General features: G+C 38.2%; 6 protein-coding genes and 1 non-coding gene across 15 annotated transcripts in view; 1 reads left to right on the plus strand and 6 right to left on the minus strand.

Moving 5' to 3' along the window:
- Positions 1-5,102: 5,102 nt before the first annotated feature.
- LOC144646414 (uncharacterized) lies at positions 5,103-17,021 on the minus strand. The gene is made up of 16 exons (XM_078506001.1): positions 16,964-17,021; positions 16,731-16,846; positions 15,585-15,747; positions 14,879-15,051; positions 14,040-14,069; positions 12,341-12,506; positions 11,674-11,849; positions 11,395-11,563; positions 10,524-10,708; positions 10,079-10,263; positions 9,525-9,620; positions 8,948-9,139; positions 8,458-8,675; positions 6,794-6,834; positions 6,023-6,119; positions 5,103-5,574 (listed from the first exon to the last, which is right to left on the minus strand). Exons 2-16 carry the CDS (start codon positions 16,807-16,809, stop codon positions 5,385-5,387), a joined length of 2,160 nt encoding a protein of 719 aa, XP_078362127.1. The 5' UTR covers positions 16,810-16,846; positions 16,964-17,021; the 3' UTR covers positions 5,103-5,384.
- A 3,157-nt stretch (positions 17,022-20,178) lies between these two features.
- Positions 20,179-55,479, minus strand: LOC144646412 (uncharacterized). 7 transcript variants are annotated; one of them, XM_078505994.1, is made up of 16 exons: positions 37,053-37,343; positions 36,174-36,280; positions 34,469-34,625; positions 32,502-32,674; positions 29,857-29,880; positions 29,425-29,584; positions 28,473-28,654; positions 27,749-27,983; positions 27,148-27,341; positions 26,269-26,453; positions 25,693-25,779; positions 24,871-25,065; positions 23,943-24,160; positions 23,257-23,297; positions 22,898-22,994; positions 20,179-22,475 (listed from the first exon to the last, which is right to left on the minus strand). In XM_078505994.1, the coding sequence occupies exons 2-16, from the start codon at positions 36,244-36,246 to the stop codon at positions 22,151-22,153; spliced, it is 2,346 nt and encodes a 781-aa protein (XP_078362120.1). In that variant the 5' UTR covers positions 36,247-36,280; positions 37,053-37,343; the 3' UTR covers positions 20,179-22,150. The 7 variants fall into 7 exon arrangements, with proteins under 7 accessions (XP_078362120.1, XP_078362121.1, XP_078362125.1 ...); XM_078505995.1 differs by lacking the exon at positions 37,053-37,343 and adding an exon at positions 36,805-36,871; XM_078505993.1 differs by lacking the exons at positions 20,179-22,475; positions 22,898-22,994; positions 23,257-23,297; ... (11 more) ...; positions 36,174-36,280; positions 37,053-37,343 and adding exons at positions 40,972-41,357; positions 41,775-41,871; positions 42,166-42,206; ... (11 more) ...; positions 54,788-54,894; positions 55,364-55,479.
- On the plus strand, positions 23,736-23,810 carry Trnat-ggu (transfer RNA threonine (anticodon GGU)). Its single transcript has one exon. It is a non-coding gene; the product is annotated as a tRNA-Thr (tRNA).
- Positions 55,480-61,489: 6,010 nt separating the features above from the next.
- Positions 61,490-120,584, minus strand: LOC144646401 (uncharacterized). 3 transcript variants are annotated; one of them, XM_078505973.1, is made up of 13 exons: positions 120,521-120,584; positions 71,634-71,749; positions 70,181-70,615; positions 69,260-69,637; positions 68,123-68,477; positions 67,627-67,823; positions 66,197-66,381; positions 65,654-65,740; positions 64,874-65,053; positions 64,216-64,433; positions 63,026-63,066; positions 62,604-62,700; positions 61,490-62,224 (listed from the first exon to the last, which is right to left on the minus strand). In XM_078505973.1, exons 2-13 carry the CDS (start codon positions 71,710-71,712, stop codon positions 61,945-61,947), a joined length of 2,532 nt encoding a protein of 843 aa, XP_078362099.1. In that variant the 5' UTR covers positions 71,713-71,749; positions 120,521-120,584; the 3' UTR covers positions 61,490-61,944. The 3 variants fall into 3 exon arrangements, with proteins under 3 accessions (XP_078362099.1, XP_078362097.1, XP_078362098.1); XM_078505971.1 differs by lacking the exon at positions 120,521-120,584 and adding an exon at positions 74,325-74,444; XM_078505972.1 differs by lacking the exon at positions 120,521-120,584 and adding an exon at positions 74,325-74,416 and having other exon boundaries at positions 71,634-71,802.
- LOC144646418 (uncharacterized) lies at positions 81,118-118,834 on the minus strand. Its single transcript, XM_078506006.1, has 14 exons — positions 118,808-118,834; positions 105,351-105,463; positions 99,470-99,641; positions 91,658-91,830; positions 91,014-91,037; positions 90,577-90,814; positions 88,018-88,211; positions 87,194-87,378; positions 86,605-86,691; positions 85,147-85,326; positions 84,494-84,711; positions 83,471-83,511; positions 83,054-83,150; positions 81,118-82,516 (listed from the first exon to the last, which is right to left on the minus strand). The coding sequence occupies exons 2-14, from the start codon at positions 105,421-105,423 to the stop codon at positions 82,237-82,239; spliced, it is 1,962 nt and encodes a 653-aa protein (XP_078362132.1). The 5' UTR covers positions 105,424-105,463; positions 118,808-118,834; the 3' UTR covers positions 81,118-82,236.
- Positions 120,585-124,137: 3,553 nt separating the features above from the next.
- LOC144646399 (uncharacterized) overlaps positions 124,138-137,832 on the minus strand; it is a 75,317-nt gene continuing 61,622 nt past the window's right edge. The window contains exons 9-13 of the mRNA XM_078505968.1: positions 127,942-128,124; positions 126,565-126,782; positions 126,228-126,268; positions 125,468-125,564; positions 124,138-124,847 (exon numbers count right to left, since the gene is read on the minus strand). Coding sequence (XP_078362094.1) covers positions 124,568-124,847; positions 125,468-125,564; positions 126,228-126,268; positions 126,565-126,782; positions 127,942-128,124 — 819 coding nt within the window. The 3' untranslated portion in view covers positions 124,138-124,567. The remainder of the gene's footprint in view (positions 124,848-125,467; positions 125,565-126,227; positions 126,269-126,564; positions 126,783-127,941; positions 128,125-137,832) is intronic.
- On the minus strand, positions 128,240-137,101 carry LOC144645823 (uncharacterized). Its single transcript, XM_078505362.1, has 7 exons — positions 137,077-137,101; positions 135,949-136,383; positions 133,494-133,893; positions 131,062-131,235; positions 129,643-129,869; positions 129,102-129,286; positions 128,240-128,353 (listed from the first exon to the last, which is right to left on the minus strand). Exons 1-7 carry the CDS (start codon positions 137,099-137,101, stop codon positions 128,240-128,242), a joined length of 1,560 nt encoding a protein of 519 aa, XP_078361488.1.

Genomic DNA, 137,832 nt, shown 5'->3' on the forward strand with positions numbered 1-137,832 from the left:
CTAAATACATACAGAGCGTGGCGTTTTGATAGTCGTTCGGATATCCAGGACTTTGAAGAGTATTTCTTGCTACACCACAAACTGTTAAAATATAAATTTTAAAGTCTCTCAACAACGATGAATACAAATAAAAATACAGTGAAATCCTGATTTCTCGAACCTTTTGATAACAGAACCAATTAAAACCCGTTTCCCTTGGAATTATTTACTTCACCCAATTGAATGCTGCATTTAACTCCCCTCCCTCCCCACACCCCTCCGATATCTCGAGCAATTCTCATTTCCACTGGATCGGAGGTTCGCAAAATCGAGATTTTGCTTTTATATAAAATAATAATATAATATAAAGAACAACAACAACAAAAACAGGAAAAAACAACAATAACAACTGCATCGATCGCAGCACAACAAATAATACTGTTAATGATGATTATAATGATAATAATAATTACCTTTTTATAAGAAATTAACGATACATGTAATTAACGCGAATTTCAAAAATTCACGTTAATTTCATGTACATTAATTTATGTCATTGTTAATTAAAATAACACTATTTTACAGCATTGTTTTTTAAAGACATCTTTATTTTCCGGTAAAGTTATGTTTACACGTCATCTACTTCTCCGTCGCGTACGTGGAAAGCGCCAGGACGGGATGTGTTCCATCCCTGGACCCATTCATTGAATATTAGTCACTATTTGATCTGTTTAAATATTTTGGTTGTGTATGGTTTATCAGAATTAAACCTCAAGTTCTGTTGTTGGACGTTGTTGTTTTGTCTCTTGAATAGAGTAGGTTGCTATGAAAATTACTACACATCAAATTCGCGTTAATTAACTGCATGTTAGCACACACCAAACGAGAATTCGCGTTAATTTTATTACGCGTACATTTTGTTCGCGTTGTTAAAATGCTTCGTTATATTCCTATAATAAGGTATATTGATAATAATGATGATGATGAGGAGGATGATGATGATAATAATAAGAAAAACGATAACGGTCACGATAATAATAATAATGATAATTAAAAAGTAATAGTAAAGTCCTTATCAGCGCGTTTAACATTTTTGGCAGAGGTAATTGCATTTGTCAGGAGCAAGAATTTTATCACAAAGAAACTTCCTCTCGTAGTTTTGTAACCATTTCTATAGTTACACGCGCAAACAACAAAGAGAGTACAATCAAAACCAAACATACAAGCCTGTCTCTGGATGACAGTTTCAAACTAGTATAGCCGCAATAGCTCTCGGTACGAGCTATGAAAGGGTGTTTGTTCAAACATTTTGAACCTAAAAATAATGCACTGAAAAACGCGTAGCTCGAAACTAATTGGCTGTTTGTAATTTAATAGTATCGTACATGCATCCAAGAATCAAGTGATGCTAAACATTTATTTATTTTATTTATTACCTTTTGGCTCTGTTTGACTTGACATAATGAACTGTGTACACAGCCATAAGATACCAAGGAAGAATGGGGACATTGTTTAGTGTCTGGATGCCGTGGAATTAATTAGCTGAAATAAGAATAGATAATGAAGTCTTTTGATTATGTAGTTCTGTTTACAATACATATTGATGCCTTCCATAAGGATTTATTGAGATATGAGAAAAAATCTCAGTCGATATTACTGCATTTTCGGAAAAGCTGATCTAAGTAGTCGTTGATGTTATCTGTGAGCTTGCCTTACAAGTATTGTGTACACCAAATACAAAGTATATTCCTCGCTGTCTTCAAAGAAAATAGGTAGCGACCGCGTAGAAATCAGTCTTTGTTTTCCTTTCACTGGATAAGAAGGTAAAAATATGAAGGTACTTATTTTATACCGTAAAGTTACGAAAGGAACGATATTGCACGATAAGTGATATAATCTGAAAGTAAGTACCCTTCGAAACTTATGACCTTCCAAAAACCTGAAATATCAATTTTACATGGTATAAAGCCATATTGCGTTATGACTACTATCTGAAACAATTCGGCACCGGTGTAATTACTAAAAAATAGATACGAAAGATACGTTATAGATACGAAAGTACATCTACCTTTATAAAAAGCAAACCTCCGAGAAACAAAATTGCGCAATAACAAGATATACTCTAGACGATGATTAGTAAAACCTGAAAATAGGGACCCTTTTAAACCAAGGATCCTCTCAAAAAACTGAAATTTCAATTTATCACGGTATAAAGCTATATTGCGTTATGAATGACATCTGAAAACAATTACACCTGAAGTAAATAGCAAAAAACAAAGGCTTCGTAAGACCAAACTTACAAAAAACCTGGATATTATAGTAAACTATCATATTTTTACCTGAGTTTGCACGTTTTTATCTGATGACTTCTTGTTGCATCGCTCAGCTTTACGATCGTTTCGTAAGAATAACTGAATGTATTTAACTACCTCATCATCATTTCTACAAAAGTTCCGGGTTTGTTAATGGATAGCTATGAGTATGCACTTATCGACCACCTGAGTTGATGTCAGGGGATCTTAAAAAGACTAATTTGACAGATTATAATGTTACCCAACCAGCACTATTGAACAGTAAGTTCTAGTTAATTAACGCGTTAAAAAATATATAAAATAATTACCACAGAATCAAACTCAGTTTTCGATTAATTACAATTGTCATTTTACCGAGCTAATAAATTTCAGCGAGCGGTGATGATATATTTGCGATAAGCCCAGAACTAACGGGCTTGTTATAAACTGCGCAACACAATTAACGTATTGCGTATTTTACAAATTGATGTCTCGCAGTTTACAAGATATTGCGTTGAGCAGTTGACAGGATATTATGTTGTGTTGCGCAGTTTACATCAAGCCAAACCAACGCAGCTTGAAACAAATTCTATAGGAAAACAAAAACGTTCTGTTGTTTTTCTGCTAGAGGATTGTGACTAAGCGGAGGTGATTATGGGTCTTCAATTTTTTTTTGTGTTTGGTAGAGGTGAATATGGCCGCGGGGATATTAGGTCTGCCAACAAAATTTAATTTTGCAAACAGAGCATACACATCACTTGTATAATGTGTGTATAAGTGAACATTGACTGTCGCCATTTTTATGTCGTGCTTTTCAAACCAGTTCAACTCAAGATTGCTATTTTTTTTAGTAATCCGGCAACTTCCCCCGCGAATTCAATGCAAGCACATTTCAACATCGGCTTTTTGAAGGTCCCAGTTTTTTATTATATATCTTCGTTATATCAGTAGACGAAATGCTTTGCGTTTTTCGAGTTCTACCTTCACAAACATCTTCAAATTTCTTCTCTCATTAGAGTGTGTGTTTTCCTAACGTGATACGCCGAACAAATATGCCTTAGGGAAAATCAGAAGGAAAACGAAAATTGCGCGACTGGGATCATAGGCTCGATTTCCGCCGTCTTTTTGAGTCCGGTCTCTGTTCCTCCCTACTGGGATCAGGGCATACAAACTGACTGTTAAGTCAGATAACCGTCTACACAGTTGTTTCTGGATTGACTCAAAGCTCTTCGTTCGTACGGGAACGCTTGCCACAAAGGCGAAAACTGCGAAAACCTATGGCAGCTGTCTTGAGATTTATTACTTAATGAATTTCAGACGGTCAAGGCCATCTGTGTTGGAACTGTATTGCCTTGATTTCAAAAGATCCAAGAGGGGGAACATTTTCTTTAAATTTTTTGCTGGTATGCCGAGGTATAAATGTTTTGTTTTGCCGTTTGATTAAACTTACACGTAGGCAGTTAGAACCTACCACCTGCACTTCCCACAGATCCGCAGTACTCCTCAGCAATCACTTTCCACGCTTACTCCACTGTAACCCAATTTAGTAGAAAAGCAGTCGTGTTCTGTTGTAAATCCGCGAATCAGATTGGTTGTTTCATTTCTTTCTTAAACAATTAGATGGCAAGCTCAAAGTTTCTATCGGCTGATATTTGGCGAAGCCCCGTGTCAACGATCAAAGTCAATAGAAAATGGGAGCGAGCCGTCTAATTAATTTAGCATACCCCAGTGGCTGATCTCGCTATAATTGATTTATTGAAGGGTTTTGTTAAAAAACTGGTTATACAGCGAAAAAATAGTTATGGAGTGTCGTAAGAAGCTTGGAAAACTGCGTAAATCGCAGCCGGATATCTGTTATGTACGAATGACAGATAACAAGGAGTAAAGCCTGGTTTTCACCAGCGACGCAAGCACAAGCGCAATCACGCAAAAAGGACAAATTTAGATCAATGCAGTGCGCTTGTGTGGCTTGTGCTTTTGCCTGAGTCAAAGCCGTTTTCACGGTAAAATAAGAGCTGTTATCCTTGCGCTTGTGCTTGCGTCGCTAGTGAAAACCAGGCTTTAGCTTCCTGATCATCGTGACTGTTTGTTGAACAATTACTCCGAAATCAATATTTTACTTTAGGTTGAGATCGACACTGGTTTATCATTAGTGACTTTTCATCTAACGGTCGAGTTAACTTGAAACTAGACTATAGAGATTAAGCGCACCATTGCTTATTTCATCTGCCAGAGCGTAAAAGACATTTTTCAAACATTCTTTAAAGCAAAATTAAACCGAAAGAACTGTCTGCAAAAATCAATTTACAAACCTTTGTTGTAGAGAAAGCGGCGTTTCTCGATGTTTATTGACAAATACGACCGTCCAGATTATTCAATCATAAATCTGGTACTTTTAAATGGTCTATAACACGAGTAACATTTTTATTTATGTCAACAAGGATGTTGCGTTTTTTTTTGCGTATTGCCACGCCTGTTACAAGATGGGACAACAAGTTGCACAAAATTCAACTTCTGTCTTCTTCCCAAAATATGTTGCTGCAACTTGCAACAAGGATAATTTAATATGTTTTTTTTTTTAAATTTGCATTGCAACATTATCGCGCGACAAGTTACGTTTTATTAAAATTTCTTGGCCGATAAAGGCTAAAGGAAAACCTTAATGTTCTTTTTATATCTTTCAGCTCAACTACCATAATAGTGATCAAGAATTTCTCATTTTGCCATAAAACACAAAGGAAATACATTTCAATGTGTGAAGTGTAGTTACAAGTTTTAATTTTGGTGTAGGTAATGCTACTTTATCGTCTGCTACAACAACAATTATTTGAATGACGGAGAGAGATTCAGAGAGATAATTATATCTCTCAAAGAAGTAATATTGCTTGTACATCAGTGAAACATACATCAATTTTATTTACTTGGCCTTTAAAAGGCTACTCGCTCCAGTCTACAAAAACGGCTTTAAGCAGGGGTACTGTTAAGTCACCTTCGTTGCATTGAAACGGAATTTGAGCTTACATTTCTACTTGCGTAATTAATTTTGTTAAAAAGCTTGTCGTGATTTCAAAATTCTCTGTGCCAGATGTTTGAGTCAGGACTTTCGCGTGCATGTTATTCACACGAAGATCCGCTGGATTGTGATACTGCAGATAAATTATAGTAGGGTTGTTCTTCGTCCACCTGGTCGAGGTCTAAATAAGGAGTGTCTCTTTGCATCCAGTCCTCCAGAACTTGACACAGCCCGGTGAATGTTGGCCGTGCATCAGGATTGTCTGCCCAACAACGCGTCATCAATCGATAACTGTGTTGAAGAACAATTGAGAAATAACGTCTTAAAACATGAAATTTGAGCTTGAATGACTGAGCCGCGATCTTCTACCCCATAACCTCCCGCGCGAAATCAATGAGCCCATTGGTTTATCTCATATTTAATAGAAACTAGTCTTGCTCTATTGCGAGTCCGTAAATTAAATATATTGTAATAAAATTTTAAGAGGCACGCCTTTTCATTTATGTTGGTTAAATTAAATCGATCATAACTTTTGTATGATAGATCAAGGAACGTTCTACTTAAACAATTAAACTGCTTAGTCTTGTTCTCTTTAAGAGATATCATTTGCAATTTAAAAATGAGTGTCTCTTTCCGTCACAGCGGACGTATGCAGAGAGATAGGTAGAGATAGGTCTCTATTTCACTCCTTATGCAAGCTAAATGATAACGCATGTTTAGCCACAGAAATGCTACCTACAACTCCTCTGAGCAGGTATCAGGTTTTTCCATTCTATATCCTCTTTTTACCAGTCGCATTAGTTCTCTGTTTCTGATGCCAGGGTAAGGGAAACCTCCTGAAAAATACATCCATTCAACTTGCTAGCACTCACTTCCGACAATGTATTATAAGGTTTTGGTTTATAGATCATAAATTGCTTAAATTCCATACAATTAAATAGAGAAGCTGGACAGGCTTCTGAATAACTTCCCTTTAAAATGCCTTCAATCAGGTGAACTCAACCATAAGACTTGTTAAATGTAAAAGCAGGAATTGACAATTCTACGAGTAATATCAAGTTGGCCAAATTATCACTAGTGGCTTACTTTGGGCAAGCATTTTCAATTTAAAAATATTATTAAATGGTTTACCACCAAAACCTTCGTTTGACTGCCGTAATTTAAGTAACTATTAATAAGAGGCATATGCCATACTTAAGACTTGCTGCGAGTCGCTCGTTAGATTCGCAGGAAACCGCTGGATACGGAAACAGAGGGCGCGCGCGGGCATGAAAAACAAAATGGCGGAGGATCGTGGCGCCATTCCTCGATTTAGTGTGTCAGCTTCGTGCATTACACACGAACAAATAAATTCCGCTCGGTCACTCGCGCGCGATTTTAAAGCAGTCTTACTCAAGTAACTCTATTGACACGAATCGAGCGACTTGGGGCAAGTCTAATCATACTTAAATGAAGTTTACTAAGGGCAAACAATGTAACGCTTTATTAAAGTCAGTTAAAAAGAACTTACCAAGAGTCGCAATCTCCCAGAGCAAGACACCATATGACCACCTAATTATAAATACAAAAATAGGTCACCAAGGGTGACATGAGTCTAATGCCGTATGGCATAGTGATACAGATTGCGCGGTTTTCGTAAGCCGGTTAAAATTGGTTAGAGGTTTGTGTTCGGGAGTTTAATTTAAAATGCTTATAGCAAGCTAGGGGCATCGTGGATGATTATGGATGAAAACGAAACAGTCATAAATGTTATATGCTTCACAAAATTTAAAGTATGAACAGGAGTTGATGTTACTTCTTCCGTATTGTCCGTAAAAGCAGAAACGATTAAACATTTGGACAAGATTGCGTGACGATTTACAAAAAGCATGTTCATTACAACAAGGGTTGAAGAACTTCACATCGTTTTCTTTCAGATTTTTCACCATTTTGATGATGACTCTTGAAACAGATTTTGCAATAAAAGCACTTGAAATAGTGACTGTTACTCCATTGTACTGTAAGCACTTAGTGACAGATTTTCCTAAAAACGGGTGTAAATGCTCACGTCAATATAATGATGAATGACCTTTTGAACGCTGGAAACTAGGCAATTATTATCGAGCTACCATACACAGGAGCGAAGACTGTTTATCATGATGTACAAATTTCGCGAATCATCACTTCCATATCAATGTAACCATTTTATGATTTTTCTAGCTGTAAGAAGAACTTAAGATCTCTGAGAGTCGTAAAAGCATGAAATTCGATTTCAGTGTATGGCAAAGGCCGGGACAGTGTAATACTGCAAAGCGGCCAAACAAACGCATTTTGATTTAGTCGCGTAACTTGATTTACATTTATCCATGTACATCTTTTATTTTTGAAGGTTTTTGTTTGCACTGTAAAGAAAAAAATTGGTCAAAATTCGAATGACTTAAATACAAAAACCGAGGTAAAGTTTTCTATTTTTTAAAACAAAATAAATATTTGGTCGCATTGTGTAAATAAACGCGAGTCGCCGTCGAAATATTTTTTTCTCAAAGACGTCTTGCTTTTTAAGCAAGACGAAAACACAAGTGCTTAACTGAACTGAAAACGAAGATTTATTTTCACAAAAAGCTTACAAATGTCTTAACTGGAAAATTATTTCGTCCTGTTCAAGTGTTGAATAATCGTGACTTGAGAAAGAACTTTTAATTATGCGTGGGAACACGTGTCGCTGATTGGCTGTTTTTAATTGAAACTAATCGTGCGTGTCCGTACGGAGTCCGTTCTTGCAGCTGATCATTGTTTTCTACATTACAGCGAACGATTATCGATCCCGAACCATTCCCTTGGGATTGCTAACAGCTTTTTTCATATAACAAAGAGTCTAATGCGCATGCGCAAAGCGCACGCAAGCATTAGACTCAAAAACGTAAAAAAACGTTTCTTTTATAAATCCCTATGATTTCATTTAACTCTCAGTTTTCTTTCTCTCATAATATAAATTTCGCATGTGAAACCTGGGAAAATAGGGAAAAAATACCTGCGAACGACTTTACGTTAGTCCACTCCGTTAACGACACTGCTCTTCTAATCTCCTAAGTAAATGATTTTATTTTGAAGACGCTCAAATAATTCACAAGGAACTCTCAAACACGAAGAAACGCTACCTACATTCAAGTTAAATGTAAAATTCAATACACTTACACGTCACTTTTTGTGGTAAAAACACCGTCTTTTATTGCTTCAGGTGACATCCACTTCACCGGAAGTCTATTGTGTTGACCTGTTGTACGATAAACATTGTCTTCCAGGGTCCTTCGAGCCAAACCAAAATCAGAGACTTTGACATGTTTGTTGTCGCAGACTAATACATTGCGAGTGGCGAGATCCCGATGAATAATATTCTTTCCTGACAAGTATTGCTAAGGCAAAAATGAAATAAAGTTAAACAACATGTATGCTTGTCTTTTACTGGAAAAAGTCGGTTGATGTTAATATTTTAATAAAAAGAAAAAGAAGCAACGTTGAAATGTTTGCCGTGAGGGCAAACATGAAAGTCTCCCATGGAGTGGCGGTGATAGAAAAGTTACGGTTAGAGTTAGGGTAATCACAGGGTTTTGACGCTTGGCGTTTTACTCCATTGACAAATTCGATCAATTCATACCTGTGCAGGATTAAACTTCTTTTCACTTACCATTCCCTGTGCTATTTGCCAGGAGAAGGACATCATGTCCTGGGGCGTAAGTGAATCGTCATTGTCTTCATCTTGTTCTTGTTCTTCGTCATTCAAGGACTTTGCGCCGTTAATTCTTAACTCAGTGCTGTATTTCGTCTTTGAGAAAGCGACGTTGACTTCGCCAATGTCGCTAGCACCGATTTCATACTCCTATAGAGATTATGGACAAGGGTTACAAAAGAACGTATGCCGCGGCGCGTGAAGCCTGTTCCAGGCTCTCGGTAGTTGGGGGAGAGCGAAAAAACGCGGGGGAGCGAGGAAAAGTCAATGGGAACGAAGTGAAGGGTCGTTAAAGAAATTCTTACAAGCTCTCCTTCCTTCGCTCACCTTCGTCCCCCTCGTTTCTTCCTCGCTCGCCCGCGTTTTTCGCTCTTCCCCAATTACCGAGAGCCTGGAACAGACTACGGCGCGTGGAGTATGGTAACAGTATAAAAGTGATGCCTTTTTTATAGAAAGGATTTAATAAATTAGCGGAGAGTGACTGCAGGCATTGCAATGGTATTTTAAGGGTAATATAAAGTGAAATATTACTTACACTGCCTGTACTTTTCTGGTTCAGTGATCTTGGTGGTATCAGTGGCGGCGGGCTTTCTCGTACGTCAACGTATGCCGCGGCTTTGGCGTCCTTAACCTGAAAATAAGCCTCAATGAATTAAAATTCCTTGATTAATTATAAATAATTATAAATGTAATTGTGTAATCTAAATAGCAATTTTAACATTGTGGGGGATCAGGCGGAATAAACGGGAACGAGATAAGAAAAAACAGCCTGAAAAATGATATCCAAGTGAAATCGCGTCATTTACTACGCGTTACAAAACCCAAGGGCCTTTCTTTGCATTCACAAGGTTAGCGTTAGAGTAAACCTTAAAAAGTTTAGCCGTTTATTTTCAAATCGACCGACCTTTATCGATAGATATAGGCACCGCCTTCGAAAGTGTACTACTCTGCACCAATTGCACAGCTTTCAATTGTTTTTGTCCAATCAAAACGAAACCGCGCTATCCAAAAATCGTTACGTCAGCTTTAGTCACCGGAATACTCCAAACTATTTGTACCTTATGTAACAGCGTATGCTAAAGCTTTTACCTTTTTTCTTTTGTCTCTGAGATAAAAGAGCAAGTCTCCTTTCGACGCATACTCCACTATGAGGAAATTTGGAGAAGACTCAATACAACAGCCGATCAAACTCACGATGTTCTTGTGTGATCCAACCGCTTTCATCAGATTAATCTCATCAAAGAAATCGTTCTTCTGTTCTGGAGTGGCATTCTCTGAAAAGTTTAAGCATAAATATAAAAGTTTCAAATGAAATAGTTTATCCATGGCATGAAGAGACTAGTACGGCTAGCGGCATTGGGTGGCATGCTAGTCAAAAGACGCCCACCGACGTTTTTCAGGTCGCCCTACGTAACATTTCGCCGCCGGAACCCAATTGTGGAGAGAGGCTCTTTATAATCTTTACAAGGTGTGTTCTAAAGCCTGCAGCAAACAAATAGTGGGAGTTCACTTGTATTTCATACATATGGAATACCTTGTAGCATCTTCACCGCTACAGTTATTTTCGAGCTTGCTTTCTTCTCTAATGAAGAGACTTTCATGATTCCTTTGCACACTTTTCCAAATGCTCCCTGACCGAGCTCTTCACATATAGTGACGTCATCGCTTTTCACCTCCCATTTGTCATTTTTTTCTTGTACCTTGTTGCTGTTCTTTATCCTGCAATATCAATTATCATTAAATAAATGCTGTCTCTAGATCTGATTGGCTCAAATCCTACTGAAAACTACGTGAGCTGCAAAAAACGTACAAATGGCACACAATGTAACCGTGCTGCCTTGTAATTAGAGTGAGGGAGTGTTGGCTAGAATAAGCAATGAGAGAGCGTGCAAAAGCATTTTCTGCCACCCTTTTTTGAAGAAGGTTCGGCGGGGCACGAAATGTAAATTATGAGGTATATAAATGTGAATAAATACACCGTCAAATTTCAAAACGTTTTCCGCATTAAATTATTTGGAGGTGAGTGGGTGGAGCTTATTAGTGAAAGGAATTTTGCGTTTTTAAATGGTTAGGTTTAAATCCGGAAGGTAGTCTGGTGCAAACAAGAATCTTTCTTGCTTGGTAAACAAAGAAATGATTATGAAATGCAAAACATTTTCTACACTGAATCGTCACATCGACGTCAAAGGTATTCAGTTAACAAACTCTAACGAACCGCTGATTAGAAACTTTAAAACAAACTCAAGAGAAGGGGACTCTTAAATTAATAACTCTTAGAAGATGTATTTTATTAAAGCTTATCCTTAAAATATGGCCACTGACTTAAAAAAGTCATCTTCCTTACGTACAGGCATGTAGATTACGCCTAAAACAACTGGTTAAAAAGGTGAAAGATTTCGGAATACCTTAGAACTCTGTTTCTTCGTTTCTTCCAAATGTAACAAGAACCAGCTAGTCCAATGAGAACAGCTATCACACCACCACAAACAGATATCACCACGATCGTTAAAGTAGATAACCTATTTGAAGGATTCGAAGCAGTTGTTGGAAGAGCTGCCTTTGGTGTACTAGTTTCTAAGACAAAGAAGTAAAAGTTGTTTTTAGTGATAAGTGGGAAGAAGGATTGCGTTACACGACACAAATACATTACGGCTGCAATGCAGACTATGATCAGTTTAACCTACCCTGTGGAAAAGCAATGAAAAATAAAAGAAATCCTTTTTCTTGTATATCGTAGTCTGAGTGGAATATCAGCACAGCGTTGTGTCCAGCTGTTACAAGGACTGTCGTCCCGGTTTTCGTACCACAGTATTTACCAAAGTTGTCGTTGTTCTCATTAGTAATCTTCAAATAGTCAAAGCTGCAAAGAAAAATGACTACTGAATGCACATTTTATAAGAGCCTTGGTAGTTCAAGGGATCGCTCGTTATTAAAACGGGAATAAGGAAAGGGAGGCGAGAGATGGAGGGCGAGGGGTGTTGGTAAAATCTAAAAAGCCCATGAAAGATTACGTATTCGCCTTTCATAGTTTCTATAAATTTTGATAGTTGTGGAACTTTTGATTTTCCCATTTTTTTATTTTTTTATCGTCCTTGGAACATTGTCTACCTCTTCCGTAGACTGAATATTGTCGTCAACAGTTACAACGTGAAATACTGACGGTGCTATGATTAAATAAACGTAGTGTTACCACTTACAGTTACTGACACGATGCATCATCTTCCAGCTCAAATAGGCTCTATCGCCGAAACAAAGCACTTTAACTCGAAATCCCGCTATCTTTGAGGTTACTTGCGTTAAATGCTCTGTACTGTGTGAAGTTATACAATGTGTTAAGTGAAGGTAACTTACTCGCATTCCTGACCATCTTCGGGAGGCTCTAAGACAAAATCGCTGAAGGCAATACTAATGGCCATGCCAGGTGGGATAAGAAGCACATAAATACAGTCCGTGACGTTTGGATAGTCGTTCGGATATCCGGGACTTTTTAATGTGTTGTTTACCACTGAACCACAAACTATGAAAGATAAGAGAGGATGAATAAGAACTGAAGGAGTAAGACAGACAATATGTACAATTATTCTGAGTTATCCCTACGCGTTTTGTACCGGCTTTAGTACTTTTAAGGTGATTCCTTAGTATCGCATTGCGTATCCTAAAACTCGGGATAGTTGACACTGTAGCTGCCCTCGCTGTTGACTTATCCTTTTTTTAGCGCATCCGTTACAACAGTCAATTCTTTTGCCCAATATTTTGACATTTTTTATTTGCTCAATTGGTTGAAAATCAGTGTAGGTACTTGGTACATTTTTAATTGTGCGACAATTCAGAGATTAAGAAAACACTCGCTGGCGGGTCGTGTTGTCAAAAATTAATTGTTCTCGCGTTTTGCAGGACAGAATATTCATGGTTTCTGGACTTCTCTTCTTCAAGATGGGACGACGACGTGTGATAGAAAAACAAACTTTCAGGACGAGCCAAGTGAATGAACAAAACAAAACGTAATTATGCGAACAATTCTGAAAGATTAATGATAACGTACATTTAGTTACAAGAACTGAGGGATCTCAGTGAGGACAAACTTTAGCAATAGCCTAACGTTTTAAAAGTTCCACTTGAGCCCAACTGTTTTCAAGATATTTGAGCTTGGAGCCCAAACAACCATTCTTACAAACGTTCAGTTATAGTTGATCTCCTGCTTGAGATACCGATAATTTTAAGTTTCATTCGAAATTTATTCATTTAACAAGGTCTGGAAGTTGAAAGTTATGCAATTTATTTGTCCAAGAATGAGAATAGTACGTATAGGTCTGAAAATTTCTTTGGTAACTGAGACTTGTCGAGAAGAAAAGAGAATTCAAAAGATTCTCGAGATAATAAAAACTCACAGCAAGCGTTTTCATTGACAGAGGTGAGAAAATCTTTCGGCATCCTTTTCGACACAGCTGTCGAATTGGTCATTCTTGAAGCGTTGTTGTCGCCTGCGCACGCTCTTACGCTGATGGGTTGTCATCATCACCCAATCACCACGCAGAGATTTGTTCATGTTACGTCATCGTTGACCAATCACCGTACAGACATTTATCACACCTCCTGATACCCACTTGCGGCATTCTGCCCAACTCCAGATACCACTTTGCGCGCCCACTTTGGGAAAATCGAGATTTTTCTGTACACACGGATATTACACGCAGGGTCTTCAAGGATGCCTCCTAATCCTGGGGGGGGGGGGGGGGGGGGGGGGGGGGGGTTTGGCAAAATGGCGGCTTTTGCTATACGGTTTGTCTCGCGGTGGAGATACATCGTCACTTTCTCTTAAACAAGCTTGGCGACCTACATTTTTTATTACATAATTATGATGAAAAAATTTCCCTCTTCAAGAAAAGGAGAATTGTTTGGATAAAAATTTAAAAGAGAAAGAATACAATCAAAATAAATCGGACAATCAACACCATTGGTATTAATTTTAACTCTCTATATAAACATTTAGGCTAAAAGACGATGAAAAATTAAAAAGAAATCCTGAAAGAATGACAAAATAATATTTTACCGCTTGCTGGTAGCTTAGTGGGCGTTATTCCTGTTGAAAATAACATAGCGTTAAAATTCATCATAAGAATACAATAGAGCAAAACAAAAATATAGCAACCCACTACAAAATAAGGTCCTACGGTTTATAAATGTGGGAAAACACAAAACACAATATAATATTCAAAAATGTAAATAATCATAAATGAACCAGTGACCCAAATGCCTGTTTAAAAATGGACGAGTAACCAGGATCATTTATTTTGTAACTGACGAGGATACCGGAGATTGTCGAAACATGTCTTCCTCAAAACGTAAAAGTGATGTGTTGTTTTTGAATCTTTTCACTTGTCTTCTGCCATCAAGAACTTTTATAATTTTTTTTTTGCGTTGAAATGTGTCATACTTGGAAGCCAAGAAATTGCCTTATTCGAGCAAAAAGTCTGAGCATTTGAGCTATCATATATTCCAGGGTAGATCATATCGTGCCGAGGTGACACAAATTCCTTTCATTTACAATTTTTTTTATGAAACATGTCAAACATGAGAGAGACTGCTTTATCACATTTCCAAACACCGAGAAAAGAGAGCTGAATGTACGACGCGTAGCGAAGTAGTTTTAACGAACTTCGAGGTGCTTAGAAATGTGATGAAACACTCTCTCGTCATATACACGGAATCTTCTAAATCAACTTAAACTAAGGGGTGAATGGAGAAATTAAATCTTAAAAATCTATGCTAATTAAGATCACATATCCAAATTACCGTCACGGTTATGATTTTCTTTGTTTTAACTTGATGAATTATCAATGATCTCCCTCTGCCGTGAGAGTCAAGCTGTTTGTTTCTCCCTGTACTTACCGACTGGGACAGCAGTGAAGAGCAGCCGAAATCCTCTTTCTTGAATAATGTCACCTGAGCGAAATGTGATCACGACGTACTTTCCAGTTACGAGAACTGTCTGTCCAGTCCTCTCGCCACAGTACACACCATATTCTTGGCTTTGGTCATTAAAAATTTTCAAATAGTCATAGCTATAAAGCAAAGATAAATCGAATGTCATTAGTAAGAGCAGGTTTATTTGGAAGACTGGTATTCACTGCCTGAGACCGGCAGTTAACTTGAGTTTTCCTGGCCGCTGTTGCTAGTCCATCAATACGTACCCTCCTCCCCCCTCTCTGTAGGAAATTCAATAGCGTATTTTGCTACGCTTCTTTCTACGCCTCTCTCTTAATGGTCAGGTAAAATTTTCGATGATTTGTATTGGTTCTTATGAACAGCTAACATCACGAACGCGTATCGCTCTAAACCGCGACACATAGAAACAATAGCTGGCTACATAGCCTTATTTGACCTATCTTGGTTGATTATACAAATTTCGCGCGTTTAAGCCTGTGTTGCTGGCTGGATTTCGGGAGTAGCTTTGCCGCTTTCGTTAGAAATCATAAAAGTCTCCATCGCCGAAACAAAGCACTTGCCTGCGTTATCCCTCCCTCTTCGAGGCAACTTGCATTAAATGTTCTGTAATGTGTAAAGTTAGATAATGTGTAAAGTTAAGGTTCCTCACCGACATTCCTGACCATCAACGGGATCATCAAGGACAAAATCCTCAAAGGTAACGTGCATGGCCTTGCCAGGCGGAATAGGAGCTAAATACACGCAGTCGGTGGCGTTTGGATAGTTGTTTGGGTATCCAGGACTTTCAAGTGAATTTTTTGCTATTCCACAAACTGTTAAAATTGAAATTTTGAAAAAAATTGTCTACAACAATAAAACAAAAACAGCGGAATCTTGATTTATCGAACCTTTGATTTTACTGGCCCGTTGATAACACGAGCCAAAACTTGCCTCCCTTTGACTGATTTACTACATCCAATCAATTATTGATTATTAATTTCCACTGGAGGTTCAAGAAATTGAGAGTCTACTTTAATATAAAGAGCAACAACAACAACAATCGCAATGATCGCGTAACAACAACAACAACAACAATAATAATAATAATAACAATAAAAATAATTTTAATAAAGTATTTTTTTCGTTTTTCTCACGACGTAGTGTAGGGAACAACGGCACACCGGAACAGCGAGGATCGAAATGCACCAATCACAGCTGCTGAAAACCAACTAATCACAGCGCAGCAACGTGCTTTATAAGGTTACACCAGACCAGTCGACCTTATGGCCTGATGAAGACTAGCAGTGTGCAGTCGAAACGTCGCGATCTACATCACAAGTGACACTACGTCGTGAGACAAACGAAAAAAATACTTTATTATTATTGTACTCTACCACGATGATTAACGACAAAATTTTTTACGATATTAATAATTTTATTTGTATATCGCTATTTCCACACGTGCCCAATAGTGCTTTAAAGAAAATATACATGCGTGTTACCTTAACGCTTACAAAGTGGTAAAAACTTTCATAATAAAAAGGAAATAAATAAATAATTAAAAATAACGCTTATTAATAACCTTAACTAATCAAGCCTATGGCCTAGAGTGAAATTTAAGGTAAAAGAAAAGTTTAACGGAAAAAAAATAACTAGAGATCGTCAAATGCCTGACGATGAGGATGATGTTGATTGTTAAGTTATTATTAGCAAAGTTCTCTTCAGCGCCTTAAACATTCTTGGCAGAGGTAATTGTAATTACATCGTACATACATCCAGGAATCAAGTGTTATTAAACAGATATATTTTTCTTTACCTTTTGTTTCTGTTTGGCTTGACAGAATGAGCTGTGTATACGTACACAGCCATAAGATACAGACGAAGACTGTGGACATTTTTTAGTATCTGGATGCCTTGCCGGGGAATAATAAGCTGAAACGAGAATGGAAAAAATGTCTTTTGATTAAATATTTCTGTTTACCATGCATATTAATGTATTTCAAAAAAGTTTATTAAAAATGTGAACGACAAAAAATAAGTCAATATTACTCTATTTTCGAAGAAGCTGTCCTATAATGTGGTCGCTGATGTTATCTGTGAACTTGCCTTATTGCCTTACAAGTATTGTATGCACCAAAATACAAAGTGATTATATTCCTCGCTGCCGTCTTCAAAGCAAATAGGTAGCGACCGCCAAAACTGGTTTCATTGAATAAGGAGGCGAAATATACTGTAAGGCCTACTTATTTTATACCGTTAAGCTACGAGAACAACAATTTCTTGACCAAATGTGACCTTTCGAGAAATAATAGTTAATAATTAGAAAAACCTGAAAATAGGAACCTTTCAAAACTAATGACCTAAGCTTCCAAAAAAAACTGCAACATTAAACATTATACGGTATAAAGCTATATTGCTTTATGAATGATTTCTGAAACAATTACACCCAAACTGATCAACTAAAAAATGAAAATAAAGATACGATCCCTCTTTAAAAAGCGAACCTCCAACAAACAAAACTACTTGATAATTAGTTAAACCTGAAAGTAGAGACCCTTAAAACAGAACGACTCTTCGAAAAACCGAAATATCAATTTATCACGGTATAAAGCTATATTGCGTTATGAATGATATCTGAAAACAATTACACCCGAAGTAATTAACCAAAAACAAAGGCTTCATAAAACCAAACTAAAAAGAATAGTAAACTGCTATATTTTTACCTGAGTTTGCAAGTTTTTATCGGATAATTTCTTGTATCTTTACAATCTTCTTCCTTCTTATAAAAATAATTGAATATATTTGTTAACTCTCCCATAATTTCAATAAAAGTTCCGGGTTTGTTAATGTATCCATTAACGACCACCTGAGTTGGTGTAAGGTGCTTTTAAAAAGATTAATTTGACAGATAATGATATTATATCACCTTCGCTATTCATTATTGAACACGTAGCTACAATTAATTAATTACCAACCCAGATTCAAAATCGGATTTCGATGAATTTCAGTTGCAATTTCACCGAGCTTATAAATTTTAGTAAAAGGTGGTGATACATTCGCGATAAACCCAAAACCAACGGCTTGTTGTAAACTGCACAACGCAATAAACATATTGCACATTTTACAAATTGATGTCTGGCAGTTTACAAGATATTGCGTTGAGCAGTTCACAGGATATTGCGATGCGTTGTGTTGTGCAGTTTACAAGCCAAACCAACGAAAAAAACCAAAGCAAATTCTGCAGGTAAACAAAACATTTGGTTTTTTTACTGCCAGAAGGTTGTGACTAAGCGGAGGTGGTTATAGGTCTTTACTTTGTTGTGATTGGTCGAGCTGAATATGACCGCAGGGGTATTAGGTCTGCCAACAAAATTTGAGGTGGCTTACTACAGCTTTTACGAGACTCAAGAGCGCGCAACGATTTTCTGTTTGGCGTCATTATTGCTTGCGCGGATAAAAATTGAACTAGCAACTGTAAAAAAGAAACGAAAACAAGATTCAGCTTTAAATCACGTTGAACCAACATCGTATACAAGAGAAAATTTCAAAATGCTTTCAGACATTTGTTTAAACTTAGGACAGAAAAAAAGATGCAAGAAAGAAAGAAAATAAGCCAGCAAAGGAGTTCCAACTTTGTTTGTCTTCACCGCACGAAACTCATGGCGTCACACGAACGCGCGCTATTTGATTCTCGCCCAAGGCTGTAAAAGCCCGTTTTTGACCCAAAATTTCTCGAATACCTACCGTATAACCTATGATGAGACTTTTACCATTGATTTATAGGGTTGAGTCGCGTCCACAGTCAAAATTTTAAACATATCTGTAAAGGCGGATTTCCAATGTCGCGTTTTTTTCCACGCACGTACGTAAAAATTATAAACGTACGTAAAAATGAAATTTTATTACGCGCGCGGTTACGTGCGTTGACTTTACGTTGTCTAATTTCCAATGCCACGTTTTTTCTAGGTATTTACGTACGTTACACGCACGTATACGCACGTATCGATCGTGAGGGTTTACGAAAAAGTAAAACTGACTTCAACTTTTTATCGCAGCTGTCTGTGGTGACGCAGCGATTTAGCCAATCATACTTTTGGATTTTGTTACATGACACCACTTACCATGTGGAAAACCATTTTGTTTTAAATCGCCGTCGATTCGCATGAGAAAACATTAAGATGTAGAAGCACTTCGCATCGAGGAAGTTCGAACATTTCCAGCAATAATCTATAGAACTAACTACAGACCCAAATTACACAAATGCAATAGTGAAAGAAAAAGCCTGGCGTCAGGTCACGTAGGCTGTGAACCGGGAATCCGGGGAAGTCGCCTGACATCTTTTTTCACTTTATGGTTTCTTTCGAAAGTATTTATAAAATGACTCGTGGTCATATTCACACATTTCTTTTACAAGAGTGTGATATAAAGTGTTTTCAAGGCAGCCATGTTGGAACAATAAGAGATATTTGCATAAAAATGTTAATGATTTTTTCCCAAAGGAAAAAAAAATTTACTTTTTCACTCCTCCAATATAGCCGCCAAGAGCACACACTATTCACCAACTTGCTAAGGGTATTGAAACAGCTCTCTTCAATACCTAGTATCTCTTGCTTTTTTTTCTCTAGAGTTTTTGCCGTAGGTAAAAAAGGATAAAGGTGAATTTCTGCTGTCGCGTTTTTGTCCACGCACGTCAACGTACGTGAAAATTATAAACGTACGTAAACATGAAATTCTATTCGCGCGATTAAGTTCGTCGACTTTACGTTGTCCAATTTCCAATGCCACGTTTTTTTCCAGGGATTTACGTTCGTAACAAGCACGTGAACGAACTTAGCGAACGTGAGGGTTTTCGAAAAAGTTGAACTAAGTTCAACTTTTTTCGCGGCTGTCTGCGGTTACGCAGCGATTTAACCAATCTTACTTTTGGATTTTGTCACATGACACCACTAACCATGTGGACGCCATTTTGTTTTAAATCGCCGTCAAAGTAAACATGGGAAAATATTCTCATCGAGCAAGTTCAAAAATTTGAAACAATATGGAACTGACTACAGACGAAAATTACAAGACGGCAGTAGTGAAAATTGACGGCGATTTAAAACAAAATGGCGTTCCACATGGTAAGTGGTGTCATGTGACAGTCGTGTTCTGTTGTAATTAACTTGAAACTAAAATGTAGAGATTTACGCTTGTATTTATTTGACCCACGACAGTCTACAAAAAAAATTACAAGCAGTCTATAAAGCAGAAAACAAACATGTAAGTATAGTCTGTAAAAATTTATTAACAATCTCTTGATGTAGAGAAAGTGGCGTCACTCGATGTTTAAAATTAGTGACCTTCAAAAATACTATTGTTCTCTCTCTGCAATATATCGACGATTGCAGCCATGAACCAAAACATCAGTGTGCGAGCGACTGAAATCGTGGATGTAAGGCAGAGAAAGAAAAATAGTGTTTTAGGAGGATAAATAAAAGATAATTACTTCGGATCACAGCATTACTGGGTATATTACAGGCAGGCTCGGCCTGCGGCCTCAGCTCTCTGCAATATACCCATTAATGCTGTGAGCTGAAGTAATTATATATTAAATATTGACATATACAACTGTCTAGTTTATTCAATCATAAAAAATGTGGTATAACAGGATCTATTCCAGCTTCATCCTTCGAGAATCAATTTATTTATTTACTACCTATTACCCATATTTTAAAGTTATTATTTTTTCTGTAAGTTTTTTGTTATGTCAAAGCCTTTACCTATTACCTTTTTAAAGTTTTTCTTTCTTATTTTAACTGACCTTAACCTGTAACATTCCTAGTTTATGCTTTTTGCGTATCTGGTCATTTATGATCTCGGCGCATTGTTGTTTTGCTGAGAAAGGCTACAAAATGTACCAAGATGCATTTAACAAATCGACCACATTTTTCCATGGTCTACACTCTTATAGACCATAGAAATGACGTCAGAAAATGTTCAAAACTCAAGTGGAACCACGAGGCGTTAGCCGAGTGGTTTCGCTGCAAAGTTTTGGACATTTTATGGCGTCATTTCTATGGTCTATAAGAGTGTAGACCATGGAAAAATGTGGTCGATTTGTTTTATACCATAACAAACTCGAACAAGTATTTATCAAAAGCAATGCCAGACCGTGAAGAAACTTTGCCGGTTGGACGTAAAAATATTCCGGTCCGACACGTCAAAACGACAATGATACGAAAGAAGATAAACAAGAATTCAAAGAATAACAATTTTACTTACCTTTTCCTCTCTCGTTGAGTGTGTGCCTATCGCTTGAAGCAAGCAAGATGATTTTTCTTTCTGAAGTTCTTGTTAGAGCTCGTTCACTGAACATCGACAGTCCGCTGCCGGTTCGCTAGCACCGTTCTCAGTTAGACCAAAAATTCAAAAGCCTGGTCAATTTTCTTTCGACAGATCACCTAAGTAGAAGTCCAATCCTGAATTCCGAAAACAAATGCGTACTTGATTCAAACAAAACACGATGAAATTCGCTTTCATTTATGGAGACCAAACTTACACATCTTTTAGCCCGCGCGTGTGCGTGGCGTGATCTGACGTCACTTTCATGGTCTATACTCTCATCGACCATAACTTTGGACCAATCAGCGCGCGAGAATTCTCTCGGTTATGGTATAAAACACATTTTAAAGCCATTGAAATGTCTTTATGTCGCAGGCGGAGTCACCGTGTGCTTAAACTCACTAATCTTTAGTACCCAGGAATTATTAGGGGGGTAGGGGTGGGTAACGCTCAATATTCATAGTTGCTTTAGTCTGTAGAAAACAGTTCTTGGAGGTCGAATGCAGAAATGTAACACCACTTCCGGTTTTCACCAACTTGCCCTTTGTAAGAGTTTGAAGAGAAAGTTAGAGCTAGAAGCTGTTATAAAATTACTAGCCGGTAAACTAGGTGGATAACACCTATTAATATGTGGTGTACAAAGCTTTTAAATTTTATGTGGCTGTCTTAACTTACGGTTTCAAAGTGGAGGATTTTAAAAGGAGGTTTTGGCCAGAACCGCATGCGTAGTTTGTTTGACCGCTGTGTAAGATGCCAGGAGTCAATTCAATAAAACATTTACAAGTGTAATTTACGAGTGTAGATATTGTTTAAGAGGTAGAAAACAAAAGCTTCACTTGTAAGTTACACTTGTAAATGTTTTATTGAATTGACCCCAGCTCTAATCTGTCAGCTGGGTTTTCAATTGGGCCTAATTTACTTGTTAAAACCTATCATAATGGTTGGGCATGAAGTTTGTTTAAAAACGTGTCTTTTCAAGATAGCGTCCTTGTCATTGAAAGGCAAATTCTCCGTGGTCGTGTTTAATGAGGGACCATGATCTGAGTTGTGTTCCTCGAAGGAAGATCCGCTGGATGCTGATAAAGCAGTTGTGTCATAGTAAGGCTGATCTTCATCCAGCTGGTCTATGTCCAAATAAGGAGCATCTCTTTGCATCCAGTCCTCCAGTTCTTGACACAGCTCGGTGAAAGTTGGCCGCGCATCAGGATTATCGGCCCAGCAACGCGTCATCAATTGATAGCTGTGTTGAAGAACAAATGAGAAATAAGAAATAGCGTCTTAAGAACATTCTGTTAAAGTATGAAATAAGCTCGGACCCTCTCTCAACTGATACACTTCCTCCCAACCCACGTTCCTTTGTACTCCTCGTGTAAATACAATTTTAGATGCCTTTTCATTTCGTTCAGCACACCTTTCCTTTTTGTTTGCTTGCACAGTGAAAACGCAAAAATTCGCCAGGTAATTATTTCCCTCGCTTTATCAGTATAAATTGCACGTAGCGTATGCAACTGTACTGAAAATATTGTAAAATAAAATATTGTAAGATAGCATTGTAAGTATTTTAAGTAGTGTAAGTATCCGTGCTGTAAATATGTTTCGGTGTGTTGCGATAAAAAAGTAATTATTTCCTTTCCCAACATCAAGCACAGAAATATCACTCACAACTCCTCTGAGCATGTATCTGGTTTCTCCATTCTATATCCTCTTTTTAGCAGTCTCATAAGCTCTCTGTTTCTAATTCCAGGGTAAGGAAAGCCTCCTGAAATCAGAAATTAATTCAAATTGTTATAACACATTTTGACGACGAAAACCTAACAGTTTAGTTTTTGGTGGGGTGGCTACTAAAGTTCTGCGGTACAAAACACCCATATTTACAGTTTTTCTTCAGTGGCTTCCATTTTCTGTGTAAACGGCACGGTGATTGCTTACTTCAAATCACAAACCGTCTGCAACAATCCCTTAGCAACGAGTTTGTATTTAAAGTTAAGAAGGACCCCCTTCATTTATGCAAAAAAACTTACCAAGAGTAGCAATCTCCCAGAGTAGAATGCCATATGACCACCTTAATAAAAAAAGAATAAGAAAACGTTCTTATCCCCAAAATAAATCATTATTTGTTAGAGGCGCATAGAAAGTTATCTCACAAACGTATCACTAACTACATTTCAGATTTTTCAGATTTTTGTTATTTCACACTATTTACAAAAATCATACACTTTTGTACACTATTTACAGAAAATACATTAATTAAAATAAGGAAATTATAACAATAATAAGAGCCAAAATAAAATGTTCTCAGTGACCAAAGAAGCATTCTCAGATTTTTTCTTTGTCCCATGCTCGTGTCATGTTGAATAATTTCTTCACTATTTATCACCGAGCTTGAAATTAACCATCTTTATTATTTACTACACATTTGATGATTTCGACATTGCTGATCCTAGCAGTATGCAGGACGCGTGTCACATATCAACCTAGTAAATGGCCCAGCTCACAACGAGTCTCTCGTAGCTCAGTTGGTTAGAGCGCCCAGCCGGTATCTGGGAGGCCATGGGTTCGATTCCCGTCGGGGACTCAGATTTTTTTTCTTTGTCCCACGCTCGTGTCATGTTGAATAATTTCTTCACTATTTATCACCGAGCTTGAAATTTACCATCTTTATTATTTACGTTATCATGCTCGTTAACATATATTTTAACTCACTTACACGTCACTTTTCGTGGTGAAAACACCGTCATTTACGGCTTCAGGTGGCATCCACTTCAAAGGAAGTCTGTTGTGTTGACCTGTCCCGCGATACACATTTTCTCTCACGGTGCTTCGTGCCAATCCAAAATCAGCGATTTTGACAAGTTTGTTGTCACAGACTAACACATTGCGAGCGGCGAGGTCCCGATGAATAATTTTCTTTCCTGATAAGTATTGCTAAAAGAAAAATGAATGTCTTTAAGGTCATTCCCCGAAATAGAACTGAACATAGATTTTCGACCAAACTTTGCCTACTGGTTGATTATCTTAAGGGGACTTAAATTTTGAATTAAAAAAGTGGGGTCCCAGGAAGACCTTGTATATGTCACATAATTCTTTAATAACTCCCTTGCGAGTACTGGCAAAGTACACATTTCCAGTGATAATTTATTTTTCAAGCAAAGGAATTGATCTGTTTTTGTTTTACAGAAAAAAACTTGATCGCTAAACACAAATTTTGTGAAAAAATTCGATAGGTCACCATCGGACTAAGCCGCATATAAAAAAGCCGCCATTTTGTTTATGTACACGCGCTAATTACGCATAAATTTCTGCGCAGTAAGGATGCTCAATGCAATACAGGGCAATGATCTTAAGCAATGTGGATGCTTGTCATTTGCAAGAGCGAGAACTCGGTGGGGTAAGTAAATTTCATAAAAAAAAGAAACATAGAAATCGCACCGAAATTACCAGTGCCTGGTTAACCACGACGATACGATAGGAGTACATGAGATAGGATACCACAAGGATAAACTTTCGAGTCTCGAAGAGTGGTGGCTACAGGGGTGGAACGGTTAGCAATAAATAACGGGGTTTTTTACACTTGGCATTCTACATCATCAATAACATTTGATTGGTTTGATTTTATTGCCTTTTATTCCACATACCATTCCCTGTGCTATTTGCCAGGAGAAGGACATCATATCCTTTGGCGTCAAAGAATCGTCCTCATCTTCGTCGAGTTCTTGATCTTGTTCTTCGTCACTCAAGGACTGAGCGATGTTAATTATTAGGTCAGTACTGCTGTTCGTCGTGGAGAAAGCGACATTTACTTGGCCAATGTCGTCATTACCAATCTCATACTGCGGAGAGAAGTTATGGATAAGCCAGTTAGGTAGCAGAAGCGCTTATGCGGCGCATGGAGTACAGTTTTAGTACAGTCGGGGGAATAAGTGCCAGTTGATGGCGACATCACTTCTCCGAGAAGTGATTGAGCCCCCGGTTTTCTTCCCAGTAGTTGCTAAGCAACATGAGATGTATTTGCACGCGCAATTGATTTCGGAGTAATCGTGAGCGTTCGCGCACGTTTTTGATTGGATGAAATAATTCGGAAATTCTTCGAGTGCTTCAACGAATATTTGTCCAAACTGGCTTTTATTCATCCGACTGAGTATAGAAAAAATGGCAGAGTAAATGTCATCTTGTCCTTCATAGCAAAGATATATAGAAGCAACAAAAATGAACCGGTCTCTTAAACATTTGGCTTTACGAATCGGTAGATTATTGCACCGGTATCGCGAGGTCACGGGTTCGAATCCGATTGAAGCAGTAGCTTTAATTGATGGGGTCACTGTGAGTATCGCCTATAGAATAGAAGCATTGCTTTTTCTACATGATATGTTTGGCTCAGTGAATAGCCTACCGCCTTCAATGCATGCAAATGACTGAGTTGCTATTTTAAGGGTGATACCGAGTTATATATCACTTACACTGCCTGTAATCCTCTGATGCAGTAATCTTGGTGGCGTCGGTGGCGGCAGGCTTTCTCGTACTTGAACGTATGCCTCGGATTTAACCTGAAAATAAGTCAGAAATTTATCAAAATTGTGTTTAGATCGAGACTCACCATTTCCTGTGAGTTATTGATCCAAAAACTTAGAGTCTGTTTTGTGAGTTTCAGCGTTTTAGAATTAAGTTGTCTGTTTGCCACTCCTTGACATATCGTCAACATCTTTTAAAGGAGCTACGTCACCGACAACACATTTTGAAAAAAATGGCAAACATTTTCAAAATTGTCATTCAAAATTCGTCTTAGTCTTTATTAGTCGGAACCATTCTTAATTATTTTTGCTTTTTTATTACTCCTTTATTGCTTTTCTATGTGAGGGAACTATTACTTTGAGGTTTCTTTCAATTTGAAAGGATTTCGAATCAGAAAAATGACTTAATATACCGTGACATCGCTCCTTTAATGCTTTGCTTCAACTTGTTGACCAAAGGCAGATTTGATGAAATTCGATTAAAATATATGGCACCTTTCTAGCTCTCAATGCTGCAACTTTTACCTTTTTTCTTCGCTCTCTTAGATAAGAGAGCAAGTCTCCTTTCGATGCAAACTCCACTATGAGAAAATTTGGAGAGGACTTGATACAACAGCCAATCAAACTCACGATATTCTTGTGTGAACCAACTGTTTTCACCAGTTTGATCTCATCTAAGAAATCTTTCTTCTGATCAGGAGTGGCATCCTCTGAAACGATTAAGCAATAATTATTAATAACGGAGCAAGCGGGCTGATGCTAATACAGGTCATGGGATGAAGCGACTAGGAATACTGCTAGTTCTGGACAGGATGCTATTGCATCACACGACACCCGACAGCGGGCCTTACCTAGACACGTCACTTTACCTACCAGGTCGCTGGTACCCATGGAGGTCGGCACCGTGAAGTTTAAGTGTCTAACCTCGGCTGAAGACAGAACAATGATCCGGCCAGGGTTGAACCTGGACTGGACGGACTGCTCGATCTGGAGCTTAACAGACGTACCATAAGGCCGTCTGGCTTCTCGCGAATAAGATAGCAATTGGCTATGATCCGGACGAAACTTTGTATTTCTGAGCGTGATTAACCGTATAAATGGCTCTTTGGAGTTAATGTTTATCGAAGGTGTTAATGAAGGGTTGAGGAAGACGTAATGTTTAATGCCACGATCGTGGGACAAAGAAAATAATCTGAGTCCCCGACGGGAATAGAACCCATTACATGACCCGGCGAGCAAGGACATTTATTGATTTATGTGTGACACGCGTCCTGCATACTGCTAGGATCAGCAATGTTGATAGCTACAGGGTTGTCCTGAATGTATGAATAATCTCGGTACAACAAAAACGTCGAAAAATCTTCCCCAGGTCACCTGCAAGTGCATAAGTTCTTTATAACATACCTTGTAGCATCTTCACCGCTACAGTTATAGTGGTGTTTGCTCTCTTTTTTAATGAATGGACTTTCATGATTCCTTTACACACTTTGCCAAATGCGCCTTGACCAAGCTCTTCATATACAGTGACGTCTTCGCTCTTCACTTCCCATTTATCATTTCTTTGACTTTCCTTTTGTAACATGTTGTTGTTGTTTTTCCTAAAAACCCCATTTTTCAAAGAGTAAATCCTGGCTGTGATTCCAAAAGAGCTTGATATAATACACCATTAAAACAGTAAAACGTGATTAGTTGACCCAAGGTTTACAAAATAAAAACCAGCAACAGCCAACTAAGTCTGAATTTTACGTAATATTTCAAATCAGTTGTAACTTTCAATTCCGTGTGTTAAATTTAGGGCAAAAAAACATAAGTTAGCATTTTCAGCTGACAATTTATAAAAAAAAATTGAACTGTATTTTACTAAACGTCTTTTAAACAAGTTTTAGCTTTGGTGTGAATTAATGGGGTATTAGTAAATGAATTATCAAAAAAACACGGTCAGTTTGCATACAGGCCTGTAGGTTTCTTTAATAAACTATAGAAACAATGTGAAGATTAGTCAAACCTTTTATCTCTCCTTCTTCTCCGAATGTAGCAAAGAACCGCTACTCCAATGATCACAGCCGTCATACTACCACCAACAGCTATCACCACGATCACTAATGTAGATAACCCTTTTGTATCCGTGCTGTTAGAAAAGTTATTTGTATTACCAGGAGCTTTTGTAGGTATGGAATCATTTTGGGGTCCAAATGTGGTTGTGAGCGTCGTTGCTTGATGAGTGGAACTAATAACTATTGCTGTGAAATCGAATAAAGAATCAAAATGGTTAAATTAAGTTAGAATCTACGCAAGGTTATGTGAAATCATTTATTATTTAAGCGAAGCGTTAACGTAACGTCAGTCATGAATATCACTTCACGTCGTCATTTTCACTTTGTTTTGGAGCCGAGTTTGAAAAAAATGTTTGCCGATAAGACTGACTTGGACTATAAACTCTGATCACACGCGTAGTCACACCACGCAGTGACGTCATCAATGCGTCTGTCCTCTGATAGATCATAGTCACTATCCCATCACAAAGCGAGTAGTATCTTGGTTATCATACAATAACTTATTACTAATTCAGCACTATTCCCAGGCTATAAGGTTTTGACACTTAAATAAAGTTTTCACTCACTCCGATGCTGTGAGAAAATTGATCCTTAACGTTTGGGTAGTGTCTCTTTTTTACAGCTACAAACACGCGTCTTTTTTGGAGAATTGGTCTGCTTTCTGATTTTACTTACCTTCTGAAACAGTAGTGAAAAATAAAAGAAATCCTTTTCTTTGCCCATCCCTGTCCGAGTGAAACATCAGTACAGCATAGTCCCCAGATACAAGAGCCGTCTGCCCAGTTTTCACCCCGCAGTGTTTACCAAGGTCGCAGTTGTTTCCATTAGTGATGGTAATTATCTTCAAATAGTCAAATCTGCAAAGAAAAGTGACTACTGTTTTCATAAATAAGAACTGGGGCCTTTGGCTTTGTGTTTGCGTGCGTGAAGCAGCTCATTCTCGTCCCCATAGCCCTTTCGTTTCTCTTAGCCGGCTTGGCACGAGGGGACATAGAATTTTTGAATTAATTCGAATTTTTTTCATTGGCTGATTGGAACAAAGAATTCCTAAACGGAAGTCGAAAACGTAACGACTCTCTCATACATTCCTTTGGAACGTCATGACTGCATACATGAAGACCGGAAGGTCTAGGACTGGAATCCTAGAAATCTAGGACTGGAAATCTGGAAATCCTGTGTCCCCAGAGCCCTTTGTTTTCTCGTGCCAAGGCCCAACCGGCTAAGAGAAACGAAAGGGCTATGGAGACGAGAATGAATACAACTACCGTATTTCCTCGATTAAAACCGCGTTTACACAAGCAATTTTTATGTGACAATTGTTTTGTGACAAATATATTTGGTGATGTAGATGACACAGCAATTATTTGTCGGCAGTTCAAAGATTAACGTGCCATTAAGACCTTGGACAGCAGATAAACGCACATAGTACCGAATGGGAGATTGGGGACCACATATGCTGACGAAATATTTAACACATTTTATGTGACGAGTCGTCAACACGAGCAATTTTTCTTATGTGACACTTTTTTTTGTCATTTACTGTATTGATGTTGATCATCATGTTTATAATTTAAACACAAGTTCGTGAACTATAAAACTACTGAGACACTGTCATGTCGTGACTTACCCGCACCATGCTGGCTCATGTTCCACGTCAAAATCGTAAAAGGAAATGTTCATTCTTTTTCCTCGTGGAATGGCTATCACATAAGTACAGTCCGTGCCATTTGGATAGTTGTTTGGATATCCGGGACTTTTCACCGTGCTGTTGATTACTGAACCACACACTGTGACAATTAAAGAAAATTATCTATTTTTAAACGCTCTGTTCAACAATAAGATAACGGCAATGGTAATGATTCAATAGGTTCGAACGCAGACTTTTTTGAGCAGTTTCGTATGTATATTGTAAGTTTTTCCTAAGCATTTTGTAGCGGTTTTAGTACCTTGGAAATATTGAACTATTTTGTATACGTATCTTTGTGCACGGAAAACTATAAGAAGGCCATAAAAACTTAAAAGTAATCATGATGCATGACGTGACAAAATAATATTTTACCGTTTGGTGTGGTCGTTTTGTTTCCTGTCGAAAAACAACAGAATTCAATATTAATACAGTATAGCAAAATACAAAAGGTAGCTGCCAACTACACGTGTGGTTTACAAAAATGCAAGTTCATTATGAATAAATCAGTGAGCCTAATATATGTTTTCTTGTTTGTAAATCGACAGTTCTTTTAGCCATTCATATGACATTATGGGTCACACTTCGTGAAAGTTCACACAAAAACGAGCTAAAAAGAGCAGGTACGTTGTGTTTCACAAACAACTAAGGCAAGAGTTGGAGATAAAGAGTTTCAGAACATCATCAAGGAACTGAAGAAAACTTTTTTTCAAAATTAAGATGTTAAAGACTAATATAACAGTAATAATAATAATAATAATAATAATAATAATAATAATAATAATAATAATTCTCGCTTACACAAAGACATTGTACCTTTTTATATAGCTTTTTTTAAATTCTTAATCCTTTTTATTGGTGCTAATATTTTTAATGATTGCGTGAAATAAGGTTATTATATATGTCTGAATTTATCAAAATGGGGTCAGAATTTGGCATGGTTTTGTTGTGGTTTTTTTGTTAATTTTATCTTTGGTTTAAATTTTTTTAAACCAGTTTGATTTTTAATTTTCATTGTCTTACATTCATTATCACAATGTGAAACAAAGGGTAATAGAAATCAAACTGGTTTGAAAAATATTAAGCCAAAGACAAAGTTAAACCACAACAGTTATATTCTGCTTTTTCCTGAGTGGAAAGTTCTTTAATCTGCTATTTAGCAGGAGAGGGAAGAAATCCGGTTAGGACTAGCTAACTATCCAAGTGACTACTTTGGTTATCTAAGCAGCCATCTTTTGTCAGTCACAGCTTGCTACACCATGAAATTCTACACTGATTGGACAAATTTTGGACTCCGCGAGCCCTGCTTGAAGGCCGACGGCAGTCGGCCTTCAAGCCAGCCGCACGCGTAAAAATTGAGGGGGTCTCCGTCACCGGAGCCTGTGCTGGGTAGCTTAGTCAATGACCTAACAGCCCAAGGGAGACCAGGGTCAGTCATTGATTTGTGGGCTTGCTGGGAGGGGGGGGGGGGTGGTCCTAGTCAGGGTTTGGTCACTTTCCAAAAGGGGGATTTTGGGGCTGAAATCGTCTTTGAACTTCCAGGCGCGGCTGCGTGCAGAGTTGAGAAGCTGCCATGAGGCTTTCACACACAAGCAAGGTTGGTGTGCATGCTAACAAGTGACAGTTTGCTTTTGATTGATTGATTGGCAAGGCCGGTGCTTTTGCTGGAAAAAGTGCAGACCAGGCTTTTTGGTCTTGATCCGGTTTTGATAAATTCAGACATATATATATATTTTTAAATAATAATAATAATAATGACAATAATAATAATAATAATATAAAAAATATTATAAACTTTATTCAATACTCATAAAAATGACCTATGTACAATGATTTACTGAAAGAATAAAAAAAATATTATTACTATTATTATTATCTATGGTGCAAAACTAATTACAATAAACAGTTCTATGATACAAATAGTTCTATGATTAAAATGAAAAGCAAAATATCTTATATAGAAAATAAATAAAAGCTGAGAAGCGTTCAAAATTGGAATGAGCGATTAAAAACGCAGCGGAAACATAATAATAATAATAATAATAATAATTTATTTTTTAATTCTGTTTAGTGAATCATTGTACATAGGTCATTTTTATAAGTTTTGAATAAAGTTTATTAATTAAAATAATAATAATAATAATAATAATAATAATAATAATAATAATGATAATAATAATATAAAGCGCAGAGACGAAACGTGTGGCTAAAGATCTAAGGGCAAATGGGTACCCAGACAGGCTTTTGCAAAAGTGTCTCACAGTCAATTCTCGGCCTGAACGTACGCAAGAAAGACCTGTGAACTTTGCCAGCATACCGTACGTACGCGGTGCCTCGGATAGGGTTGGTCGCGTGCTCAGAAAGTTCAACATTTGCACGGCTTTCAAACCATACCAAACGCTTAGCCAGATCTTCAAGAAACCAAAAGATCGGCCACAAGACCACCAAAGAAGAGGAATCGTTTATAAGGTCAGGTGCAATGACTGCGCGTTTACTCACATTGGAGAAAGTAAGCGCTCTTGGAGCTCACGCGGAGCCGAACACGATCCCGGCCGCGCTTGTAATGGAGAGTCAGTAATTAAACAACACGCGGAATCAACCGAGCATGGCATCCACCCAAGAAATGCCACGATCCTTGAACGAGGAATCTCAAGTTACACCAAGAGACAGTTCCTAGAGTCGTGGCACTCTAATTGGATGGCGTATTCAAACATGCCTTGCGCGTGCTAATGTGTTAACGAACTCAATTTACTCTGATGAAGGTGGACAGAGGTCACCGAAAATTTAGTGTTAAAAAATTCTTAGATCGGATGAATCATTCTAGTGAAATGTATAAATTCTTTATCTTTAAAAAAACTAAGTACTCATAATGTTAAAATGTATATATATTTTTGTGCAATTCAAGTTAAAATGCTGCAAATGTTTTGGATGAATAAGTGGTTTGAACGTGAAACAGTCCCAATACAGAATACCAAATTTGTTCCAAACAATGGTTATCGATTTATTCTTTCTGTACTTACCAACTGGGACAGCAGTGAAGTGCAGCAGAAATCCCTTTTCGTGAAAGTTTCCATCTGAGTGAAATGTGATCACAACGTATTTGCCATTTACAAGAACTGATTCTCCAGTCTTTTCACCACAGTACACACCATATTTGTCGCTTTGGTCACTACCAATCTTCACATAGTCAAATCTAAAAAAAAAAAAAAAAAAAAAATTAAAAAAATGTTTGGGTAAGAATTAAAGGTTATTGAAGCCAAAAGCCCGTCCAAAGACGTGGGCATTTAACTTGGATTTCCCTCTTCGTCATGTAATGCAGGCTAGTATGTCAAAGGGTACCCCTCTCCTTCTCTTTCCATTCTGAGCGTTCCGCCTATTTAATAGGCTTAACTCGACATATATAAATTAAAACTTGGCTCCGGGGCTGAGGAGAATAAAACAAAAGAAATTATTTATCCATTTCACGACTTTGATTTTTTTTGTTTATTACCCTAAGCATCAAAAGCAAGTTAACATTTTAATATATAGAAATAAGCCTATTCAATAGGGTTCGGTAAAACGCTCTTCAATGGCGCTGTGAGTTGTATAAGTATATATAGGTAATTACATGATTTCGAGTGTAATTTAGGATAAATCAGCACAAATTGCAATTTGGTTCGTGCAATTTGGTTAGCCTTTGAAAAATTTACTAGTGCTGATTTATCTCAGATGGCACGAAAAAATCATGTGATCACTACACTTGTTAATAATACACATGCAGAAATTTCACTGCAAGTGGATGACAAACAACACGTGTTCGGTCGCTCACCTTTCCCATCCGTTGTTAAAACATAACGGACTTAGCGAGCTTTGTTAAACTCAGATACCGCTACAGAATTTTAAAGCTTTATGTCATGCATTATCAGGTGCATCCTTATTCAGTTATTCAGGTATGGGCTGAAATGTGAAACCTCAATTAAGGACATCTTCCTTCTTTACGAGCTGTTTCGTAAGAAAAATTTTCGATTGGTAGTTTTCACTTGTTTCGTAAAGCCTATCTTGTGCTGCACAAACGTCCAGTTGCTAGTATTTTGGTTTATATACTTATAATTTTCGTTAAAACGGTCAAACTTTACATAAACAGTGTTTTTTGCTCGATTTTTGCTCTCTCCAAAGCCTCCAACAGTGGCCGCCATTTTGTTTTGGTGTGTTTTCCGACTTTCCTGTCAATCAATAGCCCGTATGTATGCTTACATTAGACTGGCTAGTTTCACCATCAAGCCTTGCTTTCGAAGTGCAAACTTGTAAATTTCATCCTGAACGAATTCCCAAAGCAGCAAAGATGAAAAGAATACCCACGTGAAAACCGATGAAGGTGACAGAAGGTTGAGAATAATTCGCGTAAACGAGGCTTGGTGATGAATTTTGAGCATATGGCGTTATCATGCATAAGGCCTCAATTTCAACTTTTTATACTCAATTTTAACTTTCTGCACTGTTTGTGATAAGTTGACGTGCTGTTGTTCAATGAGCATGCTGCATGTGTACTCAGGTGTATTATCATTCCTTCCTCAGGTGTATTATCATTAGGTCTTTAAAAAATACGTGTATTTTTTTGGATCTTATCTCCGAACGAACTTTAGAAAGTTCTGCTTAATTGAATAAATCAGTATTGAGGTATTTAAGTCTTGTATTTTTTTTTGGTTGGAAATTTTGATGCCAGATATTTTTTGGGTCTAAAATTTCAGGCTTGTGTACTTTTTGGGTGGCAATATGAAGCTCCGTCGGACCCCCCCCACCGTCATGTATTCTTCGAGTACCCCCTGAGTTGCTGTTCAATGTCATGCGTCTCTCTACTGGGACATTATCAGGGAATTATTGTGTGCTATTTATCTAGTAAAAGGGTGCCTACCAGTAACCTAATTTGACCTATTATTTTAATAGATTGCTACAAATTTCTTCATCAGGATGTACACTGCTGTGTGATGCTAGATAAAAGGTTACTTACTTGCACGACTGATCACGTTCCACCTGAAAATCCTTAAAGGAAACGTTCATGGCCATACCAGGTGGAATAGGAACCACATAAACACAGTCCGTGTCTTTTGGATAATTGTTCGGATATCCGGGACTTTTTAGTGCGTTTTTGACCACTGAGCCACAAACTATTAAAAGCAAAATCTATTTTTTAACTCTCGTTACAACAAAGAACGCAACTAATATAATATAAAGAGCAACAAATAAATGAAAAATATAACATGGCATCTTTATACGTCTGTTAGTATTCGAGCGTGGGTTATATTTTCTTATTTATGCACATCTATACTTACAACCTACACCGCATGACGTCACATCCATTTTTTGAAGACGAAATGCAAATAACAAGGTAACGAGGCAACATTTATAGGAAATCAAAAACGACACCAATATAACTAATCAAAAATCGTATTTAAATGGCTCTTTCGCTGTTCTTTCCACAGACAAAAAGGTTAAAAAATATTTGGAAGCAATCTTAAATTTTTTTGGAAATCCCTTGGTCATCTGAGAAAGTCTTCGGTAAACTGCAGTCGTCTCTTTAGTCGTCGGTTCTGGTTGATTGTTAGAGACTCATGAAATATTTTCAAATTTGTATTTCAATAGTTTTGGGGTTAAGGGGATGTTTTTGAGGTGTCCCGGGTGTGTTCCGGATTTAGACACCCAAGCCTAGTAAAATATAAATCCTGTCACAGATAAATCAAATGATTTGAGCAATAAAAGTTTAATTACCAAAAGCAGATCAAGATGTCATTCGAATTAATAGTTTCTGTAACGAGACATGATAAAGAATGTATGTAAGAAGATTAAAGGAACTGTGTCACGGATTGTAGCCAAATTTGGGCATGGAAAATGGCCATTAAATTCGGCGAAATATAAAAATAACCGCTTAAAACAAAGAAAGAACATTTCAAAAACACAGCAAATACAAAAGAAGGTACGGATGGCCAAAAGCGACGAAGATTCAAACGGATTGCGATATAAGTTTTTGAAATATTGTTAGGCTGAACAGTTTTCAAAGTTAATCTTGTTTGCTTGTAACTTTAAATTACAATCCCGGGAGAAACAATTAGTTGCAATTAAGCTATGGTTTTGTCATTTCGATCCATGGAAGTGATTCCTTTGCAAACATTAAGTTTCGTAAAGAACGTTTGGTAAAACTTAATTAAATAGACTTAACCCAGCCGTGACACAGTCCCTTTAAATGCGAGTTGATGATACGATATAGTTTTCATAGCTGGATTTCCTTAATACGAGTTGTACTTATTGAACAGAAGACTTGAAAAAAGACGTTTACGCAAAAGTCACTAATGCGTAACCCACAAAATATTGATTCGTAACATGGCAACAACAAGTGGACCAAAAATAGATAAGTTTATTATTGCTTAAAGGCCGTGCAATATAATTATTTAAATGCGTGGGTTGCAAAATATTTCCATTCAAAATATGGTTGTGTATCAAACGATAATGAAATTATTTCATTTACTTAACTTTTTCTTTCTCTTTCTCGGAGAAATTAGCTTCCCTTGTAGCTACTCTTGAAATCCGAGGGTTAAATAAAGGTGATGCATGTGTGATGTATGTATGAATAAATGTGGTTAAAATTCTATTAATCACACTTCCATGACCATACTAGATCATACTACTGAAGTAAAGAATAAGCCTAGCTATGTTGTTACCTTTTGTATTTTTTTGGTATGACACTGTGAACCATGTACTCAGCCATAAGATACCAATGAAGACCTGGAACATTCTGCTTTCAGGGTTCGGATGCTGTTGTAATTAGCTAAAACAAGAATAAACTACAAAGTCGTTTTGATAACGTAACTTTGTTTATCAAACATTAATTAATGTGTTTCATAAAGCTTTGTTTCAGTAGAAATGTAATTATTATTATTATTATTATTAAAAAGGAGTTAATAACACTCTTTCCAACAAAGCAAATTTTGAAGAGATCGCTGGCGTTTTCTCTGAGTTTTGTGTTTAAATTTATTTATTCGCCGCACTGTGAACACTGAATTATTCTGCCAAGTCATTGCATATGTTTTTCACAACGAATAACCCAATGAACAACTATATCAGCCCTTATGCATTTGCCTTTCAGTTATAACGGAGGAGAAATAAAATCTACTAAAATAACACTATACATTAAATTTTCGAAAACAACCGAATTCCCTTAAAGAAACAAGTCTCCGAATTTCAAGGTAAGTAGCTAGTTAACCCGCTGGTAAATACCTCCCGAAATTATAACGACCCTCTTTAAACAGCGAACTTCAAACTGATACCGCCAAAAGTTGTGAATTTAAATACCTGATGTTTGTTTGGGTTGTGAACGACTCCTGTACCGAATAGGTGTAAAAAGTTAAATACCCAAAGAAGGACAGAAGGACTAAAAGACAAAGAGCCCCAGAATTATTAATTTAAAACCACATTAAACTATATTGCTTCATGAATATTATCTAAAAGACAATTACAAGCTTGATTAACTAAACACAAAGGATTTTAACTACAAACTAACAATATATATATAATAAACTGGCATGTTTTTTTTTTTTCACCTGGGTTAACAAGTTTTTATCTGATAATTTCTTGATACGCTGCCAGCTATTGCTCCGTAATAACCATGTTCGTAACTGGACGTCGTATTTGTGAACCTCACCATATTATTTGAAGAAATTTCCGGTCGATTAATGAATAATTATGACTATGCATTTAATGGAAGCTTGAGTGGGCCCGAGCGGCTTAGTAAGTTCCCAGCACCACGAAAGAAAGTCAACAACACCAACAATGTTAAAAACAGCATCTACTTCTGCTACTTCTGCTACTGCTTCTGCTACTGCTTCTGCTACTTCTACAGCTACAGCTAGAGCTCATGCTACTGCTACTGCTACTACTACTATACTGCTACGTCAATGAATTCTTTATTATCATACCGTTGTTTATTAAAACTATATTTAGTTAAAAAATTGTGAAACTGTCTTGGATAAATGAATATGGGTGCATGCTATTTTCAGCCTGGTCCTTCAATCTTCCAGCTAATACGGCATACGTCATCCCACATTTCAGGATTGCGTCAGCAAGTATGGTGTTACTACAAACAGTTGCTAATGGTTTCCTGCTTATATGAAAGTATGTTTTCACTCTGGTTCTCTTCCTATGATCTTCAAGGCAATTACATTTTTTTCGCTCAGTAAGCCGAGAACAACTGGCTATCGTCTTAACTCATTTTCCTACTTTTCAGTCAAACAATAGAACTTACTGCCAAATTATAACAGAACAAGTGAGTTTACTGAGTTCAACAGAAATATTGAGTGCACTAAGCTCGTTTAGACGCTTTTATACATTCTTTTCATATTTCTGTTTAAAGTGTGTAACGTATTTTTATATTCCCTTAAATTTATTTTAGTGTACTTCTCGAATATATCATTTAGCTACTGATATTTGTAAGCTAGTACTCTACAATTCGAGTCAAAATAAAGTTAATGTTATGTTATCAGTAGGATATGTTATGTGACGTCGTTCGATAACTAAGAGCTAAAACACTGTATAATTTCTTTTCCTTTTAGCCCCAGGGTCGCTTTATATATTTTTATAGTGAAGAGAAATTTTGTAAGTTGAATAATTAATTTTCTCATTTATAAAATTTAGGGGCATAATTTACAGCTGACCGAATACATAACTTACATTAGAAAGTCTAGAAAGCAGATGGAACTCGGTTGACTGTTTGTTCTGTATGATACTTTGAGAAACATATTTTACTTTGATCATTTGCAACAAGCAATTTGAAAGTGTTGATTTTGAATTAGTCGCGCTAGACACGAAGCAAACAAATTCGATTTCCGATGAGTTATATACGATTTATAATGTGTTTCAAATCTTTTTCCCTTGAGGGAATTAGTAATTTGACTCGGATAGATGGATAGGAGGGTTGTTTGGTACCCTTCTTGTTGTAACAATATTTAGATACAAGGTGTCATAGCAACTATTGAACATGCTGACAAAGGTGACTAAGCTAAACTAATTTTTGTTTTTGAAGGAGTCGTCGGTGAAATAAACTTTTAAAATTAAACAAAAAAAACATTCTAACGCATGCTGATATTGTATCGACAGCACTATTTGACAGTTAGTTATAGAAAATTAATTATTGTCGTGTTAAGGTAGCAAACTCGGGTCAGTCAGTTAGCAACATTAGTAATTTTATCGGGTTAAAAAAATTCAAACTTGACAATGATGCTTTTCGTGCTGTTGTGTTTCTTCTTAAGAGTCACGACTATGCAGAATTGATTATAGGTTTTGCTTTGCTGCGTCAGTTTTAGATCAAATATACATTCGGGGATATTAGGTCTGCTTACAAAATTAATAACAAGTATAGAGATGAGCAACTGCAATGCAGCTAATATACACAACTCTACTTTTAAAACAAAGTTTACGTCTTTTTTTAGCCTCCTGCTCAGTATCAAATATAAGATAGATGTTTCTCTTACTTGTTCCGACTTTCCTCACCCCAAGGCTTGCAATTCAAATGCGTGGAAATTTTCTCCGGGTGTTCTGCTTCCAAAAGGCGCTACTTGCAAACTCCCTTGGGCAATGACAGCTTGAACCTTGCATTGGACTTAAATGTGGCCTGCATGTGCGTCTTGAAACCGCGGAAATAACAAATGAACGTGAATTGGTTTGAGGTTGAAGAGAAAAACCTCAATGTTCTCCTTGGCTTTGCCTTGTGGAACTTTGATGTTCTTTTGAAACAAGACTTACCATTTCCCTTTGGGCCTGTCATTTAGAGCTCGGTGTTCGCTAGCGATATCCAATACCAGTTTACTAAATTTTTAGATGGAATTTATGGTGCATCAGTTATAAACAGATGAAATTTTTTTTTATTACTGAGAGCGCCTAGTTTTCTGGCTAAGACTTTTTTTAATATATTTATTTATTTATTTATTTTATTTTTTTTATTGCACAGAAAGAAAATATATATATAGCCTACTTACAGAACAATTACTTAGGTTACCTACATGACTTAACGTACAATTGCTTACATTTTTACATTTCACTGCATTAGAATTGCTTACATTCTTTACATTACTTACACTATATACATTACTCACATTCCGGTTACATTACCTAATGTACAGTAAGTTACATTTGTTACGAGACATACTACATCACATTGCTCACGGAAACTTCAGTTATTATATGCACTATTTAGCTCTCCCTATTTACCCTAATGGACGTATAAATTAAGGACGAAGAACGTATTTTACTAAAAAAAAGATTAAGGTAAATTTTCACATCTTAGTTTATAGTCAAGTTTTGTTTTAAACTCAGCCCAGTTAAGAATTCTCTCATTAATTTTCTGAAAATGGAGGTAATAATTTGCAAACAGGAGGCAGAAGTTAAATTTCCTTAGGGTGTTGTCCTTAAAGTGTGGTACGCCAAAGAGAAATTCGTAGCTTGTAGGAGAAATAGAGGTGTTATGCATCCCATTGAACCACAGTAATACTTTGTTGTGAAAAGATATTGTTTCACTACATTCTTGAAATGTATGGAGAGCTGAATCAGGCTCACCACATTAAAAACATCTGTTGTTATGCGTAATTCCATAGAGATTGAGCTCTTTCTTTGTCACCACAAATCGATGAATTAGCTTATAATAAAATTCTCTCAATCTATTTTCTTTATAAATATGTTTTACTCTGGTGAAGATTTGACGCCAAGGCAAGGCTGCCGGAGCAAGGCCACGCTCCCATTTCAATGGACCGGTGGCTTGAGTCTTATTGTTATGAAGAAAAAGCCAATAGAGATCTTTGGATTTGAGTTTTAATAGGTCTATAGTTAATTGGGGCGATAGCTGAAACGACTTAGCGCCAGTTAAAAAATCGACATTTGGTCTGACCCGGCCCTTGGCTTTTTCAAATAGGGCTTTTGGTATTGCGGATATTACTTGGAAGTATTGAAGAAAGTTGCACTGTATTCCATATCGTTGTTTAAACTGTTCAAATGGCAAATATCTCCCGTTATTTATTTATAAATTGAATTCAAAACGATGTAAGACTGAATGCAAGACGCTTGAAGTTTGAAAAAGTTTCTTCTTAAAGTTACATCGATCAGGTAGCTTGCAACTTTCCCTTTGGAAACCGACTTTCAAATAATTTATTACATGCATTGTCATCTAGACGACGGCAAAGTACGTGTTGGGTTTATTCTGGGCTCCTGGTTTAGTCGGACGTCTTTTAAACTAGGTAATAACACCTATGGATATGTGGTGTACAAAGCTTAACTTTAATGTGGCTGTCTTAACTTATAGTTTCAAAGTGGAGAATTTTGGGTTTTGGCCAGAACAGCGCGCATAGTATGTTTGACCACTTGTTTAAGATGCCAGGGGTCAATTCAATAAAACATTTAAAAGTGTAATTTACATGTGTAGATATTGTGTTAGAGGTAGAAAACAAAAGCTACACTTGTAAGTTACACTTGTAATTTTTTTTTAATTTATGACCCCAGCTTTAATCTGTCAGCTGGCTTTTCAATTGGGCCTAATTTACTTGTTTGAATCTATCATAATGGTTGGACATGAAGTTTGTTTAAAAACTTGTCTTTTCAAGATAGCGTCCTTGTCATTGAAAGGCAAATTCTCCGTGGTCGTGTTAAAGGAGGGAACATGATCTGAGTTGTGTTCCTCGAAGGAAGATCCGCTTGACGCTGATAAAGCAGTCGTGTCATAGTAAGGCTGATCTTCATCCAGCTGGTCTATGTCCAAATAAGGAGCGTCTCTTTGCATCCAGTCCTCCAGTTCTTGACACAGCTTGGTGAAGGTTGGCCGCGCATCAAAATTGTCTGCCCAGCAACGCATCATCAGTTGGTAGCTGTTTTGAAGAACAAACAAAAAATAAGGAATAGCGTCTTAAAAAACATTCTGTTTAAGTATGAAAAAAGTCCCCCCTCTCAACTGATACTCTTCCTCTCAAGCCACTTTCCTTTGTGCTCTTCGTGTAAATACAATTTTAGATGCCTTTTCATTTCGTTCAGTACACCTTTCCTGTTTGTTTGCTTGCAAAATGATGTCGCAAAAATTCGCCAAGTAATCATTTCCCCCTCTGTATCAGTGTTGCACCTAGCGTATGCAATTGTACTGAAATAATTGTAAAATAAAATATTGTAAGATAGCCATTGTAAGTATTGTAAATAGTGTAAGTATCTGTGCTGTAAATACATTTTGTCGCCAGTTGCGATAAAAAGTAATTATTCCCTTTCCCAACTTCAAGCACAGAAATATCACTCACAACTCCTCTGAGCATGCATCTGGTTTTTCCATTCTATATCCTCTTTTAAGCAGTCTCATAAGCTCTCTGTTTCTGATGCCAGGGTAAGGGAAACCTCCTGAAATGAGAAATTAATTCAAGTTTTTATAACACATTTTGACGATAAAAACCTGACAGTTTAGTTTTTGGATCAAATTGCCTGTCCCTCGGAAGTACAAGTGAGGTGGATACTAAAGTTTTGAGGTACAGAACACCCGTATTTACGGTTTTTCTTTTGTGGCGTTTCATTAAATTTTCTGTGTAAACAGTGATTGCTTATTTCAGATCATTAACCGTCTGCAACAATCCCTAAGCAACGCGTCTGTATATCTCTAGTTAAGAAAGACCCCCTTAATTTATGCCAAAAACTTACCAAGAGTCGCAATCTCCCAGAGTAGAACGCCATACGACCACCTAAATAGAAAAACGTGAAAGAAAAAAATGTTCTTTTAGAACTTTTATGAGCTCGTAGGTCATTCAGCTGTCGTGTGGCGCCAAAGGGACCAAGCTGGCTACGTAGAGCACAATGAAGTCTTAAATTGTAAAAAGCATTGTGAGCCAAAAAGATTTTTCGATGACTGCGATTAAAAGGGACTGTGTCACGGATTTTAGCTTATTTGAGGCATCTACATCTACATCTACATTTTAAGGTGGCTCGTACCAGTTTTCAGGTTATTAACCTTGCGACGTTTGAAAGAAAATGGCCAAAAAATTAATTAAAGATCGTAACAAAATTTTTGTATGATTACATTACCCATTGTGTTTTTGATCCAAAACACCAATAATTACGTCATCAGTGGTTACCATGGCAACGATAGCCAATGATTTTTAGGAGCCTTTTTCAGCTTCCGGTGCTTATATCTTGAAAACTAACTCAATGACCCCAAATTTTTTTCTTGTGATAACTTTTGGCATTTGAAAAGGAAACTGTATAATTATTTTAAAAAATTTCTACGAAGCGGATTTTTTGCAAATGCAAAAAGGGCAATTTGCAAGTAATTAAAAATTCCTTTCGTAGAATTTTTTAAAATTTTTCTTGACGTTTCCTTTACATAAAAGGAAAATATTAGTGCAATAAAAAATGGGGGTCATCGGGTTAGTTTTCTTGCTAAAGCCTTCGCGAACTCAATAATTCCCACGCGCGTTTCCGAGCACTTTAAAATTTCGATTTTAAAAGTTTGGTATTTACTCACGCTCAGTTCCGACTATCGCTGACCTACGCGCGCCATCGCGAGCGATACGCGCGTTCTTACTGTTCAGTTTGTCTTCAAGCGGAGTGTTGTGAAAGAAATTAAAAATTCTAAAAATCTAAAAATTCTAAAAATCTAAAAACTCTTAAATTCTATGGGTAAACTACTACAACAATCCCTCTTAAAAAAAAAACCTCTTTAATGACACACCGAATACAAAAGAAGGTCGGATGGGCAAAATTGACGAACACTGAAACGGATTGCGACTGAATGGGTTTTTGAAATGTTGTTGGGCTGAACAGTTTTCAAAGTTTAAATTAAATTATGATGCCCGGGAGGCACATTTGGCTGCAATGAAGCTATGGTTTTGTCATTTAGATCCACAGAAGTAATTTCTTTGCAAACATTAAGTTTCATAACGAGTATTTGGCAAAACTTAATAAAATTAACTTAACTCAGCTTTGACACAGTCTTTTTAAGCCAAAACCAAAACAAATGATTAAAACCACAACCTATACAAAGAAAACCAAATTAGCTAATAAGAGTTTGAATTAGAACCCGCATAAACTAAATCACGATAAGGAACGTTATGAGTTGTGCATGCGCGGCTCGGCTCTCTCAGGAACTTACAAAAGTATTGGTATGAGATTGAAACTTTCTCAGCGAAAGGCATGGAAAAATTATTCCATAAGTGACCATCCGTTAGTCAGCTGAGTTCACGACACTCTCCTTCTTGTCTCATAAACAGATAATTCTTTGGCAAAGCCTGGTTTTCACTAGCGACGCAAGCACGAGCACAAACACAAACCCAAGCATTAGTAGTTTGTGCCAAGTAAAAACGAACGTCGACAAAAGCACAAGCACATTAGCATTAGAACTCGATGTTTACTAGTTAGAAGGCTTCGTTCTCGACTTCGTTCTTTCGGCAAATATTGCGGCAGAAACTCTCAGGCGTCAAGTGTTGTTGTCTCCTCTTCTCTTGTGACGAAGAAAGCGATAGCGACTACAAAAAAGGAGGAAAACGAAACATTTGGGGTTATAGATATTTAAAAAGAAAGCATTCATCTCCATTTCTTTCGCAACTCGAGTCCACGCTTGTGCCTTTTTGTTTTTCGTCTACACTCCTCCGAACAACCTCGGAAAACGTTTATCAAAATCAACCGCTGCTTCTGCCACTTTGTTCAAATTCTGGAACGAGTGCTTGAACTGGCTATACTAGGCCAGACGTAAACAATGTTCTTGTGCTTATACGATGTCTCTTTTTCACACAAACGCAAGCACAAGTGTAAGCACAAGAAATGGAAAAAATTTGATCCTTGTGCTTGTGCTTCCGCTTTTTTATGCTTGCGTCGAAGCTATTTTTTTTTTATGAAATAAGAGCTGTTATGCTTGCGCTTGTGCTTGCGTCGCTAGTGAAAACCAGGCCTAAAGACGCGGAGAGTTACCTCACACAGTATTTCAATCACATGACTAACTACATGCTTGTTAACGTAAATTGTAACTCACTTACACGTCACTTTTTGTGGTGAAAACACCGTCATTTATGGCTTCAGGTGGCATCCACTTTACAGGAAGTCTATTGTGTTGACCTGTCGTACGATACACATTCTCTCTCATGGTGCTTCGAGCCAAACCAAAATCAGCGACTTTGACAAGTTTCTTTTCGCAGACTAACACATTGCGAGCGGCAAGGTCCCGGTGAACTATATTCTTTCCTGATAAGTATCGCTAAAAGAAAAATGAATGTCTTTAAACAATGTAGATGCTTAAATGTTATTTGCGGGTAAAACTTGGTGGGTGTTAGTAAATTTTAAGAAAAAGTAACGTGCAAGTAGCACGGAAATTGTTAGCTTCGAAGACAGGAATGCATGAGATACCGAGTATTAGGATACCACAAGGACAGACTTTCGAGTCTCCCGAAAAGTGGTGGCGAGAGAAGTGGAATGACTAGCATTAAAGGGTGATCGCAGGACACTGACGCTTAGAATTTTACTCCATCATGAAATATGATCGATTAACACTTAAAAAGTGCAATAAGTACGTTTTTTATCGCTTACCATTCCCTGTGCTATTTGCCAGGAGAAGGACATCATATCCTGGGGCGTCAAAGAATCGTCTTCATCTTCGTCGTATACTTGATCCTGTTCATCGTCAATCAAGAACTGTGCGCTGTTATTTCTTAGCTTAGTGCTGCTCTCCGTCTTCGAGAACGCGACATTTTCTTGACCGATGTCGTCATTACCAAGCTCATACTGCGGGGAGAAGTTATGGACAAGCTTTAAGAGTAGCAGAAGAAGTAATGCGGGGAATGGAGTAGAGTAATATTATAGAAGTATTGACAGAGTAAATTTCAACTATTCTTTCCTAGGAAAGATAGAACCCACAAAATGACCTGGCTCTTGAACATGTGGCTTCATAGCTCAGTTGGTAAACCTTAGCAGAGCATAGCACCGGTATCCCGGATGTCACGGTTCGAATCCCATTAAAGCCTTACGTTTTTTCGGGTTTTCAAAGGTTTCTTTTCCCCAATTGCGTTAATTTTAGAGCTCACGATGAGGCCCGGGGATGGGGGAGGACTCCTATATGAAACGGACGGGGATGCTCGTCGGAAATTTTTAAAAAAGAACCCCTAAAAGAGACCAATCTGGGTGTGGCTCAAGCTTTTCTTGACCCCTACAAGATACCAAAAACTAAGAATAGAATATATATTTGTATATTTCTTCGTGTGTAACCCAAAACGAGACCGTTATGGCAAAAAATATTGGCGTTTTGTCAGGAACACCCTAAGCGAGACCAAAAATTTGAAATTTACACCTCTAAGCGCGACGACGAGCATCCCCATCACCCCCCGGGCGACGAGAATCGTGTCAATGTTTGCTAAGCATAGAAGTAATGCCAGTGCCTTTTCTTCAGGGCATTTTTTGGCTCAGCGGATAACTGACGGCCTTCAATGCACGCAAATGACTGAGTTGCTATTTTAGGGGTAAGTGAAATTTCACTTACACTGCCTGTACTCTTCTGATGCAGTAATCTTGGTGGTGTCGGTGGCGGCTGGCTTTCTCGTACTTGCACGTATGCCTCGGATTTGGTGTTTTTAACCTGAAAATAAGTCAGAAATTTATTAAAAAACATTTTGAAAATTATTGTTTTTTGTTAGAGACTCACCATTTCATAATGAGCAAGTTATCCAAGCACCAAGATCAGAGTCTGTTTTGTGTGCTTGAGCGTTTTAAAACTTAGGTGTCTGTTTGCAACTCCTTGAAATATCCTCAACATCTTTTAATACGTTGCTTCCAATAAAAAGGCGCACGAGTACTCGTTTTTCACGCTGTTTAGCACTTATTGACCAAAGGCAGATTCGATGAGATATATAGGCACCCTTTTAGCACTCAATGCTCCAACTTTTACCTTTTTTCTTCGCTCTCTCAGATACGAAAGCAAGTCTCCTTTCGACGCAAACTCCACTATAAGGAAATTTGGTGAGGACTTGATGCAACAGCCAATTAGACTCACGATGTTCTTGTGTGAACCAACCGCTTTCATCAGATTGATCTCATCTAAGAAATCTTTCTTCTGTTCAGGAGTTGCATCATCTGTAAAGTTTAAACAATGATTATAACGGTTTGAAAAGAGGGGGTCGGAGCTCTAACCAGTTTTAATGGCATAAGGCGACTAGGAATATTGCTAGTTCTAGATAGGATGCTAGGCTATTGCAGGACACTCAACTGGACAGGTGGTCATTTCATCTCACCCATAGTTGGTAGAAGGGACTCTAACTATGCCTCACCCAATAATTCGCTGGTACCCTTGGAGATAGGCACCGCGAGGGTATCTAACTTTAGAAGACAGAACAATGACCCGGCCACGATTGAACCAGAACTTTTTGATCTGGAGCTCGACATGCACGCTAACCATAAGCGTTTGGCCATCTCATCTCCTATTTTACCAATGCAGAGCAACAGTCTCAGGTTTTGTGACAAAATCATGGCGACTTAACAAACAAGGACGATTTCCACTTTCTAGAAACCACCTAAAACATGTTTCAAGTTTACTCAATTGCAATGGTCAGTTTTGATATTTTCAAGTGTTTTCGATCCAGGCCCTTCTTGGCTTTTCTGTGTTTCTTTAGAGTTCTTTTGCGGTGTATTTTAATTGCGTGACATAACGGGTTTTCCTAAAATGTCTCAGCACAATTAAAAACGAAACTATTTCCAAGGTTAAATCACCTGTTAGTGCATAAGTCCTTTGTAACATACCTTGTAGCATCTTAACCGCTACAGTTATTGTCGATTTTTCTTTCTTTTTTACTGAAGAGACCTTCAGGATTCCTTTGCACACTTTTCCAAATGCGCCTTGACCGAGCTCTTCACATAAGTCAACGTCCTCGCTCTTCACTTCCCATCTATCAATTCTTTGACTTTTCTTTGTTAACCTGATATTGTTATTTCCCCTGCAATATCAATTTTCAAAGAATCGTGATCAATCCTGGCTGTGATTGGCAAAAGTGTGAGTGTTAAAGCATTTTTGACCTACATTCTTGGGCGACACACGAAGTACAAACAATGAGAAGTACATATTTAAATACAGTAGAACCCCGGTAACTCGAACTCTGAAGGGAAACGAAAAACAGTTCGAGTAAGGGGGGTTTCGAGTTATCGGGGTCGATTGAATATTTAATTTGCCAAGTTAATAATTGATAGTTTACTGATTTTTCAACACTTCAGTATACAGCACAGTGCAAATTAAACTTATCTCGTCAGAAACTCTAACACGATCATAAATTCTTAGGATGAGAGTGAAAAAAGGCTGTCAAATACGTGATCTGTTTTGTCGCTCTAATCAAAGAGCAACCGTAGCGAGTTGCAAGAACCGGAATTCGAGTTATCGGGGTAAATTTGACCCAAATTTTGATCAAGGGAAACGAAATTTAGTTCGAGTTAGCGGGTTTTTCGAGTTATCCGAGTTCGAGTTACCGAGGTTCTACTGTATGACAAAATGGGGGAGGTGGTAGGGACAGGGTAAAGCGGTTTGGGGATTTTTTATTGGAAGAAATTTTGTGTTTTATAAATGGTTTAGATTGTATCCGGCGTGAACTAAGCGTCTAAAAACTATCATGTGCGAACAAGAATAATTTTTGCTAAAGCCTACCACACAAAAATGTAACAGAAAACGTTCCCTACAGTCAACACTTCAGTGAACATCGTGAACATCGTTAATTAACTTGTAAAATTCATTAAATATTCATGCGGTTGCGACCAATTCCAGTACCATATTAGTCACATGTACACAACTGTAAACCCCAATACAAATCAAACAATATATTTATTTTTTTAAAAATCCTTTTTTTTTTTTTTTATTTTTTTATTCTTTTTTTATAAAATTTTTTTTTTTTTTTTTTTTTTTTTTCACAAATATTATAAAATCCCCTTGGGGTACCCCCCCCCCCCCCCTATAACCCCCCAAACCCCCCCTTTCTTATTGTGATATTGTTCAAATACTGAAAAAAAGCTCAAGAATAGGGGATTGTTACAACCCGAGAGGGGGAATTCCCAAATGAAAGAGACGGGAAAGCTCGTTGTCTCGCTTAGGGGAGTAAATCTCGAATTCTTTTCTTACTTGAAGTTTTTCAGGTATAATTCAAATATTTTTAGCTGTATTTAGGGTGCAGGCGAAGAAATATAGAAATAACAATTATATTTTTAGCATTTTGACATGTTTAAGGGGTCACAAATACTTGAGCCACGTCCAGACTGATCTCCTTTCGCGGTTTAATTCAAAGTTTCTGACAAGCACCCCCCGTCTGTTTCATATGGGAGTCCCCCCAGGATTAATGATTGAAGAAATTGCGCGAATTAAAAAAAAATAAATACAAGTAGATGAACTTAAAAAAGAAAGGCCTGTTTGCTTACATAAACTAAGGCATGTAGGTTACTTTAATAAATAAAAGAAAAATGTGAAATATTACTAAAACCTTTTATTTTTCCTTCTCCTTCGAATGTAGCAAGGAACCGCTACTCCGATGATCACAGCCGGCATACTACCACCAACAGCTATCACTACGATCACTAAAGTGGATAACCCTTTTGTATCCGTGCTGTAAGGATCACGTGTATTACCAGGAGCTTTTGCAGGTTTGGAATCATTTTGAGGTCCAGTTGTGGTTGTGAGCATCGTTGCTTGAGTGGAACTAATTACTATTGTTGTGAAATCGAATAAAGAATCAAAAATTGTTTTTAAATTAAAATCTACGCGATGTAATGTACAATCATTTATTATTTAAGCTTAGCGTTAACGCCTTTCATGGATATCCCGTCATGTCGTCATTTTTGCTTTGTTTTGGCGCCGAGTTTGGAAAAACGTTTGCCAATCAGACTGACTTGGACTTTGAACTCTGATCACGTGCGTGAGTCACACCAAGCAGTGACGTCATCATGATGCGGATCACAAAGCGAGTAGTATCTTGGTTATTAAATAATAACCTATTACTAATTCAGCATTATTTGTAGCTAATTGAATTTTAATTTATTACGTGAAAAAAGAAAAATTTTCAAAGCGACGCTAATTATAACAGTTAATAAAATACTTTCAAAAATACTTTCAAAAAATGGTCCTATACTGGGAGAAAATTGACCCTTTACGTGAGTAGGTCTCTTTTCTACAACTACAACATGCGTCTATTTTGAGGAATTGGTCTGCTTTCATATTAAACTTACCTTCTGGAACAGCAGTGAAAAATAAAAGGAATCCTTTACTTTGAAAATTCCTGTCCGAGTGAAACATCAGCACAGCATAGTCCCCAGATACAAGAGCTGTCTGCCCGGTTTTCACTCCGCAGTGTTTACCAAGGTCGCAGTTGTTGCCATTATTGATTGAAATTATCTTCAGATAGTCAAATCTGCAAAGAGAAGTAAATACCTTGACGGCCTATCGGTAAGCTCGTCAGTGACTGGGGCCTTTGGCTTTGTATTTGCGTGCGTGAAGCGAAATACATGTACCGTATTTTCTCGATTAAACGCCGGGTTTCCAAATAGAAGCTGTAGATACGCCCCTGTAGCCTGTTTATAGAGGTATAATAAGCTGTAGATACACCCCTACAGCCTGTTTACAGAGGTATATAACAAATAGAACACCGGGTCCACCAGGCCAAGTTTGAAATTAACGGCGGGGGCGTTTAAAGGGACACTGTCACGGAGATTTTAATGCTTTTCGTTAAAAAGTACTAAAATTGGCGAATAGGTCTTCTTGTACATGAAATGCACCTAGCAAATCAAGATGGGGATATAAAGTAAATTTTTGTTGAAGAAAGAAGGGAGCCGTAATAATTTTTGGGTGTTTTTCCAGTCCACAAGGACAAAACTTGAAAAAACAGCCTGATATTTTCAAATTGAGTTCTAAAGCTCCTTATGGCATCAAAATAATGCTTCAGTGCACTGGCATGGTGATTTTTAACAAAATTGGACCACTATAGCTTCCATATGTCTTTAGGCTCTTCAGTTTTTGAAGTTAAAGTGGTGACAGTTTTCCTTTAATTGAGAAAATGCAAGCTCAGACAGCTGAAGGTGTGAAAAAGCGTTACCCAGGGTACCGAAAACTACAGAAAAAAAGTCATCCACCTAGGGTGGCGTTAAAAGTAATTTTTCTTCAAATATCATTTATATTTATGGTATGATTGGCTAACTCGGAGATGATTAGCAAAGTACTATTTACCTCCGAGCAACCGAAGATGAAAAAATGGCCGCGCGTTTCGTTTCGGCTAATTTAAGTAATATTTTTGGCAACTATTTTATTCAGCTTGTGTGATATTTACTAAAACAGTTATTCACCTCAGTGTCGGGGAAAGTGGTGGATATTTACCTCGCCACGAACACTTCCACCTCAGTATATAATTCTTAACTGTATTAATGTTGATCATCATATTTATTTAATATTTGAACACAAGTTCGTGAACTTGTGTTTAAATATTTAATACAAGTTCGTGAACCGTAAAACTACTGAGACGCTTTCATGTCGTTACTTACTCGCACCGTGTTGGCTCATGTTCCACGTCAAAATCGTAAAAGGAAATGTTCATTCTTTTTCCTTGTGGAATGGCTACCACATAAGTACAGTCCGTGCCATTTGGATAGTTGTTTGGATATCCGGGACTTTTCACCGTGTTGTTGACTACTGAACCACACTCCGTGACTGTTTTAAAATGATAAACATTAAAACAAGTTGACGGCAACGACAAGTTTGGTACTTTTGGTACCTTAGAGGTCTGGCTACGTTGAGGCTAGAAAGGGTATAATTGTTCCTTGAAATGACATTTATTTAAGAACTGAAACCTTTGTTTCTATTCTTTATTCTTCTGCCCCCCACCCAGGTGTACAAATGAATACCGATAAGCATCCCATTCAGGGGGAGTAGAGGTAGTCCTGGTCACTTTATGCTGCGGAAACCAAGCTCGAACGCAGACCTTTTAAAACAGTTTCATATAAGTTATTTATTTTATGTATACACCCTTTTAATAAGTCGAGACACCATTTTGAATATTTAACTTTCCGCGAATGACGTTGTTAATGAAATATTCATCTGCGCCTCGACGTATTAAAATGAAGTATCTACCATTGTTATAAGCCGAGGTGTCATTTTGAATATTTTATTAATGACGTCATTCGCGGAAAAATAAAAATTCTAAATGGCCCCTCGACTTATTAAAATGGTGTATATATTTTATAACTTTTATGTATTACTTCTAAGCATTTTTTACAATACTGAACTAATTTGTGACAAATGTCCACTGTTAAAAGCAATAGTGCTTATTTTAACTTTTTTCTTATATTATAGGCTAGAAGGCTTTGGAAACTAAAAAGAAATCATGAAAGCATAAAAAATATTTTACCGTTTGGTGGTAGCTGAGTGATCGTCATATTTCCTGTTGAAAAACAAATAAACGTTAGAATCTAACATTAAAACAGTATAAGAAACTACAAAACGCAACAGCCGATTACATAAGGATTCGCAATGCCCACACGTGTGAGTTGACAAAGTTGTTCGGGAATGAATCAGTGAGCCTAATGTTTTTTTCTTGTTTGTAAACCGAAAGGTCTTTTCGCTCTTCACATGCTAGCGTATGTTACACTTCGTGTAAACCCATACATTTTTACCATAAAGCAACTGAATGAAAGCGTTTTAAAGACCAAAAATGTAAAACAAAATTTAATATTGTTCCACTTTTTAAATAAAAATATGTCATACTCGATGGATAAGCAATTGCTTTGATCGAGATAGAGTAGAAATCTAAAATACCAAATTTGTTCTAAACAATGCTGATCGATATTTCCTGTCATGTTTGAAGACGATTTTTTATTTCCTTTCTCACATTTCGTCTCTTCTCAGAGAGTCAAGCTGTTTGATTCTCTCTGTACTTACCGACTGGGACAGCAGTGAAGTGCAGCAGAAATCCCTTTTCTTGAATATTGTCATCTGAGTGAAATGTTATCACAACGTATTTGCCATTTACAAGAACTGATTCTCCAGTCTTTTCACCACAGTACACACCATACTTGTTGTTTTGGTCATTACCAATCTTCACATAGTCAAATCTAAAAAAAAAAACAAGATAAATCTAAGATGTATTTTTTTTAGCAAGACTTTTGTTAAAGCCTCGTGGCTGTCCAGTTCAAGGCCGGCGTTTATTGCGGTTTTCAGTGAAATGCGAACTCTGAAATTCAAAATACAACAAACGATTGCGTTTTTCGCTGCCGTCAATCATGATTATAGCGACAACCAACGAACCATGAAAAACAGAAACAAACAAAATGAATCGAAATCTACCAATGACAACTGACAGACTTGATCTTTTGACCCGATAGGCCATTGCCGAGTTACCTTTTGCCTCTGTTTCAAAACGAGTCTACGTGTGAAACCATTCAAATGAAAATGAGTTTGATTTGCATGAAAATGGACGTGAAGGTGAAACTCATTTTCATATGAATGGTTTCGCACGTAGACTCGTTTTGAAACAGAGGCAAAGAGTAACTCGGAAATGGCCTATTGAAATGAACTTCTGTTTCCCGAGAGGTCCGCTAAGATGATTGACGGCAGCAAAAGCGTTGACCGTTGGTTGCAGATTGACTTTCAGAGTTCGCATTTTACTGAAAACCGCAATAACACGGATTTCCCTACTCGCCCTGGAATGCATGCTACCATGCCCAAGGAAACCCTTCCCCACTTCTCTCTTAGCGGTTTGCCTGTTTAATAGGCCATGCTCGGCATATAAAAATTATTACTTGGCACCGAGCATAGGGGGAATAAAACAAAATAAATAATTTGTCCATTACTCGTCCTCGATGTAATTTCTTATTTCCCTAAGCCTCGGAGCCATGTTAGCATATGAATGTATCGAAATAGGCCTGTTCAACAGGGCTCAGTCAGGTATAACGCTCTTCAAAGGCTGGTCAAGTTTTTTGTGATTTGTGCCACTTGCATGGTAGATCAGCTTCTTCACGTTCCGCGCGTTTAGCCTACGTAGCTTGCGGGATTTCGGGAGCGGCTTCGACGCTCTCGTTAGAAATCATAAGAGGCTCCAAAGCACTCTTTGAGGCTACTCGAGCTCGCATTAGATGTTCACTACTGTGTGAAGTTAGATAATGTGTAAAATGAAGGCTACTTACCTGCATTCCTGCTCACTATGGCGTCCCTCTATGTCAAAATCTTTAAAGGAAATGTTCATGGCCATACCAGGTGGGATAGGAACCACATAAATACAGTCTGTGTCGTTTTCATAACTGTTTGGATATCCTGGACTTTTTAGTGTGTTTTTGACCACTGAGCCACAAACTATTTAAAGCAAAGTCTATTTTTAAACTCTCGTTACAACAAAGAATTCAACTAATATAAAAAGCAACAAATATATGAAAATATAACATGGCAGCTGTATATATGTCCAAAAGGATTCAAGCGTGACTTATTTTTTCCTATATATGCACATCTATACTTACAACCTACACCATGACGTCATATCCGTTTTTTGAAGACGAAATGCAAATAACAAGGTAACGCGGCAACATTTATAGGAAATCAAAAACGACACCAATACTACTAAACAAAAGTTTCATATTAATGGCTCTTTCGCCGTTTTTTCCTTGGACAAAAAGGTTAAAAAATATTTGGAAGCAATGGTAATTTTTTTGGAAATCTCTTTGTCATCTGAGAAATTTTTCGGTATAGTTCAGTCGTCTCTTTAGTCGTCGGTTTTTGTCGATTTGTTACCGACTTATGAAATATTTTCAAATTTGCATTTCTATGGTTTTGGGTTTAGGGGATGTTTCAGAGGTGTTCTGGGTGTGTTCCGGATTTATACACCCAAGCCTAAAACGGATAAACGGATACTAGTAAATGATTTGAGTAATAAAAGTTCAATTAACAAAAGCAGATCAAGATATTATTCGAATTAATAGTTTCTGAAACAAGACATGATAATGTCTCCTTAATATGAGTTGTACTTACTTGAACACTAGACTTGAAAAAAGATGTTTACGTAAAAGTCACTAATGCGTAGCCCACAAAATATTGATTCGTAACATGGCAACAACAAGTGGACCAAAAATAGATAAGTTTATTATTATTATTTATTATTGCTTAAAGGCCGTGCAATATAATTATTTAAATGCGTGGGTTGCAGAATATTTTCATTCAAAATATGGTTGTGTATATGTTTGATGTATGTATGAAAACGTGTGGTTCAAATTCTACCGATCACACTTCCATGACCATCCTAGACCATACTACTGAAGAAAAAAATAAGCCTAGCTATGTTGTTACCTTTTGTATTTTCTTGGTATGACATAGTGAAGCATGTACACAGCCATAAGATACCAAAGACGACATGGAACATTCTGCTTTCAGGGTTTGGATGCTGTTGTAATTAGCTGAAACAAGATTAAATAACAAAGTCGTTTGATTACGTAACTTTGTTTATCAAACATTAATTAATATGTTTCGTAAAGCTTTGTTGCAGTAGAAATGTAAAGACAAAAAGGATATTAATAATACTGTCTTTCCTGCAAGGATATTTTGAAGTGATCGCTGGCGTTTTCTCCGAGTTTTGAGCTTTAATTTACTTATTCGCCGTACTGTGAACATCGAATTATTCTACTATATGTTTTTCACAAAGAATAGCTCAACGAACAACTATATCAGCCCTTATGCATTTGCCTTTCAGTTATAACGGAGGAGAAATGACATCTACTAAAGAAACACTATACATTAAATTTTCGAAAACAACCAAATTTCTTTAAAGAAACAAGCCTCCGATAAGAAGGTAAGAAGCTAGTAAAACCGAAAGTAAATACCTTCTGAAATTATAAAGATAGCGCCAAAAAGTGTGAACTTAAATACCTGATGTTTGTTTGGGTTGTGCACGACTCTTCTACTAAATAGGTGTAACAAGTTAAATGCCCGAAGTTACTTCAAACAGAATGACTAAACGACAAAGAGCCCCAGACTTGTTAATTTAAAACCACATAAAACTATATTGCTTCATGAATATTATCTAAAAGACAATTGCAAGCTTGATTTACTAAACACAAAGGCTTTTAACAACAAACTAACAATATATATAATAAACTGGCATGTTTTTTTTTTTCACCTGAGTTAACACGTTTTTATCTGATAGGTTCTTGACACGCTGCCAGCTATTGCTCCGTAATAATCATGTTCGTAACTGGACGTCGTATTTGCGAACCTCACCAAGCCTCACCATATTATTTGAAGAAATTTCCGGTCGGATTAATGAATAATTATGACTATGCATTTAATTGAAGCTTGAGTGAGCCCGAGCGGCTTGAGTTAAAAACAGCATCTATGCTAACAACAGCATCTACTTCTGCTACTGCTTCTGCTACTTCTACAGCTACAGCTCATGCTATTGCTACTGCTACTACTACTACTACCGCTGCTAAGTCAATGAATTTTTTATTATCATACCGTTGTTCATTACAACTATATTTGGTTAAAATATTGTGACATTGTCATCTCACATTACAGGATTGCGTCAGCTAGTATGGTGTTACTACAAGTGGTTGCTAATGTTTTTTTTTTGCTTGTTTGAAAAATATGTTTGCACTCCGATCCTCTTCCTGTGATCTTCGAAGCAATAACATTTTTTTTCGCTCAGTAAGCCGGGAACAACTGGCTATGGACTCAACTCGTTTTCCTACTTTTCAGTCAAACAGTCAAACCTTTTAGCCCCAGGGTCACTTTATATATTTTTATACTGAAGAGAAATTTCTTAAGTTGAATAATTAATTTACACAGTTATTAAATTTAGGGGCATAATTTACAGCTGAACGAATACGTAATTTACATTAGTAGAAACTCAGCTGTGTTCTATTGGAAATCCGCGAATCTGATTGGTTCTCCCACTGTTTTCTATTCGCCGATAGAAAACAGTCGCGCGCGCGAGTAGCTTTTTAAGTGGTAAATTTTCTTGATTTTTGTCTTCAAAGTGCACAATATTGTAGGTTTTGGACTACAATCCTTTAGAGTTTCTACTAAAACAATTAGACTACTCGCCCTCGTTTTCTATGAGCGATAGTCAACTCGGCTGCGCCTCGTTGACTATTTGCTCATAGAAAACTCGGGCTCATAATCTAATTGTTAATTAGAAAGCAGATGGAACTCGGTTGACTGTATGTTCTGTATGATACTTTAAGAAACATATTTTACTTTGATCATTTGCAACAAGCAATTTGTAAGTGTTGATTTTGAATTAGTCGCGCTAGACACGGAACAAGCAAATTCGATTTCCCATGAGTTATATTTAATTTATAATGTGTTTCAAAACTTTTTTTCCTTGAGGGTACGCTAGTAATTTGATCAACTTGGATAGGTGGATAGGAGGGTTGTTTGGTACCCTTCTTGTTGTAACAATTTTTAGATACAAGGTGTCAAAGCAACTATTGAAAATGCTGACAAAGGTGACTAAGCTAAACTAATTTTTGTTTTTGAGGAGTTCATCGTGCTATATCGGTGAAATAAGCGTTTAGTATTAAAAAAATTATTCTAACACATGCTGATATTGTATCAACAGCACTATTTGACAGTTAGTTATCGGTAATTAATTATTGTCGTGTTAAGGTAGCAAACTCAGTTTTCAGTCAGTTAGCTACACTAGTAAATTTATCGGTTTAACAAAATTCAAACTTGGCAATGATGCTTTTCGTGCTGTTGTGTTTCTTTTTAAGGGTCATGACTTTGCAGAATTGATTATATGCGTAGGTTTTGCTTTGCTGCGTCAGTTTTAGATCAAATATACATTCGAGGATATTAGGTCTGCCAACAAAATTAAGACCAGAGGAGACATAAGGAAGCAGATGATGATAGAGATGAGCGACTGCAGCTAATATACACAACTGTACTTTTAAAGCAAAGTTTACGTCTTTTTTTAACCTCGTGCTCAGTAACAAGTATAAGATAGCTGTTTCTCTTGTTTATCAGTTCGCCAATATTCCGCGCGAATTCAATGCAAAGTCGGCTTAATAACTGATATTGGTTATCTAAAGTCCACAAATTTTATTAACATACCTTTTAAGCAATTTCTTCTACCAGCAGGTGAATGCAAGACGTTTTTCTCAAACTTAAAGTCTTAACATTAACTGTTTTTCTCATTGCTACTTCGGGTTTTCCTGACTTGAAATGTGCAGACTTTTAAAAAGTCTGCGCATTCTAAAAAGTGAAGCTTTACACATTGTGTGCCGTACAGAGTGAATGAGGTTCGATTTTGCAGTGGCATATAAAACACGAATTGTCACGCAAACTAATTGTATTGTCGTATAACTGTCTCCTTTATGTCCATTTGAAAAGCAAATAAAAAAGGAAAAGAAAAGAAGTCATCAGTTACCGAAATTATTTTTTTGGTGAGAAACTGCGGTAGATGTCTGGAAGCCATCTAACTCAGAACTATATTGTCAAGGTTATTTGAAATAAAAGGAAACATTTTAAACAATTCTTTCTCCCGATGAGTGCTTTGCCCTGCCATGTGATTCCCCGACATTTAAACTTACATGTCAGCTGTGCATACAACGCGAGACACTGCATTTACTGTTATGTGTTTCTTTGTTTGTTGAATAAGTTAAACACTTGGATGCTTTGACGGTTTGCACGCTCAGTTTATGATTGGATGTTTAATTTAAGTTGTGAAAGTTGCATGTCAGTGACAATGGATTCAGTTTGTTCAATAAAATATCAAGCTCAGAGACTGAGTCCAGGTGGTAAATGTGATATCATGAACACGTTTTGTTCTGCCTTCGTGATAAGCATTTTAAGCAAGAAAGTGAAGTGAGATTTTTTTCCCTTTGAATAATTGGAATGATTATTTTTTATGTTCCTTCAGTGGATACGTGAGTCAGCAATGTTTATCATGTTTACAGTTAAAAAATAAAGCACTTATACCACACGTACGCTGTTCAATTCAGTATATGATGAAGTTAAATTAAAGTACACCAAAGTCAAACTTCACAAGGACGACTACATATTACAAAACTACTTGGGCTTCTGGGATTCGCGAGATTCAGGTTGAGATGATATAAACTGTTTATTGAAGGATCTTAAACAGCTAGCTTATAAATGGATTAAATAAATATACAAACCTACTACACGGCAAACTGTGGCAGGGATATGCAGTCTGGCGCAGTGTCGGGTAATAATCGTACTTGCCAACTATTTGTCGTCGTTTGACGTTTTTTTATTAACTCGCTTACATTTGAAAACCTTAAGGCTCAAGCTGCTGAACGCTGATATTGCAGGCACATGACAAGACGGTTCCTGGCCCCCAAAGCTTAAAATTAAAATGCGAGGAAATTTTCTCCGAGTGTACTGCTTCCAAAACAAGTCACTACTACAAGGCGCTACTCGCAAACTCCCTTGGGCAATGACAGCTTGAACTTTGCATTGGACTTAAATGTGGTCTGTACGTGCGTCTTGAAACCGCGGCGAAATAACAAATGAACGTGAATTGGTTCGAGGTTGAAGAGAAAAACCTCAATGTTCTCCTCGGCTTTGCCTCGTGGAACTTTGATGTTCTTGTAAAACAAAACTTACCATTTCCTTTGGGCCTGTCATTAAGAGCGCGGTGTGCGCTAGCGATAACAAATACTAATTTTAAGATGGAATTTATGGTGCGTCAGTTATAAACAAATGATTTTTTTTATTACTGAGAGCGCCTTGTTTTCGGGCTAAGACTTATTACTTATTTACTTATTTATTTATTTATTTATTTATTTATTTATTTATTTATTTATTTATAAATTGAATTCAAGACCGAATGCAAGACGCTTAGAGTTTAAAAAGGTTTCTTCTTATAGTTACATCAGGTAGCTTGCAACTATTCCTTTGGAAACCGTCTTTCAAATAATTTATTACATGTATTGTCACCTAGATGATGGGGAAGTACGTGTTGGGTTTTATGATTCTAGGCTCCTGGTTTAGTCGGACGTCTTTTAGCGCTTTCTTAGCGGTTGGCTATTGTAGGTTCCAAGATAACCAGGAGCAAAGGTTGATTTTGTAATTGAATTTGGGCCTTTCGCAAGAAGTCCTCAAAGATTAAAATTAAAAGTTATTAACCAAGTGTCAGCATACTATTTTTATTACCCCTTCGTTTCAGCCAAAAATTGATATGAAGTCTGAAATAGTGTAACCAGAATATATAATTGACCTACCTTCGCAACAACAGCCAATTGCATGTTTATGAGAGGGAATGGATCAATTAATACGGAGAGAGCTAAGGGTCGTTTCTTTCTTCTTTTAGCTCGTTTCGCGGAGGAAATTTTCAAAGTTAATTAAAGCGACCAACGCTAAAATGAGCGTCATGAATTAAAGTGTGACACCATTTTTCATAACCGTGTTTTGTCTACTTAATTATTTTGTTATGTCGAAGAAATTAAGATCACACAGGCCATAAAATCGTTTATAAGACAAATTTTCTGTCATCCGACCTTTTTTACAGAAAAAACACAATGAGTAAAAACAATGCAAAAAGATCAGAATTTTGGAAATGTTAGTCATAATTTTTGGCTGAGTGATTTATTTCATTTTGCACCGTAATGCCGATTATTAGTATTAAATTCAAATTTGAATTTGGGAGAGGATGTCACATTTTAGAAACTAAACAGCTTTCGAGTATTGAAAAGAACTCTGAATGAAGTTAGCAGGCGTTGGCTTCGCTTTTATTTGATTGGCTAATGCTACTTTGAAATGATAGCCGTTTTCGACAGATTCATCTAAGCTCTCGTATGAGTTCAAATAAATTAAAGGTGCGTTTACACGACAAAAAATTTAGGTACGGACTCGTCAGAAAATTAAACCGGACCCGTCAAAATTTGGTGCGGACTTGATCACTTTTGTAGAGAAACAGTCAAATCAAAACGAGGCCATAGGCGGCTATGGCCCCGTTTTGATTTGACTGTTTCTCTACAAAAGTGGTCAGGTCCAGACCATTCTTGTGACGGATCCGTAGCCAAATTTCTGTGCCGTGTAAACGCGCCTATAGTTAATTTTAAGCTCGGTTAGCCAATCAGAGCTCGAGGCAAAAAAATGCATGGGGTACCAAGCACGGGTAAACGTGCAACCACTGCATAACGTACAAAAACATGCAACCGGCGCGGGGCAAAGCACGGAAAATGTAAAGCGCACGTAAATAAAGCCAAACCACGATAAGTTTTTTCTACTTCTGATTTAAAAGAGGAAAGAACTCTCTGTTTTGTTGAGGACATTGCAGAGTGTTGCAGAGTGTTATAAAATGTCCAAAACTTTGCAGTTAAACCACTCGGCTAACGCCTCGTGGTTCCACTTGAGTTTTGAACATTTTCTGACGTCATTTCTATGGTCTATAAGAGTGTAGACCATGGAAAAATGTGTTCGATTTGTTAAATAACCAACGCCAACACATCAATATTTTCCAAAGATAAACGAAGGCCGCCTTATCTACGAGAAACCACAGAAACTGGAGAAAGTCTCTCAAGAGTTATAATAACGAAAATGATTACCAAATGGAAATATGCTCACATAGAAACAAATTGAAAAGTGATGAACAACTTAGCTCAGATTTGTAGTAAACACAAGGGAAATCAATTTATTCTTGAAATGTAGTTACAATTTAAAGTTTAAAATTGGCGACGACATTATTTCAAGTTGTAGCTGTCCGACTTGATTTACTGAAGTTGAGAAAGGAAAACACGAAATTTGAGACAAGTGCAGTTAAACTTTTCTCAAATTTTGTGTTTTCCTTTCTCAACTTCAGTAAATCAAGCTGGACAACTACAACTGGTAATAATGCCGCCAATTTTAACTTTAAAGTGTAACTGCTACGGGAAACTGCAACGTTCCGCTTGCAATGTTGTAAAGAGGAACGAGGCAAGAAAACGTTTCAGTTCTTTAATTAAACACTCGTACGCTTCCAAATTATTTTATCATTTTATTTCCTGTAGAACTCTTATTATTATCTGACAAAACCATTCTTTATTTAATATTATATTATCAACTATGTTTGTCTTTTTGTGTGTCCATTTCGTTTGTCTAAATAATTAAAGAAATAAGAATAGAAGACATAATATTAATTAATTACAATAATAAAAATGTTAATATCGCAAGGATAGGACACTGTAAGTTAAATATAATATAAGTTTAATATGATGTAAATACGTTAATTAGAACGATAAATGAGCCAATTACAAGGTTAAATGGATACAGGTTTATCGAACGAGTTAAAGAAAACATGTCAAATCGTTAAACAGTTATGGGTTTTGCAGATGACAGTTGAGAAGCGTTAAGACACATGCGCAGACCCAAAGGCTCGGTCGTGGTCTGCTTAAACTTACTAATGCTCTGACTATTCTATTCTCAAATGGGCGCCTTAAACAAGATGTATCTAGGCCTGGGCATATTTATAGGGGACCTCAGTTGGCCTATATTTCTAAGTTTGTTTATAACTTTGTACTTTCGGGTTTGTCGTCATTGTTGCTGCACGCCAAACTCGCTGCGATGGTTTCTGGGTCAGGACTCTCTGACTCATGTTCCCCACAGGACGATTTGTTGGCCGCTGATACTACAGATGCATTATAGTACGGTTGATCTTCATCCAACTGGCTTAAGTCTAAATAAGGAACGTCTCGCTGCATCCATTCCTTCAGATCTTGGCACAGCTCGGTGAAAGTTGGTCGCGCATCAGGATCGTCTGCCCAGCAACGCGTCATCAATTGATAGCTGCATTGGAGGATCAATGAGAAATAAGCTCCTTAATAACATACTGTGAACGTTTGAAATAAACCCCCCCCCCCCCCACACACACACAGACAACAAAGTGTCCCCAAGATCTTAGATCCCGAAATCCCTCCCACGGTTTGCCCTATTCTACATTTCAAGCCGACCATTAGCGAAGGCTTAACTGTATTTCGATCAATCTATATTTTTTTACATTTTTAATTGTTTCGATAGATTAAAATATTTTTATTTTTTTTAGTTGATTACCACATGATTTATTCCTAAGTTGTTTTAGGTAAAAAGGTGTAGCGCTAGCAATAACTTACTGATTAGCAACCTATCCCTGCCTCCACATCATCAAATAATAACAGTTGTTACTCACAACTCATCTGAGCATGTATCTGGCTTTTCCATTCTATATCCTCTCCTGAGCTGTCTCATAAGTTCACTGTTTCTGATTCCCGGATAAGGAAAACCACCTAAAAATGAAATTCATATATAACGTTAAGCACCTTCCACCCCCTTTGACCAGCCAAAACGGACATGTTTGTTCCATGCGAGCACTGAGCACTAAAAAGGGTCAAGCGCCTCTCTGAAACGACTTAAAATCTTTAGTTCAATTGAATCTTGATCCCTTCGAATAAAGCCTTGACAAAGCTAAACCATAAGTAGTAAGGAGTAGGTTTGTGTATCTACTTGTCATAGAAGGTTTGCTGGCATTGCTATTCTGTCAAGGGATGAACAATAGCCAAAACAGTATGTGTGGGATACTTATGCAAAAAAAAAAAACTAAAGAGAAATTACCGAGAGTCGCAATCTCCCAGAGCACAACGCCATATGACCACCTATGATACAACAAAATATTTTTAGTAAAATACTGCTTTTTACGAATCCTGTAAAAAAACAAATATATACTAGTTATGCAACGCTTTCGAGTGGTATACTATGGAATATCCCACGAGTCACTTGTATTTTCTCGGTATACACACGAGCCTTTAGGCGAGTGTGTATGCCAAGAAAATACAAGTGACAAGTGGGATATTCCATAGTATACCACGAGAAAGTATTGTGTAACTATTTTATACCATGCCATAGAAAATACGCTTACTAAATTTCGTCGAGAATACAGTCGCAGCGCACTATGGGAAGGTTGGGTTGAATACTTAACAATTATCCTGCGAAATCGCGCGGAATATCGCCTGATACTTAGCCGACGAGGCCGTAGGCCGAGTTGGCTAAAATCAGACGATATTCCGCAAGATTGAGCAGGATAATTGTTTTATTATTCAACAAATTGTCAACGAAACACATTTTGCAGAAAGAAAAACTGTAATTATGAAGCGCTTTGCAAGATTTCTGACGAATCTTCGCAACCTACGTATATCGCAGGATATCTGTTATGTACGGATGACAGATATCGTTTACATTTTGACCATATATGGGCAGCGCGCGCATGTGTTGAATAATAACGTCGAATATACAACGGCTTTCCTGTATTCTGATTGGTTGTATTTTCTGTGGCATGGTATAAATAACAATATAAAAACAAAAACATCATATAAAAAGATAAAATGTTAAAAAGTTAAAAATCTTGTTAATTTATGCTTATGTAACCTATAAAAATAATTCGTTTAAAAACTGCCTAAATAAAACCCTTATTGTTACATCATTAAGTCGAAGAAAGGAACAATATGACCCTCACCTTGAGCCCAATAATTTAAGCAAATGGGGAAAAGAAGCCTGGAAAAAAAATTGGTGCATCATGCGGGTTCTTATCGCTTTTGAGGCGTGTTTGTTTCCAGACTTCTTGAATCTTCTTTACTGGCCAATTTCTTAAATTGTTGGGCTCACGGTGTGGATCATGTCATCAGATGTCATTGCTTGTTTCTTTCGGTATTTATTCTGTTATCCTTAACACGCATGGAGAGAAATTTGAAGAAAGCGTCGGAGAGATGCAAGAGATACAAGCCAAATGTAAAATTTCATTTACTTACACATCACTTTTCGTGGTGAAAACCCCATCATTTATGGCTTCAGGTGACATCCACTTCACAGGAAGTTTATTGTGCTGACCTGTCACGTGATATACATTCTCTCCGTGCGAACTTCGCGCCAAACCAAAATCAGCGACTTTGACAAGATTGTTGTCACAGACTAACACATTGCGGGCGGCGAGATCCCGATGAATGATGCCCTTTCCTGATAGGTATTGCTAACAGAAAAAATATCGTTAATCACAGTGGTTGCTTGCTATTTGCAGGAAAAAATCGGTTGGATTAAAGTACGTTAGGTTCATGTAAGAATGTACGGATATCTATATGATTATTAAGCAACCGATAGAGTAAGCACTTACCATAAACTTCTTTCATCCAAAAGCCGCGCATTTGTCTTGAAAGATGACTTGAAGCAGGAGAGGCATGAAAATGGAACGGACCTTTTCAGGGGCTCTGTTCTTACCGGGGAAAGACAAGTCTTAAAAGTCCTACTTGTCGGAGGAAAGAGTACGAGACACCCAGAGTAAAGGGTAAAGGAGTGTTTTGATTAGAGAAGCCTGAAAGTGCGATCGCAGAGTAAAGATAGTTTACTATTCACTCCATCAAAACAGTTTCATTTTTTACAATTTAAACTGTAAACAATACTTTTTACACTCACCATTCCTTTTGATATTTGCCAAGAAAAGGACATCATGTCCTGCGGCACCAAAGAATCGACTTGATCTTGTTGTTCCTCCTTTAAAGACTGAGCGCTTTTAATTTTTATGTCAATGCTGCTCTCTGCCTTCGAGAAAGCCACGTTGACTTCTTCAATGTCGTCAATATCAGGTTTAAGGTGCTGTTTGAATAATAATAATAATAATAATAATAATAATAATAATAATAATAATAATAATAATAATAATAATAATAATAATAATTTGCTAATTTATATAGCGCATATTTCCATGTTCTGATCAATAGCGCTTTACATATTTAAGAGAAAATTGAAAAAAAAATTACATGACCATGATAGATAGAATAGATAGAATAACTTAAAGGAGCTAATCTGGCGTGCGGGTTAAGGTTAAGGTAATGAGGCCTTCCAAGGGGGTTTCTGATGTCGCTTTGTCGCTTGTTTCTAACCCACCAATCGCCTATTTGGTGAGCGAAACGTTGTCGCTGTCGCAAATATAGACCATTTCAATGGTAGTTTCTGTCGGCTGTCCGTGGTTGCTCTGGAGCAAGATTGTCGCTACATTAATATTATAAGCTATTTTGGAGCATTGTCGCCTGTCGCCAAAACCCCTTGGAAGGCCTCGGTAATGTAGTCATTTAGTTAGCTTTATAGCTGATCATTAACTAGAAGTTGATAGCATATTTTAAAAAGCTGACGTTTCGAACGCTAGTTCTTCGTCGGAGCAAGATCAAAGTGAAGGTCAAGTGAAACATAACTTACTATGCCTGCATTTTTCTGGTTCAGTGATATTGGTGGGGTCGGCGGGCTTTCTCGCGCGTCAACGTATGCCACTTTGGTGTCTTTTATCTGGAAGTCATAAATAGCAAAATTTTATGCATTCGTCTGTGTAATGTTTTTTTACTGTTTCTTTTACAAAGTTCTCAGATCGCTGTGGATCGGGTAAATCAAACTTGGAAACTAGAAAAGGAAAATCGTAGTATGCAATATTGCTTCTCGGCCGACCCACCACTTAGAAGTGATGAATTATCAATAATCTAATAAGAGTCTAGAAAGGCTAGTGTCATTTAAGTTTCGATAACTCATTTTTTTTGAAGTTTTTGTGTTTTTCTAGCCAATTGGGGCATCTCCTTGGCACAAATCCTGAGCAGCTTCTGTTTTTGTTTTCCAATAATAAAAGAGACTTAGCACCGCAACATGTTGCTTACCAACGCACTCTTTTAAAAGAGAAAGCTGGCTAGGTATCAATTCCTGTTCAAAAAAGGCCCTTTTTTATGCAGAGTCATGTTTTGCTTAAACTTTTACCTTTTTTCTTCGCACTCTCAGATAAGAGAGCAAGTCTCCTTGTGATGCAAACTCCACTATGAGGAAATTTGGAGAGGACTTGATACAACAGCCAATCAAACAAACGATGTTCTTGTGTGAACCAACCGCTTTCATCAGATTAATCTCATCTAAGAAATCTTTCTTCTGATCAGGAGTGGCATTCTCTGAAAATGTTTGATGGAAATATTAAAGCTTGTGATGTCTAGATTTTACGCCCTGCCAAGTGGACCGCAGCCAGAATTTATACCAGGTTTTCAATTGCACTATGTGGCAAAAAAATAAGTTGCTCATTTCTCTGGACAAGATGATATTCCATGTTAGGATACGATCTAACATTTATACGCTCTAACCTTTTGCACCTCCGTCTAATCCATGAACACATTTCAATCAACCTCACCGGCGGTCGAACCCGGGCTGGGTTCTGAAAATCTGCTGTTTTTGCATTACAATGAATGCAAAGTCTGGCTGGGGGTGCTAGAATCTCAGTAGCCTGCGTAGCAGGCGCCGTTAGTTTCTAGCGCGCGTATGGGAGAAACGCGTCGCGCACACTTTTAAACGCGATAAAAACTACACAGACGCCTGCTACGCAGGCTAGAATCTCAGATATTATTATTCAACAAGTGAGCGCGCTGCCCATATATGGTCAAAATGGTAACGTTATCTGTCATCTGTACATAACAGATATCCTGCGATATACGAAGGTTGCGCGAAAGATTCGTCCGAATTATTGTAAAGCGCTGCATAATTACAGTTTTTCTTTTTGCAAGATGTGTTTCGTTGAGAATTTGTTGAATAATAAAACAATTACCTTGCTCAATCTTGCGGAATACCGTCTGAGTATCAGGCGATATTCTGCGAGATTTCGCAGGATAATTGTTAAATATTTCGGCACTCTTTCCAGTTGTCATTAAATGATGCAGATCTCAGATCTCAGTTATTAGTTAAACGTGTCATTTTTCAGCCGACTATTAGTTAGTTATCAGTTAAATTACACGCCGGCCCTCTCAAAAAGAATTTGTGCTTTTAAGACAGGGACCGCGCAGGAAGAAATTGAGTGAGGGGGCTTAAAGTCGAACGCGGTATTGTAAGGGAAATGGTCAAAACTGATTGAACTCAGACAGGACCCACCACCAGTGATGTGGAGATACACATACACGGTCTTTATGGCTGAACATTGATTTTCCGTCCGGGAGATCTGTTTATTGTTCTTCCTCTACTAAGCCATTAAGAGGCGAAGTCTAAAATGATTACGTCCGATTAAGCAACTTTATTTAATCGAAGTTTGTTTAAAACTTTTAGTTTATATTAGCTTGTGGTGCGTGAATATAAAACAAATGTTTGAAATATAGCTGCAAATTATTGGTGGAATATCTCTGTATGTCATACAAAACAGTCGGACTGTAACATACCTTGAAGCATCTTAACCGCGACAGTAATTGTCGATTTTTCTTTCTTCTTTAATAACGGATCTTTCATGATTCCTTTGAATACTTTTCCAAATGCTCCATGACCCAGTTCTTTGCATATTGTGACGTCATCGCGCTTCATTTCCCATTTATTACTCCGTTGATTTTTTCTTGGTAATATTTTGTTGTTACTGTTTTTCCTGCAACGTCAATTTACGTAAAATACAAGAACAAGCTCAAGAGTAGAGGGAGGGGGCTCATTTAATGGGAGGTTATATAATAAGTCGAGTGAATAATATTTATTTGCCAAACTTGCGTGGAATGCACGATTTCCGAGTTCAGGCGTGTGATTTTTTTCCTAGAAGCCAAAGACTGCTGTAGACAGCACGTATCCCAACCTTGGTTATTTAGGATATCACGAAACCATATCCCCTAACTATATTAAATATAGGTAACCTCTTCGAAAAATAAATATTATTCAAATACATTAAGATGAAACCTTCTATCTCTCCGCTTCTTCCAGATGTAACAAGGAACGGCGAGTAGAATGACCACAGCCGTCACACCAACACTCACAGCTATAACCACGATAACTAACGCAGATAATGTATTCGTATCCGTGTTGCTAGGATCGCTTGTAGGGGAAGCTCCTAACGGACGGGTAAAACTTTGTGATCCGGTTGTAGAAGCAATTGTTGTTGTTGTTGTGTGCGTGGTTGCTGGTGAGTACTTCATTACCATTGTTGTCGAAGCGATCGAGTTGGTAGAGACATTTGGTAGTCTTGGCACCAAATAAGAAACGGATGTTTGAAGGTTTGCACTTGGTGTGTTGTGTGGAATTAGAGGGTCGCGTTCTAGTAAAACAGAAAACAGAGCCTCTTTTTAGTAGAAGGCATTTTATGCCTCTCCAAAACAAAAATTATAGATCGTTTTTGAATAAAAAAGTGGACAGTATACGTAGATTCTGCTTTTCTGGCTGGAGTGTCTCTGTCAGCTTTCTTGAAGTCATTCTGTTTTCAAGCAGAAATTTGCATCCGACCAGTTGGCGTCTATTGTTTATTGATAACAATAGCACTGATGCAAACCGACGACTTCTCATTGGTCAGTTTTTTTATTGCGAGTTCTTTTTGGGCTATAAAATAGGGCGCTACCTCTGCGAGCTTCACGTCATAGCCGCTCACATCTACATGAGCACAGAACTAAAAGCAACTGACGAAGGAAACGACTTAATTCGTTTTCGAAACCGGTCTTGCTAATTTGAAAAAACCCAGTTCTTTTAAGAACTCCATGGCCAAATTTAACGACGACAATGTCGCCGCCATACTCGCAGACATGAGCAAACTGAATATTCTACTCCGAATCTTAAAAAGATTCTTATGAGACACTGTAATCTCATAACTTAGAACCATTAACCCGCTCAAACATTTACTATACCTCCAATTGTCGCTTATTAGAAGGACAAGTCTCTGAAAGACAGAGCAAAAATTCCTTCACGCATTTAACAACATCATTTGGGAGTTATATACGGTAAGGGTCAAGTGACAATATTATACACCTTGGCTATTAAATAGACCCTTGTCCCTCCCAGTGTTTGCCCTTTCTATTGTAGCCTTTTATAAGAATTTCTCCGCCTTACCCTTAGTCCACCGGCAGAAGATTCTTTTACTGTTGAATACATGTCCGATCCACTTGGCATCTGGCGCTATGAAAAGAGTGTAACCGACATGTACATCGACAAAGGGTCTAGGCCACAAAGTGTCGTTGTAACCAGGAAGAAACCAGCCCTTGTGGTAAACGTTTGTACACCTCCACGATTTGTCGGTTCTAATGCCATTGCTGGACGAGGCCTTAAAAACAACAAAGCTTCTTGGACTGTCGTCTTCTACCTGCACAGCTTGAAGTTCGTGCTGATCTTTTATGACCGTCAAGCAGCCCTTTGCTGTTGCTATCAAGACTCCATCAAGATAAAGCCTGATCAAGTCGGTGGGGTAACTGGGAAGGATGGCTATCAAAGCTATTAAAAGAAGTGTTTACAGTAACAGTCAAATTTCTTGTGGCTTATCGTCATGATCAGTAAAGTAGACAATCAGTAAATTTTGCTTTTCGTTCATTTCCAATGAACTGAAAATCGTCTCGCGCAGCATCACCGTAATGGAGTATTCTGGAAGGTGAGTGACCGACGTAACGCACGCTGCTCGATTTTTTCGTCGCCTCCCCTTTTTTCTTGCCTCATCGATTTAAAAATTTGGAAAAGAAACAGTTTGCTCGTAGTGAACAAAACCAAGGGCATGGCATATAGGAATTAAAGCAGGTGGTTCTTTTCGGAATTAAGTGTAACTTGCTTCGCAAGTGTAGCTTCTACTTACTTTTTAATTTTGAAGGCAAATAAGAATACACCCTAGATGAATCTGACTATGAATAGACTTAGAAATGGCTTACGTGAGGCAGTGTGGAGAAGAATTTAAATAAGGTACTAAGATAAGAAAAATAAACTAAGTTAACAAAGGCTGAATGGGCGTTGAGAAACTGAGCTTGATAGTGTTTAAGTGTTACTTACTTCTATTTCTTTTTCTCTCCTCCGTACTAAAGTGACGTCTACAGATGACCCTGTTTGCGTAATGATTTGCTGGACTAATCCAATGAACATTTGAAGGAATTCCACGCACTCGAGGCAAGCTACGCCAACCACTGTTATCTTGTCTAATGAGAGCATGTGGCCATGCATCGTCAGTAAAATTGGCTTGCTCCCACCCATATTCTGGACTATCGGTCTCTTTGCATTTCCAGCTACTGTCCGTGACCACTTCGTTACTGAACACGCCAAGGAATCCAACGAACCCCGGTCCGTTGTTTATGGACACGGCAATTATTTTCGTTTTGCCAGAGAAGGAAAACCACCTTGGGGCGTTCCAAAAGCCGCCGTTGTGGCCGACTAGTCGGCCGTCTGCGAAAACGGTGAGGTTATCGTCACCAGTTAAAATACCAACAAAATCTACAAGAGGTAATTTAATAAAATAAAAAAAAATAAATGAATAAGTTTAGCACACCTCATAGAATCTGAACACGGCATGCATCAGTGTACATGTGGGAAAAGTCTATTCACTGTATGATGTTTCTCATCATATGTATCTTTCAAACCTTTGAATCCAACTAGCACTTTAGCTCTGATGCTCAAGACTGCCAAATGCACGATGCATGTACGCAGATACAAGAGATGCAATGTATTAAAGGGTAATAAAAGGAGCCCAAGGGAACACTTGAAGGGGAAAAAATAGGAATTTGCATATAATGCACTGGAAAAATGAGGTTTTTGGTTCACTGATGAGACTGGGAGTAACAAACCAAAAATTGGGAAAGGGAAACACGTCTATCTTTTTAAACAGGATATATTTTTTTTTTTTTTTTTTTTTTTTTTTTTTTTCGTTTTTGTTTTTTTTTTGTGTTTTTTCTTTTTTTTTTTTTTTTTTTTTTTTTTTTTTTTTTTTTTTTTTTTTTTTTTTTTTTTTTTTTTTTTTTTTTTTTTTTTTTCTTTTACCCCTTCATAAAAAACCCCTTTTTTTTTTTTTCTTCTCCCCCCCCCCCCCCCCCCCCCCTTTTTTCCCTATACAAAAGTATAGTTCACGTTTTCACGCTCAATAACATTTCTAAATTATCTAAAGAACGACTAAGCAAATATTCTTGATGCGCTGCATCTGCAACTCACTCAGGGTTTTTCCTGCTCTTTCGAGTCAGCTCCAATTGAGATTGCACAACCGACTACCATGATCCAACATGACGGCGAATACCGGTAAATCTACTTGAACTGTAGACGTCGAAATCAAGTTCATTTCAATAATAAACCTTACTTGTAGCCATCACGAAACATTGTTCCTTTGAAACGTTGGCCCAAAGAATTGTTACAGTTTTTTTTCTACAATTTCTCGCTAGGACAGCGATTTGGACATCGGGATTTACACTACCCCTTCCTTCAGGACCCCCATTAATGTTATATTAACTGTAAGTTAATTTACCTTTCGAGTTTGCTTGGCTTGACATAGCGAAATGTGCACACAGCCATACCATACCAAGGAATTTGAAGACTGCGAACATTCTGTTTTCAGTACCGAGATGCTATGGCAATCGTTAGCTAAAACAACAATAGAAACTCAAGTCGTTTCATTACGTGTTTCTGTTCATCAGCTGAATGAATGAATAAATAAATACATGAATGAATAGATGAATAAAGAATAAATTCCCGGAAAGAATGAATAAAAGAATAAATAAATAAAACAGTCTTCGTTATTTTCGTAATTGCTTTTCTCACTATTACATGGTTATGATTGTGATAAGTCTCGCTTTAGTTAAGTTTTATGCTTTTGCAATACTATATGTATTTATGGTCATTCAAATAAAGCTTGCTGTTAAGATGATATAAATTATTTAGGACTGATAATAATACGCACGTATTCCGCACGGGAAACTATCGGGAGAGACATTATGTCTGGTGATCGTTAATGGGACTGAGTGGAGTTCAATTTGGTCTGTTATCATAACAAAGCGAAGCCGATAGACGAATAATCATCACTTTGACAAAAGAGCCATTTTTGAAACTGAAAGTTCCACTCAGTCCCATTACCGATTATTAATCACCAGACAGAATGTCTATCCTTATTAGAGTTTCTCGTGCAATACGTGTGCATTTATACCCTAATAAGTGAGTCGTGATTAATAACCGGTATAAATAATTAATATTATTTTACCTCGCAACTCACGAACTGGAGATTCCCCCTTTTAGAGGTTCCTCCTTTTAAAGATTTCCCGTTCCCAGTTCCCCGTTCCTCGTTCTCTGTTCCCTGTTTTCATAGATGTAGCTGTTGTAGAAATGTCAAGGAGTATATTCAGTCACAATCGGAAACCAAATAAAGAGCGCGCACATACGCAGCACGCAAACCACGTTACTAGATAACTTGCTATTGGGCACTTTAGAGGCGTCAGTCGTCAGTCGTGAAAATTCGAATTTCCTCATAATTGCACAAATAACCTCTATAGTGAGTTTTTTTTTCGAAAATACAATTCAAAGGTTCAGTGGCGCTTTATTTTTTCGAAATGTAAATAGTTCGAAAAACGCCATTTTCTTGTCCAGCCGCTGTCAAAACTAGCTGAAATTTAGGCACTTTCATTCCGCTCGTACAAATGAACGTGATCACATCCAGTACTGTACTTTACAATTGTGATAAAACATTTTTTTGCTTTTTCTAAAGAACTAATTTTTTTGTGAAAACTTCTGTTTTTTGGTTGTTTTTGGCCGTTATAGTTACCCCGATTTAACGCTTTTAGCGAAAGCGCTAAACTTACCTAACCATTGGTACGTGGAATTTGGAGTCGAAATTAGGATAGACTAAAAGCAAATCCTTTATATTATTTCATGTTTAAATTTCTTTGGCGGCAGTAAAAAAGTATCCAGCCGAGAAAAAGAAACGTGAAGTGTATTTTGGCACTCCAGCCACTCGCGAAGCGATGAAGAAGCTTCCCTATTTTGAACACTCACTTTAACAAAAACTTAAAAACACTAAAAGGAAACCTATACTTTATTCCAAGTGGTTCAAAATGTACTTTTTACATTTGTCTAGCATCGTTCTGATGAGAATATCATTTTATAATTCGTTCAAGTGTATTAACACCCGTAAAAGCTCACGTACACGCGATCAAAACAATCCTTCTCGGTTCGATGAGCTATCATTTTCGAGGTAAAAAGATAAAAGAATCCTGGAAAAAGTTATCTTTTGCCCTTATTTAGAACAATTCTTGACTAAATATCGAAATTTTTAACTACTGCAGTCGAGCCGCCGCCAATCGTCAAAATGATTACAGTCAACTCACTCTAAGATGGACACCGTCGGGACTGGCCGCAACTGTCCGTCTTCGAGAGGTGTCCGCCTTGTAGAGAGTCGAGGTAACATGACACCAGTAATTCTGAGATAATTGAGCTAAACCTTTGCATAATGCAACAAACATTTGCAAACTGCACAAGACTAAAATAATAAAACGAGCACAAGACTAAAATAATAAAACGAGCGTATTTAACTGGTAACGCAAAAGTTAAGATCTTCTACAAACTGTACTACTGTACGTAGAAAACGACCTTTCACTTAAGCAGAGAAGTAATCCGTTAAAGCGCCATTGTTTTTGGTTAGTAAGCTTGGTATACACGTATCCGTTTCCCGCTGACTAACTTTGCTTAAGGCCGATACAAAGTTTGGAAGTATTTTCGATAATTAAACGTGATAAAAACACTTCTCAATTGTCCGTTTATATTTTCAGTGTCCGTTGTCCGTCTTAGAGAGGTGTCCGTCTTATAGGGAGTTTGGTTACAGTAAAATGACTGAAATACGGCAGGGACCATTAACGGGTGTCCGTCTTATATTTATGGAGGTGTTCGTCTTAAGAGAGAGTTAACTGTATAAAGATATGAGTAAACACAAGTCAAAGCTAAATTAACGAATCCATTTGATTATTTCTCATGTTAGGACCACTGTGCATAGTTTTAGCACACCAATCGAGCAAATAAAAAGCGGCTGGGAGTAATGTCTAAGAAAAAGCATAAAACCATAATCTTTCTAAAGTATAAATGCAGGTGAGACAGCAATATTTATAATGTTTTAAAAAAAACGTCGTTGTTATTAGCTGGTTATAAAACATCCGTCAGTAAAAACTGTACTCACCACGTATATGCTGTTCAGTTTAGTGAGGTGAAGCTAAAGTACATCATAGACAAACAAAAAGGGGCTAATAGCCACGTAAGCCAGGACTTGTGAGTTTAGTTCGTGAGTTGCGGGGTAAAATAATATTAATTATTTATACCGGTTATAAATCACGACTCACTTATTAGGGTATAAATGCACACGTATTGCACGAGAAACTCTAATTAGGATAGACATTCTGTCTGGTGATTAATAATCGGTAATGGGACTGAGTGGAATTATACGAGTGTTTAACAAATTCAGACAAAGCGGGGCCTGTTGACGATAACGCCCACAAACATTGATGTCTGCGGATGTCGCATGAGGGTATGAATACGATATCACAAGACCAGACCAGACAATCTGCAAACAAGTATCGCATGACGGCGTTGTATCACGTACGGCTCACACGATCGCTTTGAAAAGCTTTTGAAGGTCGTTTTGCACGGTAGAGATTTTGAATTGCGGACAAACTTGACTCCTCTGTGCCCTGTGATTGCACGAGAAACTCTAATTAGGATAGACATTCTGTCTGGTGATTAATAATCGGTAATGAGACTGAGTGTAATTATACGAGTGTTTAACAAATTTAGACAAAGCGAGGCCTGTTGACGATTTATCATCACTATGACAAGAAAAGCTATTTGTGAAACTGAAGGTTGTTGTAATAGAAATGTCAAGGAGTATTCAGTCACAATCGGAAACCAAATAAAGAGCGCGCATTTACGCAGCACGCGACCCTCTTTACTAGATACCTTGTTATTGGGCACGTAAGCTGCGCGCTCCAATTTGGTAAAAAATGGGGCGTGCTTTGGGCCTGAATCGGATTCGAGAATTTTGTCATATTCTATGTTTATCGTGTTAACATTTGTAGATTTGTGTCAAATAAGCACTAAAATCTCCCTGGTGACACATTTAAACGATATGATCTTGCTGGCAAACTTATAAAAAAAAAGAAAAAAAAAACCGATTCTACCATGACACACTAGGGGTCTTGACTGATCATTTTTACTCGTGAATGCATAATGAACGAGTATAGTGGGGAAGTTAAGGTCGCGGGGGATACCTACAGCATGAATAAATTCGTGAACCGAAATTTTGCTTGACCTGCATCTTTTAAAACGCTTATTTCTCGGCTGTTATAGGTGCGATTAAGCTCAAATTTTACAGAGACATAAAGAAATGATAAAAGATTATGTATGTAATCATTTATTGGGTAGATCGTACTTAACGGCGATGTAATAGCCACGTCAGTGCCAAATTGGGAAGAACATGATTTCGGTGGCAGAGTTTGTGGAACGACTAGGAGACAGCACACTGTGATCTTGTCAAAAACTAATCAGTCAATATCTCTAGAGTGTCATAACAGAAGCGGATTTTTTAATTTAAAATTTGCCAGCAAGTTATGGCGGTTTAAATGCGCAAATTTTAATTTAATGCCTTCTACCTCTTTCTAAAAGCGCTCTTTTAAAATTCCGCCTCTGTTATGACACACTACAATACCTATAGTTTACCTATCTGCAGTGGCAAGTCATGAAGTTCTGTATCCGCGCTGTATTCTCTGCCACAAAATTGTCGGAAAAGTCCAAACTTTGAGATTTCCGAAGGTATCCCGACCAAAACACGATCAGTTTCCAAAGGAGAGATGTAATTATGGTAATTATATTTCACGCTTTTATGGTGAGAACAATGCGTTTTTATGAAGGACACGATTGTTTATGCCAAATATTATTGTGATTTCTCTGAGTTGCAGAGAGTTGCAGAAACATTCAAATTTGAATAAAAATTAGCTCATAGACTTCCTACAATCTATATAAACGTATAACGCCAAGTGTTGTTTTAAATTGGTTAAAATATCAAAGAAACGGGAATTTTTATATTTTTTTATATTTTTATCCAGTCATGAATATCTCGTAAAGTTGTCGATGTCAGTCGTTGCACTTCGTGCATACGCTTTAAATAAATGCATAATGATGAGCCTACTGGTGTCCCCCGCGACCTTAAGCCATCCGTCCATCCGTCCTTCCTTCCATCGTTGTTAATATTATGCAAATTAGGTATGCTCACGGGCGCTTTCTAAATTTCGTTTCCCTCGGCTGTGGCTAAAAATACAGCTTTACAAAGGTATCATTTCAAAGAAATAAGAAACAATCGTTTTCCAAACGATGAAATATTACCTTTTCGTATAAAATAATCGCGAACATTCGGAAACGATGACCAGTGACTTTATGTATGTGTTATTAAAAGACTGGGAAGGTTAAATCACGGCACGATTTATTAAAGGATAATCAGTAAAAGAGTAACGAAACTCTATACAAGACAGATGTGTATATAATATCCGTGAAAAAAAAAAATAAGAAGAAAAAAAGTATTTTAGCCACAGGGTATGAGAGTCGATCCCGGGTCACACGTTTCAGAACGCTCAGTACCACTGAGCCATCGGTTTACTGAGCAATTACGCTGATGAAAAAAGTAATTCTTATACCTAAGCGACCTGTTATATGTTTACCCTCTTTAAATAAAGTTGATTAATATTATTAATCACTATAATGAATATTTTCCATCGATACTATACTGTTCAAAAGAACGATTCAAATATATCTAACTTAGGACGCAACGGTGTCACACAACAAGAAATTCCGCAGCAAACAATGTCATGACGTACATGGCACAGTAAAAAAGAAGCCTAATTGTGTAGTCCATCGGCATCAATAAAGGCGACAAAAAGACTCCACTAATCCTAGATTATTGCTGTAAAACAAATTATAAAAAGGCGGGGGCAGCTTCATAGTGAGAACTATTACTAGTTTAATTCAGCAATTTCTCGTAAATTTTGGAACAAAGTCCCTTAATTTTCCAAAATTTCATGAGAATCCGTATTAAGCTACATTTTAATTTAGGTATTTTTTGAAAAATCATTAAATTCGCTAAGTTAAAGTGTCACCAAAGTTTCATGTAATAAGGTATTAGCTCGTCGCGATAGACTTCTGAATGAAATATTTACCAATGTCTTCCCGTGACGAAACAAACCGGAAACCGAGACCTGTTTTTGATTGGTTGATGCCCATATCAATCGCATAATATGTATAATTAAAGTGAATGCGATCTGTAATTTGAAATTGACGGGCGGGATGGTCATATGTTTGCTATTAAGCACGTTTCCACTATTGAAAAAAGATTCTTACATCGATAACAAAATTAACTAACGGAAACTTTGGCCAGCAAACAGAACTACAAAAAACGGGAAAACCATATTTAAAGTTACACCTACGTAGCAACCGCGCAACTTGACAACGAGATACTGTAATGGGCCCTTAATTTCCATAATTCTCTGTTTTATGTTAGTTATCTTTTAATCGTATAATTTATAGTAGTTGTAAGAGCTTATACATTCAGTAAAATTGGCGACATTACTCCAGGTTTATTGCCAAACACAGTTCAGTGCAGTTGTCCGGTTTGATTTCCTGAAGTCGAATTTCAGAATAAAAATTAACGCTAAAAGTACATGACGTTTCGGCGACGACGCGTCACCATTATCAAATGCAAATTTTACATGGTACAGAACGATATTTATAGAAAAGAAAGTGTGAAACTAAATTACAATAAATGAGGCATGGAAAACAGAAAAATGTGCATAACTAAGTAAACAGTTTCGCTGGAATGGAGTCCTTTTGAGTGTTCAGTGATGGTTTCTTTTTCCTAATTAGGAGCATCTCGTAAATTAGGCACTCAAACTTTCCGCGGCATTTCTTTAGGATGGCAAATTGGCTGTGAAGGTCGATCGGCTGTTGATTGTGTTGTTCTTGAAGGTGTTTACATTCTATACCATGTAAAATTTGCATTTGATAATGGTGACATGTCGTCGCCGAAACGTCATGTACTTTTAGCGTTAACTTTTATTCTGAAATGTATTTCAAAATCTTTCGTTATGAAGTCGAATTGAAAAAGGAAACACGAAACTTGAGAAAATTGCTGTTAATAATCGCGAAAATACAATGTTCCGCCTGCAATGCAATGGAGAGAAAGTAGGTAAGAAAAAGTTTGGTTACTTGAACTCTCGTGCACTTAAAAATTATTATATTTCCTGTAGAACTCTTATTATCTTTAAAACCATTGTTTATTATTGTACTATCGACTATGTTTGTCTTTTTGTGTATCTATTTCGTTTGTCTAAATAATTAAATGAAGGACTATAAGAACCAATATTAATAATTACAACGTTGATTTTTGTAATAGTAGATACAAGGATGGAATAATAAATACAGAAAAACTATAATTACAATAGTAAATAAGCCAGATAAAAGGTTATATATATGAATACAGTGGAACCCCGTTAATACGGACACCAAGGGGGCAGGCCAAATTGACCGAACAATGAACGGGTTGAACGGGGTGTCCGTATTAAGCGGGGTCCGAGAAAAAAAGTCACGGACACATGTTTTATCGCACATAGACGAAGGCGAACGTTTTTACGGCAACAAAACGTTGTTTAATCTGCACTGTAACTGTAACTGGAGTCATGGCGGTCGGGCGTGCTTTCCGCGCTCTGTGATTCCAAACCTGAGATAAGCCACTCCCGGCCTGTTTGCTTCTCTCAGTAATGTGATCAAATATGTCGTTTAAACAACGCAACGTCTAGTCAGAGAACTCTGCAAACACTCCGTTCTCGTGCTTATGTCAAAACGAGCAGAGAGATCTTCTAGCTCCAGTTCTACTTCGAAGCCGTCCCCAAAACGGAACAGACAAAGAAGCGGAGAAATGGACGGTGTCCAGAACAGTGATACGCAAATCTCTATGGAAACTGTCTTCGACAAACCATGGACTCACGAATGGAAGACAATTTCTCGCACCTACATGCACAAATCGCCGCGCTCAACAGTGAATTCAAGGAGGAGCTTAATGGCGTCAAAGTAACAATCAAAGAGCTCGAAAAATCGCTAAACAACGCCTGGGCTTTCATCGAGGATATACAGTCAGAAGCCAAAGCATTAAAAGACTTGAAAAGGTCACAACAACAAATGTTAGAAGAGCAAGCTGCTCAAATAAAAACCTTGGAAGCCAATGTGAGCAAACTCGAAACAGAGATTAATTATCTGCGACCAACTTTTACGGAAACTCAGCAAAACCTCACTTCCCTCGAAAATAACACAAGGCGCGAGAATTTACGCTTTATGAACATTCCTAAATCAAGAGGCGAAGATTGCCAAGACATTCTCTACGACTTAATCGAAAACGACCTAGAAATCAACGCAGAAGATATTCGTTTTCACGCGGTACATCGTGTTGGAAAATCTCACTAAGGTGCAGGATTGCGGTTTATCAAAATATCATGATATAATATCATTAGTTTGATGGTTGATATTTTGATATCTCAGTGATATTTTGGTGATAAATGCATGATAATATCAAAAAATATTTTTCCGTTTTAAATATCAAAAATATCATTATCATATCGTATTTACATGATAGTTGCTAGTATAATTTTTGTTATCAAATTTTCGAATTATCATTATCAAGGTATCACTATCAAGTTAGAATCATATCATGTATCACTATCATTTTCAAATCTCACTCAAGTAATAATAGACACAATGATATTATGATATATCATGATAATATCAAAATTGTCCACAAATCTACATAATTACATTGCTATTTACTCCTTTAAGATACGGCAAGATTAACTTTCGTAACACCAGATTTTGGCTTTTTTTAACTCCCTCTTTGGCCTTTTAATGGCTGTTATTCACAAACCAAAAAATATTTCGTTTGTACTGTGTCATTTTTCTTGTAACTTTCAAATACTTATTTAGTAAGATGCGGGTAATATTTACGTATTGGGATTGTCCGGGGTTAATGTAAGTTATCGTTTAAAATTAGGGTTACAGTTTAGAGGCAATGTTATTATTTAAAGTTAGCGTTTGGGTAAGGGTTAGGGTTAGGTTAGGGTTAGGGTTAGGGTTAGAGAAAGTGCAGTATTGTGATAATATAATGATTTATCACTCTATCACTGGGAGGAGAAGAAATACTACTTAATTAAATATTCTCAAAATATCATGATTTATCACTGTATCACTGGGAGAAGAACGAATTCCAGCTTCATTAAATATTCTGATAATATCATGATTTATCACCCTATCACTGGGAGGAGAAGAAAAACCACTTAATTATATGATTCTGATAATATCATGATTTATCACTCTATCACTGGGAGAAGAACGAATTCCAACTTCATTAAATATTCTGATAGTATAATGATTTATCACGCTATCACTGGGAAGAGAAGAAAAACCACTTAATTATATATTCTGATAATATCATAATTTATCACTCTATCACTGGAAGGAGAAGTAAAGTTACTTAATTAAATATTACGATCTTGTCCGTCCTTTGACGAAGTTCAAGATGGTGGCGTAAACAATTACGTAATGCATAGCAACGATGTGAACTTGAGACCTCGGCTAATGGGCACAGCGGATAATAGGCGTACTGAGTTACTGCGCAAGTCTCCCGTGAAGAATCTCGTGCTGTGCGGTAAAATTCTTGCGGTGTTGTGGAAATGTTATGCCACGAGTCCCAGAAATGAAAAAAAACACGATTTAACCATTAAATGGAGCCAAAATACCAAGAAAGCACACAAAGGACATAAGTTAAGTTTATTTCTACCATCAACTTTTAATTCAAGACGTGTAAATTGCTCTGAACGACTAATTTCGGCTTATAGTTGATATTTCACAATGATCGATAGTGTAACACAATGCCGCTTTCTAAATCACGTTCGTCCGATATAATGATCGTTATTTGGCTTCTTTTGTAGAATATATTGCAGTCTCTTTCACAGGAAAGGTACAGCGGACCTGAACTTGCGTCTTCCAAAACGTAGCAAAGCTTTTCAACGGCAAAAGCAGACTCAAATCAACATTTGGTGCACGTGCGTGTCACTCGCGTGTCACACAATAAATTCAATATGGCGGCGCAAAGTGCCGGCCTAGCGACCGACTTTAGGCTTAAATTATTCCGCACATAGAGAGAATTGAGCGCTTATCTCTTGGGGTTATGAATAAATCTATGTTATCTTTCAAATCCTTGAATGTTTTGATATGTTTCATTTTTGAGCCAAACTCCAGTCTACCACCTTAAGAGCCCTGACCTTACTTAATTTTTAATCACCAATTTGTCCGTTTCCTTTAGACGTATAGCTGCTCAACGCTAGTAGTGCTAGTGTGTGTTAACCGGACGAATGCTTCGTGACGACGAAATATTTTCTCACACACTTGCTTTATGAAAAATTTGAAAAGTTGTTATTGTTGAGGCTCCAACCCACAGGCAAGTGAAAGGCTAGGCTTTTTGGAAATTTAAGTCATCATTTGGCTCAGTAATGTTTTTCATTTTGTACCATTATGCGGCCTTTTTAGTAATTTAAATTTGGAGTTTAAAAGAGCTTTCGAAAAAAAAAAAAACTCTTCCTGTATCATGAAGGTAGCAGGTGTTGTGTTCTCTCGTATTTTGCTTGGCTACTGCTGTATTAAAATGACAGCCGTTCTCAAATCTATTTTAGTCCCCGTAAGTTCCCATTTTTGCCCGCAAAATGAGTTTTAAATGTACACTAAGTTAATTTAAGCTCAATAGGCTCTAGCACAATTCGGTCAAATAAGAACAGCCAACCTGGGACGTCGCAAGTTACGCAAGGCGAAGTTTGACTGCGGTGATTCGCTTTATTCTGAATGTCCCACTACGTAACTCGCGTCCCAGCATGGCTTCTTTTTGTACAATGTGACCCACAGGCTCGATCGTGGTATGTTTAAACTCCCCAATCATATTCTATTCTTCTATTTTTAGCATGTTTTTAGAGGACCTTGTCATCTACATGTCCTATTTACGTTTTTAAGTCTGTCTAAAGCTTTGTACTTTCGGATTCGTCGTCATTGTTGTCGCAAGCCAAACTCGCTGCGGTGGTGTTTGGGTCAGGACCCTCTGACTCATGTCCCTCATAGGACGATTTGTTGACCGCTGATACTGCAGATGCATCATAGTAAGGTTGATCTTCATCTAACTGGCCCAAGTCTAAATAAGGAACGTCTCGCTGCATCCAGTCCTCCAGATCTTGGCACAGCTCGGTGAATGTTGGCCGTTCATCAGGATCGTCTGCCCAGCAACGCGTCATCAATTGATAGCTGTGTTGGAGGATCAATGAGAAATAAGCTCCTTAATAACATACTGTAAACGTTTGAAACAAACTCCCCCCACCCCCCCCCCCACACACACACCAAAGTGTCCCCAAGATCTTAGATCCCAAAATCCCTCTCTCCATTAGCTAGAGCTTAACTGTATTTCGATCAATCTATATATTTTTTTACATTTTTAATTGTTTCGATATATTAAAATACTTTTATTTTTTTAGTTTATTACCACATGATTTATTCCCATGGACGGCGGAGCCGGGAGGGGGGAGGGGGGGGGGAGCTTTACCCCCCAGAATTTTCGAAAAAATAAAGTCTTACTAAGAGAAGAGTCTTTTAAGCCGCCGCACTTGAAGTCACCAGCCAGCCCCCCCCCCCCCCCCCCCCCCCCCCCACTTGGAAAAATGCTCCGCCGTCCCTGATTCGGTGATTCCTAAGTTGTTTTAGCCGGTAAACAGCTGTAGCAATAACTTACTGACTAACAACCTATCCCTGCCTCCAACTCATAAAATAATAACAGTTGTTACTCACAACTCCTCTGAGCATGTATCTGGCTTTTCCATTCTATATCCTCTCCTGAGCTGTCTCATAAGTTCACTGTTTCTGATTCCCGGGTAAGGAAAACCACCTAAAAATGAAATTCATATACAACGTTTATCACGTTCCATCCCCCTTTCACCAGCCAAAACGGACATGTTTGTTCTATGTGAACACTGAGCACTAATAAAAAGGGTCAAGCGCCTCTCTGAAACGACTTAAATTCTTTAGTTATTGAATCTTGATCCATTCGAATAAAGCTTTGGCAAAGCTAAACTATGGTAAGTAAGGAGAACGTTTGTGCATCTACTCGTCATAGAAGGTTTGCTAGTAGTGCTATTCTGTCAAGGGATGAACAATAGCCAAAACAGTGTGTGTGGGATACTTCTGCAGGAGCATGAGAAAACTTACCGAGAGTCGCAATCTCCCAGAGCACAACGCCATATGACCACCTATGATACAACAAAATATTTTTAGTAAAATACTGCTTTTTACGAATTCCTTTCAATTTACTGGAAATTTACGTTTCCTTTCCGTTCTTCTCTCTCCTCTCCCTCTCTCGGCCCGGTCCCTCCATTCCCTTCCCCTTCTCCCAAAATGATTTAATTGATCGACCTTTAGTAAACGCCATTCCTGACACTTCTCTGTTAGATAAATTTTAAATCTGAGTGCACATTATTGTTAGTAACATCATTAAGTCGAAGAAAGGAAAATATGATCCTCACCTTGAGCCTACCAATTTGAGCAAATGGGGAAAAGAAGCCTAAAAAAACATCGGTGCATCACGGGTTCTTATCGCTTCTATAAGGCGTGTTTTTTCCCAGGCTTCTTGACTCTTCTTTACTGGCCAATTTCTTTAAAGGGAACCTCGACTGTAAAACAGTTCTGGTCAAAATAATAAGTTTAACACAGTCTAAAATCGTTTTGGTTGTTTAAAGTCGCGGATTCCTTTTTTCATTAGAATACTGGGCCTTTGATTTGTCAATTTTTGTGCTTTTAAATTTCCCGCGCGTCGCCATTTTGAATTTTATGATGTCACTGCGTTGCCGCTATTATTAGAAAGCAGAGGTTCTTTTATGTGAAACAATTGGGCAACGCACTGACGTCATAAATTCCAAAATGGCGCCGAGCGGGAAATTTAAAAGCCATAATCTTTTCCGTATACGGTTGTTATTAAATGCTGCTTCTCCCCTGTCCTGTAAAATTTGTAGTTTAGGCATTATTTCAAACAACTCAACGTCAACTTGCCTTAACAACAGAGGTTCCCTTTAATTAGTGGACTCACGATGTGGATCATGTCATTGCTTGTTTCTTTCGGTATTTATCTATCATCATTAAGACGCATGGAGAGTAATTTGGAAAAAGGGTCTGTCCTCAAATTAATATGGAGAGATGCAAACTATGCAAACTAAATGTAAAACTTAACTCACGTACACATCACTTTTTGTGGTGAAAACACCGTCATTTATGGCTTCAGGCGACATCCACTTCACAGGAAGTTTATTGTGCTGACCTGTCACGTGATATACATTCTCTCCGTGCGAACTTCGCGCCAAACCAAAATCAGCGACTTTGACAAGTTTGTTGTCACAGACTAAGACATTGCGGGCGGCGAGATCCCGATGAATGATACCCTTTGCTGATAGGTATTGCTAACAAAAAAATATCGTTAATCACTGTGGCTGCTTGCTTTTGCAGGAAAAATTCGGTTGGATTTTAGTACGTTAGGTTAATGTAAGAATGTATGGATATCTATATGATCATTAAGCAACCCAAAGGGTAAGCACTTACCATAAACTTCTCTCGTCCAAAAGCCGCGCATTTGTCTTAAAAGATGACTTGAAGCAGGAGAGACATGCAAATGGTACGGACCTTTTAAGGGGCTCTGTTCTTACCGGGGAAAGACAAGTCTTAAAAGTCCTACTTGTCGGAGGAAAGAGTACGAGACACCCAGGGTAAATGGTAAAGGAGTGTTTTGGTTAGAGAAGGAAAGTGCGATCGCAGAGTATAGATAGTTTACTCTTCACTCCATCAAAACAGTTTCATCTTTTACAAATTAAACTGTTAACAATAATTTTCCCACTCACCATTCCTTTTGATATTTGCCAAGAAAAGGACATCATGTCCTGCGGCGACAAAGAATCGACTTGATCTTGTTGTTCCTCCTTCAAAGACTGAGCGCTTTTAACATTTATGTCAATGCTGCTCTCTGCCTTCGAGAAAGCCACGTTGACTTCTTCAATGTCGTCAATATCAGGTTTAAGGTGCTGTTTGAATAATAATAATAATAATAATAATAATAATAATAGTAATAATAATAATAATAATAATAATAATAATAATAATAATAAAGTTTTACAATAATAAACTGTAAAACGCAGTTAATGGATCGTGACGTACTACACGTTACGGTCAGTCAAGGTCAACAATGCATGCATGCTGGCAATGTAATTCTACTGTGTTGCAACACTGTCTCATTTTTATTTCTTTCGCTTAATGCGGTTGGCTAAGGCCTTCAATGTTTCACAATGTTATCTCGTGATGCCTAGTTGCTTTACAGTACGTATTTTACTATTGGTTGTACATTGTACCTCATGTGTCTGTTAAGTTTATACCTTTGATGTAACACTTCATTCTCCTCGTGGTAGCATTGTAATAGTATCACAGTTATTTCGTTTCAATCGTTGTAAGTTTTTTTCCCACCCTCCCAGCCCTTTTTGTGAGAGACTTCTTGTTTTTGTTACAATAAATTTGGGACACTTCCCCTTTTGCGGTTCTCGGTTAAGTCTTGGTAGCGACTTCCCCCAAGCCTTTTGGCTTTATTTTTGCTTGTGTTTGTTATTTCTTTGCCTGCCAATACTCTTGTCCGATCCAGCACTAGCTTATGGTGCTGGGGAGATAAGTGAGGCTTTTAAGGGCACACGATATGTATCGACCTGCCAATACTCTTGTTCTGCCTGTAAGCGTAGTCCTGGGGAGACAAGTGAGGCTTTAAAAGGTCACGCAATTTTAGTCGCTTGTCACGCCAACCGCAGGGTATGTGTCCCCCATTACGCCAAACTTTGTGTTGTGTGTTTTGATTTATTACATAAGATATTTTGATGCGGAACAGAGACATTAATAATAAAAATAATAATAATTTGTTAATTTATATAGCGCATATTTCCATGTTCTGATCAATAGCGCTTTACATATTTAAGAGAAAATTGAAAAAAAAATACAGAATAGATAGAATAACTTAAAGGAGCTAATCTGGCGTGCGGGTTAAGGTAAAGGTAATGAGGCCTTATAGACCATTTCAATGGTAGTTTCTGTCGGCTGTCCATGGTTGCTCTGGAACAGGATTGTCGCTACATTATTAGCTATTTTGGAGCATTGTCGCCTGTCGCCAAAACCCCTTGGAAGGCCTCGGTAACGTAGTCATTTAGTTAGCTTTAGTTGATCATTAACTAGAAGTTGATAGCGAATTTAAAAAGCTGACGTTTCGAGCGCTAGTTCTTCGTCGGAGCAAGATCCAGGTGAAGGTCAAGTGAAACATAACTTACTCTGCCTGCATTTTTCTGGTTCAGTGATATTGGTAGGGTCGGCGGGCTTTCTTGCACGTCAACGTATGCGACTTTGGTGTCTTTTATCTGGAAGTCATAAATTAAGCAAATCGTGTGAAACGTAGAAAAAAAATTTATGAATTCGTCTTTGTAATGATTCTTTAGTGTTTCTTTTACAAAGTTCTCAGATCGCTGTGGATCGGGTAACTTAAACTTGGGAATTAGAAAAAGAAAATCATAGTATTGAATATTGCTTGGTCGATCCACCACATATAAATTATAAGTTATTAATAATCTAAGAGTCTAGAAAAGGCTAGTGCCATTTATGTTGAAATATCTCTATATTTGAACTGTTTTTGTCTAGAAATTAGCCGTCTGTAACTTTGAAGTCGGAGTACGTACAAATACCAATTTGAGCAACTCCTTGGCACAGCCCGAACAACTTCCATTTTTTGTTGTCCAATAAAATTAGGGAAAGAGCACTACGATATGTTGAGAGAGAAGGCTGGCTACATATCAATTCCTACGGTGTATTTTTGATCGAAAAAGGTCCTCTTTATGCAGACTCAGGCTACGCTAAAGCTTTTACCTTTTTTCTCCGCGCTCTCAGATAAGAGAGCAAGTCTCCTTGTGATGCAAACTCCACTATGAGGAAATTTGGAGAGGACTTGATGCAACAGCCAATCAGACTCACGATGTTCTTATGTGAGCCAACTGTTTTCATCAGATTAATCTCATCTAAGAAATCTTTCTTCTGATCAGGAGTGGCATCCTCTGAAACGTTTAAGCAATAACTATTGATAACGGTTCAAAAGGTATAGCCGGAACAAGAGCCAATGCTTATACCGGTTTTCATGGGACGAAGCGACTAGGAAAACTGCTAGTTCTGGATGGGATGCTATTCCATCACACGACACCCGACAGCGGGTCACATTACTTAGCAGTTCGCTGGTACCTATGGAGGTAGGCACCTTGAGGGTAAAGTGTCTAACCTCTGCTGAAGACAGAAAAATGCTCCAGACCGAGGTTGTAAACGTACTGCTCGATATGGAGCTCAACAGACTTACCCGTATAAATAAGTCTCTTGATTGGAGTTAGTATTTTTTGGTGTTAAGGTTGAGAAGGGTGTATTGTTTAATGTGACGAGCGTGGGGCAACGAAAAAAATCTAAGTCCCCGACGGGAAGCGAACCCATTACATGATCCGAGCGCTCTATTCACTAAGAGAAACACATGGCGAGCAAGGCCATTTATTGATTTATATGTGACACGCGTCCTGTATACTGCGAGGATCAGCAATGTTGATAGCTATAGGGCTGTCCTGAATGTATGAATAGTCTCGGTACAACAAAAAAGTTAAAAAATCTTTCCCAGGTTACATAGCCTGCGAGTGCATAAGTCCTTTGTAACATACCTTGTAGCATCTTCACCGCTACAGTTATTGTCGATTTTGTTTTCTTCTTTAATGAAGGGACTTTCATGATTCCTTTATACACTTTACCAAAGGCACCATGACCGAGCTCTTCACATAAAGTGACGTCCTCTCTCTTCACTTCCCATTTACCATTTCTTTGACTTTTCTTTGGTAACCTGTTGCTATTCTTTTTCCTGCAATATCAATTTTTAAAGAATCAATCCTGGCTGTTTAAAAAGAGCTAAATATAATAATACACCATTAAAACAGTAAAACGTGATTAGTTAAGCCAGGTTTAACTAAATGAAAACCAGCAACAGAAGACTAAGGAACTGAATTTTACATAGGGTTCAAATAAAATAAAGTTGTAACTTTGAATTCCTCGTGTTAAATTTCGGTGAGGGTAAAAGGAGGAATGAGTTTGCGGAATGGCATGTGGCATGACTTGCGGAATGGCATAATTATGCGGAATGTAATTTACGCGGAATGACTCATTGAAATAAATTCTAATGAAAAGGGCGCCAAAATTTTAAAAGAGAAGCCGCCTTATTAAATCGCTGCTCTCTCAAACTATCAAGGACTGAGCAGTGCAGTATGGACAAGGAAACTTCCATAGCACAGCGTTGCAAAGATCATTTCAACGTTCAAATCACCGATTTACGCCGAATAGAACCAGAGAAAATATTTTAGCCACTTACCGTGACGCTTCCGAGGACTTGAAATATCGACTGTATACAGTGCGTTGCTGAAACAAGCGGCTAAATCTTGGCCGAGTAGTGAAAAAAAACTCTCGTCTATTTGCCTTAAAGAACAGAACGATATTCGTTCTAAAGCTACGTACTTCAAGGCAAGATAAACAAATTCAACCCATTTGAAGAAAAGTTTTTAAAAAGACAGTGCATTGAATGAAAGCAAGTTACCTGCCCGCGAAATAAGTGTGTGACCGTGTCACTGCTTTTTTCCAGGAACCGTTTTTTTTTTCTAAATCAAAACTTGCTAAGGGTGGAAAAAAGCTATTGGTTTCATTGATGACAACTACTTTTAGTTTATTTCTTTGCGGTAAAATTAAATGTATATTTAGCGGATGATTTTCTTTTCGTAAGAGAAAGCCAAGTATTCATAACAAGTAGGCAGTGATAATTACTCGCCGGATTCCTTATCGGAAAATCTGCAATGCGAGCTGGCTAGATTTGAAATACGATACTTGTTTTTTATACCATGCAGCCGGTGACTACATGAAAATTTCGTTCTACTCCATCGGCGGTCGGCTTTCGCTTTTTTAAGTTAGTGTTATGTCTTCCACTGAGTTTATATAGTCTTCGTAATGGCAGGGGAAAAGCTAGTCTTTTCGCAGCCCGGCGCTCGGGACAAACCGGGGAGCGTTGCGTGATTTCGGCCCGAGCGGCTGAGAAGGAGACCAACGAAAAGAAAGGCTAGTAGACTTTCAATGAAACAAATACGCCGTATTGTTCCAAATCTCTCTGCTTTGTATCCTGTACATTACTACATCGATCATTCAACACGTGATGGATAAGGACAAGTACCTTCAATCGATTGTCATCATGTTAACCCTCGAACGTACAAGCAAACTCATACCCCCATCATCGTACAAGGGGGGGGGGGGGGGGTGGATGGAACCCCTCCCCGGAGTTTTCGTTATATTAAGGCGTAGCGAAATTATTTTGCTCTGAGAAGAAAGCCCTTAGCTTTCTCTACAAGATGACATAATTTTTATTGGCTGTGACGTCATATAACGTCACGTGACGTCATAAGAGCCGCCATCTTGGATCCGCCATCTTGGATTTCAACATTTTCTTAAAAAGTCACAAAATAACGGAAATTGATGCAAAATCAAGCTAGAATGCTTATGGAATGTAAAAATAAACAAATTTTACACTTCTGCTTGAAAAAACTGGAAAAAATCAAGAAAAATGTTAAAAATGACGATTTTTGGCAAGACCTGCTTGTATTTATGACGTTTCCATGGCAACGTCATATACCATGGACACATGGTTGACATATCAAAATTTCCGCAAAGGATGAATGAACAGCTACCTAAAGTTTCAGCATTGTAGGGTAAATGGTTTTTTCTAAATTGGGAAAAAACCTTACGGAAGGGGGGTGGCATCCATCCCCCCCCCCCCCTTGTACGTCCGAGGGTTAAGACTGTTTTAACAGTAATAAATAATGCGCCTGCTCTTAAAAATTGGCGCGCTTTTCAATATAATTTATGTCAATGAGTCATTCCGCGTAAATTACATTCTGCATAATTATGCCATTCCGCAAGTCATGCCACATGCCATTCCACAAACTCATTCCTCCTTTTACCCTCACCGGTTAAATTTAGGGTCAAAAAACGTAAGTTAGAAACTTCAGCTGACAATTCAGAAAACAATTTTGAACTGTGTTTTACTAAACATCTTTTAAACATGTTTTAGCTCTGGTGTGAATGGGGTATTAGTTAATGAATTTTTTTAAAAAAGTAAGGTCAGTTTGCTTGCATATAGACCTGTTGGTTACTTTAACAAACTATAGAAATAATGTTAAGATTAGTGAAACCTTTTATCTCTCCTTCTCTTCCAAATGTAGCAAGGAACAGCTAGTCCAATGATCACAGCCGTCACACCACCCCCAAGAGCTATCACCACGATCACTGACGTAGATAACCCTTTTGTGTCCGTGCTGTTAGGATCACGTGTATTACCAGGGGCTTTTGTAGGTTTGGAAGCATTTTGAGTAGGGCTAATTACTATTGTTGAGGAATCGATCGAGCTGGTTGGAACCAGATTGACAGATGCTTAAATAAAGAATCAAAAATTGTTTTTAAATTAAAATCTATGCAATGTTATGTACAATCATTTACTATTTTGTAACAATTGTTTACTGTTAAAGGCAGTGCTGTTGATTTTAACTTTGTGCATGGGAAGCTATAAGAAGGCTATAGAAACTAAAAAGCAATCATGAAGGCATGGAATAAATATGAAAAAACATTTTACCGTTTGGTGTGGTCGTTTTGTTTCCTGTTGAAAAACAACAGAATTCAACATTAAAACAGTATGCAAAAATACAGACGGTGGCTGCCAATTCCAATAGGTATGTAATGCCCACGTGTGGGTTTACAAAAATGCAAATTTATTATGATTAAATCAGTAAGCCTAATACTTGTATTCTTGCTTGTAAACCGACAGATTTTTTTGTCCTTTTTTGTATTGGTCACACTTCGTGCAAGCCCACACATAAACTTTGAAAAAAAAAAAAGAGCAGGAACGTTGTGTTCAACAAACAACTAAGGCAATGAAAAGAAGGAGAAACTTAAAAAAGAAACCTTTTTAAGATGAAGAGTTTCAGAACATTATCATCAAGCAACTGAATGAAAGAGTTTTTAGAGATTGAGATGTTAAAGACTTTCATATAATGTCGCGCTGCTCAAGTTAATGTCGCAATATTTTGGATGGGTAACTGGTGGCTTAAACGTGAAAAAGGCTCAGTCTCAGAATACCAAATTTGCTCTAAACAATGCATGCTGATCAGTATTATCGATATTTCCTTTCAGGTTTGAAGACGATTTTTGATCTAATTTTCTCATATTTCCACTCTGCTGTAAAAGTCAAACTGTTGGAATAATTCTCTCTGTACTTACCAACTGGGACAGCAGTGAAATGCAACAGAAATCCCTTTTCTTGAATATTTTCATCTGAGTAAAATTTGATCACGACGTATTTGCCATTTACAAGAACTGATTCTCCAGTCTTTTCACCACAGTACACACCATATTTGTTGTTTTGGTCATTATCAATCTTCACATAGTCAAACCTAAAAAGCCAAGATAAATTAAAGAATTTTTGGAGGATCAGAAAAGCTTTTATTAAAGCCAAAAGCCCGTCCAAACGTGTGGGCATTTAACTCGGATTTTCCTACTCGCCATGAAATGCGTGCTAGTATGTCAAAGGGTACCCCTCTCCACCTCTTCCAATTCCGAGCGTTTTGCCCATTTAATAGGCTAAACTCGACATATAAAATTATAACTTGGCTCCTGGGCTAAGGAAAAAAAAAGAAATTATTTATCCATTTCACGACCTCGATAAGATTTCTTTTGTTTTATTACCCTAAACATCGAAACAAAGTTAGCATTTTAATATATAGCGCCATTACGTCATTTATTATACACAGCGGTTTCTGTTGGCGCGCATGCGCCTGAGCTTTGTCTGTTCCATGTGCTCGCTTGAGCTGACTGTATGTTTTGAATAAACCTTCGAGTAAACGCAGAGTTTATCCTTTACTGGCGTGGTGGCAGCGCTTTACCCACGCCTCGAATTCACAAACACAAGTGTGGACTACGGATCCTGCTCTAGCAAGTTCTGTCGCCAACTTTCGAAGGAAGTAATCGTTTCAACCTTTGTTAATTGCCACTGTTTGGGAGCTCGAGCCGAGGCGGCCATGTTGGAAAGTTCAGTTCGCTCGCTTGAAATTACGGCTATGAAATGTTGGAATTACCTTGTTTTGGAGTAGATGTCGCAAAAGCAAACCGCCGCAAACCCGCGTAGGGGCCTTACCAACGATGGCACTACTGTCCCTGAAGCCGAGCGACTAACTGCGGTCCAGAAGAACGCCCACCTCGACTTACTACTCGGCCAGATAGCCAACTTCTGTCCCGTAATCTCTAGGAACTCTATTGTTAAGCATTCAACCTCACTAAAGGACATATGGCAGAAAATCCGCCAACATTATGGTTTCCAGTCCACCGGCGCACATTTTCTTGATTTGGCCAGTATACGCCTTCAACCAGATGAGCGACCCGAGGACTTGTTCCAACGTCTTATGGCTTTCTTTGAGGACAACCTCCTTTCTGTTCACGGCGGCTTAACACACCATGGAGATGCTGTAACTTCTGATGAAGTTCTCTCCCCCACCCTAGAGAACACAGTCGTGGTTCTTTGGCTCCAGTTGATACACCCAGGATTACCCCTTCTAGTATGGCTCTGAGTTACGCAATAAGACCCTGGCTTCACTGAAACCTGAGATCTCTCAAGCCCTTGGATCTCTACTTGATGAGTTACGTAGCATCGAAGATACCAAAGCCATGCGTGTCGGCAATAGCTCACCAAGGCGCAATCCTAATAGTGTTCAGGGCCAACCCCGACGCCGCCCCTTCTTGTCCTGCATCCTCTGCAAGACTGCCGAGCGCCCACATACCACTCACAACCTGATGGATTGCCGTTACTTCCCTGATCGCGACCGTCGACCGTGGGCCCGGTCTCGCTTGGTGGTGGATGACCTCGAAGATGCTGGTGTTGATGAGTACGAGCCCCTTTGTGAGAGCAGCGACCTCGTAGCCCCACCAGTCCAGGGTGAAGAGCCTGCCGCCCTTAGCGTCAGCATAGTCCAATCACCTGTCCTTAACATGTTCTATCACGAACACCCTGTGCAGCTAACCCTGGACACCGGCGCCACCTCCAACATGATTCGCGCCTCCTCTGCCAAGCTATACGGCTTCCCGATCACCCCGGCCTCCCAAATGGCTCGGCAGGCTGATGGAGTAACCCCAATGGATGTCATTGGCGAAGTTCACTGCTCCCTTACCCGTAGTCAGCGGACCTTTGAGCTGGATGCCCTTGTCGTTCGTCAGCTGGACGTCGATATCCTAGCTGGTAACCCATTCATGGTCCGCAACGACATTGGTGTTCGTCCTGCCAAACGTCAGATTGCAATCGGTGGCTCTGAAATTATTAACTACAGTCTGCCCTCCCGGCATACTCATCAACCTAATGTGCGGCGTACACAGTCCTTCCTGCTGCGCAACCCAAATCGCACCGTTGTTCTTCCAGGTGAATATGTTCAGTTCAGTACTCCTCCTGACTCTGACCCGAACACCTTGTGGGCCCTTGAGCCCCGGATAGACTGCCCGTCTAACCTGCCACGTAAACCAGAAGATGCTTGGCCTCCACCACAGCAAATTCTCTCTGTGGATCACGCCGTTCGCGTCTCCAACACGACCGACTCCCCCATCCTTCTGAAGAGTGGTGAACAGCTATGCCAGGTTCGACACATTTTACCCGTTGACACCTCTGCCTCCACTGCGCCTACCACCGATCATGCAGCTGCCTCTCCTTCCCTAGCCTCCTGCAAGCCCTTTTCGCCCCATGTGATTCTCGACCCCGATGGGTGCCTTGATCAGGTCACTCGTGACAAGTTCAAGGCTGTCAATCTTGAGTTTGATGATGTCTTCAATCCATCCATCTCCAAGTACAATGGTGCAAGCGGCAAAATTGAGGCTGTCGTCAACATTGGGCCTACCCTCCCTCCTCAGCGCAAAGGCAGACTCCCACAGTACAACAGGAACACCCTCGAAGAATTACAAAACAAGTTTGACGAGCTCGAAGCTGCCGGTGTCTTTGCAAAACCTGAGCAAGTCAATGTCCATGTTGAGTACCTGAACACCTCGTTCCTAGTAAAGAAACCCAATGGCGGTAGCAGGCTTGTCACATCCTTCGGAGAAGTCGCTAAGTACAGCAAACCTCAACCCTCCTTAATGCCGAATGTTGATGGCGTACTGCGCGAGATAGGAAAGTGGAAGTACATGGTTGTCACTGATTTGCTCAAGTCATTCTATCAGATCCCCCTAGCAAACTCATCCATGAAATACTGTGGAGTCGCGACCCCGTTCAAAGGCATTCGTGTGTACACTCGTTCCGCCATGGGAATGCCTGGCTTCGAAACTTGCCTCGAGGAGCTGATGTCCAGAGTTCTGGGTGACCTCATTCAGGAGGGCTGTGTCGCGAAGATCGCTGACGACCTGTATGTCGGGGGAAACACCCCTATCGAGGTACTCAACAATTGGAGTAGAGTTCTTGCCCTTCTCCAAAAGAACAATCTTCGCTTGTCTGCCGCCAAAACAATCATCTGCCCCAAAAAGGCCACCGTACTGGGCTGGGTGTGGTCTAGTGGCATCCTACAAGCTAGCCCCCACAAGTTGGCTGCCTTATCCTCAGTGGAGCCTCCTTCGACAGTGCAAGGCCTACGCTCCTTTATCGGGGCGTACAAGGTCCTCAGCCGTGTGCTTCCAAGATTTGCGGAGCTGCTTGATCCCCTTGACCAAGTCACCGCAGGAAAGGATTCCAGAGAAAAAATCTCCTGGTCTGACGAGTTACTGCTGACCTTTAAAGCCGCTCAACATGCATTGAAAGACAACCGGACCATCACAATCCCCCGACCACAACATGCCTTATGGATTGTGACTGACGGCTCCGTCAAAAATAAAGGCATTGCAGCCACACTGTATGTACACCGACACGGTCAGCTGTTCTTAGCTGGATTTTTTAGTGCCAAGCTTCGCCGGCATCAAGTGACTTGGTTGCCCTGTGAAATTGAGGCCTTGGGTATTGGGGCTGCAATTAGACATTTTGCCCCCTATATCATTCAATCGCCCCACTCCACTGAGGTACTCACCGACAGCCGACCTTGTGTCCAAGCTTACGAAAAGCTCCAGAGAGGTGAATTCTCCGCCAGTTCCCGGGTACCCACCTTCCTGTCAACGCTCAGCCGCTATTCTGTCCACTTACGTCACATCGCTGGTGTTGAGAACCTACCCTCTGATTATGCAAGCAGACACCCCAAAGAATGTCTGGATTCTAGTTGTCAAATCTGCAAGTTCATTGTCGAGCTCGAAGATTCCGTTATTCGCAGCCTCTCCGTTAGTGATGTCCTCCAAGGCTCCGTCAAGATGCCCTTCACAAGCCGTGCTGCTTGGCAGGCTACCCAGCTGGAATGTCATCACCTCCGGAGGCCACACTCTCACCTTAGCCAAGGTACCCGACCTTCCAAGAAGGCCACCAACATCATTGATGTGAAACGCTACCTTAAGGACGTCGTAATTGCTGCTGACGGCCTTCTCGTTGTGCGAGACCATCAATCATTCCAACCTTCTCGTGAGCGACTAGTTGTTCCCCGCTCTGTCCTGGACGGCCTATTAACAGCTCTTCACATCCGCTTTTCTCACCCTTCAAAGTACCAAACCAAGCGTCTCTTCACCAGATACTTCTTCGCCCTAGATGTTGACAAGGCCATCGATCTTGTATCTTCCTCCTGTCACACCTGTCAGTCCTTAAAGTCAATCCCCAAACATTTCCAGCCCCAGTCATGTGAAGAAGCTCCTCGGTCCATTGGCGTTTCATTTGCTGCTGATGTTGCCCGGCGTCACCGCCAATTAATCCTTGTTTTACGAGAAACTGTCTCCTCGTACACTTTGACCACCCTTATCAAGAGCAAGAAACATGAGGATCTCCGCAATGCCATCATCGTCCTATGTTCCCAGCTGCGTTCCTTACAGGATGGTGGTACAACTGTCCGTGTTGACCCTGCTCCTGGTTTTTGTGCACTTGCCAACGACCCAATCCTCCACTCCCACGGAATCTCCTTGGAGATTGGCCGGGTCAGGAATCCAAATAAGAATCCTGTAGCTGAACGTGCCATTGAGGAGCTCAGTCTGGAACTCCTCAACTTGTCTCCCGAGGGAGGACCTGTGTCTGACGTGACACTCGCACTAGCCACTGCTAACACTAACTCCCGCATCCGCCGTGATGGCCTTTCGGCACGCGAGGTCTGGACTCAACGTGACCAGCTAACTGGCCAGCAGTTACCCATAGTTGACCGTCAACTCATCCTTAGTCAGCATTTTTCCCGCCAACAGAACCACACACCTAGTGCAAAATCTAAGGCGCGTGGCCGCACCGGAGTACCCTCAGCTGCTGTCTCTGTTGGTGACTTAGTCTTCTTGAAGGGTGACAAAGACAAACTAAAAGCTCGTGAGAAATACCTTGTCTCAGCGTCAGTGAGGACCTTTCATGTGAGCTACGGAAGTTCACCACCTCCCAGTTTCGCAGCAAAGTATACACTGTGCCTGTGTCCGAATGGTATCCCGTGGCACCTACAGTTCTTGCTCAGTCACCACAGGGTCCCATCCGTGGCCTTGACAAGCCCTCTCCCTCAGACTCTGATGAGGACAACGTCCCTGTTATGCCACCAACAAAACACTCCGCTGTTCCCGCACCTTCTCAAGTGGTTACTGCGCCTCCAGCCTACGACAAACCCACGGTTCCAGAACCTGTGCATGATGTTATACCTGTCCAGGAACTTCCTCCAGTTCCTACAGCCATTGTCCCCGCACCCTGCATTCCAGACTCCTCTCCAGTTCCTTCTGCTGCACCTCCACAGCCACCTGAACCTGCTGTTGTCATTTCCCCGAGAAGGTCTGGCCGCCAACGCCGTGCGCCGTTTTGGCACAACCCTGACTGGGTCTTAGAGTAACACTGACTGTGTCCCTTGCGTACAGTTATTCTACCCGTTTTATTTAGAAGGACAAGTCTAAGGGACAAGAGACTGCACCCGTTGTGCGTATGTTAGTTATGCTTGTTTTATTTAGAAGGACAAGTCTTAGGGACAAGAGACTGCACCCGTTGTGCGTGTGTTAGTTATGTTTAGAAGGGCAAATCTTTCATTGTTGTTGCTATTCTAGCCCTGTATGTTACTATACATAGTTTTGCATGTTCATTCAGTTTACTTCTGTGCTTGCCCGCTAGGCCACAGAAAGACAGTCAAGAGGCAACCACGCCATTACGTCATTTATTATACACAGCGGTTTCTGTTGGCGCGCATGCGCCTGAGCTTTGTCTTTTCCATGTGCTCGCTTGAGCTGGCTGTATGTTTTGAATAAACCTTCGAGTAAACGCAGAGTTTATCCTTTACTGGCGTAGAAATAAGTCTATTCAATAGGGTTCGGTAAAACGCTCTTCAATGGTGCTGTGAGTTGTATTAGTATAGGTAATTACATGATTTCGAGTGCAATTTGGGATAAATCAGCACAATTTGCACTCGCCCCACCTACGGGCTCGTGCAATTTGACAAAGGACCTTACGGTAGCTGCTTTATGTTCAGTTGCCTTCGCCGGATTTTTCCGTAGTATTTAGTTACATAAGATTGTTCCCAGCCATATTGATTTTTTTAGTGAGTACATAACGATGTTTGTGCCTCGAAGCAAGACCGAACTTTACAGGGAGGGTTAACTATGTCTATATCATTTAATCGGGAACTCGATACTGCCCCATTAGTGTTCTAAGAAGGCATATGAATTTATTTGGTATTGATGCTAATAGTAATCTCCCTTTGCTATAGACCACTTGTTTTTCACAGGAGCAACGCAGTTATACGCTAAGAGATGGAAGAAATCTCCTATATGTCATGCAGGGAAATTCTTAGGTTTCAACCCGGACGACTACGGTATCCATAGCTTTAAGCTCCGTGGGGATAACACCCGTTCTTTGTAACAGCAAATCGGTTCCGAAATGCACTTGAAAGTACATGGCAAATGGAAGACAGATCCTACCAAAGAGTTGTAGGTCGAGGATAGCCTCGATAACAGGCTACAAGTAACAAAGTATTAAACACTTTAATTATGTTATCTAAGTTCTGATATTTCTACCAGTAATTTATACTGAAATGTAACCACTCAATGTTTTTTCTTATTGTAAAAAAAAAGGTAGAAAAATGTTTCTTTCGTCAAGCTGTAAAACGTTTTAATAATGTATTAAACTGTCTGGATCCGCTTGCGAATCCTCGTGAAAAATTTACTAGTGCTGATTTATCCCAGATTGCACGACAAAATCATGTGATTACTATACTTGTTGATAATACACATGCAAAACTTTCACTGCAAGTGGATGACAAACAACACGAGTTCGGTCGCTCACCTTTCCGATTCGTTGTTAAAACATTACGAAGTTGGTGCGCTTTGTAAAATCCAGATACCGCTACAGAATTTTAAAGCTCTCTGTCATGCATTGCCAGGCACTTTTATTCTCATTCAGTAATACAGGTATGGGCTGAAATGTGAAACTTCAATTAGGAAATCTTTCTTCTTTACGAGCTGTCTTGTAAGAAAATTCTCGATTGGTAGTTTTCAGTAGTTTCGTAAAGCCTCTCTTGTGCTGCAGAAACGTCCAGTTGCTAGTACTTTGGTTTATATTATACTTATAACTTTCGTTAAATCGGTCGGCAAACTTTACCTTAACCGATTTGTTTTTGCTCTCTCCAAAGCCTCCAAGAGTGACCGCCATTTTGTTTTGGCGCGCTTTCCAACTTTCCTGTCAGTCAATTTAATTTCAACTTTCTGCATGCACTGTTTGGGATTAATTGACGTGCTGTCAGTAAATGAGCATGCTGAAATTTTTGCATGTGTATTATTTCTCCCTGAAATCCTGAACAGCAAATGCTACGCGTTTGCTGTTTAATGCCATGCGTCTCTCAACTGGGAAATTATCAGGGAATTATTGTGTATTATTTATCTAGTAGAAGGGTGCCTACCAGTAACCTAATTTGACCTATTATTTTGATAGATTGCTACAAATTTCGTGATTAGGATATACTCTGCTGTGTGATGCTAGATAATAAGGTTACTTACTCGCACTTTTTATCATCATCTTGAAGGTTTTCTTCCAGCTTAAAATACTTAAAGGAAACATTCATGGCCATGCCAGGTGGAATAGGAACTACATAAAGACAGTCTGTGCTGTTTGGATAGTTGTTTGGATATCCGGGACTTTTTAGCGTGTTTTTGACCACTGAGCCACAAACTATTAAAAGAAAAATCTATTTTTAAACTCTCGTTGCAACAAAGAACTCAACTTATATAAATAGTAACAACCAAATGAAAAATATAACACGGCAGCTGTATATACGTCCGTATATTCGGAAGCAATCTTAAAATGTTTGGAAATCTCTAGGTCATCCGAGAAAGACTTCGGCAATCTTCGGACGACTCTTTAGTCGTCGGTTTTTGTCGATTTGTTAGCGACCCATCAAATATTTTCAAAGTTTTGGGGTTGTGGGGATGTTTCGGAGGTGTTGAGGATTTATACGCCCAAACTCAAAATACAATTTAGTGACTTGAATAATAAAAGTTTAAAGGTAAATTACAAAGAGCAGATCAAGATACAGTAAAATCTGCGAGCAAGAACCTAATTTTTTTTAGAACCTGTTAGGCTAAAATTTGCCAGTTATACACCCTTTATATAAGAACCTCTTTAGCCGAAATTTGGGAAAAAGGTTCTTATTTTCTAAAATTGATTAAAAATGTTTACCTTTAGGGAAATAACATAAGTTGACATTCTTCATTCTAAATAAAATGGTATGTTAATTTCATATAAGGAAAACGCTGAATACCAGTAAAAATTCTATTAGCAGCAATGTAAATTTTTCTTCAGAAAATAAGAACGTATTAAGAATCTACGTAGCCTAAATTTGTACTAATTACAATTTATGTAAGAACCTGTTTAGGCTAACTTGGAAAAATGCAGTTTGTTACTCAGTCGCGAGTAGTAAAAGGATGGATGATTGACGCCCCTTTTTTGAGCAGCCATCCACTAAAAGTGAGCAGCTAGAATAAATTAATTTTGGATGACGTCATAATGGGGTGTGGCTTATGATTTAAAATGCGCGGGAATCTTTGGTGAGGTGAAATAAATTAAAATAAAATGCACGCGGGAATTTATGCAGCATAATTTATGCCTTGACGTCACGACACGATAAGTCTACTTGATTGATAGATTCACAGAATAGGGAACATAGTCTAGTTGAGAGCACTTGTTCCACTGCGGATCGAAGTGAGAGAATTTTATAAGAAGCTCCGTTTTTAAATTACTTAAGATATATTTCCTTACTAGAGGTTACTAGAGGTTTTTGAAGCTCAAATAGATTGAATAAATATTCACGATCGAGCAGACAGAGGCTTAACCATGCATTGTTCTCATACAAAGCCGGCGAACGCGCTTGAGTGACCACGGATATAAACATTATGATTTTAGCGGAACCGAATCGCCTATTATGTACAGAACGAGTCGCGTGAAGAAATATTAAAACTAATTGGTTGCACACACGGATTGTAAGTAAAAAACCCTTTTATTTCAATAGTTCAATTTAACGAATTACAATGATTTTCAGTGATTTTAAAAGTAAACACTGCGTTTTGAGCGGCGCGAAACTTAGACACTGAACACACAAATTGTAAATCAAGCAAAACTTTATTTACTTCGGTCGTTCGACACAACGTATCACAATGATGAAATTTAAGAATCGTCTTCGTCCTCGTCATTTCTAGGGGGATAGTATGTAATTTTAGAAGTCTCTTCGTTCTTGTGTATGATTGCTCCACAATCATAACATCGACGCAAACTGTGTTTTCCGTGCTTTCGTTCTAGCGGAATCTCGTGCTCGCATATAGGACAAATTTTACAGTTATCTTCCCAAAAACACTTAGGACATTTCATGACCGCAGTATCATATACATTCGGACCTTCGCAGTGTTGACATGGATTATGAGCTTTTGCGTTAAAGCTGAACTATCAGAATCGCTATTCTCAGTTTCTTCATCGCTGTCGCTGTCGCTCTCTTGAGATTCCTCAGGTCCAATACCCTCCTCAGAAGCTGTTTCCTCCTCTACGTTACTGTCAGTCGAGTTACCGTCGTCAACCTCTTCCTCTTTATCGCGATAGGCTTGTTCTTTTGGTAATATATCGCTTAGAATTTTCTTATTCTTTATCAAACGCTTATTAACCCCAAGCTCTAGCTCTGCAGTCCCTCCAGGAAGGTATTGAGTGCACGGGGTTTGGCTACATCATCGTTATGAGGAAGTAGAACATACTCAACCAGCTCTGAGATGTTTGTTACTGGTATTATACGTTGATTTCGGAGTAATTGTCCGCGGGGAGTCCAAAACAAGATATCTTTGGAGGTGGCCATACTATGCAGCAGTTCAGAAGCATATTTTCTTGAAACGGCTTTGGAGAGATTGTTTAAGACATCTTTTATACGGGGTTCTTCGATGTCACTCTCGTCATCAGAGGATATATTGTCTTCTTTTCCACTTTCCTCCTCTTCATCATCCCAGTTTACCTTTCTCTTCATATCGATAAGCACTTGTTAAAAGCAAGATACAAATGATCAATTTTTAGGATGCGGCTTTGCTTTTATAACATAAGAAGCCCCAAACTACTTATAATAGGGGTCAGCAATTCTTGAATAAAGCCTCCACCCTCTTGTACAAGAATTTGCTTCTTTGTCTTGAAGGGAACATTGGGTTCAGCGAGGTTGACTAGAGCATCCTTATATGGCATCAATTTACGCCTATCTTCTTCAGGGATCGGTATGTTTTCCGTGGGAACGTTATAAATAAGTTGCACTAATGCGTGCATCTGTTGTGGCGAGGCCGTCTTTAGAAGAAAGTGACGCTGATAAGAAGTACAGTCGGCTAAGAGTCGAAGAAAACCTCAATTGTTCTTTACTACACGAGACATAATCATAGAATGAACTAATGTTAGTAAGATATATCCTTTTATTGGTGGTGGTGGTGGTGGAGTTAAACAATAGAATTGTGGTGGTGGCGGTGGTGGTGGTGCTGGTGGTGGTGGATTTAAACAATAGATTGTGGTGGTGGTGGAGTTAAACAATAGAATTGTGGTGGTGGTGGAGTTAAACAATAGAATTGTGGTGGTGGTGGTGGTGGTGGAGTTAAACAATAGATTGTGGTGGTGGTGGTGGAGTTAAACAATAGAATTGTGGTGGTGGTGGAGTTAAACAATAGAATAATGTTTTATATGTAATATATAATTGTGAAACATTACACATTTTGTCAGTTCGTGTAAACCTTTCGTTCAGTTGACATGGGTTGGCCCTGTCCTATTTGTCAAAAAAATTTTCTAGGAAAGATAGCATGCAAAGACACATGAGCAGTAAACATAGCACTTCCGGTGTCCCTCCGTTTCAAGCTTTGTCGGTTTCTCCAGAAAAGTGTCAGCGGTTTCACCTGGAGCATCCGTTTACCTGTATGGTGGCGGGAATGACTGGTTCGGGAAAGACGATGTGGGTCAAATCTTTGTTGCAACAGGCTCACAAGACAATCCACCCACGTCCAGAGAGAGTTGTTTGGTGTTATTCTCAATGGCAACCTGCCTATCGCGAGTTATTGTTGACGATACCCGGAATTGAATTCATCAAGGGTATACCCTCAACTCTTGAACAAGATTCCTTCTTTGATGTTAATATACGAAACTTGATTGTCATTGATGACCAAATGATTGAAGCTGGGAGTGATAATCGGATCGTGAACCTGTTCACAAAGGGTTCGCATCATCGAAACTTGAGTGTCGTATACATTGTGCAAAACCTATTCCATCAAGGCAAAGGTAACAGAAGCATCAGCTTAAACAGCCATTACTTGGTCCTTTTCAAGAATCCCCGCGACAAGCTACAGATTTTAACCCTAGCGAAACAAATGTATCCTGGAGAAACTGCTTGGTTTATAAAACAGTACGAAGAAGCGGTGCGGAGACCGTTTGGTTATCTGTTTATTGACCTTAAGCCAACCACTCAAGAGAGTTGCAGATTGCGAACAAATGTATTACCCGGTGAAGAACGATTCGATAACGGGGAAGAAGAAGGTAGCGTTTCTAAAGAACTCCTGCAATATCTCAAGCAGCAAAACCTGATGGCTGCCCCAGTAATTCCGGAGATGCAACGCTTGCAGAATAATATGGATGGCCTTCTATTCCGTAATGACCTTCGAGAAGACGAAAAAGCTAGGCAGTATATGCAGCTACAAAACAGGTTTCTGACATACAAACACCAGCTTAATTCTATACCTGAGGCAACAAAGTGGGCCGAACCCCAAGAGAAGAAACAAATATCTACCACAGAGAATTTACCAACAGTACCAACTCCGAGTTCAGAACTGGCGACAGTACCAGCCACTCCAGTTCAAGCACCAGAACCACAAGTAATTACTTCCATGGCAACCTCCACTCCGTTACTCCCCTCCCCTCCCCCATCGATCTTGACCCCTCCTCCCACAGTGGAAATGTCCCCACCTAAAAAGCGTAAACGCCCGCAAATTCGGTTAGTAAATTATTTAGATGATAAACCGAAGAGGCCTTCTAGACAATCACGGCGTTTACACAGAACCTCACCTTACAAATATTCCAAGGGACATGAAGACGATTACTAAATGTCATCATTGTGATACGTTGTGTCGAACGACCGAAGTAAATAAAGTTTTGCTTGATTTACAATTTGTGTGTTCAGTGTCTAAGTTTCGCGCCGCTCAAAACGCAGTGTTTACTTTTAAAATCACTGAAAATCATTGTAATTCGTTAAATTGAACTATTGAAATAAAAGGGTTTTTTACTTACAATCCGTGTGTGCAACCAATTAGTTTTAATATTTCTTCACGCGACTCGTTCTGTACATAATAGGCGATTCGGTTCCGCTAAAATCATAATGTTTATATCCGTGGTCACTCAAGCGCGTTCGCCGGCTTTGTATGAGAACAATGCATGGTTAAGCCTCTGTCTGCTCGATCGTGAATATTTATTCAATCTATTTGAGCTTCAAAAACCTCTAGTAACCTCTAGTAAGGAAATATATCTTAAGTAATTTAAAAACGGAGCTTCTTATAAAATTCTCTCACTTCGATCCGCAGTGGAACAAGTGCTCTCAACTAGACTATGTTCCCTACTCTGTCAATCTATCAATCAAGTAGACTTATCGTGTCGTGACGTCAAGGCGTAAATTATGCTGCATAAATTCCCGCGTGCATTTTATTTTAATTTATTTCACCTCACCAAAGATTCCCGCGCATTTTAAATCATAAGCCACACCTCCATTATGACGTCATCCAAAATTAATTTATTCTAGCTGCTCACTTTTAGTGGATGGCTGCTCAAAAAAGGGGCGTCAATCATCCATCCTTTTACTACTCTCGCGGGATTTTATTGTATCTTTTGAATGTAATAGCGTCTGAAAACGAGGTATGATCTAGAAAAATAAACGCGTACGAGATGACGATACGAGATAATTTTCATAGCTGGATTTCCTTCACATGAGTTGTACTTACAATAGCACTAGACTTGAAAAAAGACATTTATGTAAAAGTCACTATTGCGTAACCCACAAAATATTGATTCGTAACATGGCAACAACAAGTAGACCAAAAATAGATAAGTTTATTATTGCTTAAAGGCCGTACTATATAATTATTTAAATGCGTGGGTTGCAAAATATTTTCATTTAAAATATGGTTGTGTATCAAATGGTAATGAAATTATTTTATTTATTTAACTTTTTCTTTCTCTTTCTCGGAGAAATTAGCTTCTATTAAATCCGAGGGTTAAATATAGGTGATGTATGTATGATTATGTATGAAAAATGTGGTTTAAATTCTACCAATCACACTTCCATGACCATACTAGATCATACTACTGAGAAAACAATACGCCTAGCTATGTAGTTACCTTTTGTATTTTCTTGGCATGACATAGTGACCCATGTACACAGCCATAAGATACCAAAGACGACCTGGAACATTTTGCTTTCGAATTCAGTGTTTGGATGCTGTTGTAATTAGCTGAAACAAGAATAAATAACAAAGTCGTTTGATTACGTAACTCTGTTTATCAAACATTAATTAATATGTTTTATAAAGCTTTGTTTCGGTAGAAATGTAAAGACAAAAAGGAGTTCAATAATACTGTCTTTCCTGCACAGGTCATTTTGAAGTGATCACTGTCGTTTTCTCTGAGTTTTGAGCTTTAATTTACTTATTCGCCGTACTTTCGATCAACACCGAATCATTCTACCAAGTCATTATGTAAGTATTTCTCAACGAAATAACTCAACGAATAACTATAGGAGGGCTGTCTGGTACCCTTCTTGTTGTAACAATGTTTAGATACAAAGTGTAATAGCAGCTATTGAAAATGCTGACAAAGGTGACTAAGCTAAACGTTCAGTCAGTTAGCTACACTGGTAATTTTATCGGATTAACAAAATTCAAACTTGGCTGTTGTGTGTCTTCTTAAAGGTCAAATGAACCGAAATTTCAAAGTGCCAGTTTAACTAACCAAACACTAAAACTAACCATTATTTAGTAAAATTAAAGAAAAAATTTGCTTTCCGAGTCTTAAAGCGCGTATTACAGCAAAAAATACGAAGATTTCCGAAGGCTTCACGAAAACGTTTCTTGAATGACCGCGCACTGAAATGGAAGAAATGGAACGAGTTTGTGACGTTATAATTAGTGTTTTTTAAAGCGATCGCAGACCGAATCCGCAGGCCGCACATTAGGCCGCACTGGTTGTCGAAGTTCGAGACAATAGAGCGATCTCGCAAACCTCGATTCTTACATGCTAATGAGAAAGAACAATAGAGACTCCTGATTTGTTTTCATACCAACGTGCATGCTACCTAAATGCTAATGAGAAAGAACAATAGAGACTCCTGATTTGTTTGCATACCAGCGTGCATACTACCTATGTCTCACATTGGCCGTTTTCACAATAGAAGACGGAAAAATTGTCTAGACGGACAAGTCATCTGACGATTTGTTTGTCTAGTGTGAATTTAACACGGCTTTTAGACGACTTCTCCATCTAGACGACCAAGTCGTCCTCGAAAAATCGTCTTCCTAAACGGCCAAATCGACGGACAAATTCAGAGGACTTGTACGTCCAAAATCGTGTTCCTCCCGTTTTCACACTAAGACGACTTGTCCGTCTCAGACGATTTGTCCGTCTCTAGTGTGAAAACGGGCATTATATGCAAAACGAAAGCAAACAAAACTTGAACTTGCCTGAGATATTTTTGAGCTTTAGCTATTTTATTTAAAATCCAAGGCTCTTCGAGCAACCTCATGGTAATTCGATGAGGTGCCGACCTTCGCATTTTTTTTTCCAAATGAGCGTCCAATAATGTAACAATCTCACTTCATTTGCCTTTCCATAGAAGTTGCGTCATTGATGGTTCGTGCTCTCCGGCTTCATAACGCGAATTCTATATTTTCACCACCAAAATAAAGTGTAACTTTTGATCCTCATTAGCATTACGTAAAGCGTTATTTTTGAGCAGCGGATGAAATGTGAGAGAAAGATGTACCCGAGCACTTTGTGTTTCTGCTGGACTCAAAAAGATGAAAAACGGATGACGTGACACGAGATGACGTGACGCGAAACAAAAACGTGCTGCTTGGATGTCGTGTTTCTCAGTGGGCTGAGAGCCAACTAAGACAAACTAAGACAAAGTGAGACCTTAACTAAAGCTGTGTTCACACTAGGCCGAAACATGATTAGTCTGATCACGAATGAAACATGTTTCGTTGTGAAAAGTGTTCACATCAGGCAGTGCATTGCGCGAATCATGATTGAAACATGATTATTCTGATCATGATTGAAACTACCTCACGAGGTAGTTTCAACCATGATCAGGCTAAACACGTTAAAAATAGAGGGGAATGCGACGAGGAGGCAAGCGCCCAAAAGCTTCAAAATTGGGCCTTCTATGAACTTCTATGAGACCAAATGTTTATTTAATATATGGGCTAATGAAGCGATAGTAGTAAAGGGCGTTACCGTAGCACGCACTTAATATTCAAAATGGTGGCCGATCTCAACGAATATATAGAGATTACTCCATGGAAAATGCGCGCGTACGATTTTTATTCACGAGTTGAGTAGTATCGGAAAACGAACGAGTGAGCGTAGCGAACGAGTGAGTTTTCTGATACAACTCTACGAGTGAATAAAAATCGTACAAAGCATTTTCCATGGTGTAATTTGTTTATTTTATAGATACTGAGGTTTTTGAAAAGCAAATTAAATCGCTCGACTTTTTATCAATTACACGCGTGTTTAGGAAACCCATTCATCTGCCATAAACTAAAATAGCTAAAACATGTTTGTCTTTCAAAATCACATCTTTAATGAGGTAGCACAAGAAATGAGACGTCAGTTTATACTCTCACAACTTTTACAGAAACAACTTTTGATAGAAAACCTGACTGAGACTTGTTCAAAACTTGTAAGTTCCAGTTCAATGTTTTAACAGAACAAAACAGCGGATAACTCAACGCGAACTCGAGCGAACTTTTACCAAATTAAGTCAAGAAAACAGTCTGCCAAAACCAAGGACAAACCTGCAGTGTCTTTAATTAGTCATCATCTGAATCAAAACGTGCTACAATCCCTCGGAGTGAAGACGGCCCGTATTCTTGTCCTTCCTTTGTGCGAATTTACTCAAAGGTTTATTCAACTCGGCAGGAGGATTTTCGGTTATCTCGCTTCGTGTTTCTCTTTTTGTTTGAAGAAACGTTGTGACAACAAGGCCGTCTTGTTTTGTTTTCTTTTTAGTGTTTTGGTTTTCCTGTTCTGCAATATAAACGACTCAGTGGAGCCGTTAAAGCCACAAACAAACCTTGAACGTGTCTCCGCCATGTCGCCGGTGTTTACGACGAGAATCAAAATGGCGATTCAGTGTTGTTCACAAGTGAGTTTTCGTCGTTTGCGCTTGTGATTGGACGAACGACGTTTTTTCACTAGTGAGTTTTCATCGTTCGCCTTTCCTATTGGCTAATGCATTTTACGTATCATTTGTACGCAATCGTTTTTTCGTGAGAAAATCTCAGTATCTATGATATAAAAAATAATAGCAAAAAGAGGGTGAGGAAATGTAAAACGAAACGGAGGAAATGTAGGAGGATATGTAAGGATAAAAAAAACCGGATGCGGACGAACAGGTTTGCATAAGAGCTCTCAACTAGTGTCAAATAATTTTAAAAATGGCGGCCGATCTCACGTCATATAAAATATTATTAAAAAGGGGTTGGGAATATAAAGCGAAACGCCATTCAGAAATGTAAGGCTGTCTCAGGTTAAAAAATCCGGTGGTAAACAAGGAAACCAGGTTTTCAATTCAAGACACGAAACGTTATAAGAACGTCATTGGAGCCGCCATCTTGGATTTCACCAACCTCGTTCCCAGGGCCTCTCTTCCTTTTCTTCTGAGGAAAATAGCGGAAATTGGCACAAATCAGGAAACCAGAACGCTTATAGAATTGTAAATAAAAACACATGTGTCATTGCTGCTTTGAAAAAACTGGAAAAATAATAAAATATATCAAAAAAGAGAAAGGATGAATAAAAAAGCAGAGAGCAAACAAGTAAATTTTCACAGCGTTTATTTAACAGACAGAATATTTGTACGTTTGTTTATACATTACATCATTAGCAAAAAAAACATTATTACAAGGCCGTAAAAGTAGAATCGATTGGCTTTTAATTCAAGGCAAGTATCTTGTTGTAACAATGTCATGTTTTTCTCAGACGAGACTGGTTTTCTGCTTGCCTCATCTTGATCTTTCGTGAGCCATCTCTATCAATGTAGCCAATGGTATTGTTGAGAATATGGTTGCCAGGGTGGTATTCTTGGCAAGACTGCATAAGCTTTTCTTCTTTGTGATCTTTTCCTTCTTTCTCTTGAGCGTTGATTGTTTCTTTCGTAAAGGAGCCTTTCTAGCATTCAACTTGGTGTTTAATTTCTTGTAGTTTTATCAGTCTGAACCGTTTCTTCAGTGAGTACAGGGTTTTCGCTTGGTATGCTTTCAATCACGTGTTCTCTGTTGTCGTAACCTTTTCCCAAGTTGGGAATATCGGGTGAGGATGCGGTTGAAGATACGCTTTCTGCCTTTACTCTTTCCATCGCTGAGATGCAAGTAATGTGATATGTCAATTTTCGGTAGATTTTATATCCACTTTACGGTTAATTTCAAATGAGCATGAGTAACTCGGTAAAATTAACTTTACTCAAAATGAGTCACTCACATCTATAAGTGAGAGCGCAGCAAACCAACGTGCTCATTTTTAGACGGACGATTGACGAGTGAGCTTGGCGTAAGGGTTATTTTTGTCAATTTTGACAAAGATCATTTAGCCGAAGTTACAACAGAAATCGCCACGAGAAGAAAGGTTGCTTGAAACGCTTTGAGGAAAACACTTTTTGGCTACATTGATAGAGATGGCTCACGAAAGATCAAGATGAGGCAAGCAGAAAACCACTCTCGTCTGAGAAAAACATGACATTGTTACAACAAGATACTTGCCTTGAATTAAAAGCCAATCGATTCTACTTTTACGGCCTTGTAATAATGTTTTTTTTTTTGCTAATAATGTAATGTATAAACAAACGTACAAATATTCTGTCTGTTAAATAAACGCTGTGAAAATTTACTTGTTTGCTCTCAGCTTTTTTATTCATCCTTTCTCTTTTTTGATATATTTCATTATTTTTCCAGTTTTTTCAAAGCAGCAATGACACATGTGTTTTTATTTACAATTCTATAAGCGTTCTGGTTTCCTGATTTGTGCCAATTTCCGCTATTTTCCTCAGAAGAAAAGGAAGAGAGGCCCTGGGAACGAGGTTGGTGAAATCCAAGATGGCGGCTCCAATGATGTTCTTATAACGTTTCGTGTATTGAATTGAAAACCTGGTTTCCTTGTTTACCACCGGCTTTTTTAACCTGAGACAGCCTTACATTTCTGAATGGCGTTTCGCTTTACATTCCCAACACTTTTTTAATAATATTTTATATGACGTGAGATCGGCCGCCTTTTTTTTTGACTTTTTTGCTTGTTTACAAGCAAGAAAAGAAGAATATTGGACATGTTGTTCTATTTCGAACCACATTCTTGTAAACTCTCAAGGGACTGCCTTTATTTCTCAAGGGAATACTTTCCACTGTTGGTGATCAAAGCGCGTGACTTGTAAAGTGTCACTCTATAGTTGTGCTTCAACATTTCCGTTCTTGTAGAAAAAACGTGACTTGTCAAATTTACAAACGTTATATAACAATTAAAAACGTGAGTAGCCCAAATCTTACGTGACATAACCAATTAAGAATGTGAGGGGTTCAGCGCTCGAAGACAACGAAGTTTAAAACGATTAAGAACGCAATTTGTACTGGTACAAGTCTTTAGGCGCTAATATTAATTTAACCTAAAATGATTAGCAACGCAAATTTGTACTGGTACAAGTCTTTCACACACTAAAACGTTGCTAATAGTTAATCAAAGGGAACTCATTTCGTGGCAATTGATTATGTCTGCTGAGTTGCACAATTTAGAATTGCAACATCATTCAATCCAGGTGTGAAGTGATATTTACAAGTGTTTTTGTAGCCTATTGTAGAGAGGACTTTTCCCCTCAGCTACTACAGTTTGACACGATAATAAAGTTATTATTATTATTATTATTATTATTATTATTATTATTATTATTATTATTATTACTGTTATTACTTCCGGTGGAAGCAGTAAACGCTAAAAAAATTTGCTTCTGTTCAGAAGTTAATGCATCGCCATTAGAAAAAAAAAAACAGGAACTGTTTTACTAGAAATGTAGTCGTTAGAAATGGCATGTGTAGCCGTAAGGTAAAGAATAACGCCAGGAAAAGCGGCTTTTGGTAATATCCAAACGAAAATTACTTCTCAATGTGGGGTTAAGATTGCGTGACGAGACAAAAGGTAACTCTGTCGTGCGTAACCTTTATCGGGAACCCTGCATTAAGTAGAGTAAAAATCTTTCTAACTCGAAAGGAAACAACTATTTCGATTAAATGCAAACGACAAAGTTTACCATTTTTAACCAAGCCAAAGTATATGAGTCGCAAAGCGCCCAGCCGTCGCGACTGACAAATACAGCATTTCCTCCGCGAAAATAAAAAAAAATGCTTGAACTGAAAGACGTTTGAATTCTTCCATGATAAGTTTGAACAACAATGCCCAGGATAAACCTTCTACTCATACTAACTTCATGCAAAAAAGTCGATATCTCGAAGAGATCTTTGATTAAAATTATTTTATACTAGTTGAGAGCTCTTATGCAAACCTGTTACACCTGTCCGCATCCGGCTTTTTTATCCTTACATATCCTCCTACATTTCCTCCGTTTCGTTTTACATTTCCTCACCCTCTTTTTACTATTATTTTATATTCGTTGAGATCGGCCACCATTTTGAATATTAAGTGCGTGCTACGGTAACGCCCTTTACTACTAGCGATACAACAGGAGTTTATCGGCGATGGGTAGAAAGCAGAATATTTGGCAGAACATCGCCGCGAAAGTTTACGACAGCGGATACAAGCGGACAGCATTGCAATGCAAAAACAAACTTCACAAAAAATTCTTCTTTTACCGAAGATAGGGCACATACTGTCAATACTGTCTCCTTGCTAAACGCTTGAAAGCCCCGCTCTATCGAAGGGCTTGAAAATAAACATAAAGACAAAGATTTCAGGCCCGTAGGGTGGATTCTGTTGAGGGGGTTCTTTTATTTTTTGGGAGGTATTTTTTTTAGCGCCAGAGGCGCTAACACGAGCGCCGAAGGCGCGAGCATCTAGGGGGTCTGAGGGCATGCCCCGCCTGGAAATTTTACAAATTTAGGAACGGACCATTATTTTCTTGGAGGGGGGGGGGGGGGGATGAAAATTTTCCTCTGCAAACTTTTGTTTTAGTTTATGCACCTCTGCAAACATTTTTTTTCGAAATTCTTACTATTTTTTGTTATACATATCGTTTTTGCAAACAATTTATTTTGTCTTTCCAGGCCCTGCAAACAATTTTTTTCAATATTTTTCATCGCCCCCCCCTCCAACAAAATAATGGTCCGTCCCTTAGGTTCTCTTAACCCTATTCAGACCGGGGGGGGCTTTTAAGGCCCGCGCCGACTTTGATCTCTTATAACTTTTTTAAGATTGAACCAAACGCTGCCAAACTTTCTGAGTTTTCCTTAAATTTATCTGGGAATAATTTGGTAGGGTTGGATAATGTGTCAGGAACTTGACATCACCATGGCAACGGCATTTTGACATTCATGTTTTCCCAAATTTGTAATTTTGCGTGTTTCTATTAATAAAAATTAACTTTAATGGAATTATTTTTACATTTTTACGGTTTCAAAGCACATTTTTATTGATTTTGAGTACTTTGCAGTAATTTTTGGGGGTTTTCTGGCATTTTGGAAAAATGTTGTAATCCAAGATGGCGGATCCAAGATGGCGGCTGTTGTGACATCATGATGTAATTGTCACGTGATGTGACGTCACCATCCCACGTGACGTATACCAAAAGAAAGATGTTCGGACATACAATACATCCTATAAGTTTCATTGTGATTGCTTAAATATTCTGGAAGTTACATAGGGGGGGGGGGGGGGGGGGTAAGGCAGGTAGTCTTTCGTGTAATCGACCGGTCACAGTCATTTGATTGTTTTGTTTAAATTTTTTTTATCTTCTCAACCCCTCAAAAATGCCGACTTCAAAAATTTTAGGGGGTTTGTTCGAACCCCTCGAACCCCCAACCCCCCACCCTACGGGCCTGGATTTAATGGAAACTTTATTGTAATTTCGAGCTATATTTTTCGGTTAAAGTGTACAAGATTTATGCCGGCAAGAACCGTAAAATCACATAAACCATTAAACGTGTTTGAAACTAACACCTAATGTGAACAGTGCAATAACAAGCATGTTCAGGTGAAACATGATTCGTTGAAACATGTTTATTCTAAACATGTTTTGGGTTAAATGGAACACAGCTTAAGACACGTCACATGGCAAGCGTAACTGCATTTAGCTCATAGCTGTTATCAGTAATGTCACAATCTCACTTCTTTTGCCTTTGAATGTTTTCTTACGTGAATGGGTCATTGAGAGCGTATGCTCTGAGGCTTCGTAGCGCGAGTTCTATTCTTTTTTTACCACCAGAATAAAGTGTCACGATGATGATCTTTAATCCTCCAAGTTCGCATTTGGTAGATAATTTTTTGTGAATAAACAACTTTGTTTCCTGTAAGAGAGAGAGCCTGGTTGGAGAATAATTTATTTTTGATAAACATGGCTCAATTGCGTTTTAAAGGACCTTTCTGTCGGCACGTTTACCGTTTAATACATAAATCAATTGCGGTTTGATATCAGAATGGAGTGAGCGAGTGAGGGAATTCGATCCACAACATAACCTCATTACCATTCGGTAAAAATGCGCGTCTCTGAACAACAACCAACAAATCAACTGAAAAACAGCCGAACAAAACGAAATAACTGCTTGAAATGTCACTAAACACATTTATTTCAATTCTAAGATGCGGTCTGCGGAATCGGTTTGCGGTCGTCTTCAAAAACACCAATTATGACGTCACGGGTTTTTATTTCCGACAATTTTTCCGAGCACTCTACGATAATGAAGGCCTAAAAAAGCATTTTCAAACTTGCAATATCTCTTCCATGCAATGTCCAATTACTTTGAAACTTCGGGATATGTTTATTTGGCTCTTAACCCTTTGACACCCAAATTTTCCCCCCAAAAACGCTTTTTTTAGCCGCTAAACTGAAATTTTGGTACTATGGTCTTGAATTTACCTCAACTTTGCTAAAGAAGCACTTTTTTACACTTTAGCAACATTTTAATAAAGATTCTGTGTAAAAACATATAATATTTTACTTTGGTGCATGCGCATAAGCCAAAATTTCGACTTTTTTCGAATTTCGTTTTTTTTTGTTTTTGTTTTTTTTTTTTGCTGAACCGTTCCAAATTTTGTTTGCCCCTTTTGTTTCCTTTTTTTCTGCCTTCTTATTCTCCTTACTTTCTACTCTTCATATCCTTTCTTTTGGCCAAAAAAGGTTTGACGTTGTCATTGGAAAACACTGAAAAGGGGACCTTGACCAATTACAGGTGTACTGGCCTGTTTAAGCAACGATTTTGCACCAAAATGGATTGTGCTTTTCTTTGATTAGCTCTGTCAAAATGCAACCGACATTCAAAATGAACAGTCCTGTAGAAAGGTCGATCCAAGCTCTGTCAGATTCTTATCACGAAATTCCACTGACGTGCTTATTGATGACGTCACAAGTGATTCAATGACTGCACCTTCAAATAGCGCCTGAATGCGCGTTTAGGAGTGAAAGGGTTAATAAACACATGGGCAAAATATAAAGAATTGATTATAGGTTTTGCTTTGTTGTGACAGTTTTAGATAAAATATACGTTCGAAGATATTAGGTCTGCCAACAAAATTAGAACAAGTGTAGAGATGAGTAACTGCAGTGCAGCCAATATACACTTTTGAAAAAAAGTTTACGTCTTGTTTTAACCTAGTGCTCAGTAACAAATATAAGATAGCTGTTTCTCTTCCTTGTTTATCAGTTCGCTAAATATCCCGCGCGAATTCAACGCAAAGTCGGCTTAATTACTGATATAAGCCTTCTAAAGTCCACAAGTTTTAATTTTTACATACCATTTTAGCAATGTTTTTTACCAGCAGGTGAAATTAGAAACGTTTTTCTCGAACTTATACTTTTACAAAAGTCTTAACATGGGTTTCGTTTTTCATTTTTGGTCACTGGCTTAACTAATTGGTCACTGGCTTAACTAATTGGTCACTGACTTAACTAATTGGTCACTGGCTTAACTAATTGGTCACTGGCTTAACTAATTGGTCACTGGCTTAACTAATTGGTCACTGGCTTAACTAATTGGTCACTGGCTTAACTAATTGGTCACTGGCTTAACTAATTGGTCACTGGCTTAACTAATTGGTCACTGACTTAACTAAGCCAGTGTCCCTATGTCATCAGGTATGTAAGTAAGTTAGTAAGTAAGTAAGTTTCGGAAAGCCGACGTAATGCCGATGGAAGGCGAATGCAACAGTCGATCGTTTATTGACGAGTCCGATGTATTTTTGTGACAGGTGTTTACCCTTGGGCCTTATGAGACCTTATGAGGTTTGCAAACTTAATTCTTCGTATCGCTTACATGCAGGACGTCAAAATTACGTTCGCGATGTGCTCTCTTTGGGCAAATATTCGCCGGTAAGACCAAAGACTAAGAGAGTTAAATTTTGGAGAGCTTCCGCTTTCAGGTGCTTTCCAATGCATTTTTTTCTGTTCAGCACTTTGTAAATGCTTTCCAAGAGACCTCTCTTCATCAAAACGGTCAAGTTATTCTGGAAGAAACTGCCTTTTCATCACAAATGTGCCAGCTTTCGAAAACATAAAGATTTTATAAATTCACTCTGTTCTTAATCATTTCCTTTCAATTAAATAGCTGCCTAAACATGTTCTCGCATTTTTAGAACGAAATTCAGAACCTGAACGGGGAAGAAAACTTCAGGCTATTTTGTGCTTTGAAAACCCTTTCGAAAAAGATGCTTCTTGATTTGTTCTGTGTAGTACTTTTCAAAAAACGACTTTCGAGCGTGTTTAATCGTAAACACATAACGTACAAATCAGCCAAGCGGAAAAAAATGACAGCTCACTAAAATATGCAAATCTTCGTGCAACATATTTGCCACGCAATTCCATAGGAATATTTTTTCTTGTTGTTGGAAAACGATATATTTCAACAAAAAGACTTTTTTTCTTTTCAAGCTTTTAGAGCGTGATACATCATGATATGGACAAGAGAGGCTGTGAAAAATCTTCGCGTTGCGAATGACAGCTTTTTCCCAGCCGATTTCAGAATGCTTTGATCTGGCTATTGATTAAAAAAACTTGTATCAATAGTCTTATAACATTTTTACAGGACATGCTATATTTATCGTTGTGGCAAATATCGCATTATAATCTTGACATGTGACTGGAAGCCTTTAAAGCTGTGATCAACAAAACGTAGCTGAAACCATGCCAGTGACCACGTCCTCTTGGAGGTTTTTTTTCTATCTCGAGTTAATTTTGTACCTCGAGATAACCTTTTTTTTATCTTGAGATAACTTTTTTCTCGCGATATGTTTTTCGGAGATAATTCTTTTCCCGAGATAATTTTCATCAGGCATTTCATTTGTGGAAGTCAAGTCAGCGACAAATTCCGTTTTTTCAAAACTACTTTTCAGAGTGCATTTCAGTTAGAAGATTAGCGACATCATGAATTACTTTATTTCTGTCTCTAAAATGCATATTTTAAATAAAAAGGAAGATTTGAATAAAGTTAGAAACACGAAAGAAAAACGTTAAAGGTGTTTGAGATATTATGTGTCTTAATGCGTAGGTAAGTCAGCAATGTCATGGCCAGAAATTCTGGTCAACGCAACGGCGCACGCGCGGGTTTAATGGGCAATATGGCCGCCAAACACTCAAAGGAAATGTATGAGAGAAATAAAACAAAATAAAACAGAGCAAGTTCGAATCTGGCCTACCGGGAACAAGTGCCGCCCTCTGGTCGAGTTCTTGAAAGTTCCCTCGGCTATTCTGATTAGTTGTTTTTCATCAACAAATGTTACTGGCCCTGCTTTTCATCGATGTTTATTTTCGAAGCTTGGCTCATACAACGCTCTATATTACAGAGGCTTGAAATCCAATATTTGCATCCGAAGCAGATTTTGATCCGCCATAGCAGATAACATAATCCGGATATCCCAAGTGCCGTGATCGTTTGAGGACAAGCAACGTATGATGTACTATTTGGCCAATTTTCACCTTCGATGCTGATTTCTTCGCCCTGCTTTTTGCTTTTAAAAATCCCGTAAATCGTCGAAAAGAAAACCAGGCGACAGTCCACGTTAAAATCCAAAAATCCGATGTCTTTAAACTGCGATATTTTAGCCGTCTTTGCTCCAATTTTGCTGCAAAAGCCATCGTTTGAAAGCTCTTTTGCTCCAGGTTTTTTGACATGCAATATTATTGGCCAGTGGTTTCCCTACTACACAACATATTACTCTATGTAGGCCTCATTCTTGTGTATTATCGTCGATGTATATGAGGCATCAAAATTCGCCGCCTCTAATGTCCGCGATTTCTGGCCATGTTAACATGTTTACGTCGTTGTGATCAGCCAGATACAAAACATCAGTCTGTTAAAATTGTACTTACCACATACACTGTTCAGTTCAGTACATTACAGAAAAACAAAAAGGGTTTAATAACCACGTAAGCCAGGACTTGTGAGTTTAGTTCGTGAGATGTGGGGTAAGATGATATAAATTATTTATGACTGATGTTATAACATTCACTTATTTAAAAGGTATATTAATACACACGTATTCCACGGGAAACTATCAGGAGAGACATTATGTCTGGTGATCGGTAATGGGACTGAGTGGGGTCCAATTCGGTCTGTAATTATACGAGTGGCTTTTTTCGGTCTGCACTCTGTCCGTCTTAGAGAGGTGTCCGCATTGTAGAGAGTCGAGGTAACATGACACCAGTAATTCTGAGATAATTGAGCTAAACCTTTGCATAATGCGACAAACATTTGCAAACTGCACAAGACTAAAATAATAAAACGAGCGTATTTACTTGGTAACGCAAAAGGTTAAGAGCTTCTACAAACTGTAATATTGTAAGTAGAAAACGACCTCTCTAGCGCCCATAAACTTAAGCAGAGAAGTAATCCGTTAAAGCGTCATTGTTTTTGGTTAGTAAGCTTGGTATACACGTATCCGTACGCCGCTGACTAACTTTGCTTAAGGTCGACACGAAGTTTGGAAGTATTTTCGATAATAAAACATGTTGTCCGTCTTAGAGAGGTGTCCGTCTTATAGGGAGTTTGTCTACAGTAAAATGACTGAAAAACGGCAGGGACCATCACCAGGTGTCCGTCTTATGGAGGTGTCCGTCTTATAGAGGTGTCCATTAAGAATCAGATCGTTTGGATTTATATTTTTCAAGTAAATGGATTTTCTAGTTTTCACCCTTGGATAAGACTTTAAACTACCGTAAAACGTGCTTTGTATCTCCGGTCCGTGTATAAAAAATAACACAAATGCCACAACTCCTTCGATTAATTTTTATTTAATAGCCCTTCCTGTACATTTTGGCGTTATTAGATTTTCGAAAGATTCCAATTTGAATTTTTTAAAAGTTTTCGAAGTTAACCTCCAAATTAGCATTTTCGTGACTACTAATTTTGGCAAACTTAAACGGTAAAATTCCCTACCTGGTACATGGCTTTCGCTGTGAAAATAGTACTCCAAAGAAAGAGCAATCCTTCCTCTATCGTTCTGTGAAATAAAATTTTGGGGCATTTCAAACTGAGAGTTTTGACAACCGAAAACATTAGCGGTACTTGCTTGAAATTTACGACCTTTGAACTTACAGTTGTACTGATCAATTCAAGAGATAAGTCGGACCTCAGCTGACATTTTGAGCTAAATGCGACCATTCCTTCCTTGAAGTCTTATCCAAGGGTGAAAACTAGAAAATCCATTTATTTGAAAAATATAAATCCAAACGATCTGATTCTTATATTTTCTAAAATAGTTTCTGAAGGGCTTTATTGTGACAAAGTTTGGGGAATTTCGATTTTTTCATCTTGCACACCGATCCGTACTAAATATAGAAACTCGCTCTTAAGTATGAATGCAGGTGAGACAGCAATGTTTATCATGTTTAAAAATCTCGTTGTTATTAGCCGGTTATAAAACATCCGTCAGTAAAAAATGTACTCACCACGTATATGCTGTTCAGTTCAGTGAGGTGATGCTAAAGTACATCATAGACAAACAAAAAGGGACTAATAGCCACGTAAGTCAGGACTTGTGAGTTTAGTTCGTGAGTTGCGGGCTAAATAATACCAATTATTTATACCGGTTATTAATCACGACTCACTTATTAGGGTATAAATGCACACGTATTCCACGGAAAACTATTAGGATAGACATTGTGTCTGGTGATTAATAATCGGTAATGGGACTGAGTGGGGTCCAATTCGGTCTGTAATTATACGAGTGATTAACAAATTTAGACAAAGCGAAGCCTGTTGACGATTTATCATCACTATGACAAGAAAAGCCATTTTTTAAACTGAAGTTTGTTGTAGAAATGTCAAGGAGTATTCATTCACAATCGGAAACCAAATAAAGAGCGCGCATTTACGCAGCACGCGACCCTCTTTACTAGATACCTTGTTATTGGGCACGTAAGCTGCGCGCTCCAATTTGGTGAAAAATGGGGCGTGCTTTGGGCCTGAATCGGATTCGAGAATTTTGTCATATTCTATGTTTATCGTGTTAACATTTGTGTCAAATAAGCACTAAAATCTCCCTGGTGACACATTTAAACGATATGATCTTGCTGGCAAACTTATAAAAAAAAAGAAAAAAAAAAAAAAAAAACGATTCTACCATGACACACTAGGGGTCTTGACTGATCATTTTTTGATATAATCGCAGCGTGCTGTCTCTATTCGATCCACAAACATGGACACAGTTATGTTTTTGTTTTCCTAATTTGGCACTTATGGTTTTCTAGCATCAAGCAACTTGTGGCTAATCCTTATCTGTAGTATTAACTAAGTAATAAAGCTATGTATATTCAGTTTGACCCGAAGTAACTAGCTAATAATAATAATGTTTGCCGAAAGTGAACCAGTTAAAGGGGAGCAGGTTTTTACATCACATCACCTCAGGAGTGTACTCAATAATAAATCTTAACACTACTAGGATCTACTGAATAAGTTTAATTCTTTCTTCAAAGTTTTAAAAGAAAGCAGCTGCAACTTTGCTGTAAAAGTCAGGTTTGAATAACATAAGGAAAGCGAAAAAGAAAAATTAAAGATTTTCTTTTTCTTTTGTGCTTGGGTGAGTCACGAACATTAAACAAAACATTGTTATTAGCCGGATAAAACAACTTCATGGAGAAATGCACTTACCACGTACGCTGTTCAGTTTGGTATGATGAGCATCAAGTACATCACAGAAAAAAACAAAAAAAAACGTGTTTATAACCACAAAAGCAGGGACTTCTAAGCTTAGTTCGTGAGCTGCGGGGTAAGCTGATATCAATTATCTTTGGGCCGGATGTAAATCACGACTTACTTATAAGGGTATAAATGCATACATTTTGCACGTAGGAAACTATTAGGTGGGACATTCTGTCTGGTAAAATAATCTTGTTAACCCGCCATCTGTTACCTTATTGCTTGAAATTTTGGCGACACGTTTATTTAGCGATTTTGAAAAATCCGTATTAACTTTAAATATTTTTATTTATTTCAGCGATTTCTCGTAAATTTTGGAACATGAGTCCCTTAATTTTCCAAACTTTCATGAGAATCCTTATTTAGCTACATTTTAATTTAGGTATTTTTTAAAAAATCGCTAAATTCACTAAATTAAAGTGTCACCAAAATCTCATGTAATAAGGTATTAGCTCGTCGCGATAGACTTCTGAATCAAATAACTACTAATGTCTTCCCGTGACGAAACAAACCGAAAACCGAGACCGGTTTTTTGATTGGTTGATGCCCAAATCAATCGCATAATATGTATAATTAAAGTGATTATGAGTAATTTAATGAGATCTGTAATTTGAAATTGACGGGCGGGATGGTCATATATTTGCTTTTTAGCACGTTTCCACTAATGAAAACAGATTCTAACACCGAAAACAGAGTTAACTAACGGAAACTTTGGCGACCAAACAGAACTACGAAATACGGGAAAACCGGAAGTAAAGTTACACCTGTGTAGCAACCGCGCAACTTGGCAACGAGATACTGTAATGGGCTCTTAATTTCCATAACTGTCTGTTATATGTTAGTTATCATTTAATCGTATAATTCATAGTAGTTGTAAGAGCTTATACATCCAGTAAAATTGCCGACATTACTCCAAGTTTATTGCCAAACACAGTTTAATGCAGTTGTCCAACTTGATTTCCTGAAGTCGAATTGAAAAAGGAAACACGAAACTTGAGAAAATTGCTGTTAATAATCGAGAAAATACAATGTTCCGACTGCAATGCTATAGAGAGGAAGTAGGTAAGAAAAAGTTTGGTTACTTGAACTCTCGTGCACTTAAAAATTATTTTATTATTTTATTTCCTGTAGAACTCTTATTATCTTTAAAACCATTGTTTATTATTGTACTGTCGATTATGTTTGTCTTTATGTTTTTATTCGGCATTTTCTCAAGTGGTGAGCCATGGAACTGAAGGATATGGACGACAAGTGTTGGGTAATGTTGGCCACGGAAGTGGCCGCGTTTATTGATTTGTATATATAGCTGACCTAAAAATTAATTGTCAATCTAAAGTGCGTGAGGTGCACGAAGATGCGCCAAACCCAGACAGAAGCTTATAAAACAGTATTTAAGATACAAATTAAGGAGGTGCCAGGGGATGGCGGTTGTTTCTGGTGATCTTGTTTGCTTGGAGCTCAAACTGTAGTGTGAGCCTGTTTACTAGACAAAGGGAAATTGCTAGGACATCTACAATAGATTAAGTTAACTATAATAGAATAATGTATTTCTTCAAACGGAAACCTAAAATTACTTAATTAACCCTAATCTAATATACTTTTTAATTACGGAAACACCTTGCGACTAAAACATAAAAGCCTTTATTCACCATAAAGCTCATTTATGTGTATCTATGTTCGTTTGTCTAAAAAATTAAATGAAGGACATATGAGAACTCCCCAATATTAATAATTACAACATGGATTTTTTGTAATAGTAGATACAAGGATGGAATAATAAATACAGTCAAAGTATAATTACAATAGTAAATGAGCCAGATAAAAGGTTATATATATGAATACAGTGGAACCCCGTTAATACGGACACCAAGGGGACAGGCCAAATTGACCTAATAATGAACGGGTTAACGGGGTGTCCGTATTAAGCGGGGTCCGAGAAAAAAAGTCACGGACACATGTTTTATCGCACATAGACGAAGGCAAACGTTTTTACGGCAACAAAACGTTGTTGAATCTGCACTGTAACTGTAACAAATGCAAACTGTGAACTCTCTTACGAAAATAAACAGTTTTTACAATAACCTAGCTTACGATCTAGCCAGACACTGGAACTAAACTTCAATAAACTGAACAGTGGAACTATCTGAAAATGCCACAACTTTACTATACAACAAGAAATAAAATGCATTTCAACAGCAACAGAACGCTTTCTATAAAGTTTCATTGGAACTGAAACTCTGACCGGTAACCGTTTTTAAACTCTACAAACTCATTTGAAAATGTCGGTAACTTTTGCACGGAAGCTTTTAGCTTGCGACACAACGCAGGCAGACTGAAGATTCGACAAACCTTTGCAAGTCACGCTATTAAGGGACTGTGCAATAATTATCGGAAGGGGGGGGGGGGGAAGGGGGGGGGGGGGGGGGGCGAAAAATGAGCCTCGCAAGGAGAAATATTACACGAGACCCCCCTCTCAACAAAGGAAAATTAGCTCTGAACCCCCTCCAAATCTCCCAATAATTATGACGAAATATTTAGTTAGGATCGAGCAGGCGAAGAGCCATGCCACTCTGTGGATATACTGCCCGATGTGCCATTATTATTACATTATTATTATTATTATTATTATTATTATTATTATTATTATTATTATTATTATTTTTAGTACATAAGCCTGAATCCTTTACTTGCTTTGAAGTGAAACACATTCGACATCAGTGTCTGGGACAAAGAGTACCTCGTAACTGTGTTCGATAAAGTCGCCCATTTCTGAGGAGTCTGACTAATTGTGCATCGTCTTCTGAGTCGTCTGGATCTTCTGAGTCACTAGATTGTAGCTCAGAATCACTAGTTGTGTCATTGTCTTCAGGTTTCACTATTTGTTGAGCAGTCCGAACGTAAAGTAGAAACACGAACTATTAGCGTTAGTAAGTAAGTTGCTTTCCCTCCACAGACCTGTAAATTGTGTTGCTTCAAGTACAATCTTAACTTGTGTGCCATTAGCGAGCTGACATGGGCCTCATTGTTGCAGTCAATGTTTGTCAGAGTGTTTCTTTCAGAAGCTCTCTTATGTGCCTTCATAGCGAGAAATTCCTGATGTTCTACAAAGCCTTTACAGGCATTCTCGTCAACCATTAATTCCTGACACAACTTTTTGGAGTACGTTACCGTTTGAAGTTAGTTTTAAAAAGTTGGTTTTTACTTTAGTTTTTTAAAAAAAATAGTTTGTACTTTAGTTTTTAAAAAGTTCTTCTACGCCACGGACTAAAGCGTCCGTTTCGACTTCATTAGATACCTGAAATACATGAAATATCTTTGGTATTTGAATCTTAAAGTCTATTTTAGTTTCCCCCCTACTTTCCCCAGAAATTTACATGTTACCCCCCTCTGTAAGGCTGTGAGTTTACATTGTATCCCCGCTCTCTCGTTTTACTGCCCCCCTCCCGATAATTATTGCACAGTCCCTAAGCTACTCTCTTTCTGTCATTTTTTGACCAGGATGAAGTTAGCAAATAATTGCGACAATGAAAATTGACAGTGCACAGATAAATAGTGTCCGTAAAGCGGGGTTGACAATGTATCACAGTTTGTTACTCGGGACACGGAAAACTGTCCGGCTGTTGTCCGTATTAACGGCCGGGTGTCCGTATTAAGCGGGTTCATTTAAGGTAAAATGTATTAAATTTTTTGTCGGGACCAACGAAACTTTCCGTAATACCGGGGTGTCCGTATTAAGCGGGTGTCCGTAAAGCGGGGTTCCACTGTACAGGTTCATTGAACGAGTCAAGGAAACACGTAAAATTGTTAAACATTTATAGTACAATCCAGTTTTTAGTTAATTTAGTATTGCTGTTTTCCTAAGGCTGTTACATACCACAGGTGTGGTCGTGGTCTGCTTAAACTCACCAATGCTCTCACGATTTTTCTATTCTTAAATATCCGAGCATGTTTCCAGAGGAAAATTTTTTCTACACGTTCTATTTACGTTTTGAAGTTTGTTTAAAACTTTGTAATTTCCAACTTATCGTCATTGTTGTCGCAAGCCAAACTCGCTGCGGTGGTTTCTGGGTCAGGACTCTCTGACTCGTGTTCCCCAAAAGACGATTTGTTGGCCACTGATACTGCAGATGTATTATAGTAAGGTTGACCTTCATCTAACTGGTCCAAGTCTAAATAATGAACGTCTCTTTGCATCCAGTCCTCCAGATCTTGACATAGCTCGGTAAAAGTTGGCCGCGCATCAGGATTGTCTGCCCAACAGTGCTTCATCAATTGATAGCTGTGTTGAGGACCAATGAGACATTAGCTCCTTCATAACATGCTGCGAACGGTTGAATTAACCTCCTTACTCCACCCCCCTCCACACCCAACACACACCTGTGTCTTCTAGATATTAGATCCCAAAACCTTTCTTACAGTTTGCCCCTATTCCACAAGCGAGTCGACAAATCCATTAGTATATTCAGTAGAACCTTCCTCTTTCGGTAACAATACTGTATGTGTCGACCTGAGAAAGGTGTCTGCTTATTCCAAGTTAAAATGCAGTGTTTGTATGTGATTGGAACCAGGCCCCATTTCTTCGAAGGATGGATAACGCTATCCAGCGGGAAAGTCACTATCCAGTGGATAAGTGTTGGCGAAACAAACTACGCTATCCACGGGATAGTGATTTATCTGATGAAGAGCGTTATCCATCTTTAGAACAACCGGAGCCTGGACTTCAATGTGAGTGTTTGCTTACGGGAGGTTCTATTGCATTACGATCTATCTACATTGCATTGTTTCGCTATATATTTTTTCATGGTTGATTAACTACATGGTTATTTCTTAATTGGTTATGATTATATTAAAAAAAATCCTAATGCAGGTCCTTCATCACCAATAGCAAATGTCACTCACAATTCTTCTGAGCATGAAACTGGTTTTTCCATCCTATATTCTCTTTTGAGCAGTCTCATTAACTGTCTGTTTGTGATTCCCGGGTAAGGGTAACCTCCTAAAACAATAAATCATACACTGCTTACCACCTTTCACGCACCTTTGGGGACGCGCGGCGGCCTGATAGTTAGTGCGCTGGTCTCCGGATCGAGCGTTCCGGATTTGAGCCCTGGCTGGGACTCGGCGTTTTATTTTGGGGCAAAATAATTTTCTCTCACAGTGCCTCTCTTCACCCTGATGTATAAAGGGGTACTGGCAAATTTAATGCTGGGGGTAACCCTGTCATGGACTAGCATCCTATCGAGAGAGGAATAACAATAATCCTAGTCGCTTCATGATACGCGTACGGAAGCCGGAATAAGCTCCGGCCTAATGGGCCACTGGGCTCGAATGCAGACTTTTCTCTTTACCCACGCAACATGGATCAACCAAAACGAACGGGTTTGTTCCATGCGAACACTGGGCGCTGAAAAGGGTCAAACAACTTTCTGAAACGACTAAAATCTTTAGTTCAATTGAATGTTGATGCTGTTTTGTTGAAAAACTATTTTTTAATTTCCAATCGAATGAAGACTTCGAGCTAAACGTTTAAAGTTCCAAGCTAAACCATAACGTCTGTTTTGTCATAGAAGATTTATTGGAAGTGCTATTCTTTTAAGAGATGAACAATGGCCAAAAAAGTCTGTGAGGGATACTTTTGTAAGTGCACTAGAATACTTACCAAGAGTCGCAATCTCCCATAGCACAACACCATATGACCACCTATTTGATAAAATATTTCTAGTAAAAAACTGTTTTCTTACCAATCCTTTGAAATTACTAAAGTACCCTTTCCGGCTGCGCTTCCTCACAATCCCCCACATTCTCCTCTCTTGATTTTAGTTAAATCAGTCGACTCTTAGTAAACGCAACTAATTCCTGTCACTTCTTCACTAGCTCCCTCTTAATATGAGTACACATCATAACATATGGAGAGAAATTTGACGAAAGCGTCTTCAAATTAACATGGAGAGATGTTAACTAGATGCAAGACAACTTTATTAACGTAATTCACTTACACGTCACTTTTCGTGGTGAAAACACCGTCTTTTATGGCTTCAGGTGACATCCACTTTACAGGAAGTTTATTGTGTTGACCTGTCACGTGATATACATTCTCTCCGAGCGAGCTTCGCGCCAAACCAAAATCAGCGACTTTGACAAGTTTGTTGTCACAGACTAAAACATTGCGGGCGGCGAGATCCCTATGAATGATGCCCTTTGCTGATAGGTATTGCTGGCAGAATAAATATCGTTAATACTGGATGCTTGCTATTTATATGAAGAACTCGGTTGGAGTAAAGTACGTTAGTTTAATGTAAGAATGTAAGGACATGTATAAGATCATTAACGAATGTAACTGAAAGGACATGTATAAGATTATTAACGAGTCGAAAGATAAAGGGCTTGCCATCAATATTTTTAACCATAAAGCGTGGTTATCTTGAAAGATAACTTGAAGCAGGAGAAGCATTCAAATGGTACGTAAATTCCAGGGCTCTGTTCTAACGGGGAAAAGACGATAATTGAACGCCCTGTTTTCGTAGGAAAGAATACCAGATACCCAAGATAAAGGGTAAAGGAGTGCTAAGCGGCCTTCTCACGACAAACTAAAATTGACAAAACTCGTGTTGGACAACTCCAAATAGTTGGCAAACTCATGCCTTTCCACGTCAAACTTGTGTCAAATCACAACACACGCCAATTTTCAACATGGCCACCGTAGTGCATTGGCACTCACGTAGAGTTGCCACCTGTGTCTTCTTATTATTTCGTCTTAAACACCGGAGAAGAAAAAGAAAGCGTTGGAGAAATAAATAGAACCGTACATTAGCAGAAATCTCTCCCTTGCTTATACTGATAAGCTCGTCCAAGGGCTTCACACAAAAGAGACCGCGGCCTTCAAAAAATGTTTGCGAATCTTTGTAGGCTGGGCCGGGGACGAAATGTCTCACACAGTCGGACAATTATAAACCTCGTCGATAAATTTTTAACTAGCTTCACGCTGCGGTCGTCCGCAATTTTAATTTGTGAAGTATCACGCAAATCACGTGAATAGAGCGCGTATTTTGATTGGTTGAAAGTTAGCAACACACGTTTGCCAATCGTTCACACGGCAAATACAAGTTTACCAACACGAAAAAAATGGTGAAAAAGTTTGCGAGAATAGAGACAAGTTCAATTTGTCGCCAACAGTTTACCAACATGTTTGCCAACTGTTGTGGTGTCGTTCACACACACCAACTTAAGTTTGCCAACAAGAGTTTGCTAACTTCAATTTGTCGTGTGAAGGCCGCTTTTGAGTTCGATGGCAGAGTATACAGGTTCCTTCTTTACTCCTTCAATACAGTTTGATCTAAAAAAAAAAACTGCGGACAAAATGACTTTACACTTACCATTCCCCTTGATATTTGCCAAGAAAAGGACATCATGTCCTGCGGCGTCAAAGAATCGTCTTCATCTCGTTCTTGTTCTTCCTCCTTCAAAGATTGAGCGCTCTCAATTTTTATGTCAATGCCACTCTCCATCTTCGAGAGAGTAACGTTAACTTCGCCAATATCTTTAATACCAGGCTTAAGCTGTTGTTTGAATAGATAGGATAACTCATAAGAACTAACCAGGCACGCAAATTAAGGTAATAGTAACGGGAAAAGCTGATTACATTTCGAGCGCAAGCCCTTCGTCGTAAAGAGGTCAAAATGAAACATAACTTACACTGCCTGCATTTTTCTGGTTTAGTGATCTTGTTGGGGTCGTCTGCGGCGGACTTTCTCGTACGTCAGCGTATGCCACTTTGGTGTCTTTTATCTGGAAATCATAAATAATAAATCGTCTAAAACGTAAATGACACTAATAATGAATTCGGCAGTGTTCTCACATTGCTGTGGATTGTGTAAAATAAACTTGGGAACTACAGTAGACTGAAAAGGAAAATCACAGTATCGAATATTGCTTGTTTAAAAGAATGTTATATTGTCGCAACAAAGGACACGAATTGTTATCGGCCTAGACCGTTTTCGCTGTGTGCCACGATTCTTGCGTCTTTCTGATGCGGCTGTTACCCTTGTCAATTATCTTAACAATCTTAGCATTGTTATATTCAAATTAAGGTCCATTTTATTACACAGCTTTTTTTATCCGTCGAAGACAGCAGACTAGCTACCGAAAGTTTATAATTTTTAAACAAATTTTGACCAGAGAACACCTTTTTACAAATTTATAATGAAATTTTAGAACCTAGAACGGGCTTAAGGGTATTTACTTCTTTCAGTTTGAAATAACTCCGTTTTTTGAACTGTTGTTGTATTCTAGAGCGTCTTAGAAATCAGTCGTTGGTAACTTTGAAGAACCAGTTTGGGCAACTCCTTGGGAGCAGCCGAACAGCTTTTGGTTTTTATCGTCCAGTAAAAATAGAGAAAAAGCACTAGGACGTATATTTCTTAACAACGCACTCTTGTAAAAGAGAAAGCTGGCTAAATATCAATTCCTGCGCCAAAGCATTTTTGATCAACCAAGTACCATTTTATGCAGTTTCAAGGTATGTTACAGCGTTTACCTTTTTTCTTCGTGCTCTCAGATATGAGAGCAGGTCTCCATGTGATGCAAACTCCACAATAAGGAAATTAAGAGAGGACTTGATGCAACAGCCAATCAAACTCACGATGTTCTTGTGTGATCCAATCGCTTTCATCAGATTAATCTCATCTAAGAAATCTTTCTTCTGATCAGGAGTGGCATTCTCTAAAAATGTTAGAGAAAAATGATTGTGAACGCTAGCAATGAAATAGGTAAAGTTTACTTATTACGCCCTGCTAAGTGGCCCGCAGCCAGAACTTATACTAACTTATACTAAGTACTACGATTTAAATGATAATACGCAATATCTTCACAGCCTTTTTTACTCATTATTTGATTTTTCGTTCGAGAGATAGGCTTCACGTTTTACCTCTTCTAACTTTCCAGGAGGCTTAGTCTGGAAAAGTAAGTCCAGTTAAGAAGCTCTATGTACACAAAGTTTCTAGCGAAGCTTGTGTGCCGTGTGTATATTAAAAAAGTCTGAAATAGTTACAAAAACAATCGAAAACATCAGTCCAAACCTTGTAGCATCTTCACCGCTACAGTTATTGTCGATTTTGTTTTCTTCTTTAATGTTATCTGAGGAAATGAACCGCCCCTCATACACGAAGGGACTTTCATGATTCCTTTGCACACTTTTCCAAATGCACCATGACCGAGCTCTTCACATATAGTGACGTCATCACCTTTCACTTCCCATTTGTCGATTCTTTGGTTTTTCTTTTGTAACTTGCTGTCGTCATTTCCCCTACAACATCAATTTTTATCGATTTAATTAAAACAATGCACGTGCTGCAAGTGACGTACTGCTTCAGAATAGAGACAATTGTGATGCAATTATCACGTCGGACGTTTTCCGCATCTGCATATCCGCATGAAATGATTCGAACGAGCTACAGCTCATTTCAAGAGAAAAGATAACGAGCAGGGTCATGAGACTTGAGTGTAAGGGCATTCTAAGTAAATTATTTATTATTATTATTATTATTATTATTATTATTATTATTATTATTATTATTATTATTATTCTCATTTGGAAAAGCTTTTGTGGTGACGAGTAATGCAAAGCACGAGGTTGTTAACTTTGAATAAAATACCGGAAAATGCCAGTTTTAAGCCCTGAGATTATACAATCTCGTAAGGGGTTATAAGGCTTTAAACTGGGAGATCTTACATCCGAAGGTACTTGTAAGCGCATATAAGAATGTTTGCGGGGAGAGAAAGACACTGAGAACGAGCTCGAGGTTGGACTGATAAGGGGGATATACTGTAAGAAATGAACCCTGATCAATCAAACGTTTAAATTTGCACACTACTTGAAAACTTCATGTCAATATCCATTTGAAGTACAATGTTCTGTGAGGTCGTTGGTAACTGGTAAATATGGAAAAGTTGAATGGTGGAATATTTATTTTCGAAGGAGGGGGGGGGGGGAGGGAGGGGCTTATTACTGGAATACCTTTCGTTAGATATGGGCCTATAACTAGGAGGGCTAATAAATCTAAATGTTCTTTATAGTGGTCATGCACTTAGCATCATATCTCTTCGAGATAGCTTGTTTACAGGCTTCCCACTGAAACAGGGGAAACAAATATTTTAAATGAACATAACACTATAGTTAAAAATCCCAACTAGCAGGAGGTAGGCCAGTTTGCTTTATACAAAGCATGACCGAAGATTTGAACTCGGGACAACCAAGAACAAATCCAGCTAGTACAGGGGCCAAAGACTTCCGGATTACAACACCAGAGCCCACAACCACTCAGGCGCGCTGCGTCCTTATTATTAATATTGACTACTTATAGTAGAATCTATTGTAACAGTCTCAAAGTCTCGAACGTAACTGTCACAGATAAAATAAACCTAAAGCCTATATAATTGCAAAACAGCAATAATTGCCTACAGCTATAAATTGAACGAATAATCAGAATAATAAAAACCTTTTATTTCTCCTTCTCCTCCAAATGTAACAAGAAACAGCTAATCCAATGATCACAGCCATCACAACACCACCAACAGCTATCACCACGATCACTAACGTAGATAACTCATTCTTATCTGTGCTGCCAGGATCCTCAGGACGTTGACTAGTACTAGGCAGCTGACTAGGAGCCCTTGAAGGTTTGGAAGCATTTTGTGATGCAGTCGTAGACGCAGTTGTTCCTTCTTAAGGAAACAGATATTGTTTTTGGTGAGTCTATTCTTTTCTCTGTAAATTTTTTGATAAAATTTTAAGTACTCCTAAGCGTTGATAGTATGCATATTTGTAGTCATCGCATAAAAAGAACTTCAGTGTTGAGAGCTATAAAGCTTTGAAGCTAACTCTGACGCCGACTTAAACAATATGGCTTCGAACTGTTTTGGAAAACGAATTCTTTCTTTACAATTAAGGTGTATACAGTTAACTCTCTCTAAGACGGACACCTTCGGGACCGGCTCCAACTGTCCGTCTTATAGAGGTGTCCGTCTTATAGGGAGTTAAAGTTTCAGTAAAATGACTTGAAAACGGCAGAGACGGGACCAACACCCGGTGTCCGTTTTATAGAGGTGCCCATTAAGAGAGAGTTGACTGTAGTCGAATTTTACAAGCGGACTAAAAAGACATCTCAAGACACCTTGTGCATCCAGGACGAGCTCTAGCCGCCTGCGTTTTATGACAGTAGATCATTCACCAAGAGCGCTAATCCTTGTCAAATTTTGTTCTGTCCCACGGGTCAACGCCACATCCCGTCATTTTCAAACTGATGTTTTGGATTGTTAAGTAGCATACCCACGGGTAATCTTTAGATTAAATTGTATGTTTAAAACAACGGAATTGTAACATAATGACTAACATAGCTTTTCTTGATGAACGGTCAACAAGTAAGCTCGCAAGAACAATAGATGGCCATCTTTTTTGCAATAGTTTCTATTAAAAGTTTGTCTTTCACGCGCCATTTAGTACGTAACGCTGGAAAGCAATCGTGCATCTCATGATAATAGTACTTTAAGATGATGATAGTACTTTAAGATTATTAGCTTCGTTTGAAGTTGATATAAGTACATTCCAGAAACATTTTTAACATCTTTTCTTTTGATCATGCGCATGTAGCTACCTGTTATTCGTTGCATAAAATCAAAATATTTCGCAAAGCAACTGAAGAACTTTAGCTTAATCATTTTTTTTTTCACCAAAATACCAACATCACTGGCCACACAATCGTTCACTTTATCTTTTGCGCTCTGTTATTGCTTTTTTGCGAGGGCCAGTTAGTTTTACTCCGTCGATTCCTGTTAAACCTTTTTATTGATTAATATCAACTAATTGATTAATATCAACCAATAAATAAATAAATTAATTAATTAATTAATCGATCTTGTGAAGGGGGTACGGGTGGGTTCAGCTGACACTGGGTAAAACGTAAGGTATATCTACGTTAATCTTATGCAAAGTACACAAGGGGTTTATAATTTGATTCTATTAACCTAATGCTCTCCTTATGGAAACTTTGCACTAAACGTATGCACAGAAGGGCAAATATTTGGGCAAATATTTGCTCGATCACAAGAAATACGCATTTCCAAAATGGCGTCTAATGCTTAACACTAAGACGACTAAAGTTCGTCCCTTCCATGATCAAAACATTGTGGTCTCAAAAACGAAAAAAAATATTCTAAAGAATACCTGAACCAAGGTAAGACGCAGTCGGCTGATTACACGATAAGGAGCTATATTTAAAATCTAATATTTCGGAAGGCACGGCTATCCTTCTTCATGGTCTTACAGAGAACGACTCTAAAGGTTAAACGTTACAGATTTAAAATATGGGATATACGATATAACACGTATATATATACATACATACATACATACATACACACACACACACACACATACATACATACATACATACATACATACATACATACATACATACATACATACATACATACATACATACATACATACATACATACATACATACATACATACATACATACATACATACATACATACATACATACATACATACATACATACATTTAATTGCACTCCCTGAAAAGGGCTTTTCAGCAGCAATGTCAAAAAAAAATATAACAATGAACGAGAACAATGACAGAGAACAAAAAACGTTAAAACGTTAAACAATTGAAAGGATAAAGAAACGTTACAATATGAAATTAAAAAAAAACTTAAATAAGATGCTATAAATGGCACAAGAATCTTAAGAGGCTGAAGTTGAAGCTTAGCCTTAAAAAGTGAACGTCTATTGTGAACGCAATGTTTTGGAAAAACGATTACTCCTTTCTCATTCAAACTTGGCTAGCAACTACATTTTTTGTGCCATTTCCTTGGACACAATTTTTTGTTAATCCGGAGCATGATGTGTACGAAATAAACTCCTTACCCACAGTGGTGTTCAGGGTGTTACGCCGACAGAAGAGTTTATTACTTCTGGTTAAATATCCGATCCACCTGGCATCTGGCGCTATGAACTGAAAGTTACCAAACGTAACACGGGGTCTGTTCCACGAGGTGTCGTTATAACTGGGAAGAAACCAGCCCTTGTGGTAAACGTTTGTACATTTCCACAGCTGGTTGGTTCTAACTCCATTGCTGGACGAAGCCAGAAAGAAAACATAGGTTACAGGACTGTCTTCCACCTGTACTGCTTGAAGGTTGTGCTGATCTTTGACAATCGTCATGCTGCCCACTGCTTTTTCTGTGAAAACTCCGTCAAGATACAGGCTGATTGTATGAGTTGGGTAATAGCCAAGGATGGAAATCAAAGCTATAAAAATAAATGTTTATAATAACTTTCAAACTTTTTTTGTGTACATGGCTTGTTTTTTCTTATAAATCAGGACATAGAAATAAAAATAATAATATATTTTTTTAAAATAAAAGTTCTTTATTAAAAAAAACTTCTCTGATAATTATCTATGGCGCAAAACTATTTACAATAAACGGTTCTATGATACAGTCGTTACAATGAAAAGCAAAATATGTTAATAATAATAATAATAATAATAATAATAATAATAATAATAATAATAATAAAATAATAATAATATTTAACAATTATTCGCCAAAGGCGAAGTGATTATTATTCAACAATAATCACTGAGCCTGAGGCGAATAATTGTTTTAGTATAATTTTTAGAGGTGATCATCAAGAACTTAAAACAATAACGATAGCAAACAAGAAAACAGCAAACACAAGTGTTCGCTTGCATGCGGTGTAAACCAGTTTAAATTATCGATTGCAATCAGAATTTATTAAGTTAAAGCAATAAAACGGAACAAAACAAACACAATGAGAAAGATAGATGTCTGGTACCTTTGTATGATTGTGGATGACTTCTAGGCGAATGTGCGAATCCTCTAAAAATGAGTAACTCCGATGAGAAGAGAACTAAATAATGTTTGCTCAATCAGTGGCTCAATCGATCTGACTGAGTTTCTCATCGATCGCCAAAACTGCCGTGTTTACGATCATTTCTAATGTCTTGAGAACCATCTCTTGAAAATATTTTCGGTCCAAAAACCTTGGTAGTTAATTTGAAAAATTCCCAATGTTTAAAATATCCAGGACTCGGACTGGTTTCTTTCAAATCAAAGAAATTTTCATTCAGCAAAAGCGGCCATTTTACTTCCCTGGATGTCAAAGGTAACGTGACTAAGAAACCAAGCCTTCAAAGCTATAATCACCTCGCGCGGGGTGATTATAGCCTCATAAGCCGAGCTTCTCGACCAATCAGAATGCTTCAATTCTTATAATCACCTCTGAAATTATACTAAAATAATATAATAATAATAATAATAAAAAATAATAATAATAATAATAATAATAAAATAACAGTAATAATAATAATAATTGTAATAATAATAATAATAATTTTAGAAAATTTTGATAATAATAATAAAACTTTATAAAAAGCTTCTGTGATAAATATCTGTGGCGCAAAACTATTTACAATATATGGTTCTATGATACAGACGTTAAAATGAAACGCAAAGTCTGATACAGTTGAAGCTCTCGTAAGCGGACACCCTTGGGACGCGAAAAAAGTGTCCGTAACTGGAGCTGGCCGCTTACGAGAATGGTTCTTGTAAGCGGTCACAAGAGGTGTAGGGGATAGATGGCCGCTCGCAGGAGCTTTTCCTGCTAGCAATAACCGGACAGACGTGGATGAGGACAAAAAAAACACTGAAATATGGTACTGTAATTTCTGTAAAATAATTGTGACGAACGGCTATGTGAAGTTGATTGATAAAAACAATATACAGAGGTTGTTAAAAAGGATTTTCTTTAGGGTGTCCGCCTATGGGAGCTTAAAAACAAAGAAAAAGTCTAAGTCGTAATCTACGAAAGTGTCCGCGGCCGCTTACGGGAATGTCCGCTTACGAGAATGTAAAAATACAGAGTTTGTATGGGAGCGTGAAACGGGGTTTCAAGCAAGGCGGTCGCTAGTAGAGCTGTCCGCTTACGAGAGTGTCCGTTAAGAGAGCTCCGACTGTATATAGAAAATGAATAAAAACTGAGAATCGTTTAAAATTGGAATGAGCAATTTAAAACGCGCGCCATCAGAAATGAAAATTAGAAAGAGAGGATCACTCGCAGTGGCTGCGCAAAGAATTGGTTTTGTCGCTTATGGGATGGAAATAAATAAAACCTAAAATGAGACTCGAGGAGTCGGACTAGTTTTTTTTTATAGAATGGCTTGAGAGTGAAAAAGTGAGGATATGAACATCACTGTTAACGTGTCGAAAAAGAAACTAAGTTGACAAAAATTGAAGCCGGGTATCCGAAAAAATTAACATTAGGGGTTCCACTGTTACTTACTGCTTTTACTCTCTCCCTCCTCCGTACTAAAGCGACGTCTACAGATAAACATGGTTGCGTAATAATTTGCCGGACTTATCCAGTAAACATTAGAAGGAATTCCATCCACTCGCTCCGAAATACCCAGACCACTGTTATCTTCTCTAATGTAAGCGTATGGCCAGGCATTGTCCGTAAAATTAGTCTCCTCCCATCCATTTTCTGGATTATTGGTCTCTTTGCATTTCCAGCTTTTATCCGTGACCACTCCGTTACTGAACACGCCCAGGAATCCACCGATCCATACTGGATTGTTAACGGACAGGGCGATGACTTTCGTTTTGCTTGAGAAGGAAAACCACCTTGCGGCGTTCCAAACGCCACCGTTACCGCCAACAAGACGGCCATCTGCGAATACAGTGAGGTTATCGTCACCAGTTAAAATGCCAACCAAACCTGCAAAAGGTAATTAGATAAAAACATAAATAAATGAATAAGTAAAAAATATTAAAGAAGTGAAGCAAGTTTTTCAAAACTCGCTTTTTTTAGATAGTCTCGCGACAAAATTCCACCCAGAATCTGTACACGACATGCATCAGTGTTTAGAATATGGGGTAAGGCTGTTCACTGTATGATATTTCTCGTCATGATATGTATTTTTTAAACCTTTGCAAGAGTTGCATATGTCGGAACAGAAATCAAAGAGGGCCCAAGGGGACACCTGAAGGGGAAAAATTGAATTTGCCTTTGTTGCACTGGGAAAATGGGATTTTGGTTTATTGACACTGGGCATCACAAACCAAAAAAATGAGAGTAGGAAACACGTCTACCTTATTACTCAGGGTATTTAGTTCACGATTTCACGCTCAATAACATTTCTAAATGTAAAGAACGGCTAAAGAAATATTTTTGATGCAGAAAAACCTAAACGAAACCAGTCAGATTACATCTGCGACTCGCTCAGCGTTTTTCTGCTCTTTTGAGTCAGCTGCAACTGAGGGTTCGGAACTACTGTGATCCAACATGACGGTGAATTCTGGTAAATCTTTATGAACTGTAGTCGTCGAAATTTTGGACATTGGGATTTTTACTACCCTTTCCTTCAGGACCCTCATAAATGTCATATTCGGTAACTATAAGTTAATTTACCTCTTGCGTTTGATTGGCTTGACATAGTGAATCGTGTACACAGCCATAAAATACCAAGGAATTTGAAGACTGCGAACATTCTGTTTTCAGTACAGCGGGATGCTATGGCAATCGTTTGCTAAAACAACAATAGATACTTAAGTCGTTCCATTATGTGTTTCTGTTCGCCAGCAAAAAATAAAAAATAAGTAAATAAATAAATAAATAAAGAGGTGGGAGGAGCTGGTATATCCCGTTTTTCACGGTATAGCTGGGGGAGTTTAGGTATGCTAAGCGCAGCCTCAGAAAAACTGTTACGTCATAGCAACTGTGCTAACTACCATCAGGACACTAGCCTGCGAATACAGCCACCTCTCATTCGCTCCCGCTACTACATGTACCTAGTAGCGCACGTACATGTAGTATCATGCACGTAAAGTCAATTATTCCGAGTAACGCGTCAGGCAAGGAATGCATGATTGTATCGTTTTTTTATTGTCGCGAACCAATCAGAGTGGAGGCCATTTTTCAACCTTCGTTCGATGCCGATCAGTAGTGGTCATTATATCCTTGATTACGCATTTTCAGATAAAACGAGAAAAAACGTGCTACTTTTTTTAGAAAACTAGAAATGTTTATGAACAAATTGATATAAAAATTGTCGGTGTTCGATGCGAATGAAATATTTGACAGCTGCTTGAAAAATGCCTATTTTTCTAATTTTCCAAGCAGGGCTTGTTTTTAGGTCCCGCAGCTAACGCGCTAAAGGCCATCAAG

The sequence above is a fragment of the Oculina patagonica genome, chromosome 3 (genome assembly GCF_052425735.1).
Source record: "Oculina patagonica isolate OP01 chromosome 3, crgOcupat, whole genome shotgun sequence".
Classification (NCBI taxonomy): Eukaryota; Metazoa; Cnidaria; class Anthozoa; order Scleractinia; family Oculinidae; genus Oculina; species Oculina patagonica.

What these genes read in the sequence shown, in the direction of transcription:
- LOC144646414 (XM_078506001.1), bottom strand. Translation starts at nt 16,809, where the DNA reads ATGTCCACAGTCTTCGTCTGTATCTTATGGCTGTGTACGTATACACAG. An exon ending in AAGCCAAACAGAAACAAAAG is followed by an intron (nt 15,748 to 16,730) that starts GTAAAGAAAAAT and finishes CAATTTTAACAG; the next exon opens with TTTGTGGAATAGCAAAAAAT. An exon ending in TTTCATTGCTTTTCCACAGG is followed by an intron (nt 11,564 to 11,673) that starts GTAGGTTAAACT and finishes TCTTTGTCTTAG; the next exon opens with AAACTAGTACACCAAAGGCA.
- LOC144646412 (XM_078505993.1), bottom strand. Translation starts at nt 54,860, where the DNA reads ATGTTCCATGTCGTCTTTGGTATCTTATGGCTGTGTACATGCTTCACT. An exon ending in TGAGAGAGCGAAGAAAAAAG is followed by an intron (nt 46,082 to 46,390) that starts GTAAAAGTTGGA and finishes ACTTATTTTCAG; the next exon opens with GTTAAAAACACCAAATCCGA. An exon ending in GATGCATGCTCAGAGGAGTT is followed by an intron (nt 41,358 to 41,774) that starts GTGAGTGATATT and finishes TCTTCAAAACAG; the next exon opens with CTACCAACTGATGATGCGTT.
- LOC144646401 (XM_078505973.1), bottom strand. Translation starts at nt 71,712, where the DNA reads ATGTTCGCAGTCTTCAAATTCCTTGGTATGGTATGGCTGTGTGCACAT. An exon ending in GGAGAGAAAAAGAAATAGAA is followed by an intron (nt 69,638 to 70,180) that starts GTAAGTAACACT and finishes TTCTTTTAATAG; the next exon opens with CTTTGATAGCCATCCTTCCC. An exon ending in CTTCTGCCGGTGGACTAAGG is followed by an intron (nt 68,478 to 69,259) that starts GTAAGGCGGAGA and finishes CTGTTTTACTAG; the next exon opens with AACGCGACCCTCTAATTCCA.
- LOC144646418 (XM_078506006.1), bottom strand. Translation starts at nt 105,423, where the DNA reads ATGTTCCAGGTCGTCTTTGGTATCTTATGGCTGTGTACATGGGTCACT. An exon ending in AGCGGTGAAGATGCTACAAG is followed by an intron (nt 87,379 to 88,017) that starts GTATGTTACAAA and finishes TAAACGTTTCAG; the next exon opens with AGGATGCCACTCCTGATCAG. An exon ending in TTCACCACAAAAAGTGATGT is followed by an intron (nt 83,512 to 84,493) that starts GTACGTGAGTTA and finishes GTTGTATCATAG; the next exon opens with GTGGTCATATGGCGTTGTGC.
- LOC144645823 (XM_078505362.1), bottom strand. Translation starts at nt 137,101, where the DNA reads ATGTCAAGCCAATCAAACGCAAGAG. An exon ending in AAGCCAATCAAACGCAAGAG is followed by an intron (nt 136,384 to 137,076) that starts GTAAATTAACTT and finishes TACCTTTTGCAG; the next exon opens with GTTTGGTTGGCATTTTAACT. An exon ending in GGAGGGAGAGAGTAAAAGCA is followed by an intron (nt 133,894 to 135,948) that starts GTAAGTAACAGT and finishes TTATTTTTATAG; the next exon opens with CTTTGATTTCCATCCTTGGC.